Source organism: Cibotium barometz, chromosome 26, assembly GCF_041138505.1.
Source record: "Cibotium barometz isolate CiBa-2024 chromosome 26, ASM4113850v1, whole genome shotgun sequence".
NCBI lineage: Eukaryota > Viridiplantae > Streptophyta > Polypodiopsida > Cyatheales > Cibotiaceae > Cibotium > Cibotium barometz.
In genome coordinates, this window is record NC_141071.1 from 30889450 (window position 1) to 31025130 (window position 135681).

Here is a 135681-nt window from a genome sequence, read left to right on the forward strand (position 1 = left end):
TAATTTGTACGGTAGCAGCCAAACATGTGCTAAAAAATGAACACCATTGTTGGATATAGTTGAGATTACACTCCCTGAATGTTGTAGGGCATCCCCCACATATCACAACCATGAAACTATACTAGTCTCCCTGCTCTCACCAATGGTTCTATAGCATTCTCACACTAGAAACCACTCTGTTAGCACTAGTGTTTAGTCATGGCTATGCTACACAGAGCTTCTCTAAACTTTGTCATTGGATTTCTTCCCAACAAAAGGCTATAAGTGAGTCTCAAACTCAATCTTGTCCAAACACTTGATCACTACAGAACTAGTATATAACCAATCAAAGGTCAACCTCTGAGAGTACGAGCCTTGGTGTCCCATACCACCAAGACCACAATGACCTTCATGAACATTTGATGTCCCACACGATCAAATGAGCATGAAGCTCACCGTGATACACAAGTAGACTCTTTTCCTCTCCTTCAGAAAAAATCTCAAGCATATGGATGTCTATGCACCCGTGAGTGCTTGCACTAGTCGCACAATGCACACTATGTTCCAAAGTTCAACATGGCTATAATTTTAAGAACTATATCAAGTTCCATAGCCTTTCTTCCGATAAATCTGACACAGGATTAAGCAAGCATGAAGGGTCCATCCTTGAGCATTCCTTCTCTCAGTACATAACCCAAGAGATTCGTGTGATCACTCCGGATTAGCCTCACTCTTCTTCTCTTAGAAACCTCGACTAATCACTCTGGATTAGCAGACTTTTCTAAAGGAGGAAGGCGATGATTATTGGAAAGTGCATGCACATACAACAATACCATGCCAAAGTGTAATAAATGATCAAGATAACTGCTAGGCATTCCGTACTAGCATCAAGATCAAGATTTGTGTAATCACTCTTATTAATGCCAAATATAGTGTGGTTTGCCTCTAATATCTCCGGATTAGCTTTAAACCTTGAGTTTACTTCTCAACCACCACATGTGTTTATTCCTAAACTCACCAGACATGTTAGAATACTCTGCTAAGCTCTTAGGCTTAGAATCCTTTCTAACAAACATAGTCATGGTTTATAAAACTATGTTGGATCCAATGACAATAAATAACCATGCTCGTCTGCATGAAGTACTTCTAACTTTAACGAGGTAATAACCCCATCACATACTGGTAATGATCCACTCATTTCCTAGTGCCTTGCAAACTGGTAGCTTCTACAAGGACATGAACTTTGCAACACTAAATAGCCCAAGGAAACGAACAATTTAATTTTTTAAATTATGAAAGTCATTCCATACTTCCATAATTTGTACGGTAGCAGCCAAACATGTGCTAAAAAATGAACACCATTGTTGGATACAATTGAGATTACACTCCCTGAATATTGTAGGACATCCCCCACATATCACAACCATGAAACTATATTAGTCTCCCTACTCACCAATGGTTCTATAGCATTCTCATACTAGAAACCACTCTGTTAGCACTAGTATTTAGTCATGGCTATGCTACACAAAGCTTCTCCGAACTTTGTGGTTAGATTTCTTCCCAACAAAAGGCTATAAGTGAGTCTCAAACTCAATCTTGTCCAAACACTTGATCACTACGGAACAAGTATATAATCAATCAAAGGTCAACCTCTATGTAGTACGAGCCTTGGTGTCCCATACCACCAAGACCACAATGACCTTCATGAACATTTGATGTCCCACACGATCAAATGAGCATGAAGCTCACCATGATACACAAGTAGACTCTTTTCCTCTCCTTGAGAAAGAATCGCAAGCATATGGATGTCTATGCACCTGTGAGTGTTTGCACTAGTCACACCATGCACAGTCTCTTCCAAAGTTTAACATGGCTACAATTTTAAGAGCTATATCAAGTTCCATAGCCTTTCTTTCGATAAATTTATCACCCCCATTTAACACAAGATCAAGCAAGCATGAAGGGTCCAACCCCCTTGAGCGCTCCGTCTCTCAGTACATAACCCAAGAGATTTGTGTGATCGCTCTGGAGGATTAGCCTCACTCTTCTTGTCTTAGAAACCTCGACTAATCATTCCAAATTAGCACACTTTTCTAGAGGAGGAAGGTGATGATTATTGGAAAGTGCATGCGCATACAACAATACCATGCCAAAGTATAATAAACGATCAAGATAACTACTCTCTGATTAATGCCAAATATAGTGTGGTTTGTCTCTAATATCTCTGGATTAGCTTTAAACGTTGAGTTTACTTCTGAACCACCATGTTTAGTCCTAAACTCACTAGATATGTTAGAATACTCTGCTAAGCTCTCAGGCTTTGAATCCTTTCTAACAAACACAGTCATGGATTATAAAACTATGTTGGATCCAATGACAATAAATAACCATGCTCGTCCGGCATGAAGTACTTCTCACTTTAACCAGGTAGTAACCCCATCACATACTGGTTAACCCCATCACATAGTGGTAATGATCCACTCATTTCCTAGTGCCTTGCAAACTGGTAGGTTCTACAAGGACATGAACTTTGCAACACTAAATAGCCCATGCAAACGAAGAATTTAATTTTTTAAATTATGAAAGTCATTCCATACTTCCATAATTTGTACGGTAGCAGCCAAACATGTGCTAAAAAATGAACACCATTGTTGGATATAGTTGAGATTACACTTCCTCAATGTTGCAGGGCATCCCCCACATATTACAGCCATGAAACTATACTAGTCTCCCTGCTCTCACCAATGGTTCTATAGCATTCTCACACTAGAAACCACTCTGTTGCACTAGTGGCTAGTCATGGCTATGCTACAGAGAGCTTCTCCGAACTTTGTCGTTGGATTTCTTCCTAACAAAAGGCTATAAGTGAGTCTCAAACTCAATCTTGTCTTAGAGGAAGACCTCTCAAGTACACTCCCATCCTATCAAATGAAATGAGCAATGACATACTCCAAAGGTGGGTAGAGTAGCTCGGTACTCTATTATAAGCCCTGTTGCACAATTAGACCGTTACATCATGAACATCCAAGTTTCGGGGTAAACTCCGAATTAAAAGATCACTACGGACCTCACTCTAAGATTACTACAAATCTTAGAATGATTGAACTCTAGGACCATGCACAAGCGCTCGCATCTCTACGGACCAAGGATAATACACTTCGATTGTTTAGCAAAAACAAACACTGTAGTTATCATACTCTCAAGATACTTATTTGTGGTTAAAAATATGGTACAATTCACAAGACCACTACGACCACGTGAGTAAAATAACATCATTACTATGAGCACCATAGCAGGCGTCGCGATGGACGACGCCCAGCAAGTGGCATGCCTGCACCACGCCCACTAGATCGTGTGCCTGTGCCGCTCGCTGTACAATCAACACCACATAGTAGACCTTGCAGCTTGGCCACTAGCGCTGCATCCAATGCTTCGATGGCTTGCCGTGGCATGCGTTGCAGCCATCACTCACTCTCAATGCCGCCTCTCGCTTCCGCTTACTTTCCCAGGCCTGTTTACCGTGAGCACCAAGGCTTCCTGAGTTGTGTCGTCTTGCTGCGGCCGTTCTTTACTGCCCTTGCAGACGCTGGCTCCTGTGTTGAACTCGAAGACGACCACGACTGTAATGATGGTCCGGATGGCATGGCCGCCTAGCTGCTCATAGGGAGCTCGCAGGAGCACAAGCATGAAGGCGAGGAGAAAAAGCCAAGGCCATCTTCTTCTTTTTCTTGCCTTGCTCTTCTGCTGCTGCAGCACTTGTCCCCGTCTCGGAGCTCTTTCTTGCCTTGCTCCTCTTCCTCTAGCTGGTCGTGATCCTCCTTCTTCTCTCTTTCTCTGTGTTGAACCTCTTCTCGTAGAAGCAAAAACACTGTGTCCAATGTAGTAAACATTATGTCCGATGCACAGCAAACGATGCAGTAAACGGTGTGTCCAGTGCACAGCATAGTGTTTGCACTACACAATATTTGCATAGCACAGCATAGTGTTTGCTGCACACAACACAACATTTGCATAGCATAGCACCACGTTTGATCAAGTTTTATCTCTTTCGAAGCCCAGTCACACGGATCAAAGCACTGCTTTTTGATACCAATGTTACATCCTCTTAATCTCTTCCATAGCACAAGAGAACACGGAGCTCTAGCCACCTAGAGGAGAATATGGATAAAACCACACTCTTGGGCACTTATAGGGGCTTGCCCACCTATAAGTGTCGCCCAAGTTTTCACTCATAATAAAAATTCACGTACAATGAAGAGCACACAATTAAGTAATGAAATGATACACTTGAAAGAGCCATTCTACAAGAGTATACATCACCCATATGTACCCTCCAACCTACCATAAAATCCCCATTAATATCATTATAAATGAGCATGAGTGGGCTAAGGTAAGAAAAAACATATATATGCATAAACCAATGAAGGCCTATAGATCTTGATGCTTTAGAGAACTTTAAAGATTTGTGGATGTCATTTGAAATCTTGGCCTTCAAGATTTCCAAAGATAATTGATTAAGGACATGTCATTCTACAAAACCCAGATAAGGGTTTAGAAGTAACTCTAGCCTACCATACCCATTTGTTTTGGTTGTGGGACTACATACAAAAACTTGTAAAAGATTATTTTCCTAATAAGAAGAGAGGAGGGTGATTTTCCAACAATCTCGCATTGATATGGAAAGCCTCAAAATTCCATGTTAAGCTCTTAATGGACCGATCTTCCAAGTTTGAAGGAAAGATAACTACACATGTAAATAAAAGAACACAAGAGCTAAAAGCATATCATGAGAGAAAATTAAGCATACCATTTATCCTAAACATGCAAATTATTTGATCAGGTACAAAGTCTATCTAGTCACTTACAATTAGGTGAAAACCTAATGTTTCCATTGTTTGGGCCAAGATTCAAACCAGGATGTACACATTATAGGTAGACCATATTCTTTTGACTTCTTGTGAAACTAATCTTCTCCCCATGACTTTCCAATATCCCACCTTGCCAAACCACCTTGTCAAACTCGATGGGGACCTATGGCGCCAAGTTGCATGAACACCAACCCAAGGGCCTTTCTTGAATGTTTCTCCCTTCCAATGTCCCCACTGTCATCTTTGATATCATGCACAAACACTAAAGAGATGGGATTCTTAGGGCATCTTATGGAGCCTAAAGAGGGACTACGGAGAAGAGCTTGAAGATGAAAGCCATAAATCTTCCTTAACCCTAAAAACAAAAAGGTGGATAGAATAAAAGTAAAATAAGTGCTCGAGTTTGCTTAATGATCTTGATGGGTGTAATAGTAGAGATAGAGAATGCACATATTAAAATCACAGGTAGAAAGATTAGAGTGATGTTAAGGAAATAATATTTGTGTGTGTTTTTTTGTTCAGACTCACAATGATTTGTTTCTAATAATATGGGGCTTGGTTCTTGTAGGTTGGAAATCTTTGGAGAAATCTTTGAAGATATTCAATTAGTGGATGCTGGATGATGATGTCGTGCTATAGCAGCAGTTTGAAGATATTGGAAGATGTATTTGTTGGCTTGCCATTTTGTCCCCAATTATTGTTGTGAATGCACAACATTTTGTAGAAAAATGATTAAAGCTTCATCAATATAATATTTACAATTTTTTCTCTCATATATCTTCCACCAAGTACTATGAAAGATATAGTAAAGAGGATATAGTACCATGTGTACTACTACTCCATGAGGCCATGGAACTCCCTCTTGTGTAGACACATAAGAACATGAAGTAGGTCTACACAAGAAGTACTCTACAAGAAGACACAACTATACATCAGAGCCCAATCTCCAACAAATGAATGAGCACAAACAAGTTGAAGCCCTGGCAACAAATTGAGAATGATCCCATGGTTGAGGCTCACTCAACAACCATTGACCAGAATCTACATCTACAAAAGGCCCTTAAATCCAAGTTATTTCAAATGTAGACTGCCCATTAGAAGGCCCTTAAATCCAAGTTATTTGAAATCTCTTTGAAATGTAGTCTGCCCATCTCATCAAAATTTGCATCTCCTAGAAGGCCCTTATCCTAGCTACTAGTAAGGGAAAATGATGTCCAAGTCAACCCCTTACACAAGTTGCTGCCTTCAAGCATATAGGACTCTACAAAAATCAAGGGATCAATTGACTTTTAAAACATGGACAATATAGTTCTGTCATTATATGCAAATCTACTTTGATCCTTGGCACTCCATTCTTGCACGCCAAACTAAATGTGGTATTTTGGGACATATTTTGTTTTCTCACTTGGCACTATTTCTCATCTTGTTTTCTCTTTGGCTAGTATTAAATATTGTGCCCTTTCCATTGTGATCGACCTTCTCATTTTACAACAAAAGCACCAAAATCAAACATTTCTACGAGGTCACTTTTTGGTGTTATCTTCTCCATGCCCGAGTATCTTTGAAATTACACACTTTGCTCAATAATGTGATTTCTTGGTGCCTTGATTACTCCACATTTCCACAGAAAAACCATACTTGTTCATGTAGAATGAATCGTGCATACATAAAATATGCTGCAAAAGAAATTTTAATTTAGAAATAAAATCACCATGGAAGGAAATTTAAACTTAAATACCTTCAATTAAGCCTTTATTACTATGTAATGTGTAATGTTTATTTCTCCCCATGTTGCAGTTAACAAGGAATCCTTCAACTCTTTTTAAAAGGATTTGTATTCTAGTCTTATGATGCTACATTTTATCATGAGCTACACTAGTTTATCAAAGCTAAACTAAACCTTTACTCTCTGAAGTACAAGGTTAGGATTTTTATCTTGACCAATTGTGCACTTGCACAACTCCTTCCAAAGATATCATTTTCCATTTGTTTACATTTTTTTTTGCTTTGCGTCATATTACTGAGAAACCTTTTAGCTTTTACTCCACTCATTGAAACTATTTGAACAAATATCATATTTAAGTCCATATATTTTTCTAATTTATGTGCAATTTCAACAACTCATGAGAAGAGTGCAAAAAAGTAAACATTAAAACCAAAGGAATTTCTTGTCTTTGATATCTCTATTTGGTGTTTTATCATGATTGCCTCATGATTTCATACAAGCACCCCTCCATTTGTCTAAGTCACATCTTCAACCTGCTTTATATGAAACTTGCCAAAGGTTTTAGGTATAGAAAGGACATGAAAGTAATGTTAAGACCTTTGCATTGCAGTTGAATATACACTTGATGGTTTTGAGATCACCTCCCAAATGCCAATTCACTTTGAAACTCCCTAGCCCTTCAACACATCAAGTTTCTGACCAAGAATTTTCTCTGGATCTCCTTGTTGGGAAATCCACAGTTGGACATTGTGTGTTTCTTTGGGAACTTCAAAGGCAACTAACCACCACATCTTCTTCTCTGGTTTGGACACTAAATGGAGGTATCTTTGATTTGTCCTTGGTATGAGCCATTGCATAATTCATTAGTATAAGTGTCACACTTCCCTTCTCTATCTCACATTCTTTCACAGTTTAACACTCATTTAACTTTAAAACAAAAATTTAAGTGTAACTCTAGAACCTAAAATCATAGTGAAAAAAATCTCAAACTTGTAGACATTGAAGGTCACTTAATAACTTAAAGATAGCATGAAAACAACTTACACACCTTCAATAAATGGAGCATGATAAAAATGAGCCATGGCACACTGAAGCTTGATAAGATTAATAAAAATATTATTGAATTTGGTGTAATCAAACATAATTTCTTTTTTTACTTTTGTTCACAACTTTCATTAGGCCCTCAATGAAAATGTTAGTTTACGACGACTAACAAATTGAGTCTCCTTGAGAGCTAACCTGAGTCTCTGTGGACAAGGTAGAACTTTAGACCTTATACTTTTTCTCTGAAGAGCATCCTTTATAATATCAAAGATTTCTTGGTAGCATGCATAATTCTAGATAGGGCATCCTTTATAATATCAAAGATTGCATGCAACATGGCTAACTCTAGGAGTATCACATGTGCTATATTTGAACTTCGTCTACACCTATATGACCTATGCCTTTATTTACTGTAGCATATCGGAGCCTCTTGTGTTGTGGATCTCTAAGAATACATAGGACATGCGACAACTTTAAATACGCCTTCAAGACCTCTAAGCCTTCATCTCCACATTCTCTGCTTGCATTTGTGAAGAAATTCTTGTAAATAAATATAAGGGTTTGAAAATACCTATCTACATTTAGGTGACTGGAAAATGTAAAATGTAGTTTAGTCACCTTAAGTCTTGCACTTGTCTTTTTCATGCACCACCATGCATTGCAAGACTTTTCATTACAAACAACTAAGTGCCGCTTTCTCTGTTTGTACTTTTATTTGTATCCTAGTGGAGTGTATTTAGAATCTAACAAGTGATTATTTCATTCTTCTATTAGCCTCTTCTTGCTGACAATGAACTGTTGTCAAGGATTTATTATATAAAGGAAATTACTCCATGTCATCTCAAAAGCTTCTACTCAATAAGAACACTTAGATAGCATATTTAAGTCCATTAAACACATTGGAGCATCCTCCTTTAGTAATGGAAAGTTTAAAAAAAATTTTACAAACATGGGGAAAACATTTAAAAAACTTTAGAACTAAAAAAAGAAAACACCTTATGAACACATGCAAAACATATTAATCGTTTGATGAGATGATGGTATCAAATAGAGGTACTTGAATGTGCAACAATATCAATAGCTTTTGATACATCACTTGAGCCATTGAAATTGACTTCCTTTTTCTCAAGGTTAGTTGTGTAGGCCATATAGCTATATATCCACATCTTTGGTATACTTTCCATGTTAGCACACCATCCCTATCATGGAAGGTTTGAGGCTGGTTAAGTAACGTCCATTAGTAATTGTAAAGGAGGAAATTGATAAACTCATTTACCAAATTTTATTTATGAAATCGAGCACATGGACTGGGTATCACCAATTGTGATCGTACCCAAGAAAAACGAGAAGCTTCGCGTGTGTGTCGACTTGAATAAGGTAAATGTAGAGACTCGTTAGGGATCATTACCCATTGCCATACATAAAGCACGTTGCCCTAGAAAGGGTGGCAAGCATAGAAGCCTATAGTTTTTTGGTTGGGTTCTTACGATACAACCAAGTATCCCCCCATTGCTCCTATGGTGAGGACCAACATAAAATGGCCTTCACCACCACCTGCTGGGGAACTTTTGCATATAAGTTCATGCCATTTGGATTGACTAATGCTCCTGCAACCTTCCAGAGATTAATGAGCTCAGCCTTCAAGGATTATCAAAGAAATAGCTGGAGGTATTTATCGATGATCTCTGTGCACATTTGCAATGGTTGGACCATCTAGCTTTCCCAAAAAAGCTATTTGAGAGGTGACGATTGTATCGCATATCCTTGAACCCTATTAAATGCCAATTTTAGCTAAAGCATGGAGTAGAGCTGCCACCACCCAACTATAAGGGAGTACAATGGTTCATGGGAAACATTGGCTATTTATCGGAGCTTTATTGTATTCTATGCTTATATTGCCAAGCCAACCGAAGAGAGTTAGGAGGCATACGATAAATTAAAGAGGGCATTAGTTAGTACACCCATCTTGAGGCCACCAAATCGAGACCTTGTGTTTCATATGCATATATCGAGACATCAAACTTCGCAATTGGGTGTGTTTTAACACAGCAAGGGGAGCATAAATTGGATTACCCAATCTACTTTGCAAGTCAATAGCTGAATGATGCGCACAACTAAAAGGGAAGGACTAGCCATAGTGTATGCAATGAAAAAGTATAGACACTACTTATTGGCTAATAAGTTCATCTTCTTTGTGGATCATCAAGCTTTGTTATATCTGGTCAACAAGCCCTACATGATGGGCCGAATTACACGTCGGTTGTTACTATTGATGGATTTTGACTTTACAGTTAGTGAGAAAAGGATCACAACATGTACTGGGCAGACCACATGTCATGACTGTGGATACCTAACATTGAAGCTGCCACATTGGTATTGATGATGGATTACCAAATGTTGCTTTGTTCAAATTAGATCTGGTACCGGAAGAAGAGATCTTTGAGTATCTTACCTATGGATTTCCATAAGACAAGCCATTAGGATGTGGGGTGACTTATTAAGTTGGCCGAACCTCAATTGTGTAAGTTAGGCAAAGATCACGTGTTGTGGTGTGTCAAGGAAGATGGAAGTTTGACCATCTTGGATGAATCATCGGAGGACATTTTGTGGATGAAGTAACAGGAATGGAAAATCTTGCAAGCTAGATTATGGTGGCCAACAATGTTTGGTGATGCTTTGGAATTCGTTAAACATTGTGATGAATGTCAACGCTTTCCAGATTCCCCATGGACAAGACATACTGCCATTGGTTCCAGTCATTGTGTGTAACAACCCATACAACAACCCTTTGAGAAATGGGAAATAGTTTTGGTTGAATCCATAAGCCCAACCATGCGAAAAAAGTAAGCCATGCATATAATTTTGGCTACGTACTATTTCTCAAAAAAATGGGCAGATGCAAAATCTACGCGAAAAGATACTGATACAATTGCTAAAACTTTATACGAGAACATTATATATTGATTTGGGTGTCCCCTAGAGCTTGTTGGTGATAAGGGTTCCCATTTTATCAACGAGGTCATTGAGCATTTGTTGATAGGGTTTATGGTGATACATTGTAAGTCATCACCCTCTCACCCTCAATTGATGATGGTGATGATGAAGATGATCTTTTCACACACTCCCACGTCGTGCTCGATGATGATGTTAATGAAGGTGAGGATAAACTCCAAGCTTCCATGGATGATGAGAGGGGAGGGGTTCATACTCGTTTTATACCTTGGGGAAGCCTTGCTTTTTTCCAAAAGCTTGTCCATGCTTTGGCATTTGGCTTTTACTCTTTGCTTTCTTCTTTATTCTTTTAATAATAAAATATTGCTCAACTTTTGACCAACTTTTCCAAGTTCTTTTATGCTTTGCTTTTTAAACTTTAGGGCCTTGCTTTTTGGCCCTTGAGCTGCTTTTTTGAAAAAGTGACTTTTAGCTTTTTTGTCTAGCTTAGTCTCCTCTTGCCAGTGGTGCCCCTAGGTCATGGTCAACCTAGTTTGACTTTTTACTTTTTCTTGCTTTTTGACCAAGACTAGTGCTTTTCTTAATCAAACCTTATGGACCCTGTCCTCATATCTTTTTTCCACCCATCTGGTGTCTGGGCATGGGTTTCATCATGTGAAATAGAGCTAGGAGAGCCAAATAGTTACAGTTGTTCTCAAAAAGCAACTCAACACATCTAAGCTTACTTGGGACACTTAAGGGACAATTTAGAATTTTTGTTCTCAAAAAGGAACTCAACAATGAAAAGATGCAAGAGAAGGGGTCGATGAATGAACATTTAACAAAAATGTAGGACTTTAGAGAACATCTTTAATTCCTTATCTGGATTTCAACAATTCCATCTCTATTTCCTTAAAAGGAAATTCTACTCCTCTTACCTATCAGGAGCTTGTCATCTTACTATTGTAGGAGGAACAGTCTAGAATAAATGCATCTACTAGTTCCAATAGTGATCAAGCTCTTATCACCAAGGATAAAGGTAAAAAATTCTAGCGGGAGAATACTTCGACAAAACCTCTGAGACCAAGGATGATTTTGAGAAGAAGGTTACTTGCTAGTATTGCAAAAAGACTAGCCATGTAATTGAACATTGCTTCAAACTCTAGAATAAGAAAAAGAAGAAGAAGGAATTCAACAAGGAATCCAAATGTTCTACCTCCGACAATCATAGTTCAAAGATAAAGGACTCTGCCAATGTTGTCCTCCTTGAAGACTTCTCACTTATGGCTATGTGCAGTTTTAATTCTGACCAAGAGTCATGTTTCACCACAACTGCTTCAGATAGTTGGTTTCTTGATAGTGGTGCTTCCAAGCACATTAATCCTTAAAGAATTTTGGTTAATAATATGGAAACTATGCAGGCTTGTCAACTGTTTGCCAACAATGCTACATACCCTGTCAAAGGCATTGGTTAAATTGTTCTTAGTACTACAAGTGCTGAGGATCTTTGTCTTAAAAATGTACTTTTTGTTTCAGGTATAAAGAAGAATCTACTTTCTATGCATGGGGGGTCTTAATGTTGAGACCCTCAATGATGAACCAATGTAGGGAGAGTTCTTCATATACGAGTAAATATTTGAACCTAATGAAGAGAAAGAAACATTGATTTCAGCTGCAAGGTTGAAATTTTAGAAATGGATGAAGAAGAAAAGTTACCAAGCAAATCACAGTGAGATTGTAAGAAGAGGATCCACACATGCACAATGGTTGAGATACGTCGAAGCCACTGAAATTCATGAGGAATTTTCTAAGAATTGGGGAAATAAGTTAAGCAAGGTAATGTTACTAGCCCCGCGAGAGCCAGAAGATAGCCAAGATCCCCCGAAGTTCACAAGGTTAGTAAGAAGGAAGTAAATAAAAGCTTTGGCAAACGTGGAACGAGAAGTAAAAAGAGCTTTGGTAGGAAGGGAGGAGAACGATGAGGAGCCCGATTTGTAGAAGGTTCCAATCCTTTGATTTTGATGAAGGGAGTGTAGTTCACCCACAGGCAAAATGTTCAAGGGGTGATCAAATAGGGTCCTCATGTGATGGACTTGCAGATGTGAAAGAGGTGAATATTGTAGAGATTGGCGACTTGTCTTCATTGCCATGGACCTCACTCTGCAAGAAGAAGAGGCATTGATAACTCTATTAAAAGAGTTCAAATACTGCTTTGCTTGGAGCTAAAAGAACACGAAAAGGGAGTGCTGCTAGAAGTGGTGTAGCACACCATCCCTATCATGGAAGGTTCGAGGCCGGTTAAGTAATGTCCATCAATAATTGTAAAGGAGGAAATTGATAAACTCGATTTCATTTATGAAATCGAGCACATGGATTGGGTATCACCAATTGTGATTGTACCCAAGAAAAATGAGAAGCTTCACGTGTGTATCGACTTGAAGAAGGTAAATGTAGCGACTCGTTAGGGAGGATCAGTACCCATTGCCATACACAAAGCACGTTGTCCTAGAAAGGGTGGCAATCATAGAAGCCTATAGTTTTCTGGTTGGGTTCTTTATTACGATACAACCAAGTATCCCCCCCGTTGCTCCCATGAGGACCAACATAAAATGGCCTTCACCACCACTTGGGGAACTTTTGCATATCTGGTCATGCCATTTGGATTAAGTAATGCTCCTGCAATCTTCCAGAGATTAATGAGCTCAGCCTTCAAGGATTATCAAAGAAATGGCTGGAGGTATTTATCGATGATCTCTGTGTACATTTGCAATGGTTGGACCATCTAGCTTTCCTTAAAAAGCTATTTGAGAGGTGTCAGTTGTATCGCATATCCTTGAACCCTTTAAAATGCCAGTTTTAGCTAAAGCATGGAGTAGACCCAACTATAAGGAAGTACAATGGTTCATGGGAAACATTGGCTATTTATCATAGCTTTATTGTATTCTATGCTTATATTTCCAAGCCATTGTATAAGCTTTTGATAGTATTTGAATGGACCGAAGAGAGTTAGGAGGCATACAATAAATTAAAGAGGACATTAGTCAGTACACCCATCTTGAGACCACTAAATTGGGACCTTGTGTTTCATATGCACATATCGATGCATCAAACTTTGCAATTGGGTGTGTTTTAACACAGCGCAAGGGGAGCATAAATTGGATTACCCAATCTACCTTGCAAGTCAATAGCTAAATGATGCGCACAACTAAAAGGGAAGGACTAGCCATAGGGTATGTAGTGAAAAAGTATAGACGCTACTTATTGGCTAATAAGTTCATCTTCTTTGTGGATCATCAAGCTTTGTTATATCTAGTCAAAACAAGCCCTACATAATAGGCCGAATTACACGCCGGTTGTTGCTATTGATGGAGTTTGACTTTACAGTTAGTGAGAAAAAGATCACAACATGTACTGGCATACCACATGTCCTGACTGTGGATACCTAACATTGAAGCGGGCCACATTGGTATTGATGATGAATTACTGGATGCTGCTTTGTTCAAATTAGATATGGTACTACCGAAAGAAGAGACCGAAAGAAGAGATCTCCGAGTATCTTACCTATGGATTTCCATAGAACAAGCCATTAAACAAGGATAGGATGCAGGGCGACTTATTAAGTTGGCTGCACCTCAATTGTGTAAGCTAGGCAAAGATCACATGTTGCGGTGTGTCATAGAGGATGAAATTTTGACCATCCTGGATGAATCCCATAGCAGAATCATCGGAGGACATTTTGTGGGTGAAGTAATGGGAATGGAAAATCTTACAAGCTGGATTATGGTGGCCAACAATGTTTGGTGATGTTATGGAATTCGTCAAACATTGTGATGAATGTCAACGCTTCCACATTCCCCATGGACAAGACATACTGCCATTAGTTCTAGTCATTGTGTGTAACAACCCGTACAACTCTTTGAGAAACAGGGAATAGTTTTTATTGAATCCATAAGCCCAACCGTGCCAAAAAAGCAAGCCAGGCATATAATTTTGGCTACGTACTTTTTCTCAAAATGGGCAGATGCAAAAGCTACACGAGAAGATACTTATACAATTGCTAAATTTTTATACGAGAACATTATATCTTGATTTGGGTGTCCCCTAGAGCTGGTTAGTGAGATAAGGGTTCCCATTTCATCAACGAGCTCATTGAGCATCTGTTGATAGGGTTTATGGTGATACATCATAAGTCATCACCCTCTTACCCTCAATTGATGATGGTGGCGATGTGATGAAGATGATCTTTTCACACACTCCCACGTTCTCGATGATGATGTTAATGAAGGTGAGGATTAACTCCAAGCTTCCATGGATGATGAGAAGGGAGGGGTTCATACTTCTTTTATACCTTGGGGAAGCCTTGCTTTTTTCCAAAATCTTGTCCGTGCTTTGGCATTTGGCTTTTACTCTTTGCTTTCTTCTTTATTCTTTTAATAATAAAATATTACTCAACTTTTGACCAGCTTTTCCCAAGTTCTTTTATGCTTTGCTTTTCAAACTTTAGGGTCTCGCTTTTTGGCCCTGGAGCTGCTTTTTAAAAAAAGCAACTTTTAGCTTTTTTGTCTAGCTTAGTCTTCTCTTACCAGTGGGCCCCCCAGGTCATGGTCAATCCAGTTTGACTTTTTGCTTTTTCTTGATTTTTGACAGGAGACTAGTGCTTTTTCTTAATCAAACCTTATGGACCCTGTCCCCATGTCTTTTTTCCACCTGTCTAGTGTTTGGGCATGGGTTTCATCATGTGAAATAGAGCTAGGAGGGCCAATAGATACGATTGTTCTCAAAAAGCAACTCAACACATCTAAGCTTCAAGCTTGGGACACTTTAGGGACAATTTAGAATTTTTGTTCTCAAAAGGCAACTCAACAATGAAAAGATGCAAGAGAAGGGGTCGATGAATGAACATTTAACAAAAAAGTAGGACTTTAGAGAACATCTTTAATTCCTTATCTAAGTTTCAACACTTCCATCTCGCTTTCTTTAAGAGGAAATTCTACTCCTCTCACCTATCCTCTTACCTATCAGGAGCTTGTCATCTTACTATTGTAGGAGGAACAATCTAGAATAAATGCATCTTTTAGTTCCAATAGCGATCAAGCTCTTATCATTAAGGATAAAGGCAAGAAATTCCAGCAGGAGAATACTTCAACAAAACCTCTGAGACCAAGGATGATTTTGAGAAGAAGGTTACTTTTTGCTGGTATTGCAAAACGACTAGCTGTAATTGAACATTGCTTCAAAATCTAGAATAAGAAAAAGAAGAAGAAGGAATTCAACAAGGAATCCAATTGTTCTACCTCACTCTGACAATCAGAGTTCAAAGACAAAGGACTATGCCAATGTTGTCCTTGAAGACTTCTCACTTATGGCTATGTGCAGTTTTAATTCTGACCAAGAGTCATGTTTCACCACAACTGCTTCTTTCAGACAGTTGGTTTCTTGATAGTGGTGCTTCCAAGCACATTACTTCTCAAAGAAATTTGGTTAATAATATGGAAACCATGTAGGCTTGTCCACTGTGTGCCAACAATGCCACATACCCTGTCACAAAGGCATTGGTTTTAAAAATTGTTCTTACTATTACAAGTGCTGAGGATCTTTGTCTTCAAAATGTACTTTTTGTTTCAGGTATAAAGAAGAATCTACTTTCTATGCTTGGGGGGGCTTAATGTTGAATTTGCAAATGATAAATGAATTGTCTATGAAAGGGAACAAGACAAGATAATTATACTAAGTTACCGAAATAGACAAGGGTTTTCCATACACAGTTTCAAAAGGTGCTTGACCAATAGTAGCGGAATGAGGAGTATTATTATAAGCAAACTGGAGAAGATGAATGTACTAATCCCATGAACTAGGTTATTGGGCAACATATGCTCTGATTAGATCCAAGATAGCACTATTAGAGTAACATCAGTTTGTCCATTCGTTTCCAGATGAAAAGCTGTGGAAAAATCTACTTTAGTGTCTAAGTTGGAGAATAGAGTAATCCAAAAATTACTATAAAATCTTGAGTCTCTGTTAGAAACAATGACTTTTGACAATCCTTGATGTATAAATATTTGTTTGATAAACATATTCACGGCTTGTTGAGAAGTCAAAGTTTTATTACAAGGCAAGAAATATGCTTGCTTACTCAAGCGATCAACTATCATCCAAATCATATAATATGACTCAATGTAGTAGTAGGTAAACTTGTAATGAAGTCCATAGATATTTGTTCCCAACAAGTATCATTAGGAATTGGTAGAGGAGTAAGAAGTCCTTGGGTGTAGCTTTTAATTTTCTGACAAATAGAACATTCAGCCATAAATTTTGCTACATCTTGTTTAAGATGAGGCCAAAAGAATTCTCCAGAGACTAATTAGAGTAGCTGAAACACCTCGATGACCCATATATGGTGGTTGATGCATTTCCTCCAGTATGAATTGTCTAAAAAATTGTGTAATACATAATATCTTTTGGAAGAAAAGATAACTATCATAGCATGAATAATCACCAATAGGGTTCCAATTATTGTCTCTAAACTTAGTCCAAACTTCAATAAAATTTGGGTCCATATCATAGGATTCTCTCATAGGACTCAATGGTTCACTTTAAATAACAGAAATGTTGTGAACACTAGGACGTCTACTTAAAGCCACAACATTTTCTTTGCCTGGTTGATATTGAATCATGGTCGAAAACTTTGGATAAATGAAGCCCATTTGATATGTCGATTAGAAATCAATGGTTGGGTTAACAAATGACGAATAAATTTTGATATTTCAAGAATATTCTATTCATCATTTTGTTGAAAGTAGCCAAAGCATTAGTCAAACGGAATGGCATAACTAAAAACTCATAATAATGACCAGTTTGGGTTCTGAAGGTAGTCTTGAAGATTTTCCGTTTGGGTTCTGAAGGTAGTCTTGAAGATTTTCCGTTTGTCCATTCGAATTTGATGATAGCCAAACTTTAGGCCAATGTTGCTAAAGATTTGTTCTCCCTTAAGCTTATCTAGTAAGTCATCCACTCGAGGTATCAGATATTGATTCTTGACAGTAATCTTGTTTAGTGCACGATAATCAATACACAATCGATATACTCCATTCTTCTTTTTAACTAGAGCACCAAATGGAAAACTACTGAGTCTAATCAATTCTTTTTAACTAGAGCACCAAATGGAAAACTACTGGGTCTAATCAATTCTTTCTCTAATAGTTCTTCAACTTGCCTTTGGATCTCCTTTTACTCAAGCATGTTGACTCTATAAGGAGCTTTACATGGCGGTGAGCTACCAGGAATTATCTCAATTCTATGGTCTTTTGGTGACGAGGTGGTAAATCATCTATGAAGCAATTAGAGAACTTAGAGATAAAAGAGTCATGAGACACATTTGAGTTGGAGTCGTCTGACATTGAAAACAAATTTCTTGGTCACCTTTTATTAACCACATGGTATGGGTTTTATAGTCAATCTGGGGATTATGCTCATGTCTTCATGGCATACCTAAGATGACATCCACACCTTGCAAATGAGCCACTAAAAATATCATCTTTTCTTTTAGTGAACCCATTTCTAATTCTCTCAACCTCTTTTGTGTGCAGTTGTACTTAATACCTTGAAATATCTACAACTCTAGTTTGCTGTCTGATAATAGGAACTATATGTATGGAAAAAGAAATATTTGTAATTAGTAACTATATGTATGAAAAAAGAAATATATGTGATTGGGAAAAGGATGCGATAATGAAAAATAGTAGGGAGATATCGAAATGGAGCACAAGTGGCTCACAGCTGAAGAAGGCCTGGCCACGTAGTCAAGTAACAGCACCTCCCGCCGTTGGGAACGCGTTTGACGCTGAGGTTGAGGAGGAGCTACTGCGCTGGCGGAGGTGGTGGTGGTGGAGGTTCAATGGAGCCACATTCCGGGAGAAGCTGAACCTGCAGCCGCAAGCTAATTGTGTGGATTCACCATCTTATATTTGCCGCCCACGGGAGAGAGGCGAACTGCAACAACTCTAGCGGTCAGGAGATGAGCCACGTGTGCGTCAGTAGAAAGGAGAAATATTTGCAGGACACAAGAACTTGACTTGATTGATTCTCAAAGGCCCTAAGGCCATACATTCTGTAGGCATTAAGCGTCACCCTTTTACACACAATCTAGAAAGATAAGATTACTTTAGCTAGGGTTCACACACACTTTGCTTCGTAAAGCACACTTACAAATACAAGGATTGGTTCACACACCAAAAGCTTCGAAATATCCAACAAACCCCCCTTCAGAGCCGTGAAGGTGAAACTATGAAGCGGAATGAAGTAGTCACGTAATCCTCATGTTCCAAAAGGGCAAGAACTCAGTGTATTCTTCATTGACCGATTCAGAGGCCCATGCATGTGGCTCAGAGGCTCACCACATGCACCTCAAGGGCCTTAAATGAGCGTGGCTCAGAGGTACATGTATCATGGTCGTCGCTCGCAAGCTAGGACTCATAGGCCAAGGATATGCCAAAACGAGGAGACAAGATCTAGGCACACCTCAAGCCTCAAGGGCCTTTAATAACTAAAACATTCAGGTACTACACAATTCCCCCCTTGCTTAGATCAGGGATCGACAGAGGGCCCTTCTTAACTTAGCAAAAAATAGGAAATTATTTTTTTTAATTTATTTTTTGAGCAATTTTTTGGAGATTGAAAATCTCCCGCTTTTGATGTCACACTAAAAATGCCGCTTACGGCGTCGATGCCAAGCAATTTTTGCTTGGGCAGTCATTTCAGGCTTGAATGGCCAAGGCAAAGAACCCAAAGGACTCTCAATGTGCCGTAGGATGCGTCAATTTGATGGAGGAGGACTCGATTTGGAAAAGCCCCAAATTTTTGTTGTTGGCGATGGTGAACACATGCGTACAAGAGCTCACCCCAGCTCTGATACCAAGGGGTGAGCCACGTGAGCATGTGTGTGGAGAGAGAGAGAGCATCAGTCTCGCAGAGAGAGAAAAGAGAGAGATATTTGCACTACACAAGAACTTGATTGATTGAAAGGTTCTAAGGCCATACATGTTGTAGGCATTAAGCCTTATCTTTTTACACACAATCTAGAAAGATAAGATTACTTTAGCTAGGGTTCAGACACACACTGTGCTTTGTAATCACACTTACACACAAGGTTTGGTTCACACACCGAAGCTCTAAAAACTCCAACAGTAGCATTCACAATGAGTTTCTCAAACTCAACCATACATTTTGTAGGCATTAAGCCTTATCTTTTTACATGTGTGTGGAGAGAGAGAGAGCATCAGTCTCGCGGAGAGAGAAAAGAGAGAGATGTTTGCACGACACAAGAACTTGATCGATTCAAAGGTTCTAAGGCCATACATTTTGTAGGCATTAAGCCTTATCTTTTTACACACAATCTAGAAAGATAAGATTACTTTAGCTAGGGTTCAAACACACACTGTGCTTTGTAATCACACTTACACACAAGGGTTGGTTCACACACCAAAAGCTCTGAAAACTCCAACAGTAGCATTCATAATGAGTTTCTCAAACTCAACCATGGGTACACAGAGAAAATGGGAGCAAAGAGTGCAATGACAACAAGGAAAAGCAAATGGGCAAGAACCATTGAGCTCACAATCAGCATCCAAGAAAACAATGGACATGAATAGTGAAAACGCTAATGTTAAACAACATTTGCAACGGCAAAGTGTTGCAAGAAGACAAGGTGGTGATAATTATCGAAAAAGATCCAAATCCATGAAACAAAAAATATGCGAATCACTAATTTTGACACCTTTGAGACATGTGGAAGAACATAAGATGATGTGACAGAAATGACATTAGAGGATATTGTTAATGGCATATTTCCAAAATAAGGCTTCAGGTGAAAACCATTTACCGCCTTTGGACGCTTCACACCATCCAATGAGGTCAGTTTAAAGGTGCCCACCACAAGTCGTCCGAAGATGCAATAGGGGCTAGATCACCAGAGCTTCAGCTTGCCCAAATGTGGGCCCATCCATGCGTTGAACAGCACTACCAGATCACCAATTTCAAATATTTTGAACTTTGAATTTCTGTCCACAAACAACTTTTGGCGCTTCTAGATGACATCAGCAGTTCAGTAACTTCGAAAAACCGTTTTTCCTCTCGAGATAAAAGTTGTGCAAGATGAGCTGGAAGTGACTCATCTGGAGATAGCTTGGTAGAAACCGTCACCAAGAGGCTAGGGATGAAAAAATCCAGTGGAACTACAACCTCCAGACCATAAAGTAGTGAAAATGGAGTGTAACATATGGCTACCTTCTAGGCAGTCAAGAAAGCCCAAAGGGCAAAATGCAACTTTTGATCCTAGTCTGTTTTGTTCTCATTGATCACTTTTTTAAGAATTCTTTGTAACACTTGGTTAGTGTCCTCCTCCATGATCACTGACTAATTCTATGGGACACCTAAATCGGGTCATAATGCCTTCATACAAAAATTTGGCTATGAGTGTAATTGTGTTATCCCGCCATAAAGCTTTGGCTTCCACCCACTTAGTACAACAATCTATAGTAACCAAAATGTATTTGTTACCTGTAAGTCTAGCAAGTGGGTAGAAAGGGCCAAAAAACCCAACCCCCATTTCTATAATGGTTCTAAAGTAAATACAAGATTGTAAGGCATCTAAACCGCAACATTGGGATGACCCAACTGTTGACAAACATCACACTCCTCGGCAAATTTCCAACCATCCTTGAGCACTATAGGCCACCACAATCCTGGTTGGAATCTTCATCAGTAATATCACCCGAAAAATAGCCACCACTAATCCCTTGTCAGTGGAGTGGAACACATCTCCTCAAAATCTGATCAACACAACCATTTTGTAAAGTTGTCTAGCTACAACCAAAAAAGTGCGACTTCAGAGAGCAAGTCGCTTACGATGATTTTTAAGGCATTCCATCTGGAAAGACACCATCCATTAAGAACATTAATATTTCATCATACCAAGACAATGATGTCCCCTCGAGTTAAACAAATCGGCATCTCACAAAACTGATCCAAAACTCCATTCATTGCTTCTCTGAAATTTATCTGGGAAAGAAATTCAGCCACAGCATGTTCAATGCCTGGGGTTTGAAAAATCAAATTCCTCGAGAAGTAACATCCATCTGGCTAGCTTGCCAATTAAATTGGGCTTATTAACAAAATACAATAGGGCCTGATAATCCACATGGAATACAAACTTACTGCCCAATAAATAATAAAACTTGTTTATAGAATAAATCATGCTAGAGCTTCCAACTTAATAGTGGAATAATTTCTTTTTGCACTAGAGAGCAACTGGCTAGCATAATACACATGTTGGAACCAGCCGCCTTACGACTCCTACATCAACACACTACCAATGGTCACATGAGAGGCATCAGCAAAAACATGGAACAACTTGGACGATGTGAGAAGGTTGCAAGATGAGAGTAGTAACAAACATTTTCTTCAAGTTTTGAAAAGCAACCTCATAATGAGAGAAGACCATGCATCCTTTCATTATTTTTGAGAGAAAAGAAAATGTCATTACGAAAAAGACCTTAGCGCAACGGAATCACCAAGGTAAAAATACAACTCCACAAGAGAGGAGATTTCCCCCGACTCGGGGGGTAATCCCTCGTTTGAGTAAAGAGCCACTCATCAACACGCCCACTATAACCCGCGCAGCCGTTGCTTAACAACCTAATTACTGTAACTCGAAGCCGTTGCTTAACAACCTAATCACTGCTTAATCATACTTAACCAATTAATTTAGTGGCTTTGCTGAATTTTAATAAACACCTCTTAGAAATTTCAGCAATTTCTTGAGCCAAACAGAGAGAATTAGAATAGACAGAGTTGCTGCTGCTGCTGCAGCATAGATCCGGAACAGCCGGCCCCCTTCATAGGAATTTAGATTATTCCTCTAGAATTTTACAAATGTATAATCAGCATGTCAAACAAGCCAATCTTTTGAATTCTCCTAGTTTGTTCATGGTGGCCACCACACACACATACAACAGTTATTAGAGGAACTCACCCGTCTGCATGCCACCCCAATGACCTACCAATGAGTCACACAATGGGTTGTCTTCTCTTCTCTCTATGGCGTGGATGCACACAAGAGTGTAGCCCTTTGATGTAGAAATCAGTGATCACTTCAAAACGCCATCCTGTGCAAACTTGGGCAACACCTCCAACACATGATGTTGGTCTTCTCTTCTCAAATGAAGGCTTCACACTTGATAGAATAGCTTCAGCCTATTTTCCCTCTTTCTCTCAGCCGCCAAGTGCTTCTTCTTTCCTCTCATGTCTTGAGAATGAAGGCAACCTCCCCCTTTTATAGAGAAGAATCTCCTTTTGAATGGTTTCCCTTTTTAAAACAGAAAGAGATGGCCACAAGTTTCTAAAAGGAAACATTCTCTTTCTCAATGGATCTTCATTTCCAATATAGAAAGAGATGGCTGAATTTTAGGAAAGGTTCTCCTTCTTTTTCAATATGGAAAGAGGTGGCTGAATTTCTCTTTCTAAAAAGTAGAGTGAGTAACAAGAAGGCCAATACTATTTATGTAAAATGATTCTCTAATCATTGGACAACATGTCCGAGTTATATTATATTATACATTTATCTTCAAGATTCTTGATACAACATTCTTGCACACTAGCTATGGTTAGGGTTTCTCCAATGTCTCAAAAATACAGGGTGGTGACATAGCTCCCCCATATATTTTGGAGCCCATAAGTCAAAGGCATCCAAGTAAGGCTGCAATGGCTGGATAGTTCTTGAATTTTACCAAGAATTTCCTAACAATCTTTCCTCTTGGTCCTTTTCTGTCTGTGGAATACCACATGTTCATGCTATAGTACTTCAATAGTTTCATCTACCTCAAGTGGATCTTCCATCACACTGGAGTAGATGGCTCATTTTCATGATATGGCTTCAACAAACTTGCATCATATATTTGCCAATGAGGAGGTAATTCCAAGCAAACCGCCACATCATTGATCATTTGCTTGATCTTGAAGGTCCATAATACATGTTTGAGGGCTTCATAAACTGACTCTCTTTGTCTTTCTTTTTCTTCAAACGAACCTTATCAAACTTGAGAGGCACCCATTGTCCTTCCTTATAGTCAGCTTTCCTTCTATGCTTATATGCAGCTTTCTTTTGTTTTGCTTGTGGACCTCTCTATGGCGCACTGCACCTGAGAAATCATTTGGTCCATGTCTTGTACAAATTTATCTACTACAAATATCTTCTCTTTAGTCTGCATCATGGATAGCAAATGGGGTTGTCCATTGAAAAGATGCAGGGACGAAGAGAGCTTGAGCTCTTGCAAGCACACACACACTCACATACACCCTAGAAGAGAACACACAAGGTGAGAGGATGAAAATTATTCTTCTTCTTCACACAACAAAAGAGGTCTACAAAGAAGATAAAGTGACTAACACACATAATAGAGTATATACAAGAGATCCATAATGTGAACACGCTAAGTGGAGTGGGTAGGTGTGGACTAGTCGATGTAGTCCAGCTATAGAATCTCTGGCAGAGATATGTCAGTGCCAGCTACCAAACCCACTAGTGTTGTAAATGTCGAACAGTCATGCAGGCACCTTGTGAGTGTTAGCTCATGTTGAGCTTGACATCTCAACACTCTCCCTCAAGCTCAACTCCAGCTCATGAACTCCAAGCATGTCTCAAAATCTACGGAGCTTCTTAGCTCCCAAGGCCTTCATAAAGATGTGAGCAACCTGATCCGATGTGCTGACGCATGCCAAGTCAATGATGCCTGCCAGACTCTCTCCCTAATAAAGTGAAAACGTACCTCAATGTGTTTCGTCTGCGCATGGAAAATTGGGTTCCTAGCCAAATTGTATACTGCTAATATTGTCATAATATATAACAACCTTTCTCTCCACATGCAATCCCAAATCAACAAGTAGCTTGCGTAACCAAGCTACCTCACACACTGCCACCGCAACTCCTCTGTACTTGTGTGACAAGGTAATTGTGGACTGTTTCTTATTGCTCTATGTCACAGCAGCACTCCCCAATGAAATCATAAATCCAGTGGTGGTAGATCTCCTATCTAAGATGCTACCTGCCCAATATGCATCTATGTACCCATATAGCTCTAATGGTACACCTGTATCATAAAACAATGCATAATCAACAGTGAATCTCAAATACCAAAGTGTGCGTCGCACACTCTCAAGATGTGGTTTGCACGGAACCTGCATAAACTAGCTCTCTAAAGCAACCAATGTAACTCAAATCTAGCATGCTGATCCTGACATGTATCAAACTCCCCACAATCTTCGTGTACATAGTGGGATCCTCCCCAACACATAACCTGCATCCACACTAAGCTTGCCATTTTGATCTAATGGCACCAAGATTAACTTACAATCAGCCATCCCATACTTGGACAACATGTCCAATACATATTGTCTCTGTGACAGCCAAATACCATCAGGTGTGCGAATGACCTCAATTCCCAAAAAGTAGCGTAGGTCTCCCAAATCCTTCATCTCAAACTTCCTTTTGAGAAGACTTTTCACATGCTCAATCTCATCCAAGTTGTCACTCTCAACAATAAGATCATCTACATAGATGGTGATGATCACAATACTCTTATCACTCTTGCGCAAATACAAAGAGTGATCTGCATCTGCCATATGAAAACCAATAGTGACAAGATACTCAGCAATCTTGTCATGCCATGCTTGTGGAGCTTGCTTCAGCCCATACAAAGCCTTATGAAGCTTACAAACATACTCTGGGTGACCCGTATCCTCAAAACCAGGTGGCTGATCCATATACACTTCTTCTTGCAAGTCACTATGCAAGAACACATTTTTTACATTCATCTGATGATGTAAAAACTAGTCTTTAGTTGTAGCCATCGTAATCACAGCTCTCAAAGTTGCCATCTTTGCAACCGGGGGGGCAAATGTCTCCTCTCATAAATTAATCCCATGTGTCTGTGCATATCTGTTATGGGGATCCTTTTGTTACATCTTAAAGAAATAAATAAATCCTCACAAATATACATCAATTAGTAAAAGAGAGACTTGAATGAATTAAAAATCAATTAACGTGACTTGTTATCATTAAACAAATAAAAATTAAATACATAAAATAGCAACATCATCAAAGGTTATGCTAGAGAGTACCACACCAAGAAGAACAACAGACTAGGTGCAATCTCCCCCCCCCCCCCCGACGTGTGTGGCTCCACTCCCACACGCGATATTTTAATCATATTCATGAATTTAGCCCTTGGAGCCATTAATAGCATAGCTTTTCCAAAATTGGGCTATTTACAAAAATTGAACCTTAGTCCAATTACAAAATTGAACCTTAGTCCAATGCTTTTAAAGCATCTCATCAAAAATAAATAAACCTTGCCCAACTAAAATTGCTAGTGGGTCTTTTTACATAAAATGATTATGTGCACAATTAAATTTATACATTAATCTCGTGTGCCCATTTGCATATTCCATTAAATTGAATCCTGTACAAATTAAATTAAAACATATTTTGCACAATTATTAATTCATAAAAAATATGATAAAATATATACCTGTAATAGTCCTCCTATTTGGGGAAGCAATTGTCCTCAAATATGATAAAATATATACTTGTAATAGTCCTCCTGTTTGGTGAAGCAATTGCTTAAGAAAAATGTCAAGAGAACAAGATTGTTGGTGTCATAACCTACAAGGTAAACTCAGAGCTCTGAACATGGCTCAAAGAAGGCACAAAGGAGGCATGGCTCAAAGGTTCTCATGGACATGGAATACCAATCAAGAAAACTTTGTGCGACACCAAAATTAGTGATTATCACACTGATTAGCAAAAACAAAAATGATCATCATCTTCACACCACCTCTCAATCCACAAGCCATATGACACCTCAATTGGTACCCTCGTATAGTGCAACACCTCAATCGGTACCCTCGCACATCTCATGTAGTGCGACACCTCAATTGGTATCATTGTACTACTCGTTGTTGCTATACTCAGACAGTATCCACGTCATCCAGAGATATAGGCAACCCATAAATAATCAATAATAGCCATACACATGTTTCCCAGGCGTAAGTACCCAGGGAATCACCCCTCCATATACGAACCAACTGAAACAAACAATGAAGGCAACCACACACATGTTTTCCATATACGAACCAACTGAAACAAATAGTGAGAGCACAAAAACATGCCATGTACGGGTGTCCCCGATATACAGTAGTATAAACACATGAGAGGATGGCTTCATGATCAGTGTGGAAGACTAGATCTACTTAAACAATGCATATGCAGTGAACCAATCAAATAAATGCATGTAAGACGAGTCTATGTATCCCATACCACATAGGCGCGTTGCACATACACACATAGGATGGTAGAAAGATAGAAGACATAAATGTGTCTGGAGTAAGTATATGAAACTAATCTGATGTCCCATACCATCAGATTAATCTCATACATCACTTCCTTCAGAATAAAAGTTTGAGGCGGAGTGGCCAGCTCCCTCTGAAACTTAAATTCTGACTTGCCCCTTGGTTTGGATGAACCATGTGAGCCTCCTTACTATTACCTCTTGGTTTGGATGAACCATGTGAGCCTCCCTTCTATTTCCCCTTGATTTGGATAAACCACGTGAGCCTCCCTCTCTCCTCCTTGTCCTCCCTCTCTCCTCCTTGTCCCCCCTCTCCCCTCCTTGTCCTTCTACTATTTCCCCTTGGTTTGAATAAATCATGTGAAACTCCCTCTCCCCTTCTTGTTCTCATCCTTCTAGTGAGCTCACACCCTTGTCACAATTTATGGTTCTCACATCCCTTATTGACCATCCTAACCTATTCGAGTGTAGGTCCTCAATAATGTTTGGCATTCATATGTGTTGATCAAGAAGAGAAATACTTTCGATGCATTGGCCACTCATCACACTATTATATAGCAGTCGTATGTAGACCCCACATGGCAAGCGAGATAAGAGCTACATCTCACATTCTTTGCATAGCACAGATGGTTCCTTCAAGAGATGTAGTTGATATGCTGAGGTATTATGGGTTTTTATGGTCATGCTCCTAGGTGTAATCGTTTGATTTTAATGATAGAGAAATTTTGGGAGGAGAATTGTAGTGCGTTATAGTATTCAACAAAGCATTTACAAAAAAGAGTCTCAAAGGGTGTGTTCATCAAAAATGGGGCTTGCTTTCTTGAGGTGAGTTAAACTATCAAACTGACTTATATACTGAGTTTTTGGAGGCATACTCTCACCTCAAAATTGGCCAAATATCTTTTGAGCAATGCAAGCCATGTTTTGTGCACTCATCCTGTTAGCTTGATACATGTTGTTGTCGATACCATGTGGAGTTTCAGCTCTACTATGATGTGTTCCGTTACCTTAGTGGAACAATGGGAGGCCTACTAGACTACATGATTTTATACTCTCTTTTATGTCCACACAACCCAGATGCCTTATACTATCACCTCTTGTGTGTCAAGGGGTTGTGTGGTGCATGTGGGAGATCAATAGTGCTAACCCCCCACATACCTTATACCATCACCTCTTGTGTGTCAAGGGGTTGTGTGGTGCATGTGAGGGGTTAGCTGTTGAGATATCGAGCTCAACTAGTGCTACGACGGTGGACATTGATGACCTGCCTAGGTAATAGTTTCTGCATCTACACTACTAGCATGGTTGGTGAGATTATGGGTGATATGCGGCCAGTGAGATGATAGGCTATGTGACAGCCATTTTGGATTACTAGAGACTGGCATAGTTATAGCACCAGCTCATTTAGTCGAGTTCACATTATGGACCGACCCTTGTATTTTGTAGTAGTTGAGTACTAACCCATATAATGTGTATCCTTATCTTTATGTTATGTTGGTTGAGTAGAAAAGAAGAAGATAGAAGAAAATTCAGCTATCCATCTCTCTCTTGTGTCTTGCTCTCTCTTGTTGTGTGTGTGTTTGCTTGCTAGGGTTTGAAGCTCTCCCTCTCCCCCACATTCTCTTTATGGTATCAGAGCCTAGTTTGTGTGAGAGAGCTAAGGAGGCAAGCAAGAGGAAAGAACAAGCAAGGAAGGAAGCGGTACTACACAGGTAAGAGCACTAACGTCTCTTTCCCATTTGGTTTAGGTAACACCCCCTCAGTAGCTCCGATTGAGGAGCTATCTTTGGCGGGAGAGGAGATACATGGTAGGTATACTATCCTATTGGACTACATTATTTCAACCAAATTTGCGTTTCGGGCGCGTTACGGATCCCGTTTCGTCACTCCTAGGTATTTTCGATAATTTTCTGGAAGTTTTGGCAGAGAACTATTTCTGCTCAAAATCTGGTTATTGCAGTGCAGACAGTGCATTTTGAAAGTGCAAACAAGGTTTACACATGTATTGTTGATACTGGGTGTATGTACATGTACTCTAGTCACATTTGGTGACACATAGGCTGTGCTGAAGTACCGCTGCTGCATTAGTCACAAGAGATACTGCTGTATTACAGGTTGCATACAGAAATTGTTTGTTTGCAGGTTATTTGATTGCTCTGCAAGAAAACATGTCTGACGAAATTAATCAGATTGTTAGTGAGAAGCTAGATAAGAATAACTTCCATGCCTAGAAGTTCAGAATGACCAATTTCCTAATGGGTAAAGGATTTTGGGATTATGTAGAAGGAGACAATGAGAAGCCTCCCAAAGTTATCTGAGGAGAACGCCACTCTTATAGATATAAAGGCATTTACTAGGATTGGAATCAGGGTGCAAGAAAGTCATGTACTGGCTTTCAATTAGTGTCACGCCACAGACACTATGATAGGACACATACAAGATGCAAACACTCCAGCAGCAGTTGCATGGTAGAATCTAGTTCAAATGTTCCAAACTAACATAAAGGCAAGGAAGTTGCAGTTAAAGCAAGAGTTACATACCGTGTGGAAAAGAAAAGCATGTCCATCAATGAATATGCCTTAAAGATCAAGGGCATTGTTGAATCCCTTGGGTCTATCAATGTATCAGTGGCGGATGATGATTTGGTGAGAGTGTCTATCTGAATGGGCTTGGCAAAGAGTACAAGGCATTCAAGACCTCCATTGCAATTAGGGAGAATATTCTCAACTTTCAGGACTTAATATCTATGCTGATCATAGAAGAAAAGGCTTTAGGTGAGGATTCTTCTTCACAAAGCAAGAACACATTGGAACAGGCCTTCTACTCTAATTTAGGTAGAGGCCGTGGTCGAGGCCAAGGTGGTGGTCGACAAGGAAATTAGAATTCTGGATGACAATAGTCCAATGATTCACAACAGCAATCATACACAGGTGAAAGAGGTCAGTCTAGAGGTAGAAGGAACCAAAGAGGCCAAGGTGGTTGGCAAAGAAATCAAAATGAAAATACCATAGAGTGCTATTACTGTGGCAAACCAGGGCACATGGCAAAGGACTGCTTAAAAAAGCAAAATGACATTAAAAGTGGGAAGTTGCAAGGCAATTATGCATCATCTAGCAAACATGGAGGTGATGACAAAAGTGAGCAATTGTTTGTGATGTAGCATATGCTTAGTTCCATGCAGGGGATATGTCAGGATCTCAAGATATATGGTATGTGGATTCTAGCACCTCTAACCACATGACCAGCCATGCTGAGTGGTTTAGAGATATGTAGAAAATGGAAAAACCAGGTTATGTAGAAACAGGTGATGATACTGTGCATCCCATTACGCATGTTGGTAAAGTGCCATTATTGTCTATGTAGGATGACAAAATGAAGTACTTGGCTGATGTACTTCATGTTCCGAATATTACAAAGAACCTAGTTTCTGTTAGACAGATGGTTGAGCAGGGTCTGCAAGTGAGGTTTAATTCTCAAGGATGTTTTGTGGAAGACTTCAAAAATACGTGTCGCTTGGTTGCAAAGGGTAACAGAAATGGTAGGATGTTTACTTTGGATGTGAACATGCCTGAGATAAAGGCAGCCATGTTTACGCATGGAACAGGTGACATTGTAAATATTGACATATGGCACAAGCGCATTGGTCATGTGAATGTACAGTGACTGAAGTCTATGCTGGCCCAAAATATTGTTGCAGGTTTGCCAAAGTTTAAGGTTGATGGTATGCATAAGGTATGTGAAGCATGCCAACTTGTTAAGTAGAGCAAACATGCTTTCCCACATGAAAAGCATGTCAGTACTACAAGGCCATTGGATGTCATGCATTCAGATATATGGGGACCGACCAAGACTGCAACAATTACAGTTATTGCAGGTACTATGTTACATTCATTGATGACCACACTAGGAAAGTGTGGGTTTATTTCATGAAGGAAAAAAGTGAGGTGTTTGCTCACTTTTTCAAAGATTTAAAGCCTTGGTCGAGAAGGAAAAAGGCATGCAAGTGAAATGCCTAAGATCAGATGGTGGGGGAGAATATTTCTCCAATGAGTTCAGCAATTTCCTAAGAAGGCAGGGAATCAAGAGGCAATTTACGTGCAAGTGCACTCTGTAACAGAATGGTGTTGCAGAAAGGAAAAACAGGCACATTGCAAACGTGGCACGTGCCTTGATGGTGGCTGAAAAGAATATGCCACATTACTTTTAGGTAGAAGCAGTAGCAACTACTACTGTGTACATTATGAACATGACACTCACTACAGTTGTTCATGGTATGACTCTCCTGGAACAGAAGTTTATAGAGGCATAAGACCGGATGTGTCTCACTTGAAAGTATTTGGGTGTATTGCATATGTACATGTGAGATGTTGTCTTCGATGAGATGAGTAGCTGGTATGCGCCAGTAGTGAAGGCAATAGAAGATGCAGATGTAAGAAGTGCTAATGTTGCACCACATGTAGAGTAGCAATCACACAGGTGCTGAGTGGACCTGGGGAGTCCTTGAGTAGTGGATCCAATGTTAGCCCATGGTCAATCAGGTTGAGGAATGCATGTATCACGTAAAGAGAAGGAAAAGGTAGATCAACCTTTTGTGCCTGATCTATCAGCAGGTCAAACCTAAGACTAATGAAAGGATTAAGCTACTTATAGAAGTTTTAACTAATGTTGAAGGAAATAAAAATTAATGAACTTCAAGAGCAAGATTAGGCACTTACTTGTATGTCTTGCTTTTGATCAAGACTCCCAAGCTCCTCATGCTCCATTGAACTCCATTGTTGAGAAACACAAGATCAAACAAACAAGCAAACATACCAAAACATACAACTACCGATGGATTTGCATTCCAACCGGGCTATTCAATGACTCTAGCAAGTGATAGAGTGTGGAAGACCCTAAATGCCTATCCCCAATAGAGTGTGGAAGACCCTAAATGCCTCTCCCTAATAGCAGCACCAAAGATGTTAATCGAATCGAACATGCTACCTTGCACAAGAGAGGGAGAGAACAAGAGAAGAAAAACCATGCAAGGTTCGTCGGTTCGGGGCCTGCTCAGGATTTAAACTTATTAACATGTGCATAGTTTGTTGACTCCTTCTTTTTAGCACTTAGTGCATCAGCACTAGCCCCATAACTATGGTTGACTCTTTCTTCTTCTCCTTCTCTAGCCTTTTTCTACATTCATTGATATATTGGCTTGGTTTTCGACAGTATAGCTGCATTTGCCTTTCTTCTTAGGCTTATCCCCCCCTTCTCAGTATCCTTTTTAAAATACTAGGTTTATATTGTCTTTGACTTATAGCCACCCTGAGAAAAGGCTTTGTCTTTACATTTAAGACTAGCAGTACTAGTTCGGTTTTGCCGAGATTGCAAGAGCACTACAAACAACTCATCAAAAAAGTAAGGGCATTTGGGTCACCCTTCATCATGAGCCGAAGTGTAGATGAAAAACCCTGATATGAATCTAGTAGAGCTATAGGAATGGTAGACACAAAAAAACTATTTGAATAAGCCTCATCCATATATGCCAACTTAATCCTTTGTGACCATTAACCTTGCCATCCCACCTAGCTTGATTTGCTATGGGAGGTGCCGAGGAAAATGCCACAATTACATTAGCAATTACATGAGAACTCGTATCACCATCCAAAGTACCTATACTATGCTATTGTGCTATTAGCGATGCCAATAATAACAACATTCTAAAGCCCTTTGGTAACCAATACATGGTGTATCATATAGGACCATAATTGGTAGTTGGTCTTGTCAAGCTTATCTTTAACAGGAAGCATACCAAACAAATACATCAATGCTTGACATTCTACTTGTGTAAATAACTAATCTATGGCACATAATGCAAATGTCCCAACTACTTGTTATTTACCAAGTACTATTAATGCCCATTGAATGCAACCAAAATGACGATGGAAACCTTTACAGTGTAGTGTGGAAATGATACTTAGTAGGAATGCAAAAATCAAAAATAATGTTAACGTATTGTTGAAGTTGTTAAAGATGAGCTCAAAGATGCTATATCAAAGATGATGAAGACTTTGTCCCACATACCAAATGCTATGCCACTATGCAAAAAGCCCAAAATCAAACGGAAAAATTTCAAACTAACACTCCCTTGGGATGCCTATAGAAACCTTATAGCATGCGAACGAACCCCGAAATTCACCCGAAACATCTTGAAACATGCAAAATAGAAAAGAGAGATGAAATAGACACAAGTATAGAGAGGAAACCCCTAATTAGCTCTCATTATCTCAAACCATCAACATCTACATGATAGAGAAGCTAGCTCCATAGCTTTCCTTCATTGCACACCACAAAACACAGCACACTACACTAGTGATAAGTTCACACTAAAAATAATCTAAGTCTAATGTCCACACACTTGGCCAGCTAGACACGGCGATTATTGTCCACACACACACTGCTAGACTGGTGTCCACATGCTACCGGATCTTGATGAGCTTGCATTCTCAACACTCCCCCTCAAGCTCACCATATCCATCTCATGTACTCCAAGCCTGCCTCTGAAGTACTCAAACTTCTCTTTACCAAGTGGTTTGGTAAAGATATATGTAACCTGCTCTTTAGTTTTCGAATATGTCAACTCTAGCTGTCCATCCAACACTTTCTCCCAAATGAAGTGATAATAGACCTCAATGTGTTTGGTCCTCACATGATAGACCAAATTACTTGTTGCCAATTGTATGCTGCGCATGTTGTCACAGTGTATGACAACTTTCCCATCACATTGCTATCCCAAATCTTCGAGTAGCTTTGTCAGCCATACCACCTCACATGCATCTATAACTGCTATAACTGATCCTTTATACTCTGCCTCTATGCTAGATAAAAACAACTATGGGTTGCTTTTTGCTAATCCAACTCACCACTGCACTTCCCAATGTGAAAGCATAGCCACTAGTAGATCTTCTGTCACTCATAAGAACTACCTGCCCAATCTGCGCCTGTATATCCATGAACATCCATAGCTTTTCCATACTCATAAAGGAGTCCATAATGTGATGTAGCTTTCACATATCTCAAGATTCTTCTCACTGCATCCAAATGTGGTTTCCTTAGGCTTTGCATAAACTGACTGACAAGCCCAACCACATAGCATAAATCCAGTCTAGTGATAGTCATGTATATCAAACTACCAACCATCTTTCTATACATTGTCACATCCTCAATCTCTTCACCATAGTCAGTCCTTAGCTTCACATTTTGTTCCAATGGTGTGCTCATTGGCTTACAACCTGTCATTCCATACTTTGTCAGCATGTTCAATGCATATTGTCTTTGAACCAACCAAATGCCTTTCTTTGTTTTTACTACTTCAATGCTAAGAAAGTATCTCAATTCTCCCAAGTCTTTCATATCAAATTGACCACATAGTGAAGTTTTCACATCAGCAATATCCTTGCTTGAATCATCTATCACAATTAAATCATCTACATAGATGACAATCACCACAATACCATGTGCTGTCTTCTTTGCATATAGTGATGAATATGATGTTCCCACATGAAAACCAATGCTAATGAGATACCTACTTATCTTATTTGTCCAAGCACATGGTGCTTGCTTCAATCCATACAAGGTCTTCTTCAACTTACATACATGTGTAGGGTATTTGGGATGCACATAGCCTTGTGGCTGCTCCATGAACACTTCTTCTTACAATTCACCATTTAGAAATACATTCTTTACATCCATTTGATGCATTTTTTAACCATTTTATACAATCAAACACAGATCTCACTATTCCCATCTTAGCCACGGGGGCTGAATGTCTCATAATAATCCAAACCATGTGTCTGTGCATATCCCTTTGTGACCAACCTTGCTTTATGCCCTTCTATTGATCCATATATGTTACATTTCACTTTATACCCTACAAATTTTAGGAGATAAGGATTTGTGGATAGAATGAGAGACAAGTTTATGAACTTGGGCTAATGGGGGAAAACTCGATTCTTAAAGGTGGGGAAAACACAACTTCGACTAACTTAATCGAGGGAGACAACATCACCTTTTCTCTAGGATGGAGTCAATTCTTAAAAGGTAGGGAATGCACAACTTAGACTAACCTGATCAAGGGAGATAACATTGCCTTTTCTCTTTAACCCTATGTGGGAGAGAGAGAGAGAGAGAGAGAGAGAGAGAGAGAGAGAGAGAGAGAGAGAGAGAGAGAGAGAGCACTATAATTGTAATGATCTTTAATAAATAATAATTAAATTAAATACTCTTTATTTCACATGGAATAATTCGAAACATGCACTTAAGTAATTATTAAATATGGCCTAATTCAAAACATTAACTTAATTAATCTTTAATTAAGTTAAACCAAAATTCTAACAAGTCGTAATTGAGAGAGGGAAAAAGTGGAAAACCAACTAACTAAGCAAAACCAGATGATTGAAAGGGAACCAATCCAATTTTTATCAACAATCTGATTCCTAGAGCACAAATTCTTCTCTAATAAATCGATTAGGAGTCTGAGACCAGGTCGGCATCAGATCACATTACTCTCTAATATGACACCACACTCATATATTCCCTGGAAATCTTTTGTCTATGCCTCTCTTTCTCCATACTCTAGTGGTTAAAAACATGCATATGTATAACTAAGGTTATTATTGTAATTTGAGCATGTTACACATAGTTTCCTAATCTACTCATATATTCCCTGGAAATCTTTTGTCTATGCCTCTCTTTCTCCATACTCTAGTGGTTAAAAACATGCATATGTATAACTAAGGTTATTATTGTAATTTGAGCATGTTACACATAGTTTCCTAATCTACTCACAAACCCTAATTGACTTAGTCTCTCTTCCATAACTCTCTTAGGATGGAAGGATTCTTGCTTTTTCTCTCTTGAGGATTTTATGTCCATCTCCCTCTCTCTCTCTCCACCATCAAACTATTGGTAGGAGGAAGAGGATTCTCTCTCTCTCTCTCTCTCTCTCTCTCTCTCTCTCTCTCTCTCTCTCTCTCTCTCTCTCTCTCTCTCTCTCTCTAGCGTTAACCTCCACATCACGTTGGGCAAGTGGCCGAGACACATCATGAGCTTCCATGCCATGCCATAGGATTTCACGCTCCTCGATCAATGGTTCTAAGCAAACATCCATGTTCTTGACCCCTTATGTTTCACGGATACAAGGAGTGACACCATTAAATGGCCCTTTTTTGTTGTCTTCCATGGAGAGTGTTTATAGTTCACAAGTGCCACTGGTAGTCCATGAGGTTGATTTCACACCAAAAGGATTGAATCCATCCGTCTCCAATCTGAGGTGCAAGTATCATGGCTCTTGTTTGAAATCTGGCCACTTTTCTTCTCTATGTCCCGAAGCTGGTGAATCCGTGGGAATCCTCATCTTGCCATCAACATGCCAAGTCATGAGGACTTGCTTCAAAACATATGTTGAATGTGAGGTTGGAGGAGAAAATTTATTGTTGAAAGTGAGAACATCTAAGACGCATTGGTAGGTTTAAAAAATACTTCCGATGAATAAGATTTATAGTGAAAAAATGGTGGCATGCATACTTTTAAGTGCTAGCGTAGGAAAAGTATAACCCTTTATTAATGCAAGTGGTGAATCAAGATGAGACGGTGACCAAGAAATTATTTGAAATCCTTGTAACTTGCCGGATGGTGGATGTATGAGTTGGGTGTTGTAACCGACATATCCAGGTTGTAATAACAATAAAATAACAATGAAAATTTATTTGAAATCCTTTTAAGTATATAAAAAATAATTTCTCTTTATTAATGCAAAAGTGGTGGATGGTGCTCTTTGGAGAAACGGAAGGAGGAAAAAGCAGACACAAGAAAAACCATGAATTCAACAAGAGGATCTCATCTCCCACACTCACAAATCTCTCAAGCCGAGACTACACCCACGTAAAGCAATACTGAAATTGAGCAAGCACAAGCCAGCAATCCTACTCTTAAACCATCCACGGTTGATTCTAACATAACAAAACTCTTCTAAGAATCATGTTGCTCTTCCCCTTGTGTTTACTCGTTGCATCAAACATATATATGTGTATCGACCTCAACCTAACGGCATAAACCTCACACAAGGAACGCATGTATACCTAGGTGGACCTCATGATCAAGTTACCAAATTGGGTGCACAACCACAACCAAAATACTACACAAATTACAAGCACCCTTACCTCGCCATATCGACATTTTGGTACATCTCTAGATGGGGGGGAGGGGCATAGTGGGCGAAAGCAATGTCTATGGTACGACCCATTGCTTGGATTTCCTCAACCGGTGCAATCATAAAAGGTTGTCCTTAATGCCATTCATGACCATTCTATTCGGCACCCCAATCTTGTCAAGAACCAAAACCCTCAATGAAAACCTCTAAAGGGGTACAAAAACCTCATGCAAGGTACCATCAACACATCAGGACCTTGAATTCCCAACCCCAGAAAAAAAAAAGTAAATGTCTAAGAAAGCAAAAATAAGAGTCAAAGAAAGCAAGGAGTTGGAGCTTTCAAATGGACACACCTCTTTAGCCCTTCTACCATACATGCACGACACTTGCATTGCCACATGGGCAAACCTCTTTAGCCCTTACACCATCCATGCACGACACACATGGGCACACCTCTTTAGCCCTCATATACCATCCATACACGACACTTGCATTGCCACAAACACATCTTGCATACACACGCACTCATATTAGGTATTACTTGCACCAAACATCATCTCACTAGCCATCTAAGTACATCTCTAAATGTGGGGGGGCATGGTGGAAAAAGCTTGCTCCATGGTATGACCCATCACCTCAGTCCTCTTCAAGGTTTGCTCAAAAAGACTTCGCACTTCATAAGCACGTCCTCTTCATTTGTGCAAGAACCTCCTAAGATCTTCAAAGAAAAAAACTTCTTGCAATCTCCATCGAACCATTTGCCTCTTCTTCTCGACGACCTTTTCCATCACAACAAGAACCTCACCACCAAAGGTGCAACACCACGGGACAAAGTAACCCAACCTCTAGTACCACCATGAGATCTATGAATCATACTCTATCGTGCCAAATAAATCTGGACCACCACTAGTCATTGCCAATCAAATGAAGGTGGTCTTGGTGCGTGAATCCTCAAAGCAAGTCACGGACCCTCTTTCTTTATATGGACTCAAACAACTCATAACCTCAAAGATTAGGCCTCACATCAACCATTTCTATGCCCACATTACACAGATTGCAGCCTCAATATGCTTCCTAACTCAAGGGCCAACCAAAATCTATCTCCAATAAGCCCTAAACCACCAGGTTGATTAGTCTCTTCTCTAACTACATATTTGACCATCCACACCTCTTCAAAACCAGTAGCTTGGTGATGTGAGGATGTGGTCAAGGGGGTATGTTAACCACTTCGCGAGTTAACATGGCTTTTGAAAAGATGCAGGGAGGAAGCGAGCTCTTGCAAGCACACACGCTCACACAAACCCTAAAAGAGAACACACAAGATGAGAGGCTAAAAATTTATTATTCTTCTTCTTCTCAACAAAAAAAGGTTCTATCCCAAAGGATAAGGGAAATACAACATAAGTACTAAAGTACTATGTGTATGTAGTCCATAATGTGAACATGCTAAGTGAGTGAGCTGGCAAGATAAGTATGCCATAACTCAGTGGTGGACTAGTAGCTGGTGTAGTCCAACTGTAGAATCACTGGCAAATATCTATCATGTCAGCATCCTACCAAATACGCCAGTGATGTAAGTGGCTGAAACGATCACCCAGGCATATCATAAGTGTCAACTCGTGTTGAGCTTGGCATCTCAATACTCCCCCTCAAGCTCAACTCCATCTCTAGGACTCCAAGCATAGTCCGGAATCTACGAAGCTTCTCTACTCACACAGGGCTTTTGTGGAAATGTTAGCTACTTGCTGCTCTGTGCTAACATGCATGAGATCAATGTTTCATGCACTACTTCTCTCTGATAAAGTGATAGTGGACCTCTATGTGTTTGGTCCATGCATGAAAACGGGGTTTCTCGCCAACTTTATACTGCTAAGGTTGTCACATTATATGACAACCTGTCTATCAACTTGCAATCCCAAATCACCAAGTCGCTTGTGCAACCAAGCTACCTCACATGCTACCATTGCAGCACCCCTATATTCTACCTCCATACTCGACAAGGCAACTGTTGGTTGCTTCTTGCTACTCCATGTCACAGCACCACTCCCAAAGGAGAACATAAATCCACTGGTAGATCTCCTATGTGCGATACTACCAGCCCAATCTACATCTGTGTATCCAAACAACTGCAACTCCGTACCAGCCTCATAAAAGAGACCAAAGTCTAATGTAGGTTTCGAAGTGACACTTGTCAAATCAAAAGTGAGAAAATAGTATCAAATATCAACAATTGGGTGTGAAATTAGATGCAATTGAGGTTGAAAGTAAGAACTTGAGATTCATCAAAGTAGGAAATTGTAAGTAATTTCAACAATTGGGTGTGAAATTAGATGCGATTGAGGTTGAAAGTTAGAAATTAAGATTCATTAAAGTGAGAAATTGAGGTTCATCAAAGTAGAAAATTGTAAGTAATTTCAACAATTGGGTGTGAAATTAGATGCGATTGAGGTTGAAAGTTAGAAATTAAGATTCATTAAAGTGAGTAATTTCAACAACTGGGTGTGAAATTAGATGCGATTGAGGTTGAAATTAAGATTCATTAAAGTGAGAAATTGAAGAAATTATAGGAAATTTTAATAATTGGGTATAAAATTAGATGTAATTGAGGATAAATTACAAAATTAAGATTTATAAATTGGCAGAAAGTGATAAATTGAAGAGCGAGAGGAACACTAGTAGGAAATTTCATCAAATGGATGTGAAATTAAGTAAAATTGACCAAGAAGTTGAATTTGGAAAAAACATTGTTTCGACCATTGAGGCTAAAAGTATAAAATTGGGATTTGTAAATAGGAAAAAAAAGAGAAATAAAAAAACTAGTGTAATACATATACGAAATTCTAATAATTAGGTGTGAAATTAGGTGAAATTGACTAACAAGTCAAATTTGAGGATTATTATACAGTCACAAGAAACTTTTAATCTTTTCCATCATTCCGTCATGAGGTAATTTCCCATGCCTATCTAGAACACTAAAATTATCAAAAAAAATAGTTCATGTGTGAATCAATGAGTGAAAAATAATATCTCGTCATAAAAGTAATCTGACGTGCTGATTTGTCCTCAAGATAAGCCTTTAAAAAAGTGGCTTCTTAATGAGTTATTTTGAAGTCACTTTGGGTTTTTTTTTCCTTTTTCTTTTTAAGGGGAAGTAATTCTCAAGGTTATTAGGGATTAAAATCATCTTTTTAAAAGAAAATGAGCCTTAAAAATGGTCCCAAGAAACTACTTTCGTATGCAAACATTGGCATTTTTATCTTAAAGAGTGCAAAATAAAGCTTATTTTGAAGGGGACCTTATGAAATTTCAACAATTGGGTATGAAATTAGATGCAATTGAGGTTGAAAGTAAGAAATTGAGATTCATCAAAGTTAGAAATTGAAGAAATTATAGGAAATTTCAACAACTAAGTGTAAAATTAGATGCAATTGACATTGAAAGTAAGAAATTGAGATTCATTAAAGTTAGAAATTGAAGAAATTGTAAGAAAATTCAACAATTGGGTATGAAATTAGATGCAATTGAGGATCAAGTATAAAATTAAGATTTATAAATTGTAAGAAAGTGATAAATTGAAGAGCTAGGGGAAAACTTGTAGGAAATTTCATCAAATAGATGTGCAATTAGGTAAAATTGACCAAGAAGTTGAATTTGACAAAACATTGTTTCAACCATTGAGGCTAAAAGTATAAAATTGGGATTTGTAAATAGGGAAAAAGAGAGAAATAGAAGAGCTACTAGAATACTTGTAAGAAATTTTAACAATTATGTGTGAAATTAGGTGAAATTGAATAAGAAGTCAAATTTGAGAGTCATAAGAAAGTTTTTCATCTATTTCATCGTTTTGTCTTTACAAGTTTTTAAATAAAATTGAGATGAAGAGAAGAAGAAAGTGAAGGGAAAGGAAATAGGAGAAGAATAAGATTTCCTTTTTTAATCAAGTTTGGGTGAAATGGCATTTCGGTTGGGAGTGCTTCGTTGCATTTCAAAAAGTTTTGTCAGTTTCATATGTTTTGTGTTTCGTAGAAGGGGGGACAAAATGGATTTTCATGTGAATGGTTGAGTGGTATGTAATCTTAGTTTTTATAGCTGCACTATTTGGGAAAACCTTTGTAACTTGAGGATTCCAATAATAATGGATAAGAAAAATGCAAACACAATTTCTTGTAAACACACAATTAATATATATGTTTACATGTATATATGTATATATATAACCCCTTTTGTGTGGGTGGAGAGTTGGCATAGTTCCTCTCCAAAAATTACAAGACCTAAGGAACCTGTCCTTCCTTGGAAGAATACTTTTGTACTTGTAAAAAAAGTACCATAGATTTGTGAGTTTAATTTTATGTAATTGGATTCTCATATTATGTAGTATTTCAATGTAAACTATGTGTACGCGGAAAAATACATGTGCTTTATAATCTGAGAATTTTATACTTTGCAAATGTTATTTGCTTTGGAGAGTCAACGAATTGAGTTAAGGAGAGAGAGAGAGAGAGAGAGAGAGAGAGAGAGAGATCTAAAAGAAAAAAAAAAGAGGAAGAGTATATGTATGTGAGATTATGTGTGTGTGTGTGTGTGTGTGTGTGTGTGTGTGTGTGTGTGTGTCGCATACACACTTTCTTGTAAACACACAATTAATATATGTGCGTACATGTGCGCGCGTGTGCGTGTGTGTGTGTGTGTAACCCCTTTCATGTGGGTGCAAAGTTGGCACACTTTCTCTCCAAAAATTACAAAACCTAAGGAATGTGTTCTTCTTTGGAAGAATACTTTGTAAACAAAGTACCATAGATTTGTGAGTTTGATTTTATGCAATTGGATTCTCATATTTCGTTGTATCTCAATGTAAACTTTGTATACATGGAAAAATACATGTGCTTTGTAATCTGAGGATTTTTTACTTTGCAAGTGTTATTTGCTTTAGAGAGTCAAAGAATTGAGAGAGAGAGAGAGAGAGAGAGAGAGAGAGAGAGAGAGGAAGATATGGTTTTTTTTTTTTTAAGGAGATGGATGTGTGTGTGTGTGTGTGTGTGAGAGAGAGAGAGAGAGAGAGAGAGTAATGATTGTGTGTGTGTGTGTGTGTGTGTGTGAGAGAGAGAGAGAGAGAGGGTGCGTGTGAAGATGTTTCTTCTACTTAATGTTACAAACATCTACCCTCTCTTAGGTCCTTATATGTGGCTCAAGTACCCCATCCTTTTGTCGTTTCTTTGCTTGCCTCTACTTCCTAGTTGGAGACCTTGCACATGGATTTTCATCAAGACCCCAAGCTACAGCTGAGCCTTTTCTCATTCTTGCACGCAATCTTGGAAGCAAAGACTGAACCGCGTCTCTCTTCATGAGTTTTTCATAAATATGCGGCTCTCTCATACTGCCGACAAAAAGCCACAAGCTACAGTATATCTTTTCAAAAAAAAAAAAAACTTGTATGCATCTCTAGCCTTTTTTTTTTCTTCTTTTATACATCACCCTTCACTTGTAATCATGGTCAATGGAAACATGCAACACTAGTGAATTCTTACCCATCTCTTCGTCAATATATATATATTTACCATAAGATTAATCCTCCCAGACTATCTCATAGATTTGTTGGCCCATTTAAGATTCTCAAGTGACATAAAAAATTGCCTTCCTTGCTAGAATTCCCAAAAAAATGTTACAAGTGCACCGTTTTTCATGTAAGCTTGTTAAAAAGGCATGATGTTGCTAACCTTGATCATATTTTACACAACCACTTTAGCGTATAACAAGATGGTAAATTGCAGATGAACCCAAAGATTGTCTTAGATAGACGAGTCCTTAGAAATAAGATGTGGATGAGTCTAGAATCTCATTTGGCTGATTTTTGAAACAGTAAGAATTCAAATTTAGTGCCCGTGTGTAATCTTTACCGTATTGTTGGTTTATTTTAAGCAATTTAGAGTCAAAATTTTAAGAAATTTTGTATAAAAGACTTCCAAAAAGTTTAGAGAAAGACCTTTGTTGGCTTATTTTAAGCAGTTTAGAGTCAAAATTTTAAGAAATTTTTGTATAAGAGACTTGCAAACAGTTTAGAGAAAGACCTTTGTTGGCAACAGTTTAGAGAAAGACATTTGTTGGCTTATTTTAAGCAATTTAAAGTCAAATTGTTAAGAAATTTTGTATAAGAGACTTGCAAACAGTTTAGAGAAAGACCTTTGTTGGCTTATTTTAAGCAATTTAGAGTCAAATTTTTAAGAAATTTTGTATAAGAGACTTGCAAACAGTTTAGAGAAAGACCTTTGTTGGCTTATTTTAAGCAATTTAGAGTCAAAATTTTAAGAAATTTTGTATAAGAGACTTGCAAACAGTTCAGAGAAAGACCTTTGTTGGCTTATTTTAAGCAATTTACAGTCAAAATTTTAAGAAATTTTGTATAAGAGACTTGCAAACAGTTTAGTTCAACACCTTTGTTGAATAGACCACACGTCATTCACAACTCATTATTTACATAGTTTTTCATGCCACGATTTCGCGGATGAGTTTTGGAATTGAAGAAAGATTTTACCGTAAAGGTCTTCATAACAAAAATATGAAGATTTCAAAGGGCTACAAAAACTGTCTTGAGGTAACTTTTTCAATTCCTTATTGTTTAGGAGATACTAACTCATAAACAAGGCGGTATTCAGTGTTAATTTTCTTTTAAAAAAACACATGCAAATTTTTGCATGATCCTTTCTATTAGCCTCTCAAGTTGTGGTGGTGGACACTCTTGCATGGCCGCTAGCAATTATTGACAATACGCACATTTTTCGAGGTGGGGGATCAAAGGTAGTTTCTAAAAAATTTCAAGCTTCATGTCAATTGTTTTAGAGTAAGGATTGGGATTTTTCTTAATTATAGATTAGACTTTTTTTCAAAGGTTTCATGATATTTTGTAATTCAATCAAAGGAGCAATTTGTGCGAGTGAATGTGCAAGTGCGGGTGAGAAGCTCAAGGGTAGTTGGGAGGCTCGACCTCCGCCATAGAGTGTGGTTTCAACTATTCTATACTTCTCTCGTAATCAAAGTTTTATGGTGGTTCTTTTTGCTTAATGGTGTAATATTTGTTGTTTCCAAGTTTCTACAAATTCCAATTGTGTACATGATGGTGATGTGAGTGAGGCAGCCCCATTGAATGTCAATTTTGTATTTCAATTTCTGCGAATTTGTGACCTTGGGTGAGAATGGGCACCTTACAATGTGTGCGTGTGGGGTGTGCGTGTGCGTGTGCGTAGAGAGAGAGAGAGAGAGAGAGAGAGAGAGAGAGAGAGAGGAGCAAGATTGATATCTTTGTGCACATCATTCACAAAGCGTGTGTACACATATAAGACATACATTCTTAGGGAGCTTCTCCTTCATCTGATGCTGTTTCCCTCTTGAATAAAAATGGCTAAGGTATTAAAGCTTGTAATTAGAAGTACTTACATCAATGACTCTAGAGCATATCTGAGACCTGGACGTACATTTAAGCTCAATATACAAAACAGGGGGGGACTTGCCTACTCACAATAAGTCCTTGCTAATTTCACCTTGGTTATCAGAAGAATATTGTGGAATCTGACTGTCTCCCACAATGGCTTGCTGTTGTTAGACTGCAAAGCTTCCCTTATTTCACAACTCTCTATGGCAGAGGCAGACAGTGCTAAACAGGTCATTTTCCTCGATTTGAGGTGTTCACAAAGTAGAGCAATGATTATGATCAAGCTTGAGCTGTTCTTGAGATGGATTCTAATGAACGAGAAAATCCATTTGCTGGATTTCTAGATTTCCTCCTCCCGGTTGCACTTCGACCATTAGTGGCACTGCATCGGGGACATATATATTCAAGTCCATCTGTTTTGGCATACTCCTGCAATGAGAAAAGGTAAAAGCAAGTTGGAAAAACTATCAGATCTCGAGAAATAAAAACAAGGTTGCCTGTATGTATCTCCAATAAAATATTAAGCTCAATTGCAAGCTCAAGCAAGCACTGCTTTCCATATTTAAGTAGCAGACTTTAGCCCAAAGTAAAGCAAAACAGGTTTACCGTTCTGGAAACATAAAACACACGCACACATTCCCTTCTGTGCAACAGGCATGTTTACAAAAGAGTTTTCATGGAGGCATGCATCACAAATTGTTCTCGCAGAGGCATGCACTGTTTCCCTTGAAAGCTCCTGACGGAAAAAGCTTCGCTTCTCCTAGACAGAAGTGGCTATATAGAAGTGGTGGCAACAAGGAAGCAGCAACGCATGCATCTGAGAGAATGAGAAAAACGTCACGAACCCCTAAATTCTCAAGACGTGGGGCATGTTAGAAATGGGCATGCGTATGGATCATACAAGCAGATGTCATCTGGAGTCCAAGGGCATGGCAGGATATTTTGGCTTTCAAGCGGAGCCCGTATGGATATCGGCTCTTGTACAGGTGGAACACTGCGCGATATCCATGGTGCCCGTGTGGATTCCAACAATGTACACTTGGTGTATTGACATGGCAGGTGGAATCCTGGAAGTACAAGAAAGCAGATGGGTTATTGTCCAAATTTACATGAGCATATGCATAATTGATGCATGCCTGGACAGTATTTTCTGCGTGACATTGTTTTTACTATGTGGACAATCTGCCTATAATTGCACATTGGACCAGCGACGCCTGGGCAACCTGTGGACACAGGAGAACCTTAGAGCATAGCTGTTTGTCAACAATCTGAGCCTGTTCCAGAGCTGGTCAGCCACCTCTGTGGCCTAGATTGTAAAAAACAAATTCATATGGGGTTATTTTTTAGCTCGGTTATTGCAAACATGCCTGCCCCAGGGCTGATCGTCACTTTCTAGGAGCTTTCTCTACTAGTCAACTGACTTACAGGGCTGGAAATTCTGATTTACAGGTGTTTAGGGCTAGAAACAGGTGTCTGGAAGCTGTTTTGACCTAGCCGTACAGCTCCAGGGGCATCTACAGGGCACAAGGAGCCCCCATGTGTGAGAATCTCGTGTCAAAAGCATGCTATTTTGGACAGGTCGCACTGTACACAGGCTGGACAGCACTGTTGTGTGCACATCTGGTGTCATGATTAGCTGTGATGTAAGTACATAATTGATTCCAAAATCTCTTCTTTGAGACATAATGAATACTAGCCGTTGGCATTTTGCAAGGCCCTAAAGTGTTACCAATTCAGCCTCGGACGAATTTTCAACTCAAAGTGATCACACTGCTTAATAAGTGAGTGTGAACTTTAATGTGGGTACCGGGCATTTGTGAAGGATGGACACCCAGCTGATCCAGCAGATATGGCCTATCTCCACTATTGTATTGCTTGTACCTTCTATGTTGGGTATTTCGGAGTCTCTTGTGTCTTGTATGTCCACCACGTATACCTCTCAGTATGTGTGTAACCATCTATACGTGTTTGTATAGGTGTGAACACCCCATGTATGTGTAAGTGTGCCTATATGTGTGTGAACACCCTCTTATCTGGATAAGGTAAGTGTGTGCCATGTGTCATGTACCCATATGTGTGTGATTTGTGTGAGTCAAAAGATAAGGTTTGCAACCTATAAAAGCATGTACTTGGTGTACTTCAAATCATATCAAGCAATCCAATACTCATTGAGTTGTGCAATCACTGAAGCATTACATTCTCTTCTGTCTTTCTACACATTCCACAATGGAGCTCTACCCTCCATAGTCTAGCAGCAGCAAGAAGCCTTGAATTAGTATCAGAGCTACAGCTAGCTTTGGTCCTCGCCCGCACTGGTGGCCCGCCGGTCTCGTGCTGTCCCTCGCGCCCCGTGCAGGTGTTGCATTGTCTGGCACCGCCAGCTCTGCCGTTTCGCGCCGCCCACCTAGCGATCCCCATGATAGGATCCCAGCTGCCACTGACCAGGTGACCCTGGGCACCCACAGGCTTTGCCGGGAGTGACCCCTTTTTCGCCCTCCGCTGGCCGGTTTTTTTCCCTTCGCCAGCCTCGTGCCGGTTTTTCACGCTCAACAGCCTCACACCTTCACCGATAGCCTCGCACCTCAGCATCCGACTGCCTTCCTCTCCCGCTGGCTGCTATGGCTAGACTCGTGCCTTTCTCTCCTGCCACCTTCTTGGAGTGGGTGTTGTACCTTCCTGCCTGATGCTCATATTCGTGCCAGTTGCATCATTTCTTGCTCACTTTCCCTCTATCCACCTGCTCTTATGTGCCCTTCTCACCTTTGCTATGATTAACCAAGTTCTCTCTACTTCAGTCCTCTAACCTGCATTTGCAGCTGCATCACAAGTTCACTAATCATGGATTTGCCTAGATCATTCATCACCTTCCAAAAATTCTCTGGTGCAAATTTTCCAACATGGCAAACCAAAGTGAGGCTTATCCTCATGAGAGATGGTCTGTGGAACATAGAAAAGGAACAGATTAGAAACCTGAGGGAGCTGCCACCTCTCCAAAGAAGTCAAAGCATGGGTGGACCGCAATGATACAGCACTTGTCCATATTGGCCTGCGTCACTCTTAGCTATGCAGATTGTCTCATGGAACATCCAAGGGTTGGGAGGGCCACACTGTTTCTAGAGGCGTGGTGTCCTTAGAGAGGAGCTCCATAGAGCAACAGTTGGTGGGCCCATTGACATTCTCTTCTTACAGGAGCACCATCTTTCAAAGGAACGGACCCGCTGCTCTGCGGGAAGATCTTCCAAAGGCGTGGTGTCCTTAGAGAGGAGCTCCATAGAGCAACAGTTGGTGGACCCATTGACATTCTCTTCTTACAGGAGCACCATCTTTCAAAGGGACGGACCCGGTGCTCTGCAGGAAGATCTTAGAGGGCAAAAATCATACCTTCAGGTCCCGCTCTTTTGGCCCCTCCAGGACGTAAGGTGGAGTATGCATTTTTGTCAATGAACAGATTTTACCGGCAATGGTAGACTCAAGCACCATTGTCACTGGACGAGCTCGGTGGGTTACTGCCAGGATAGGGGAGAATTGTGTTGGTGTCCTGAATGTCTACGCACCGAATGCGGTGTCACAAATCCTCCAGAGCTGTGACATGTGGAAGGATCTCCGGGATATTAACCACATATTGGTTAACACATTCTTACGACAACTATGTCATCACACTTATGTAATGGGCGCCGACACTATATATTGTAAATCTCGTTATTTGATGAGGGAAACGTCCTAAAGATACTCCCAAGTATTGAGCTTTGGTTGACAGACAAGAGGATCTTGGTCAATTGACCAAACCATAGAAAAAAGCCTTGTAACTATGTTTTTGGCGCCGCGGGTCACTTAATCCCCGGCAGCCTAGTAGGAAAAGGCTTGGAACTATATCTCTTGTTTGTAACGGATTCTCCCATTTATGCAATAGAAATGGAGTGTTCTCTCTCTCCCTCTCTCTTGCAACTCTAATCTAGCATATGTGGTGTGCTTATTGGGAGTGATTAGTGCTTATTGGGAGTGATTAGTGATTAGCACTAATCTCTCTTGCAACTCTAATCTAAAGCACTAATCACTTATTCTCTCCTGCTTCCTCTCTCCCTCCTCTCTTGAGTGATTAGAACTACCAACGCGATCCTCTCTCGCGGAGATCCCACATGATCTTCGTGAGAGAGATTGCATCACCCGTTGAATTAGAGCAACCGTCTCAGGGTGACAACGAGTGTGGGAGGACAGCAGTGACGAGCGGCTGCGGTGGAGCTCTTGAGCCTAACTCAAGCTCAGCGTGGATAGAAAACTTTCCACAACACGTTAGGGTAGGGTTTTCTTAACATCTTTGGTGCCGCTGCCAAGGAGCGCCAATCTGCTACTTGTCTACGCCATCTTTGATTCGAATCCAACGGAGTCTCGAGGTGAGCTCTTTGGCATGCGGTTTTTTTATTTTTTGATGTATTTTGATGTTTTGCATAGTTTTGGTTAGCTTTGTGTTTAGAGTAGGATTATTACTTGTTGAGTGCAAAAACTTGAGATTTGGATGATAAAAGAAACTAATCAAGAGTTTTTGCTTAAACCTAGATCAATTTTCTTAATTTTTAGGTTAATCTTGTTTCTTTTACTTAATTCCTTTGCATAGATAGGTAGCATTGTTAGATAGAATACTAATCCATCAAAAAATCTTTTTAAAAAACCATAAATAATCTCTTAATTTTTACTAATTATCACTAATCTATTAGTTAATGTAATTAGTGAACTTAAAGAATTGAGCCTAATTGCTTGTGATTAGACTAATTGGAGTGACCATAGTGTTCTAAACACTTGCCTTGACCCAAATCTATGTTTAGTCCACTCCTATTAAGACTTAATTAACAAGACTTAACACTAATTTAGTCTCTTTTGTCTAATTTTTTCTCTTTTGAGTAGGTTAATTAGAGACCTAATTAGTGAGATTATTTAGAGATAATCACATCTTTGGATTAGCCTAAACACCGCTAATCCATCTATCAAATCTCCATGCTTAAACTCCTCACCAATTAGGAGTAATTAAAGGACAAAGATGAGAGTTAAAAGAGTAATTAATAGTGAGATTAAGAGGATTAATCATTAGTTAAGTTAATTAGTCGAAATCCACTAATTTAGAGGTAACCTCTAAATTAGTAGATTAATGAGAGTGTCTTAGTTGTTTCCCACTCACTTTTCTCCAAATTAGAAATTCAAATTCAGATTTTAAAATCCAAATTCAGATTTCAACTTGCCACGGCCTTTCACACCTAAGGCCACGAACATACGCTTCTAAGCGTACGGCCGTACAAAATCCCCCAATATATATATATATATATATATATATATATATATATATAAATTACCACAGTTGTATCATTCTCGAAAAATTTACCACAGTCGTATCATTCTCGGAAAAAAATTTTAAAAATGAAAAAAATTTACGACGGCCGTACCATCCTTTGCCACGACCATATCAACCTTAGCCATGGACGTACCATCCTAAGCGTATGGCCGTACCGTTCCCGAAAAAAAAAATTTTAATCGCCTGTACTATCCTTTGTCACGGCCGTACCAACCTTATCTAGGGATGTACCATACTAAGCGTACGGACGTACCACTCCTGATTTAAAAAAATAAAAAAAACAATTTTAAAAAAATTTGTCATAGCCGTACACCAACCTTAGCCATGGATGTACCATCCCAAGCATACGGCCATCCCATTCTTTTAAAAAAATTTGAAAAAAATTTACCACAACCATACCATCCTTTACCACCGCTGTACCAACCTTGTCACGAGCATACTATCCTAAGCGTACGACTGTATCATTCTCGAAAAAAAAAAGTTAAAAAAATTTGACCACAATCGTATCATCCTTTGTGGGATCATCTGGATTGTTATAACCCCTAGCAAACCGCCGTCCCTCAAAGCTATGCTTAGGTCCATACCAACCTTGGCCATAGCCATACCATCCTAAGCGTACGGCCATACCATTCCCAAAAAAAAAATCCAAATCTTTAGAGGTGATTTTGGTCTATCTCCTGGACTCGCTAGGATTGTTTTTACACACATAAAATGCCTCAAAATAACACTTTTAACCTTAAGGGTGCGTTCACGCGCAAGGCAACTTTCGAGCCCGCGCACGCACTATAGAAGCTTAGAACGCGCATGCACTATAGAAGCTTAGAACGCGCACGCACTATTGAAGCTTTTCTAAGCTTCCCCGCACACCATGGACACCTTTCAGTCATGGTTGCATGCCCCCAATGCCTCCATTCCTTTCGGCACGGCCTCGACCCCAATTGCACATTCACATGTGGTCACCACGCCACACATGTTTGGTCGAGAGAGGGAAACGATCTTTGAAGAGCCCTTATCTAGTGAAGCCCCTCCATACATGCACTCTAGCATGGATAGACGCCCCGAGCACACTCACGTACCCTCTTCTCTATCCACCACAGATCTATTCCCACCCCTCACCCTTGCACCACCTCCCCTTACGCTACGACTTGACATTCCGAGCTCAACACACGCTCTAGGAAGGGGAGTGTCACAACCCTTGCACCCATAAACCTCTCATACAAAACCTATGTTGACTATTCTACTGAAATTCCACGGAGTTGGAGACCCCGTATACCAAATCTGTCAGGCATTTGAAATTTTCGACGATACAACCAAAATCCATCTCCTTGGACTCAGCCTTGAAGGCAAAGTCTTGCAATGCTTTCAATCCTTGGACCCTTGGCACAAACACACTTTCAATGCAATGAGAGAAGCCATCATACTTGGCTTTGCACCCTACGGGTCCAAATGGAGCCCCATCATCCAATTGTTCCAATTAGAACAAAAACCCGAGAAAACATAACGTGACTACATCGCACACATCAAGTACCTTTCATCGCACACATCAAGTTAAGCGACAAAGTTACCTTGATTTGCGTTGCGAAGAGAGGAAAAAGTTAAGCGACAAGCACTTAATGGACTGTTTCCTCTTGGGGTTGCACAATCCAAGACTACACAACCACATGTTGGTCAAGGACCCCTCCATCTTTGATAAGGCCTGCAAATAGGCGATCTTTCTCGATGATAACATACGAGAAAGCTATTCCACGCAATTGGCCACTGCGCCAATAACAAACCGAAGCTCATTTGTAACATTACCTTCCTCTCCTCCCGGGCCCCAAGCCTTACTGGTGATACCATCCCAAACTAACTACTCACACCCAACGCCACCACGACCTTCTCCAGTACCAATCTTTCTATTCCAACCGTCACCCTATTGCTCATGGAAAGATCCCAACTACGTCCATTGCTAAACCTGTGAAGCCCATGCGCTCCGCCATCCCTGAGGCACCCCTATGCCGAACTGCCACTCCCCGGAAAAAACGGCTGGCCACATATCCCAATGCCATCCTTAAGGAGCAACGTCTTCAGGAGGCCCAAGCACTAGTAGACCACTACCAAGCTCAACTAGAACCACCACCCGTTTTTCTCTATGAAGATCCATCTCTTGCTTTGACACCAAGGGCCTCCCAGGATCGGAGTACCCCTCTCCCGCCCACAAGCCGTTTCTGGAAGACAACACGCGGGATGCCCTTAGGATCAGAGCAGGACACCAGTCATGTTCCCTCTAGACTGTAAGGCCTTGGGAGAGCGGGGGTTATCACTAGACGAGTCTGTGTCAGTGTCATGTGACTTGTCTTTGCCCTTCTTTGAAGACTTGCCCTTGTCCCTGGCTTTGCCTTTGTCCTTGGACTGACAATCCTTTGACAGGTGGCCTTTCTTCCCACACTTGCAGCACCGGCTCTGAACTTTCTTCTGCACCGTCGAGAGTGCCTGATCAGGTCCAATAGACAATGAAACTTTCAATTTCCCCTGTGAAACTAGGATGGATTCCTCTTCCAAGAGGAGAGTACACAGATCATCAAACTCGAGGGAACGTGTTGTGATCTGAACCCGCAAAGCTCGGGAAACCATGTCATAATCTGCAGAAAGCTTGATAAGGAGGAGAGCAGCTAACTGAGAAGAGGTCAGGGCAGTACCCATTGCCACTAATTGGTCATGAATTACCTTAACCTTCATCACAAATGACTGCATGGAGCTGAAAACTCCAGGAAGAAAAGCTGACCCAATAGGTTGACAGACCGCATTGTAGAGTCCGTGCATATAGATCTGTCAGCTTGCTCCAAACAGAGGCAGCACAATCCAATGTTTGCACGGCAGGGGAGACCTCTGGTGAGATGGCTCGTGCAAGTGCAGAGTGAGCTTTTGAGTCCTGATTCTCCCAAGCTGAAAGTTCTACGAGAAAGGCATCCTCCTATTCCTGAGTCCACTTCCTAGAGCAGGTAGGGTGTTCAGGCTTTCGTTTTCGTGGCCCTGAACAATCTCCCAGAGTCCCTTGTGTATGAACCAGACCTTCAAGACCTTCATCTATAGCTTCCAGTGATCATAGTTTGAACCACTGAGCTTGTCCTCCTTGTTCGTGCAGGGGGGAGGGGGGGAGGGGGGGGGGGGACCTATGTCTGCCTCAAAGAAGCTATGTCTCAAACAACCGCTGTAGCTAAGCAATACACGTGCACTCTCAAGCACCTTTCCACAAGATCCAACTAGGGACTAATAATAGCCCCCTCTGAAGATGCAAGCTGGACAGCAGCAAAAGAAACCCAAAAAACACACCACCGGGAACCTCCTACCGGAAGAGGGAGGGGATCTTGGAGGGAGAAGAGCTGATGTGCCACTTGTCTAATGCACTTACTGAATCTGCAACTAGACCTCCTCCACTTGCCTCTGTAGAAGAAAACGCAGCCTGGGGGCTGGCCGACAGCAGTTGGAGAGCTTGTAGAGCAAAAACGCAGCTAAGAAAGAAGAAACGCAGCCACTGTTTGAAGGATCTACAGCTTGGAGAATCTAGGGAAGCAGAAAACGGAGAGAAGCAGATTGTGCAGCAGCCAGAGCCTAGGCGTATGATACCATGAAAGAATGTGCACAAGCGGAAGCAAATAAACATGAGAGAGAAAGATTGCAAGCAAGAACTAGGGCTTTATTAGCTTGAGGTTACAGAGTACAAGAGCCAACAAATAGGGCAGTGAATGATGAATGAATGAATAAAGGAGAGCAACTCTTATATACTTGTGCATGAAGCAGTCGGCTGTAGGAAACAGGCCGACAAGACTCCACGACAGCATAAATAGAGATGCAATATTTTAACAAGTCGGCTAGCTTCTTCCGGCGCCTCTCCACTGCAAATTCAAGTCTTCCCTCACTGGTTTGATCTCTGAGATTCCCTTCTTCACCTGTCGGCTGCTCCTTTTCAGGGCTGCAACATCTACCTTGCTGCGTTTTCTTCCCTACAGGTGGCTCTTGCAGTTTTTGGTGTTCTGAGTTGAGGATTGGTGGCTTCTGGTAGCTGTGGTGGACACTCCTTCCGAGATTGTGCATTTTCTGAGATTGAGCCCAAGCTCTTGTGATGGCTGCCCCAACTACACTTCATATGTTCTCTAAGTCTACAAAGTTGGATGGTTCCAACTACACTTTGTGGAAGGTGAAGGTGAAATCAGCCTTGCGTGGCGTGGATCTCTGGGATTGGCTTGTTACACCTGCCAATGCCACCCCTCCCACTCTTGCTTCCGATGGTGTGACTCAGGCACAGATTGATATTTGGCAGGCAAATGATCATCGTGTTCTCTCTTTTCTGATGTTGAATTGTCAGGATTTTGTTCCCTCTCATGTACATTCAGCAAATGCTGCACATGAAGTTTGGAAGGCATTTGCACATCTTTACGAGATTAAGTCTCCAAGACGGATTTTGGCTTTGGAAAAGCAACTTATGATCTTGTCAGTTTCTGCCTTTCCATCTTTATTTGCTTTCATCTCGAAGATGAAAGATCTCCGGGACAAGCTTGCTATTTGTGGCAAGGATATCTCTACAGAGGATATGGCTATTCGGCTTTTCTCCAAGCTTCCAAAGAGGTTTGATACTTATTTTCAGTCTCTTGTTTCTTCTCCTGGTCCTGTTCCAGTTACTTGGGAGGAAGTTCTCCCCTCCATTATGCAGATTGAGTCTCGCTTTGAGGAGCAGACTGGCACCTTTGGTGGTTCTGATGGAGCTTTGGCTGCACGAGATGAAGGGAAGAATCAACAGAAGAAAGGGAACGGGGGTTCTCACAAGAACTCCAAGGACAATGACAAGGATAAAGATAAAGACAAAAGTAGATCTTCTAAAAACAAGGACATTGAGTGTCATTATTGTGGCGAGAAGGGTCATAAATCGCCCCAATGTCACAAGAAGAAGCGGGATGAGGAAGCAAAGAACTCTTCCTCTATAGCGGTGTCTCAAACCAAGAAGGATGATGGTATTCTTCTATTAGCAAGTACTCGTCGTGTACTTGCTCTTGTGACTTCTCAGTCGCGGTCGTGGATTGTGGATAGCGGTGCTACTGCTCATATGACACCCCATCGAGATTGGTTCGAGGACTTCACTGCCAGGACAGGCGAGATCACTTTGGGTGATTCTTCTTATGTGCTAGTGTATGGACATGGCACCATCCCCATCTTCCGCTCCTCCGAGGACAAGAGGTACTTCTCTGATGTACTATATATTCCAGATTTGGCATTTAACCTTTTGTTAGTGAGTGCTCTTACAGCTCAAGGTGCGGAGGTGATCTTCTCTCGTTATGAGATTACCATTCGTGATAAGGAGACTGGTAGCATCTTGGCTCAGGGAGTCCAAGATAGTGGTTTGTACAAGTTGATCGCTTTGCTTTCTTCTAGTTCTTCTTCAGCTCTTTGGCATGCTCGGTTTGGCCGCTATCAGCTTCTACATCAAGTTTCGAAGGATGGGTTGGTTGAGGGTTTACCGACCATCAAGGCTCCATCTTCTGTTTGTTCCTCTTGTTTACAAGGGAAGCAACACTGACCCGCCTTTCCAAAGGAGGTGACACACAGATTTTCGACATCACTTGCTCTTGTTCATGCAGACTTATGTGGTCCTATGAGTACCGCGTCTTTGAGTAAGGCGTTGTACATGCTCGTGATGGTGGATGACTTCTCCAAATATACTTGGGTTTTCTTTCTGAAGTCCAAGAATGAGGCTTTTCAGTATTTTTGTGATTGGAGAGTTGAGGTGGAAAAAGAGACCGGTTTCTCGATCAAGGCTCTCAAGACTGACGTAGGGGGTGAGTTTACATCCCATGAGTTTCAGCAATATTGCAAGGCTCATGGTATTCGGAGACAGCTTACTACTGCATATACTCCATCCATGGTTAGTTAGTACGAAAGGTACGATACGGTACGGCACGGTACGATAAAATACGGTACTAATTGGTACCTTAAAATTTTTTGAGGTACGGTACGATATTAGTACGTTTTTTTAAAAAATTACTTCCTAAACTTAAAAATTGTAGACAAGAAGTTACAAAATAGTAGAACCATGAACATAATGTCATCATGCCATTACAGTACAAAATTGCTACAAAAGGATAGGCCAAAAACTCATGGCATGGGCGACCGCCAACATGCGTACATACATGATACTACATACTACAATACATCATCGATGGGCTAGAAGGAGATAGATGCCCAATGCCTAGAGAGCTATAACATATCAAAAGTCTACATCATCACCAACATCTGCATGATCATCAACATGATCACTACTAGAGTGTCCATCAAGAGAGTTCTCTGAAGAGGACTCTTCGAAGGTGGACGAGACACTCTGGGGATCATTCTCGCTAAGTAGGTTGCCATCATCATCAAACAAGGACTCTCTAGGCAAAGGGGTATCATCACGAGGGGGCAATGGAATATCATCATGAAGACGGGGATTGGAGCTCGAGGATCCCCGCCTCACATATGTGCGAAGGCCACCCTTTGCCGATGTCGAAGGCGGAGGCCTATGAACTCCAACTGCTCGGTTCCGTCCATGCTGACTCCTGGTGCTGCGAGTATCTGCTGCCACAAGCTCACTATAGAGCTCCATGAAGATTGCCTCCTCCTCCTCATCAGGTTGTTGATTGACACTTGCAAAGTTTTCACTCGTCAAGGTGAAAGTGTCAACATTGACCTACACATTAAGGCACAAAAGTTAGAGTCTGTACAGTGTACACAAAACTTAAAAGTTATAAGTCATGACAAGTTAGAGTCTAGACTTGTCACTTACTTGCTTGGGACTACCCATACTAAGAATGCCCTGCATCATGCGCAAGTTAGTGCGGCAGTAGACCAACCGCTCCAACTGTCGTGTGCTCAGTCGATTGCGTATCCTCGTGTGTATGAGAGAATAGGAACTCCAGTTCCTCTCACATGCACCCGAAGAACAATCCTGCGCTAGGACCCTTAAGGCTATGGGTTGGAGATGCTCTAGTCCATACCCAAAATTGTCCCACCAAAAAAGGGGCTTCACAAGTGACTCCCTCCTCCAACAAGTGGGAGACGAAAAGGAGGTTTGACCTCTCTGATCAACATAGCAGTCCAACTCCTCTAGAAAGGCATTGTGCTCATCAACTGGCACAGCTCGAAGCATATATGCATCCCGATCTTGTCAAAGCTCCCTATCGGTGCAAACTACTGGAGACTTGTAGGCTGGATGTACCAATGCTGCAAACCCGTGGATTGGTTTGTGCATCCACCTCCATCTCTTCTGTGCAATCTCCATGATTTGTGCTCGCTCGTCAAATGTAATGTCTGTGCAAGCCTCCAACTCCACGAGGGCAGCTCTAAAGAAGTGGACAAGAAGGCCCATGGTGGACCCCTCGCAATCTGTCATCCGCAAGAGCCTATAGAATGGAATCATAGCAATGACAATTGCTCGAACTCTAGTCCAAAATCTCTCCTCTAGGCAAAAGCGTTGCATGGCTTTGGCCTCTTCAGTGACGTGCTCATCCCATTCATTCCACATGGTGGAAACAACTGTCTAGCGAAGGGCGGGCCTCACATCGTATAGACGCTCCAAAACCAGCCACATGTGGGCAAAGCGGGTGGCCGATGGCTTCTTCAAGTCAAGCCTGCTATGCTCACGAAACATAGCAAGCACCTTCACCTTTAGCATGAAGAAGTTGACAATAGATGTAGCTTGTTGCACAATCCTCTTCACCCACCCGAGCTTCGCCACATCCTCCATGAGTAAGTCAATGCAATGACTTGCACATGGAGTCCACACAATGGTGGGGAATTCCTCCTCAAGCAAGCGGCCCATGCGTCGACAATTTGATGCATTGTCTGTGATGACTTGCACCACGTTTTGAGCCCCAACCTACATGGTAGATAAATCATATGAGTTGAGGGCTTTGCACAAATGACAAAATCAGCCACACTTTAGTAAAATAATGCTTACCTCTATGATCGCTTGCCTAATATGGCGGTAGATGAAACTCCCGGTAGTCTTTCTCCCGCTTCTCCCGGTGTCAACCGCACGCAAGAAGTATGTGCCAAGCGGGCAAGACACAAGGATGTTGATAATGCCACGCTTCCTTTGATCACTCCATCCATCTGTGAGAATAGAACATCCATACTTCGTCCATGCGGCTCGAATCGGGACAAGGGCTCGATCAATTCTCTCCTTCTCTTCATCAATCTTCCTCGTGCGCATAGCCGTGTAAGAGACCCCCGTCCACCCCTCACATGGGCCCACATTTGCAATCGCCATCACCATCTTCTTCCATTGCTCCTTTTGGAGTACATTGAAGGCAAGATTGCATTCAATAATGGTGCGAGCAATCTCTATCTCCGCAAGGCGTTGCCGCTCCTTAAGGAATGCAACCAACCTCTCACACTACCCGTGACTTGGTGGAGAGAGGGTTGCACCCCTTCACGCTCCACCACCCTTTGCCTTTTGCCCAGTGCGGAGGCGGACCGTGCATCCGTGGAAGTGGCAGTGGAGGATACACCAATGAAAGAGCCAGTGCCCGCTTCATCATGTGCCGATGGTGGTGCCGGTGGTGGTGCCGGTGCGCGTGTTGATGATGCTCCTCTACTTGAATTTGAGCCGCGGCTCATCTTCCACGAAATGTCATCGGCAATGCTTTGCGGAATCTCCTTGCATGGGGCAACTTGTCCCCCAATCTTCGAAAGGTGTTGGAGAAGCCTTGTTGTTCCACTAGTGTATGACTTGCCGCAATATCGGCATGTCCAATGATGGGAGTTGGACTTCTTGGTGTCCTTCTCCACATTGAGGCAATACAAATCAAAAGCCTCATGCTTCTCCCGAGGCATGATGGATAAGAGAAGGGCTGAAGCGTGGAGTAGAGGAGAGAGCGTAGAGAAGATGAAGTATGGGAAGAGCTTGGAGGAAGAGAACTTGGAGTAGAGGCTCAAGTGGGATGGAAGGAGCTTGGAGGAGGGTGGAGGAGGGTGGAGGAGAGGCTTGGAGTAGGGCTTGGTGCTTGAGGCTTGCTTGGAGTAGATGGAGGAGAGGCTTGGTCCTTGAGGCTTTTATAGAAGGACTCAAGAGAGATGAAGGCAAACAACCAAAAAAAACGGGCAGAAAACGGCTAGAAAAACGGGCAGAAAACGGCTACTTCCAACGGGCAGAAAGAGGCGAAATTCGTACCTGATCGTACGGTACCGTACGGTACGATTCGTACGTACGGACAGATCCGTACGACGTACGGAACTAAGCCTGACTCCATCACAGAATGGAGTTGCAGAGAAGAAGAATAGGACCATTATGGAGATGGCCCGTGTTATGCTTGAGCATTCTTCATTACCTCGACGTTTCCGGGCTGAGGTGACTTTTACTGCTGGAACATGTCTCCTAGTGCGGCTTTTCCAGATAAAACTCCATATGAGGCTTTCCATGGTGAGAAGCCCTTTGTTGTTCATTTCCGGGTATTTGGATGTTCGGCGTATGTATATGTGCCTAAGGAGCATCGCTCCAAGTTGGACTCGAAATCTCAGCGCATGACTTTTCTCGGATACAGCACTGTGTCTAAGGCATATCGTCTATATGATCAGCAGGCCAGCAAAGTTGTTGCGAGCCGTGATGTGGTGTTTAATGAGACTCCTACATCTTCAGAGGGAGGTGGTGAGCTTCTTCTTCCACTGCCTTCTCCTCCTCCTCCTTCTCCTCCTCCTCCCTCTGCTTCTGTTACACCTCCAGCTGTGGATTCTCAGTCAGATGATGATGACTCTGCTCCTCCTCCAGCCAAATCGAGCAAATATGTGCCTGGATGGTATTTTCAAACAGTTCGTGATTCTGAGTTACGTGAGCTTCCTTTTGCTCCTCCGCCTGGTTCTCTCAAGCGATCTTCTAGAGTTTCAAGGAAACAAATTCATGGGAACAACATGTTTGTTAACTATGCTCTTATGTCCTCTATCATTCATGGTCCTTTTGATCCCACTTCTGTGGACGAGGCTCTTTCACACGAGCCTTCGCGTCGTGCTATGCAGGCAGACCTGGAAGCTATTGAACAGAATGGCACTTGGATTTTGGTGTCTAGGCCACTGCAAAGTAAGGTGATTGGTGTGCGCTGTATCTTCAAATCGAAGTTCCGAGCTGATGGCAACTTGGACAAGCACAAGGCGAGGTTGGTTGCCAAGGGTTATGCTCAGCGCCCTGGAGTCGACTTTGATGAGACCTTCACTCCGACGGCCCGGATGACTACCATTCACACCGTTCTTGCTCTTGCAGGACATCATAGATGACCCGTATTCCAGATGGACGTCAAGTCAGCTTTCCTTAATGGAAAGCTTACACGAGGTTTATGTTGATCAACCGCCGGAATTTGTTGTTCCAGGCAAACAGGATCAGGTGTACCAGCTGAAGAAAGCTTTATATGGTTTAAAGCAGGCTCCGCAGGCTTGGTACCAACGGATTGATGAGTTCTTTCAGAAGCTCGGCCTGCGCCGTTCTCATGCAGATTCGAACCTTTATATCCTCCATGAGAGGTGGTTGATTGTTATCATTGTGGTCTATGTTGATGACCTCATCTTTACAGATTCTTATTCTGTAAGGATCCGTTCAGTCATGGATGCTTTGGAGACAGAGTTTGAGATGACGGCTTTTGGCCTTCAGCATTATTTTCTTGGCTTTGAGATTTGGCAGACCCCAAAGGGCATTTTCTTCTCTTAGCAGAAGTACACACGGGAGATACTTGACAGATTTCAAATGACTGGATGCAAACCAGTATCTTCTCCTATGCATACTAGTGAGAAGCTTTCTCTTCTTGATGCTTCTCCAAGGATTGATTAGGGAGAGTATCGGGTTTTCGTCAGTTGTTTGGATTGGTTGACCTACTCCCAATTGGACGTGTGTTTCGCAGTCAACTTATTGAGTTCTTTCTCATCCAAACCCGTCAGCAACATTGGCGGTGTGTTCTCAGAGTTCTTCAGTACTTGCGTGGCACTCTGGACTTTGGCATCTTCTATGGCCAAGCATGCACTCTTCTTGGATGGTCTGATTCAGATTGGGCTGGAGATCCAAATACGCGGCGTCCTACCACCGGTTGTGTTTTTTCACTTGGGTCTGGAGCCATTTCATGGAATAGTAAAAAACCTATTGTGGCGCTTTCCTCTACAGAGGCGAAGTATAGTGCGGTTTGTTATGCCCCATGTGAGGCGATTTGGTTGCGGAGATTATTGGGGAAGCTTGGTTGTCCTCCTACCAGATCCACTCTTCTTTGGTGTGACAATCAGAGTTGTATCGCCATCACGAAGAACCTGTGTTTCATGCTCGTACAAAACACATTGAGATACAATATCACTATGTTCGTAAATGGGTTCTTATTGGAGATTTGCGTTTGGAGTATTGTCCTTCAACAACGGAGAATGCAGCAGATTTGTTCACCAAGCCGGTTTCTCAAGCTTCCTTGGCTCCTCATCTTCGGCTTCTTGGAGTATGTTCAACATCTGGTGCTGAGAGGGGGTGTTACAAGCTTAGTTAGTACGAAAGGTACCATACGGTACGGTACGATAAAATACGGTACTAATTGGTACCTTAAAATTTTTTGAGGTACGGTACGATATTAGTATATTTTTAAAAAAAATTACTTCCTAAACTTAAAAATTGTAGACAAGAAGTTACAAAATAGTAGAACCATGAACATAACGTCATCATGCCATTAGAGTACAAAATTGCTACAAAAGGATAGGCCAAAAACTCATGGCATGGGCGACCGCCAACATGCGTACATACATGATACTACATACTACAATACATCATCAATGGGCTAGAAGGAGATAGATGCCCAATGCCTAGAGAGCTATAACATATCAAAAGTCTACATCATCACCAACATCTGCATGATCATCAACATGATCACTACTAGAGTGTCCATCAAGAGAGATCTCTGAAGAGGACTCTTCGAAGGTGGACGAGACACTCTGGGGATCATTCTCGCTAAGTAGGTTGCCGTCATCATCAAACAAGGGCTCTCTAGGCAGTGGGGTATCATCATGAGGGGGCAATGGAATATCATCATGAAGGCGGGGATTGGAGCTCCAGGATCCCCGCCTCACATATGTGCAAAGGCCACCCTTTGCCGATGTCGAAGGCGGAGGCCTATGAACTCCAACTGCCCGGTTCCGTCCATGCTGACTCCTGGTGCTGCGAGTATCTCCTGCCACAAGCTCACTATAGAGCTCCATGAAGATTGCCGCCTCCTCCTCATCAGGTTGTTGATTGACACTTGCAAAGTTTTCACTCGTCAACGTGAAAGTGTCAACATTGACCTACACATTAAGGCACAAAAGTTAGAGTCTGTACACTGTACACAAAACTTAAAAGTTATGAGTCATGACAAGTTAGAGTCTAGACTTGTCACTTACCTGCTTGGGACTACCCATACTAAGAATGCCCTGCATCATACGCAAGTTAGTGTGGCAGTAGACCAACCGCTCCAGCTGTCGTGTGCTCAGTCGATTGCATATCCTCGTGTGTATGAGAGCCTAGTCCATACCCAAAATTGTCCCACCAAAAAAGGGGCTTCACAAGTGACTCCCTCCTCCAACAAGTGGGAGACGAAAAGGAGGTTTGACCTCTCTGATCAACATAGCAGCCCAACTCCTCTAGAAAGGCATTGTGCTCATCAACTGGCACAGCTCGAAGCATATATGCATCCCGATCTTGTCAAAGCTCCCTATCGGTGCAAACTACTGGAGACTTGTAGGCTGGATGTACCAATGCTGCAAACCCGTGGATTGGTTTGTGCATCCACCTCCATCTCTTCTGTGCAATCTCCATGATTTGTGCTCGCTCGTCAAATGTAATGTCTGTGCAAGCCTCCAACTCCACGAGGGCAGCTCTAAAGAAGTGGACAAGAAGGCCCATGGTGGACCCCTCGCAATCTGTCATCCGCAAGAGCCTATAGAATGGAATCATAGCAATGACAATTGCTCGAACTCTAGTCCAAAATCTCTCCTCTAGGCAAAAGCGTTGCATGGCTTTGGCCTCTTCAGTGACTTGCTCATCCCATTCATTCCACATGGTGGAAACAACTGTCTAGCGAAGGGCGGGCCTCACATCGTATAGACGCTCCAAAACCAGCCACATGTGGGCAAAGCGGGTGGCCGATGGCTTCTTCAAGTCAAGCCTGCTATGCTCACGAAACATAGCAAGCACCTTCACCTTTAGCATGAAGAAGTTGACAATAGATGTAGCTTGTTGCACAATCCTCTTCACCCACCCGAGCTTCGCCACATCCTCCATGAGTAAGTCAATGCAATGACTTGCACATGGAGTCCACACAATGGTGGGGAATTCCTCCTCAAGCAAGCGGCCCATGCGTCGACAATTTGATGCATTGTCGGTGATGACTTGCACCACGTTTTGAGCCCCAACCTACATGGTAGATAAATCATATGAGTTGAGAGCTTTGCACAAATGACAAAATCAGCCACACTTAAGTAAAATAATGCTTACCTCTATGATCGCTTGCCTAATATGGCGGTAGATGAAACTCCCGGTAGTCTTTCTCCCCCTCCTCCCGGTGTCAACCGCACGCAAGAAGTATGTGCCAAGCGAGCAAGACACAAGGATGTTGATAATGCCACGCTTCCTTTGATCACTCCATCCATCTGTGAGAATAGAACATCCATACTTCGTCCATGCGGCTCGAATCGGGTCAAGGGCTCGATCAATTCTCTCCTTCTCTTCATCAATCTTTCTCGTGCGCATAGCCGTGTAAGAGACCCCCGTCCACCCCTCACATGGGCCCACATTCGCAATCGCCGTCACCATCTTCTTCCATTGCTCCTTTTGGAGTACATTGAAGGCAAGATTGCATTCAATAATGGTGCGAGCAATCTCTATCTCCGCAAGGCATTGCCGCTCCTTAAGGAATGCAACTGAACCTCTCACACTACCCGTGACTTGGTGGAGAGAGAGTTGCACCCCTTCACGCTCCACCACCCTTTGCCTTTTGCCCGGTGCGGAGGCGGACCGTGAATCCGTGGAAGTGGCAGTGGAGGATACACCAATGAAAGAGCCGGTGGCCGCTTCATCATGTGCCGATGGTGGTGCTAGTGGTGGTGTCGGTGCGTGTGTTGATGATGCTCCTCTACTTGAATTTGAGCCGCCGCTCATCTTCCACGAAATGTCATCGGCAATGCTTTGCGGAATCTCCTTGCATGGGGCAACTTGTCCCACAATCTTTGAAAGGTGCTGGAGAAGCCTTCTTGCACCACTGGTGTATGACTTGCCGCAATATCGGCATGTCCAATGATGGGAGTTGGACTTCTTGGTGTCCTTCTCCACATTGAGGCAATGCAAATCAAAAGCCTCATGCTTCTCCCGAGGCATGATGGATAAGAGAAGGGCTAAAGCGTGGAGTAGAGGAGAGAGCGTAGAGAAGATGAACTATGGGAAGAGCTTGGAGGAAGAGAACTTGGAGTAGAGGCTCAAGTGGGATGGAAGGAGCTTGGAGGAGGGTGGAGGAGAGGCTTGCCGCTTGGAGTAGAGGCTTGGGAGTAGATGGAGGGTGGTGGAGGAGAGGCTTGGTCCTTGAGGCTTTTATAGAAGGACTCGGGAGAGATGAAAGGAAAACAGCCAAAAAAACGGGCAGAAAACGGTCAGAAAAAACAGGCAGAAAACGGGCAAAAAAACGGCTACTTCCAACAGGCAAAAACAGGGAAAAACCGTACCTGATCGTACGGTGCCGTATGGTACGAATCGTACGTACGATCTAATCCGTACGACGTACGGAACTAAGCCTGGGGTGTTAGCACATTCATCCCCAGTTTCTACTCATATTTGGTGTCCCCTTTTGGTCCCTTTTCATGGCCCTTGGTTGTGGGCTAGCCATCCTATTTTTGTACATTTTCTGGGATTTTCCCAGGTCGGGTACCTTTTTCCCAGTCGGCTAGGTTCTCATGTCCAATCGGCCAGCCCCTCTTACCTATAAATAGGTGGGCTGGCCTCTCACTTTTCTCATAGTCTAGTCTTTCATTTTCTCCCTCACTTATGAGACTCTTCATGTCTCTACCTCGGGACTGTATCACTTCAGTATATTCAACATAGTTGCTTCATATCTCTCTCTCTCTCTCTCTTGCACTCTCTGCTCAGCACACTCTAGTGCTTGTTTGCTTCCGTTTTGTGCACTCATTCAAGCTTGGCCGAACTCCAATATAACAGCTTCTTCCGAATGCTCACAAGAAGGGGGGCGAGCTGCTGCTCAGGGGAGATGTCGATGCCAACCTGGCATCCCAGATAGCGAATTGGCGTTCCCTCGAGACCAATTGAAAAGCTTCAACTGGAAGCTTCGGGGCAAGCGATGAGCCAACCCAAAAATTTGTAGGCAATCCCTAGGAGAGTGACACACTATGCACTCTCGCACATAAGCTTCAATATCCCTGCGTAGAGCTGGCCAAAAGAAATATCTTTCCAAAGCCTGTGCAGTAGCCAAAATACCACGATGACTAGCATATAGCAGAGCATGACACTCTTCCATAACCTTTTGGATTCACGCACTATACAAATACGATTCTGCATCATCAGAAACCCATCTCTAATCGAATAAGATGGGACAGCAATACCATGATTCAAATCAGCCCAAATAAGCTGAATATATGTGTCCAAAGCATACATATCTCACATCCCTGATAAGTCCTGATGATGGGCGGTAGTTACGGCATGCACTTGAGGCCTGCGTGACAAAGCATCCGCCACCAAATTCTTCTTACCCGGGGTGTGCAAAATCTGAAAATGGAACATGGCAAGAAGTTTGTCCACCTTAGATGCTTTTCCGAGAGTTCAGGCTTTGTAAAAATGTGCCGTCTTTTAGGGCATATTGTCTCCAAAGATGGAGTACGCATGGATCCCGCAAAGATTCAACCCATCAAGGATTGGCCAGAACCGTAGAATGTGCATCAAGTTAGGAGCTTTATTGGTTTATGTTCTTGTTATCGTCGATTTATGCGACACTTTACTTTCTTAGCTTCGCCATTACATGATCTCACGAAGAAGAAAGTAGCATTCTGTTGGTCGGAACCCAAAAAGACAGCTTTTCAGAAGTTGAAGGATGCCATCATATCAGGGCTAGTTCTTATTATTCCAGATTTGCATAGACCTTTTGTGGTCGAGTGTAATGCATGTGGAGATTGTTTGGGGGCTGTTTTGAACCAAGAGAGACATGCAATGGCTTTTGAAAGCCACTGCCTGCAACATGCATAATGGTATTTGCAGGTTTATGAGAAAGATTCGTTAGCTGTTACTCATGTCCTTCAAACATGGAAGCAGTATCTTTTGGGGGCTGAATTTATGGTAAAAACAGATCACCAGAGTTTACGGCAACCTCACTCTTTGAAAAAATGATAATATCATCAAAGAAAGTTCATGTGAACTTGCAGTGAGGTCTAAAAATTATGTCCATCATTCTATTGAAAGTGGTGGGAGTATTTGTACATCCAAATGGCACAACCAAATAATCATATAATCCAAATGATGTTTGAAAAGCCATTTTGTGCACACCTTGAGGTACCACTCGAATCTAATGGTAGCCACTCTTAAGATCAATGCGACTGAAACAAGCAGCTCCCTCAAGTTTATCAAGAATATCATCGATTCGAGGAATCGAAAACATGTTCTTGATAGTAATCTTGTTAAGGGTCCTATAATCAACACACATTTTGTATGTCCCATCCTTTTTCTGCACAAGTAAAACTGCAGAACAATAAGGCGAAGAACTTGGCCTTATCAACCTCTTCTCAAGCAAATCATTTACTTGAGTCATGATTTCCTCCTGTTGGGGGCAGCACTCACCCTATAAGGAGGTCGGTTAGGAGAAGAGCTCCAAGGGATTATGTCAATACAATGATCCTCTGGCCTCTCTAGGGATAACTGTCCTAGTAGTGAATCAACAAAACAATCAGCATATTCACTTAAGAAATCAATCTTATCTTGATCTATCGGAGTTACAACATCATGCTCAACATTATCACGTACAAAGACCAAGTAAGAACAAGCTGATTTCTTTATTGCCTTTGAAATAGATATATGGCTTACAACGGGTATGGTACTCCCAATAGTACCCGCATCAATACATACAAACTTCCCTATCCCTATGATTTCTTTTCTTTGTGCAAAATCTTGGGATCCAAACGATAATGCCAGGGCATCCCAAGTATCACATCACTAAAAGAGTGCACAGAGCGGAAGCAAAGTAACACTAGAGTGTGCTGAATAGAGAGTAAGAGAGAGAGAGAGAGAGAGAGAGAGAGAGAGAGAGATATGGAGCAAACTATGCTGAATATACTAAAGTAAAACAATCCCAAGCAAGAGACACTACAAGTCTCATAAGTGAGGGAGCAAATATGTACAAGACTGAATGAGAAATGAGAGACCAGCACCTCCTATTTATAGTTGAGGTGAGCTCGCCGACTGGAGCAACTAAACTAGCTGATTGGAGCTAATGAACTAGCCGATTGGAAAAATACCAGAAAGGACGAAAAAAATTCCAGAAAAATATATAAAAAAGGAGTGGCCAGCCCACAATCAAGGGCCATGCAAAAGGGACCAAATGGACACCAAAAATGGGCAAAAACTGGGGATGAAAGTGCTAACAATCACATCCCGTAAGTGGTGCCAAGAGGAAATCTTCATGATCCAAATATCCCTGTATCTGTATGCGAAGCTTCCCAATGATGGGAGTGACCTTAACTTCCTTGCCCTCAAAGGCAGCATCTGCATGAAAGTCCATGCCCAATTCCTCGGGCTTTAACCCAAGAGCAACAGCCATCGGTATGGATATGACGTTATCTGTTGAGGCATTATCAAAAAGGAATAAAGTTGTTTGGTTCTTTAACTTGCCCCAAGCTTTGCATAAGATTCTCCTCTTTGGTTCATGTGCAGTGTTACCCTGAACATCGGGTATAACATTCACACTCGGTTTGGCATCCTAAACATTATTCTTTTTGACATTTTGGGAACATTGAACTTTCATGTGATCTTTGCTCCCACATGTGAAGCACTTCCCCTCTCTCATGCAATCAAAAATATGCTGTCTGGATAGCTTAGAATCATCCTTTTTACCCCCCAGCTTCTTTTATGAGCCCCCTTTTGCATCCTTTGACTCATTAGGCATAAACTTAGGTGGCTGTCCACCCCTTTTCTGCTCATTTCCAGCTCTGAATTTTCCCTTGTATGAGCTGAATTCTTGTCTTTTTGACGCTCCCTTACCATGCAACTCCTCAGAAATAGCGGTTGAGTATATGAGCTCCTGTAAGGTGTTGTGGGGATACAGTGCAAGGCTCTTTTGAATGATTCGTTGCAGCCCTGACTCAAACTTTCTTTTCTTCTCGTCCTCACTAATCGTCATGAAAGGTGTGACTTTGAGAAGAATCCGCCAAAACTTTGAAACATAAGAGGAAACGGATTCACCTTCATCCTGTGTTAACCAATCCCATTCCTTTCGTACATCCTTCTCGAAGTGAGGAGAAAGGAACTAATCATAAAATTTCTCTTTGAAAGCACTCCATGTACGGACAGTTGTCCTATCCAAAAGCTTTAGCCTTTGCCATCCACCAATTGCAGTCTCTTTAAGATGCATACCCACATGCCTGAGCATACATTTCTCGGTAAATTCCTCAATGCAAAAGGCTATTTCAAATTGCCTTATGAAAGCAAGTGCCTTGGTAATATCCAACTTTCCATTATAGCTCTCAAATTTGATGTCCTTGTCCCCTGACTTGAACTCTTTGGCCTTCTTGCTATGACGAGCATCCCAACGCTCCAATACATCATCCCCCTCGTCATGTCTACGATGGCGACGGTGCCCAGATCTAGGGCTGATTTCCCGTGTAACACCTTCCACTCTAGATGGAACTTTAGGAGCAGGAACCTACCTAGAAGGTGGAGACACTACCAACAATGCATGAAGATCTTCTGCATCTCTCAAATGGGCTAAAAACCCCTCATCATCCCCTAAAGCTGCATGTCGATGTACATCATCTCCTCGGGCTACATGCCCCCTCATATCTGTTGCATGGTCTGCAAGCCCCCTCAAAACACTTGCTCGGGCTGCATGCCCACTTACATCACTTGCTCGGACTGCATACCCTCTTACATCACTGGTGTGGGTTGCATGCCCCCTCACATCACTAGTGCGGGCTGCATGCCCTCTCACAACATCTAAGTTCCCTTCACAAGATAGCCTACGAGGCTGCTGTGTGAAGACCCACTTGCCCTCATCATCGCAAACAACATCACCACGGCTTTTTAAATAAGCAACAGCCAACTCTTGTGGTTTGTCAAATCCCATCTGTTGGGCAATTGCATCAAAAGTGACCACATCAACCTTGACATGAGACTTTGATTCAATGACCGGCTGTACATCAGGACCTCTTTGCAAAGCACGGAGCTCTTCAAGCTCATTCATCAAGGCATCAATATCCTGCCGATCCTCAGCCCTGGCAAACAACGGTGGATCATTATCCGCCAAAGCCCCAACATGATCCCTGTCTCTACCTTCTTCCCGCATGCAGCGAATACGGGTGATAGAGTCCTCCACATAATGATCAAACTGGCTGGCCATAATTTATCTTCCAGCTTTCCAGAAAGAAAAGAATTTTCCGTGCCCCAAAATCGCTCTCTACCAGTTCCCCAAGTATGATACCGAATAGACTGCAAGGATGCAACAGTGCCCCTACAGAGACAGGAGGGCCACGAAGTCTTTCCACATGCTCACTGCCGCTTAAACCAAAAGTAACCTCTTTCAAGGCACGACAATAAGACGAGGGCTACCTCAGAATCCCACCCTCTCTCACGGATAATGACTCCTTACAGCCATATCCAACATCATAATAAGTACAACTGCATAGAAAGCCAAGCTCTAATACCAATGTAAACGGAAGGGAAACTGTACACGGAAAATCTTAACATTCATGAAATCTGAATAAACATATAAGCATGCCAGATATAGAGATGATATCAACACTGCACATAGTACCCCACACTAGGGGCCAGAAGATGGGATGACTCCCCCCCTCCCCCTTATGGTTAGATTACCAAAAAGGAGTATGCTTGCAATACAACTTTGCGGGTGCCCAAGGTTCACCACTGGCTTCACCTGTTTCTTCCAATATGAAAACAAGAAAAAGATGACTCTCCCTCAAATCGGCCAGCTTTCTCCCCTCTTTTGTGCCTTTACCAGCAGCTTTTTAAGAGCTGTAAACAGGCGGCCAGCAGCAAGAAAGGCTCCCAGGAGTAGTCGACCAACTTCTACCATACAACTGGATGGTTGGTTTCCGTCGTGATGGATGGTGTGAAAAGGCTGCCCACAGCTGCAAAAACTAGTCGACCAGCTCCCACGCACCCAGAAAAGTAGGCGCATCTCCAAATCTGAGTTTTCTGCCAGTAATAAGGGCTCCCGCCAGAAATAGCTCAAACGTGTGCTTTTTGGGTCCAAAGTGGGTATAAATGAAGTCTGGTGCCCACCTTATGGCTGCCACATGTATTAAATAAGTCCTGCTCAATGTGAATACCTTATAAGTTGTCCGGCCACTTATAAGTGTGTGTGAACCTGCACCGATAATTATTAGTATATGAAACCATAAAGCTGTAAATTGGGTTTTTGGGTACACTTACCACCTGCAAAACACATGTAGACCACCTATCAGTCCCAAATAGGTGTGCACATACACGTCCACAGGGTGCCCAAGCATCCCCGGCCCCATGGACAACGCAGGCAAAAATCTCAAGCATTGTCCAAGCAAACAATACAAGTCATTCAACGATAAAATCAAAGTCATGCACACACATGAGTGCAGCTGGACTGGAAGAAACACCCATCTGCTCAGTTGTATCCGATAAAATGTCCAGGGCTCATGATCCTTCCGGAACCTTCCAAGAACATAAATACAAAAGATCTCCAAGATAGCTAGTCCCAAGAGTGTCAGGCTCCATGAGCCATACATGTACACCATGTCAAGTCCCACAAGCCACACATGTACTATCATGTCAGGCTACACCAGCCATACATGTATTGTCATGTTAGGCTCCATATGCCACAAAGACACACCATGTCAGGCTACACCAGCCATACATGTATGTCATGTCAGGCTTCACATGCCACACATGAACAGTAGAAAAATAGAAGCTGTAAGGAATTTTGTGACAGGGTGGGCTCTTCTAATTGTACTTGTTTTCTTCCATCGACGATACCATCATAGAATCGGATGAATCTCGTGCATTAAGGGATATTAAACGTGAATACACAAACATGTTCCCAACTGATTTACCTCATGGTTTACCACCTAAGAGGAATGTGGATCATGCAATCGAGTTATTGCTTGATAATCGACCTTATACGAAACAACCTTATTGGTTTAGTCAAACTGAGAAGGATAAGAATTAAAGGCAGCTTCAAGATTATCTCGAACGGGGGTTAATGTAGCCAAGAACGTCTCCATAGGGGGGAACAGCAGCACGACACGATTTGCTTATGTGTAGATTACAAAGGCCTTAAAAAGCTCATACTTAAGAATGAGTATCTATTTCCACGCATGGATGATCTCATGGATCAACTTCGGGGAGCGAAGTACTTCACAAAATCAACTTCGGGGAGCGAAGTAAGTCAACGTACCATCAGATCAAGATTCGATCATCGGAGGATGTACCGAAGACAGGCTTTCGTACTCGGTATGGTCACTATTGAGTTTTTGGTCTTATCATTTGGTTTGACCAACACTCTAGCCACTTTCCAACAGATGATGGATGTTTACTTCCTCCATATCTGGGAAAGTTTGTCATAGTATACATACTTATTTATAGTAAGTCATTGCACGAGCATGTGTGGCATCTCAAAATTGTCTTGTAGGTTTTGAGGAACAAGAAGTTTTATGCAAAGGAATCTAAGTGTGACTTTTTTAAAACAAAGCTCCTTTATTTGGGTCATATCATCACTCAGGATGGTATACGTGTAGACCCAGATAAGGTGAGTGTCATGGCCCTGAGAAAATGGAACAGCACAAGTGTGGGCATGGTGGTTGCAGAGTCAGAATATTGAATGATTCACATGGGGGGTGCCCGGACAGAGTTAATGATGTGTGGACATCCTTAGGTGTGAAGGGGGGAACTAGAACATTAAACTTTAATGTTTATTAAAGTTGCCCCTAGGCCTTAAGGGCCCCTAGGGACTTTTTAAGTTTGGGGCCCTAGGATTTTTATGGGGAGGAGGCCACTCCACTTTTAAAGTGAGTGCTTCTCTCTCCTCCCCCTCTCTCTAGCTTTTGGGAAAAGGAGTCGTGGAGGATTGATGCGCTTGTGTACATGCGTGGAAAAGCTGAAGAAAACTCTGGTCGACTGCTGAGGGGAGCTGTTGCTGAAACCTGTGTGCTGGAGCAGGCCGTACAACAGCCGTACAGTGCTGTACGAACAGCAGGTACTGCTGTGGACAGGCGGCGCAGATAACCAGAGAGGGTATAGAGTTGTGGGACAGAGACAGGCGGCTGCAGCTGTTGAATTCAGGCTGTACAGGCTATACGACTGCAAGTACAGTTCTGTACTTTCTGCAGGTACACTGTACGGCCAGTTCTGGTGCAAGTACAGGTGCTGGGCAACACTGTTGCAGAAGGCGCAGGCGACCAGCAGCACATCAGCAGGCGGCTACTTCTGGTTTTCTGCAGAAACAGTCCGTACAGTCAAGTACAAGCAAGTACAGTCAAGTACATACAAGTACAGTGCTGTTTTTCAGATCTGTACAGTCAAGTACAGCATAGAAGTGAACACAAGGAGGAGGGTACAGACAAGTACGTGCATGCGTGTGAAGCAGGGTTGTGGAAACAAGTGCCTGCAAGTACAGATTGGTACCGTTGCTTCCTCCAGTGCTGATTCACGAGCTGATTTTGGTAAGCTCCTCATCTGTTCATCTATCTCTCTTTCTACTGCTTGATGTCTGTTGCAGATATGAGCTATCTGGCCCCTTGTGAGAGAAGGGGTATGGCAGATTGACAAGGGTTGAGACAGAGTTTGGACAGTACATGTATGTATGAGCTGAGATGTTGAATGTTGAATCATGTACTTGAGTTATGCCAAATGTATGCTTATGGCTGCCCTGCTTAGTGCTCTTGGCTGATCAGAGGGAGGCACAGTGTGTTATTTGGAGACACAGATCTGTGTGCATAGATCCTCTGTGCTAAGAGGGAATTGTGGGCCGTCAGATTGGACATTCAGGTGTAATCTCTTGGCTGATTTTTGTTGTACTCAGCCATTCATATTTTTGGAATTGAATAAAGAAATACCGCAAGGGGCGCCAAGCTTTGGGGCCAACAGGTGTCTCTTTGTTTTCAGATTTGGGCACTCTAGCTCCAATCTGTTTTGTTTTCATATCTAGACTACAAGTGGACGGGTGACTGCTAGTCTACCGCACTCTGGTTTCTATCAGAGGCCGGTTTCAAGGTTCCGTCCCCGGGACCAATCATCAACTTTCTGAAGGGGGTGAGCTCGTGGCTGCTTTGAAGAAAGCCATCGCTGAAAAATTCAGCAAACATGTCTGATACAGAGGATGAGTACTTCTATCGTGAAGAAGAAGAGCAAGAGACTTCTCCTGAGAGAGATGTATCTGAGGATATTTTTGCAGGAGAACAGGCTGCAGATGTTGAGCCTTATGAGGATGTAACACAGCCAGAAGATGTGCATGGTAAAGAGGACGATGATGCTGGGTTCAAAGATCGTTTGGCTAGTGTTATGGATACTTTTATGCAGCTCACACAGAGTGAGAGATTTGCTGAATTTATGAGATCTCGCACAGAGCCCCGCACAGAGCCCGAGAAAAAGAAGAAGAAGGTTCGTTCAAAGAATCTTCCTCAGGGACATAGTGGTGCCATCCCACAGGAACCATCTTTTGGCCAGTTTCCGAATATGCAGCATGCTTATGGTGCAAACTCTCAGAGTTTCTTCTATGGACAGCCACCTATTCCTCAGCAGAGCATGCATCCAGGTTACTTTGGTGGTGGCTCGGTGTTCCAATCCATGACTGGGGGTTATCCTCAGGGAGGCATGGGTATATACGGGCCTTTTGGAGCCAATTTTCAGCCTGGCATGCAAGGGAATATGTATGGTGGTATGCAGTCCGGTATGCAAGGAAATATGTTTGGAGGCATGCAACCTGGGATGCAAGGCAATATGTTTGGTGGTATGCAGCCAGGTATGCATAATGGAATGTTTGGAAACATGGCTGGAATGTATGGTATGCCTGGTGTGGGAATGGGAAATGTTGACCCAAAGATGGGTATGAATGTTGGGGGCAGCAATCTTGCGAAACCACTTCCATATGATAATCTAACGCCTATGGGAAAGGCGAAGGATTACAAGGAAGGGGGAGCTGCAGTGAAGTTTGACACATTCAGTGGGGCCAAGGATAAACTTAAAGCACTTACCTTTTTACAGCAGTTTGATGCTGCTTTTTCTGGTGGGAATTACACAGAGTCCTCTAAGGTGAGGAAAGCTGCCACTTTTCTCAAGGGTAATGCTTTGCAGTGGTGGTCTACTCTTCTTTTGCAGGGCATAGCACCCACCACTTGGATCCAATTTAAACAGGTCTTCTCTTCCGTATGGCTCACATCTACATTTGAGGTGGATGTTATGACCGCATGGCACAAATTGGATGCTTCAAAGTGTGATAGTTTGGAGGATTATAACAAGAAGTTTTGGGAAGCATTACTCCCGGTGACTTCTTATCGTGCGATGCCATTATCTGAGCAGGTAGAGAGGTATTGTTGTGGGCTGCCCAAAGAGGTACGAGATTATTGTATAAAGACAAGAGTAACGAACATGTCACAGATGATTGAAAATGCTATGACAGCTAATGCGTTACTCACAGGTGGTTACCGGACCCAGTATTGGTGTTACCGGACCTCCGAAAGGCTTTTGTTGTCCAGTGTGATGCATGTGGAAGTAGCATTGGTGCAGTTCTCATGCAAGAGGGACATGTCATAGCCTATGAGAGTAGAGTATTGCAAGATGCTGAGAAGCATTTACCGGTTTATGAGAAAGAGATGTTGGCTGTAATTCACGCTCTTTCTACATGGAAACACTACTTGCTTGGGGCTGATTTCACTGTGCAGACAGATCATTAGACCTTGCGTTATTTCCTCACGCAAACTAAGCTTTCAGAGAAGCATATGCGTTGGGCAAACTTTTTGTCAATGTTTCACTTCCAGATTGTGCATGTGGAAGGCAAAAAGAATGTAGTGGCAGATGCTTTGTCACGCAAGCCACAGGTCTCTGCAGTTTCACTTGCTTATCATCATGAGCTTGATGAAATGAAAGAGCAGTATGCCCATGATGAGGACTTTGAAAGGTTGTATGATCAGATGTCTGAGGGTCAGCGGCATGAGCACTATACTCTCAGAGATTTTTATTGATGCATGGCAGACTGTGTGTTACCAAGCCATTGCGACTCAAGGTTATGATTGAAAGTCATGCTCCACCGTATGCAGGTCATAGAGGTATTGACGCCACGGTAAAAGCAGTGGAGACTTTCTTTTATTGGCCAACCTTGAGAAGAGATGTTGATGCCTTTGTGAGGCAATGCATCGTATGTCAGAAGGTAAAGTTTGACCATCAGAAGACACCAGGGTTATTACAACCTTTACCTATTCCGGATAGACCTTGGGAGAGCATTGCCATGGATTTTGTATTTGATCTTCCACGGACACAAACGGAAAATGATGGCATCTGGACTATCATATGCAGGTTCAGTAAGCAAGCTCATTTCATTCCCGTGCGTAAGACGATCAAAGTGGATCATATGGTGAAGTTGTTCATGGCGAACATCTTCAAGTATCATGGATTGCCTACGTCTATCATTAGTGACCGTGATCCACGGATGACGAGTTTGTTCTGGAGAGGGTTGTTTGAGAACATGGGTACAACTCTCAAGTTTTCATCGTCATTTCATCCACAGACAGATGGTCAGTCAGAAGAGGCTAACTCTACAGTGTTGGATCTTCTCAAGTGTTATGTGTCAAAGCACAAGCAACAATGGGAAAAGTATCTTCCTTTGGTGGAGTTTGCATATAACAACACTGTACATACCTCGACAGGCAAGGCGCCTTTTGAGATTGTGGAAGGAGGGAAGAAGGTACCACCCATTTTGCATACAAAGGATAAGATCTTTGAGGCTGATCAGTATGTGGCGAGTTTGGATGAAGCTTATCAGAGGGTTAAGTTGGCACTCCAGAAAACTCAGCAGAAGCAAAAGAAAGCCGCAGACCGTCACAGACGTGATTTACAGTTTGCATTGGGTGATTGGGTTCTTTTGCGCTTTGAAAAGGCTAGACTCAAGAAGATGAAGGGTAATGTCACCAATTGGCCGACCATTTGGTCCATTCCCACATTTTTGCGTCTCGTTCACTTGAGGCCAGGCCGGTGTCTCATGTGAAGAGGCCAGTATTTTGCTGACATGGACGGGAGCCAGACTGGTGCCACCCGTGTGTTAGCAGGATGGTGTCGTATGGACGGGAGCCAGATCAGTGCCACCCGTGTATGACCTGGACTGTGTTCGATCCATGGGACTGTCACGCCATGGAAGAGCCAATATTCGTGCCGTGTTTTACCTATGGGACTGTCACACCTAGGGAAACTCGTGCCTGGAACTGCGTCTTACCTATGGGACTGTCACTCCATAGGAAGACCAGGATTTTTATGTTTTATGTCGTGCCAGTTTTGTGCCGACAGATATTTTGTACATGTTCCATGAACGGGAGATATGTCCATGTTACTTTTGCACATGCACACATATTTTGCATGTTTGAAACTGTTTTCGCATGACATGTATTCGTGTGTTTGCCTGCTTGACGTGTTACTTACTGAGCAGGGACGCCTGCCAGTGAGTCGTGAAGTGTGCCCTGTATTCTGACAAGTTTCAGTGCATGTAAACAGGTGGTAAGTATATCGCACATGTTTGTTTTAATGTTTTAAATACTAACCCTTTGATTTATAAGGTTAGGGGTCCACACTTATTTAAAAGTGGGCACCCCCCTTTGGGCACCCACTTTGGGGCCAAGGTGGGGAGCCTCACTTTTAAGTGAGTGTGGGGGTGGGCATGGTCACCAACCCCCACTAGTCCCCTTCATGCATGCGTGGGAAAACTTTAGTGAAACCTTCACTTAAATTTTATTAAAGAAATCCCTCTCTCTCAAGTGTGGATGCATCGTTTTTCTATTTGGCGCATGATCATCAACCTGGAGTCACCTTCGTTGGCTTCCTGGCGGCTGGAGTTCACCTTGTTGCTGCTTCAGGATACTACAGCTACACAAGAGGCGGCTGCCCCTCCATAGGCTGGCTGCAACTGCCCCTCTACAGGCGACTCTTCCCATCTCTTCTGCTGGCGTTGAATTACCTACAGGCTGCGCTGCCCTCTGTGCGCTGGAGTTACCTACCGGCTGCGCTGCCCTCTACTGTGCGCTGGTGTAATCTGCAGGCTGCAAACTGCTCTCTTTTCCCTCTCCAACGGGCGGCTGACTACCCTGCACAGCAGTTGCCACCTTTTGAGGGCTACACCTCTAATCCTACAGCCAGCCGGCTCTTTGCAACCAGGCGCTTCCTAGTGGCTGTTTCTCTCATACTCTCAGGCGGCTGAATCTTCATCAGTGGTACTTGTCTTGGTGAGTCTTCACGAGGCTACTCTTTCTTCAACAAGGGTGGTTTCATCCTCAGCAAACCACAAGTATTGGTTTCCTATCAACCATCTACAAGTAAGTGATTTTCAGATTTGAGTAAAGCATTTAATGTTTAAATCTGGTAAAAGAGTCGTCCCGCTCGGCCTACACCCGTTCGGTGCCGGGTTGTCCAAGCTATATGGGCGAACCTCGGTCCAAAGGTGCTGAGATCGGGAGAGCCAGGCGTTAGTACGAGAGCGCCTGTCTGTGCGTGGTCTCGGAACACCAGTGTGGTGCTCTCCGCGGAGTCCAGTGAAAGCACAGGACCGTAGTGATTGGACCACACTAGTGGTCGTTCTGCTCCGAGTTTTTTTCTACATCGAAATTCGAGCTATTTGTTTAGTACTGTTTTCATATGTACATGGACATGATCTGGTTCTCAGAACCCGTGGAGCATTGTATTCTTTAAATACTCCCAATAAATATATCATATATTGAGGGGGGGGTCGGCCCGTTCCGGCCCCAGTGCTGGTGTCCATCTTTCCATTTCTGTTCATTTAAATTTCAAGTTGTTTTAAGTTGTCCATTTCATATTTGTGGTTTTAAAGTTGTGCTATTAAACGTGTAGGTGTCCAATTGAGTCTTTCCCACTTGACGGGATCGGTTTCATTGGTATCAGAGCACGGTTGTTTCCCTCTTCCTAGTGGGGAAACGAACCTGTGTATTGGACATCCCGCTTTTAGCAAACTTTGAACACAATGGACAGCCAAGGCAACCCTTTGGAAGTACCAAATTCGAGGGGTCCCTCTAGTGCTTCTCGTGGGTCTGATGCCCTGCGAGGTAGACACAAGCCTCTTGAAAGGGTTCTTGATAGTGAATCCAAAGGTCAACTGTCTCCAGGAAAGACAGTTATGCTTGAACAAGACCCTGATGCTATGAGGGCTGAAATGGAACATATGAGAAAACTTTTGCAGGCTCAAGAGCAAGAATTGAAGTTTTTGCATGAAGATCCTCATCTACAAAGTGCTATTGAAGCCAGGAAGGCTGATGCTATGGTTGATGTAACCTTTGAATCTATGGCTCGTGAAGTGGGCAAGAAACCAAGAGAGTTGGCACTTGCCTATCTCCTTCGCAAAGGTGATATCAAAGAGGGGGATGACGGAGAACTAAAATTCAGAAATCCACCTCGTTTGAAGCATGGAGATCCTGCATCCCAGAGGCTAAAATCTTATATGCAAAAGGAAGAGGTGACTGTCACCTCTCGATATGCATCCTCTCCCCAAGGCACTAAGCCTGACAGAAATATGTATGCCAGTGCTCATGGAGGGCACGAAAGTCACATGCATGCAAGATATGTATCTCATGGTGACAGGTCTGCTTCCAGAAAAATTTTGCCTTCTGAGTTGTCTCATGGAGAGACCATGCCATATGCAGGTAAGTCACATGCATCTGAGCTTCGAGTTCGTGGAGCACATGCCACCGTGCCCCATGAAGCTTCTATGACGGCCCATGGAGCCCATGCAGACAGGGCTACCCCATTGGATAAGGGGAAAAGAAAAAGAGAGGACCATGAGCCTCATACCAGGAAGCTCAAGGAGTTCAAAGCAGGTGATAAATCTGTCAAATTTGATGTCTTTCATGGTGAACATGATGCTTCTAAGGTGCTAGCGTTTGTGGCACAGTTCGACATTGCTTTTAGCGATGAAGACTTTACAGAAAAGTCGAAGGTGCGCCATGCTAGTATGTTTCTGAAAGGCACTGCTGCCCATTGGTGGATCACCGAAAAGATCACCAAGGATCCCATCTCTACTTGGAAGGAATTCAAAGATAGATTTTATGCTCAGTTCTTGCCACCCAATGCGGAGCAAACTCTCACTCAAAAGTGGGACAGGCTGGAACAAAAAGATAATGAGAGTGTGCAACAGTATGTGAATAAATTTTGGAAAGTGTTGCTGGAAGTGACTCCCTTCATGCTAATCTCTGAGGAGGAAAGAAAGAGGAAGTTTCGTTCTGGATTGCAACCTGCTTATAGATCGGGTATTGAATTGCACCCAAAACATACGTTGCAACAACTCACAGCTTCTGCCCTTGCTACTGAGCAATTGGTGCTCAAGATCAAGCAAGATCAAGGAGGTTCCAAGGCAAAGGACAAGGCTGCCCCAAATCAGCAAAAGGGTGGACAGCCACCTAAAAAGAGCTTTCGGGAGCCTTACAAGGGTGGTAAAGCTGAAAATAAAGAACAGGGCCCAAGAAAGAACAAATTTGGATTAACCCCGGAGCAAAGAGAGCAATATGCTGAGGATGGAAAATGCTTTTCTTGTGGTAGCAAAGACCACATGTTCCGGCAATGCCCAGATCGCAAACCAAAGCACGAGGACAAGCATACCAAAGCAAATGTTCATGCAGTTCCTGATGTGCAAGGTAATACAGGTCATGATGCTAAAGAGAGAATGGTTTGCAAGGCATGGGGGCAAGTTAAGGATCACCCCGCACTCTTCATGTTTGATGACTGTGCAACTGACAATTTCATCTCTATGCAAATGGCAGCTGCATTGGGAATTGAGGTTGAAAGCATGGGACCTCAGATTGAAGCCGAAGCTGCATTTATTGGCAAAGAGGTGCAGGTTACCCCTTTGATTGGGAAGTTGCGTATTCATATTCAGGGCTATCTAGATAATGAGCATTTTCTAGTTGCTCCTCTGAATGGATGTGATGTATTGTTGGGCAAGCCGTGGCATCATAGGCTTGAGCCCCGCAAAGACTACAAGTCCAATATGATTTCTTTTATGCATAAAGGCCGCATGCACTTTATTGATGCTGGCAAAGAAGGGGATTCTATCCCAGTTGTATCACACATCCAAATTAATAAAGCAATGAAAAAGAGTCTTTCAGCGTACTTGATTTTTGTGCGTGATAGTCTTGTGCCAAATCATCAAAGTGTGGATGCTATGTCTAATGATAGGCTGAATTTTCTTAATGCATTCAAAGACTGTTTTGCTGACTCATTGCCAGGTGAATTACCTCCCCAAAGGCCCGAAGATCATTGCATAGATCTTGTGCCAGGTAGTTCTCCACCTAACAAACCCGCATACCGAGTGAGTGCCGCACAACAAGAAGAAATTATGAAGCAGGTAAACGAGCTTTTAGAGAAAGGTTTGGTTCAGCCCAGTTCCTCACCTTACTGCTCTCCTGTGCTTCTTGTTCAAAAGAAGGACGGATCATTCCGTATGTGTGTAGACTATAGAGCTTTGAACAAGCTTACCATCAAGAACAGATTCCCAATTCCACGTATTGATGATATCTTGGATAAGCTTGATGGCTCAGCTTGCTTTAGCAGACTTGATTTGAAGAGTGGATATCACCAGATACGCGTGGTGCCACAAGATGTCCATAAGACTGCATTCAGGACAGCCTTCGGATTATATGAATCCTTGGTAATGCCTTTCGGTCTCACCAATGCTCCTGCTACTTTTAATCGTATGATGGATAGGATATTCCGATCCCATCGCAAGTTTACAGGAGTCTTCTTTGATGATATCTTGGTTTTCTCCAAGAATGAGCAGGAACACAGAACTCATTTGGTCACAGTGTTCGAAGAGTTGCGGAAGCATAAACTTTTCGTCAATGCCAAGAAAAGTGAGTTTTTCCTTTCAGAGATTCATTATCTGGGACATATTGTATCCAAAGATGGAGTTACAATGGATCCTGCAAAGATAGAGACTATTCGGAATTGGCCCGAATTGCAAAACGTACATCAAGTACGTAGTTTTCTGGGATTATGTTCGTACTACAGGCGTTTCATAAGGCATTTTGCTATGATTGCCACTCCTCTACATGATCTCACGAAGAAGAAAACTGTGTTCAAATGGACTTCAAAGGAACAGGATGCTTTCTTGCAGCTCAAGCATGCGATCATATGTGGTCCAGTATTGATTGTTCCTGACTTGCACAAGTCATTCGTGGTTGAATGTGATGCTTGTGGTGATTGCATAGGAGCTGTCCTAAATCAAGAAGGGCATGCAGTTGCATACGAGAGCCGTCGTTTGCATGATGCTGAGCTTCATATGGATATCTATGAGAAAGAGCTCTTGGCTGTAATTCACGCCTTAAAGATTTGGAAACACTACCTTCTTGGGGCTGAATTTGTAGTCAAGACAGATCATCAAAGCTTGAGATACTTTTTATCTCAAACCAAGCTTTCAGAGAAGCAAATGAGAATGGCGAATTTTCTTTCCATGTTTCATTTTCAGATTGTGCATACTCCAGGAAAGAAAAATGTGGTGGCCGATGCACTATCTAGGAGGCCTTATGTTGCTGCAGTTTCAGTGGCCTCTCATGGAGACCTATCTGCTATGAGAGATTTGTATCATTTGGATGCTGATTTTTGCCATGTATGGACTGATTTGATGGCTGGTCATTCACATGCCTCTTATGTTATCAACGAGGGTTATCTCATGAAGGATAATTGCCTATGTGTGGTGAAGGACTTGCGTCCAAAGGTTATGGACGAATGTCACGCTCCACCTTATGCTGGTCATAGAGGTATTATGCCTACTACTCGCATGATTCAGAGGTATTTCTTCTGGCCAAGCATGCGTAAAGACATTGAGGCTTATGTGCGTGCATGTATCACTTGCCAAAAGGTGAAATTTGACAGGCAAAAGCCTCCAGGTTTGCTTCAGCCATTGCCTATTCCCTCGCAACCTTGGGAAAGTATCACAATGGATTTTATTATGGATTTGCCTAGATCCCAGCATGGGAATGATGCTATTTGGACTATTGTGGACAGGTTTAGCAAGCAAGCTCACTTCTTGCCCGTCAAGAAAACCATTAAAGCTGATCATATGGTAAAGCTTTTTCTTGCTAACATTTTCAAGCATCATGGTATGCCTAAATCCATTGTTGGGGATAGAGATCCCAGGACTACAAGCCTATTTTGGAGGGCTTTGTTTGACAATATGGGTACTAAGCTTGAGTTTTCATCAGCTTATCATCCCCAAACGGATGGCCAAAGTGAAGCTGCAAATTCAGCTGTGTTGGATTTATTGAAGTGTTATGTAGCAGATCAAAAGAGTGCATGGGAGAAGTATCTTCCACTTGTTGAGTTTGCTTACAACAATACAATCCATGCTTCCACAGGAAAGGCTCCGTTTGAGATTATTTATGGCAGAGTGGTCTTGCCACCCATCCTTCGTACAAAGGATGAGATTTTTGCAGCTGATGAATATGTACGTGACTTGGATGTTGCCTTTGGTCAGGTGCGGACAGCCATTGCAAGATCTCAGGATAAGCATAAAAAGGCTGCTGACAAGCATAGAAGGGACATGGAAGTCAAAGAAGGTGATTGGGTATTGCTGAAATTTGAGAAGGCTAGGCTTCGGAAGAGGCCAGGACGAGAAGGATCATATCCTAAGCTTTCTCCTCGCTATTATGGACCCTTCAAGGTGATTCATAAGATCAATGAAGTGTCATACAGGCTTGCTTTACCTAGTCATTGGAAGATTCACAATGCTTTTCATGTGAGTCTATTTCGGAAATATGTGGGGCCAGATCCTGATGAGCCTGTCACAGAAGATCCGCCAGAAATTGAAGAGCTTGAGGAGATCCTCCAGCCAGAACAGATTGTTTTTCACAAGGAGAGAAAGCTACCTGCAGGAAAGCTTTCCAGGAGATACCTTGTGAAGTTTAAAAATTATTTACCTATTGATGCCAAGTGGGTAAATGAGGATTATTTTGCAGATTATCCACAATTGTTGCAGGCATATCTTGAGGCTTTTAAGTTGAGGTCAACTCTTTAGAAGCCCGGGGGGATGTCACCAATTGGCCGACCATTTGGTCCATTCCCACATTTTTGCGTCTCGTTCACTTGAGGCCAGGCCGGTGTCTCATGTGAAGAGGCCAGTATTTTGCTGACATGGACGGGAGCCAGACTGGTGCCACCCGTGTGTTAGCAGGATGGTGTCGTATGGACGGGAGCCAGATCAGTGCCACCCGTGTATGACCTGGACTGTGTTCGATCCATGGGACTGTCACGCCATGGAAGAGCCAGTATTCGTGCCGTGTTTTACCTATGGGACTGTCACACCTAGGGAAACTCGTGCCTGGAACTGCGTCTTACCTATGGGACTGTCACTCCATAGGAAGACCAGGATTTTTATGTTTTATGTCGTGCCAGTTTTGTGCCGACAGATATTTTGTACATGTTCCATGAACGGGAGATATGTCCATGTTACTTTTGCACATGCACACATATTTTGCATGTTTGAAACTGTTTTCGCATGACATGTATTCGTGTGTTTGCCTGCTTGACGTGTTACTTACTGAGCAGGGACGCCTGCCAGTGAGTCGTGAAGTGTGCCCTGTATTCTGACAAGTTTCAGTGCATGTGAACAGGTGGTAAGTATATCGCACATGTTTGTTTTAATGTTTTAAATACTAACCCTTTGATTTATAAGGTTAGGGGTCCACACTTATTTAAAAGTGGGCACCCCCCTTTGGGCACCCACTTTGGGGCCAAGGTGGGGAGCCTCACTTTTAAGTGAGTGTGGGGGTGGGCATGGTCACCAACCCCCACTAGTCCCCTTCATGCATGCGTGGGAAAACTTTAGTGAAACCTTCACTTAAATTTTATTAAAGAAATCCCTCTCTCTCAAGTGTGGATGCATCGTTTTTCTATTTGGCGCATGATCATCAACCTGGAGTCACCTTCGTTGGCTTCCTGGCGGCTGGAGTTCACCTTGTTGCTGCTTCAGGATACTACAGCTACACAAGAGGCGGCTGCCCCTCCATAGGCTGGCTGCAACTGCCCCTCTACAGGCGACTCTTCCCATCTCTTCTGCTGGCGTTGAATTACCTACAGGCTGCGCTGCCCTCTGTGCGCTGGAGTTACCTACCGGCTGCGCTGCCCTCTACTGTGCGCTGGTGTAATCTGCAGGCTGCAAACTGCTCTCTTTTCCCTCTCCAACGGGCGGCTGACTACCCTGCACAGCAGTTGCCACCTTTTGAGGGCTACACCTCTAATCCTACAGCCAGCCGGCTCTTTGCAACCAGGCGCTTCCTAGTGGCTGTTTCTCTCATACTCTCAGGCGGCTGAATCTTCATCAGTGGTACTTGTCTTGGTGAGTCTTCACGAGGCTACTCTTTCTTCAACAAGGGTGGTTTCATCCTCAGCAAACCACAAGTATTGGTTTCCTATCAACCATCTACAAGTAAGTGATTTTCAGATTTGAGTAAAGCATTTAATGTTTAAATCTGGTAAAAGAGTCGTCCCGCTCGGCCTACACCCGTTCGGTGCCGGGTTGTCCAAGCTATATGGGCGAACCTCGGTCCAAAGGTGCTGAGATCGGGAGAGCCAGGCGTTAGTACGAGAGCGCCTGTCTGTGCGTGGTCTCGGAACACCAGTGTGGTGCTCTCCGCGGAGTCCAGTGAAAGCACAGGACCGTAGTGATTGGACCACACTAGTGGTCGTTTTGCTCCGAGTTTTTTTCTACATCGAAATTCGAGCTATTTGTTTAGTACTGTTTTCATATGTACATGGACATGATCTGGTTCTCAGAACCCGTGGAGCATTGTATTCTTTAAATACTCCCAATAAATATATCATATATTGAGGGGGGGGTCGGCCCGTTCCGGCCCCAGTGCTGGTGTCCATCTTTCCATTTCTGTTCATTTAAATTTCAAGTTGTTTTAAGTTGTCCATTTCATATTTGTGGTTTTAAAGTTGTGCTATTAAACGTGTAGGTGTCCAATTGAGTCTTTCCCACTTGACGGGATCGGTTTCAGGTAAAGAGCGCTTATTCCCTAAATTGAGCATGCGATATTATGGGCCTTTTCAGGTTTTGGAAAAGATTGGTGAGGTAACCTATCGTTTGAAGTTACCAGATCACTGGAGGATTCACAATGCTTTTCACGTGAGTTTTCTTAGACCTTTCCGTGGGGATGTGCCTGAGGATGTATCAGATGAGGCTCAGTCGGAAGTTGAGGAACTTGATGAGGTTCTGATTCCAGAGCAGATACTGGCACATAAAGAAAGGAAGGTACGAGGTAAAGTTTTCCGTCGCTATCTTGTGAAGTTCAAGAACTATTCACCGATGGATGCGAAGTGGATGGAGGAAGGTGACTTAACAGATTCACCTCAGGTTTTGCAGCTTTATCTCGATGCCTTTGAGTTAGAGCCGACTCTTGTTGTGGCTCATTCACGTTCAGCAGAGCATGGGTCTAGAGCATTACCTGATGCTCAAGAGGGGGGTAGCACCTCCACTCCCTTGATACAGACAGGCTCAGATGACATCTAGAGGTCGCTTGGTGCAGTTTTTATCTCACCCGAAGGTACTGAGGTTGACAGTACATCTGTTTATGGGACTTCTATGATATATGTGTACTAGTCACATGAGATTTTGTCGATATGTATGGTTCACAGTGAAATACAACTTGGACTATTACTATGCCATTGGTTTGCAGTGAATGTTGATACATGTGTATGGCTTAGAGAGATTGGGACGCAGATCTTGCCATATTGTATATTTCACTTTGGATATTTTGCTCTATCACCAAAATGCAATCGAGGACGCTTGCCATTTTTCAAGAGGGGGGTATGTCATGGCCCTGAGAAAATGGAACAGCACAAGTGTGGGCATGGTGGTTGCAGAGTCAAAATATTGAATGATTCACATGGGGGGTGCCCGGACAGAGTTAATGATGTGTGGACATCCTTAGGTGTGAAGGGGGGAACTAGAACATTAAACTTTAATGTTTATTAAAGTTGCCCCTAGGCCTTAGTGGCCCCTAGGGACTTTTTAAGTTTGGGGCCCTAGGATTTTTATGGGGAGGAGGCCACTCCACTTTTGGAGTGAGTGCTTCTCTCTCCTCCCCCTCTCTCTAGCTTTTGGGAAAAGGAGTCGTGGAGGATTGATGCACTTGTGTACATGCGTGGAAAAGCTGAAGAAAACTTTGATCGACTGCTGAGGGGAGCTGTTGCTGAAACCTGTGTGCTGGAGCAGGCCGTACAGCAGCCGTACAGTGCTGTACGAACAGCAGGTACTGCTGTGGACAGGCGGCGCAGATAACCAGAGAGGGTACAGAGCTGTGGGACAGAGACAGGCAGCTGCAGCTGTTGAATTCAGGCTGTACGACTGCAAGTACAGTTCTGTACTTTCTGCAGGTACACTGTACGGCCAGTTCTGGTGCAAGTACAGGTGCTGGGCAACACTGTTGCAGAAGGCGCAGGCGACCAGCAGCACATCAGCAGGCGGCTACTTCTGGTTTTCTGCAGAAACAGTCCGTACAGTCAAGTACAAGCAAGTACAGTCAAGTACATACAAGTACAGTGCTGTTTTTCAGATCTGTACAATCAAGTACAGCATAGAAGTGAACACAAGGAGGAGGGTACAGACAAGTACGTGCATGCGTGTGAAGCAGGGTTGTGGAAACAAGTGCCTGCAAGTACAGATTGGTACCGTTGCTTCCTCCAGTGCTGATTCACGAGCTGATTTTGGTAAGCTACTCATCTATTCATCTATCTCTCTTTCTACTGCTTGATGTCTGTTGCAGATATGAGCTATCTGGCCCCTTGTGAGAGGAGGGGTATGGCAGATTGACAAGGGTTGAGACAGAGTTTGGACAGTACATGTATGTATGAGCTGAGATGTTGAATGTTGAATCATGTACTTGAGTTATGCCAGATGTATGCTCATGGCTGCCCTGCTTAGTGCTCTTGGCTGATCAGAGGGAAGCACAGTGTGTTATTTGGAGACACAGATCTGTGTGCATAGATCCTTTGTGCTAAGAGGGATTGTGGGCCGTCAGATTGGACATTCAGGTGTAATCTCTTGGCTGATTTTTGTTGTACTCAGCCATTCATATTTTTGGAATTGAATAAAGAAATACCGCAAGGGGCGCCAAGCTTTGGGGCCAACAGGTGTCTCTTTGTTTTCAGATTTGGGCACTCTAGCTCCAATCTGTTTTGTTTTCATATCTAGACTACAAGTGGACGGGTGACTGCTAGTCTACCGCACTCTGGTTTCTATCAGAGGCCGGTTTCAGTGAGACAAGTTCTTGAGCAGCCAATACCGCGCACTATACAGCAAGCGAAATCCTTTTTGGGTTTTACAGGTTTCTTTCAAAAGTTTATTCAAAATTCTTCCAAGGTAGCTGCACCATTGACTCGACTCCTTGCAAGAGTTATGAAAAAGAAGGACAGGGACAATCCTCCAATTGTTTGGAATGAATTCCTTAATAGGATCTTCGAGGCTTTGAAAGAGCTGATGACTATGGCATCTATGTTGCATTTAGTGGATCCTAGCGAACTGTTTGTCATCTCTAGATGAATGCTAGTGCTCTTGCCATAGTGGCAACTCTTTTCGAAGATGGTCGACCCATTGCCTTTGAGAGCAAGAAGCTCACTAAGGCGGAGATGCGGTATCCGACACAGGAGAAGGAATTGCTTGCAGTCATTCATGCCTTGAAGAAGTGGTGACACTATCTCTACGGTTCTAGGTTTGTTGCATGGATTGATCATCATTCCTTGAAGTACATTTGTGACCAAGGGGATTTGCGTGGTCGCAAAGCTAGGTGGGTTGAGCTCATGCAAGAGTTCGATCTTAAGATACAATATCGTAAGGGATCTAGCAACCAGGTTGCAGATGCACTTAATCGAATTCCTGAGGTTAATGCCTTGTCAGTAGCTGAGATATCGACTGATCTCTATCTTTCTCTTCAAGGGCTTTCCCAAGAAGATCATTTCTTTGGAAAGATCTCCCATCTCGTCCAGAGCGGTGGCAGCTCAAGAGATTTAGGAGGTCCGAATACCCAAATGAGCCATGCCGAAGAGAAAATAGGAGTACTTCCATTAGTAATGGATTGTTAATGTGAAAAGACAAAGTCTATGTGCCAAGTGTCAATGACCTACAAAAAAGAATTCTCTTGGAGTGTCATGATGTTCCAAGTGCAAGGCACCTGAGCATTCATAGAACTCATGCGTTAGTCAAGAGATATTTCTATTGGCCACATATGCGGTCCTAAGTAGAGGATTATGTGAAGAAGTGTAACCAATGTCAAGTGAATAGGGCTGATCGCCTTAGATAGGGTGGTTTACTTCATCCCCTAGAGGTATCCGAAGCCAAATGGTAAAGTATTTCAATGGATTTTATTGTTGGATTACCTCGAATGAATCTAAGGCATGACGCTATCTAGGTAGTTGTGGAAAAACTAACCAAGATGGCGAGGTTTCTCCCAACACGTTCTACAATTAAGAGTCATGAATTGGTTGCTTATTTCATAGATCGATTAATGGTTTGCCTAAGGAGAAAGTCAATGATCGTTCACAGCAAGATTTTGGCAAGCGATAGTCGTTAAACTGGAAACTAGGCTAAGTATGTCTTCCTCTGGTCATCTAGAGAGTGATGTCGAGAGATTACAATTCATCTTGTCTTTCATGTCAGTAGACTAAAAGCACCATTAGACAATTCTCATATGATGGTTCCTATTCAGGAATTAGTTCATGAAGAATAAACCACGTATATTCGCCACTAATTTGAAGCGGTTCTAGATCAACGTACTAGGCATTCACGACGTTCTACTTATGATGAGTACTTGATTAAGTGGAGGGGAAGGTCTGAGGGGGAGGCTACATGGGAATCTGAGGAATCTCAAAGCCCAATTCTCCTGCTTCATTGCTGAGGACATCAATGCTCCTTAAGGGGGGGAGTATGTTACGTCCAAGATAGGTGCACTCTAGTGCGGGGTCAAGCTGGTGGCCAAGCACTGACGCCTAGTGGGGAGATATCCCTAATGTGGGACGAGGCTTATAAGTGGAGGCATAGTTATAAGTAATTAAAGGGTGAAAACCTTATAAAACCACTGGGTCTAATTATAAAACGACTAGTGGCCTATATAAGTGAAACCTAGGCTCATAAGTTATTATCACCGTCTGGTCTGACATCATTGAGCATGGCCCATCGGGGATGTTCACTGCAACGACAACTGTAGGGTGTGGCTTGGTGGTATGGCCCATGGGATGCCACATCTTACTGCATGGGGAGCTTTTCCAAGGATGTAGCTATGACCTCCAACTCAAGGGTGAGTCTAGAGGACTCTATGGCTGGGAGGTGAGCCCTAAGCCCCACTCCTACGTGGTTTCTAGTCCAATTGTTCCAAGGCTAGGTCTGGGGAGAACTTACACCAGTTGTGCTAAAGATCAAGAATCGTTGTTCCTGGGTGCATCCGAACCCTATATGAGACTAGGCCTACACGATCCATGTAGGAGTCTACCTGAGATTGGGCCACGCATGCAAGATCCACACGGGCTTGGTGTGAAGCGAGAAGCTCCCATTGCTTAGTGGCTTGGGCGGTGGGCTCCATTTCGCATGCTGAGTGGCTTGGACCTAGGGTATTTTATTGATTTTAATTCTCTGGACATGCAGAGCATGTTAGACCTGGGCATGCATATTAGTCATATAAGCGAATGCCATATGGAGTCCAATGGCATGGCTAAATATTTTGGTTGTGGATTCTTGCCACATACACTTGGTGTATTGAGATAGCAAGTGAAACCCTAGAAGCACAAGAAAGCGGACGGGTGATTCTCCGAGTTTGCATGTGCATATGCATACTTGATGCTTGCTTGGACATTATTTTCTGTGACATTGTTTTTGCTATGTGGGCAATGCCTAGTATTTGTGCCTATGATTGTGTCCAAGGGACCCGGGACGCTTGGGCACCCTGTGGATGCATGTGTGCACTACTTGTTTGGGCCCAAAGCATTGTCTTATGGGTTTTGCAAGTGGTTAAGTGTCCACACAACACTTTTACGACTTAGTTTTATTTTATTAGTAAGGTGTATGGTTGCACATTCAGACTCCATTAAAAAAGAGTCTATGCAATTTATAAGTTGTTCACATTGACTGGGACCAATTTTTAAACCACGCGGATGGTTTATAGCATGGGCGCCTAACAAGTACACAATCTACATGAGGGTGCCTGGCTTTTTGCAAAAAAAGCAGCAGGACAATCCAAAAGTGGCACATGCTGCTTAAAGAGGAGACTCAAGGCTAAATCTGACACTTTTGACCTAGGCACGCACAGTAGAAACAAGGAGAAAAGCTGATTTTGGTAGGAAAACTGTAGAGCAGGGCTGGTCATCAACATCTGAGCCTGTTCCAGAGCAGATGACCACTTATGTGGCGTGATCTATGAAAAACGAATTCATCTGGGGCTGTTTCTGAGGAGGGTGATTACACAAGGCTGTTCTGGAGCAAGTCAACTTCATACAGAGCTGGTCGTCACTTTCTAGGAGCTTTATGCGATGGTCGACTACCTTATAGGGCTGGAATTCTGATTGACAGGTGATACAGGGCTGGAAATTCTGATTTACAGATGTTTAGGGCTGGAAACATGTGTCTAGAAGCTGTTTTGACCTGACCGTACAGCTCCAGGGGCATCTACAAGGCATAGGGAGCCCACACATGTAAGAATTTCGTATCAGAAGCATGCTGTTCGCACTGTATACAGGCTGGACAGCACTGCCGTGTGCACATCTGGAGGTGTACCAAGCGACCTCTGAGCAAGCTTCAGGAGAAGGCAGCCAAGTGTGGACTCACTAGACGGGCATGTTGCGGGCTGAAACAGGGCGGACGTACCTGTGAGTGACAACTCTTGTGCAAGACCGATGTACTTGTGAAGAGACTTGTGCGACAGGTGTACGTGTGAAGAATATTGATTGTCAGGAGTATCTTTTGGCCTAGTGACTTATGGTCTAAAGGATTCTAGCTATCACGTGCTGGAGGGAAGTGACCACCCATGATCTTGTACTTGGGTGCAGACTCCTTTTGGTAATCTAACCTAGAGGGGGATCGGCCCACCTTCAGCCCCTGGTGTGGGGTACTCAGCAAATTCTCTTTTGTGATTGTGTTCATGTCATGAATCAGATTAAGTGCTCACAATCTTTGTTATGTGAACAATCATAACCTAAGTCTCACTTATATAGTGGCTACTACTGCTATAAATAACTGTCCGGTCATAAATAGCCAATATACTTGGTATTATTAACCATGTGCCTTAGCCACTTGTATCAGCCTGCTTCCTCTAATCCCGGGGCTCCCCTAACTATGTTTCATTAGACCACTAATCATAAAGATTAGTACCAATAGGTATGTAACATCCTTCCCCTCCTTAGACATTTCCACTCTTGGAAACAAAATCTATCTAAGAAAGAAAACTCGGAAACCTATGTTGTAAACTAGCAACTGGCTCCCAAGTTGAAGACATTCCCAATCTTGGAAATAAACAAGGGAAACTCAAACTACATCTGACAAACTGACTCCATAATCTATGTCACCATTCATGCACTTTCCACTCATAACTCTGCCATAGGAACTAACTAAATCTACAACCATTGTCCCTACAACTGTCTTAGTGGAACTAAAAATAGACCAACTCGAACCAAAGTCCTGAGGAGCACAACAATCCATCAATCCAACTCCCAAGGAATTGGATAATCCGACATCAAAGAGACAATTGTCCTAGCCAATCAAGTTACCTATGATGCAAGCTGTCAGGCGTTTTTCTAAGAGGTATTTCGGGCTTGTGTATATACGTGTGCATGGCAGGTGTGAAGAGCTTGGTTTTGGAGGGCGTTGCCAGGTGTACAAGGTGGATGGCTTTGTTTTGAGGCCTGTCCGGAACGTAGCTGCTGGGATAACATCAGCCACTTGATGGCTCTGAAATGTATGCGCGTCCTAAGGATAATTGGGCACTGAAGGTTGCAATTTACGAAGGCATGAGGCATGGGCAATTTAAAGGTTAAAGGGCCTTTGTTGCCTTTAAATTGATGGGAATTGGAAGGTATTGGATGTGGCCATCTTGTAGGCCTTAAAAGAAATTTTAAAAAATGATAATAACCTGGCCAGCTGTTAAAGTTGGCGTGGAGCTTTATTACGCTGCCAGCACACCTTCTAGAAAGCTGGCGAAGACGCGAATTGCACAAGGTGGCAGCTTCGAAAAAAGACGGGTGATCTGCAGGCGTAGAGGTGAGGAGCAGCGGCCTGGTTCGCGAAGGACGCCTGGCTGAGGTTCTAGAGAGAGGCGAGGAAAGAAGGTGGCCGCCTCTAGTGTTTTTGGAGAGCCAACGCAGGTAAAGGCCGCTGGGGTGATCTGCAGCGAGTGAGGAGTGGCCGCCTTGTGAAGACGAGGAGGCGGCTCTGGTGTTTTTGAAGTGGATGCACAAGAGGTTGACGTTGGTGTGATTGGCCGAGACAGCTGGTAGAAGCCGACGTGTTGGCGTCAAAGGTGGTGGCTGCTGACGGCGATTGAAGAGGCGCTGCAGCAGACGGGCGAGAAGATAAAGATGGCCGCCTAGTGGTTTTACTGGAGACGCCTGGTGGAGTTGCTGCAGAGCAGATGGAGGAGAGCCAGCGTGGAGAAGAGTGTGGCCGCTCATTGATGTGGAAGCGCTCTGGTGATGCTGCCCGTTGAAGGTTCCCGCCTTGTGCTACGAGGCTTAAAAGGGTGATTTGGCGGAGCGTGGGCTGGTGTTTGTGTTTGGTTTTGGAGAGCTCACGACTGCAGAGGAGCTGCCTTGGGTACGTGAAACGGCGGCTGGTGATGCTGCGGGTGACTGGCTGGCGCAGACGTGTGGGCTTTCTGGCGTAGCCACAGGACAGAGCCAAGGGAAGCGAAGGGCTGCAGCTGGAGCGGGGCAGAATCGCCTTGGTTTTGGGCATGCATGGCGAGTGGCTGGTGTTAAAGGGGACAGGCTGGCACAGAGAGGGAGGCCGCCTTTGAGGTGTGGACAAGTTGCTGGTGTAGCGAAGGAAGCCAAGGAAGGTGACAGGTTTACAAAGAATGGGCTGGTGTGGGCCGCGTAAGTGAAGCCGACAGTGGACAGAGCAGGGTGCCGAGAGAAGAAGAGACAGAAACAGAGGTGTTGCTGCTTGGTGGTGGGCCGGTAGCACTGCAGATAAGCTGCAAGTGGGTTTGGACTAGCTGGCAGAGGATCAGCACAGAGACAGAGAGAGAGAGAGAGAGAGAGAGAGAGAGAGATGATTGGGTAGCTGCTGCTGGCGACACATGCAGAAGTGATGGGCTGCAGAGAGAGCTGAAGGTTAGCTGGTGGGGCGCCTTCTGAAGAGTGAGAGTGGCCGGGTTCATTCTGGTGTGATTGGTACAGCAAGCAGGTGAGGTGTTCGTGGTGATTGGGGATGTGGTGTATCCTCGGCAGTGACAGGGTCTGAGTGTTTTGTTTATGGTTGGCAAAGTATGTCAGGCGTTTTTCTGAGAGATATTTTGGGCCTGTGTACATATGGGTGCATGGCAGTTGTGAAGAGTTTGGTTTTGAGGGCGTTGCTAGGTGTACAGCGTGGATGGATTTGGTTTTGGGCTTGTGCAGGCCTGTCCGGAACGTGATTAGCTGCAGGTGCTATTAGCCGTTCGATGGCTCTGAATTTATGTACGCGTCCCTTTAAATGAGTGGGCATGTTGGGCAGCTGCTGGGCGAGAGGAAAAGACCCTTGAAGTGGTGGTGAGCGTGAGACGCAAAGTGGGCACGAGGTTGTATTTGAAGTATGTGGAGACTGGGGAAGCAACTATTGATGTGGCCAAGGTAGCAAAGCATGGTGTGAGCTATTTTGGGCGGCCATCTTGTAGGCCTTGGAAAATAAAGAAATAATAGTAAACGTGGCCATTAGTGAAGAGACCACGTGGGAGATTTGAGCTGCTGCCAGCGCATCTTCTGAGAAGTTGTAGAAGCTGGCGATCGTGGCGAGTCGGCGCAGCTGTCTGCAAAGAGATAAAGGTGAGAAGGTCGCTTTGTTGTAGGTCGGGAACAGCAGGATTGCAGAGGTTGGCCGTGTGGAGTGCTGGGGGTCTCTCTAGCGTGTAGGCACGATAAGCCGGCGAAGGGTGCACGCCCTGGGTATGAGAAGCAGAGGCTGGACACGCCTTGTGGGTTAGCGCAGTGCAGAGAGAGACGCCAGAAAGCGTGTGGCCATTGTGTAAAGCTGGGGGCCTCCCTAGCGAAAATAGCCGTAGCAAGTGGAGACGCAAGGTTGGCCCGTAAGAGGAGCTGGGTTTAGCAGGCTGGCGGATGATACGCAGCTGCTGCAGGTGTGAGAGAAGCCACCTTGGTGACTGCGTGGCTGGCTACTGTGGTATGGCCGTGGTGTAGAGTGACTGGAGACGCCGACGGGCTGGCGAGCTCTTGAATTTGGGAGTGGACGCAAAGAGGAAGTGCCGCCTAGGTGAAGCTGCTGGCGGCGAGAGGACAGTCGTGTGGATGCGTAGAAGTCAAAGGTGACCAGCTGAACAAAGAGGACAGGCAAAGGGAGCCGCCTTGGGGTGGTTAGCAGAGAGGGTAGCGCAGAGATGAAGTGAAAGAGACAGTGGCTGGCGTCAAGTGACAGGCTGCCAAGGAGCTGTGAAAGTGGATGCGTAGGCTGGTGTGGGCCGCGTAGGTGAAGTAGGACAGTGGACAGAGAGCAGGGTGCCGAGTAAAGACAGAGAGAAGGACGGTGTTGCTGCTTGGTGGTGGGCCGGTAGCACTGCAGATAAGCTGCAGGTGGCAGAGGATCAGCACAGAGAGAGAGAGAGAGGTGTTTGGATAGCTGCTGCTGGCGACACATGCAGAAGTGATGGGCTGCAGAGAGTTGAGGGTTAGCTGGTGGGGCGCCCTCTGAAGAGAGTAAGTGGCCGGGTTCATTCTGGTGTGATTGGTACAGCAGGCAGGCAGTGGATCATGCGGTGATTAGGGATGTGGTGTATCCTCGGCAGTGACAGGGTCTGAGTGTTTTGTTTATGGTTGTGTGAGTAAGGCTTCTGTGTCGAGAGAATCTTGTATAATGTTTTGACTGGGAATATAATTGCTGGGTGTTTGCTTTGGTCTATGGTGCCCCTGTTTTGTGCTGTTTGTCTGGCGTGGGTTGGGTGGTGAAGTGTGAGAAGGTTCCAGCCGGTGGCTGGTGGTGCCCCCGTTCGTGTTGTTATTCCAAGTTTGGGAGGTGAAGGGCTATAGAGGCAGTGGTTCTTTCTTCTTTTTTTCACCTCACATCCTTCTGGTGCCCCCACTGAGGATAACTCTGGCATTGTTCTTTGCCTGGAAGGGCGTATGTTCCACTGAGGAGAGCTCAGGGATTGTTGCAGGTTTGTCATGATGTGGTCTTATCCGGAATTTCATGGCAGGAAGGGTGAAGATGTGTGTGACTTTTTGGAGCAGATGGAGTTGGCATGCATTAGCAATCATGTGACAGATGAAGAGCAGGTTCTGAGGTTGATAAAGATTTTCTTGAAGGGAGATGCCCGAAGCTGGCTTAAGGATTTTGAAGCACAGGATGCTGGTGTTTTGACCTTAGACAGGTTGAAAGAAGGCCTTTTGGAGCGTTTTTAGCAAGTGGAGGATTCTAGTGTGCTTTGGCAGGAGTTGAGTGTCTTGAAGCAGGTCCATGTGCAATCACTGGATGATTTTGTGCAGGTATTTACATGTTTGTGGGGTAAGTGGTGTATGACATTGAAGCAGGAAGTTCCTCCTATGTTTCTGAAGAAGAGCTTGTTTATTGATGGTTTGCTACCCCATTTGAGGGTCAGGGTTGAGTTGAAGAATCCCAAGTCTTTTGATGATGTAGTTAGGGTTGCTAGGGAAAAGGAAGGCAAGATTTTGAAGCAGATGGAGATGGGTATTTATCCGTATGAAGGTGTTGTGTCTGCAAGGGATATGCATGTAAATTTGGTTGAGGTGGATAAGAGTCGTATGCAAAGTTTGATTAGACAGGAGCCTCAAAGGCCGATACAGGTGCAAAGGGGGATGTTTTATATGCCTTCTGATTTTTTTCCAAAGTCTTTAAAGCATGTGCAGGTGAATGAGAAGCAGGTGAAGGAGCAAAGTGAAGATGAGGAGTTGCCAGTGGATTCTTCTTTGGATCTGGATGATTTGCATGCACATGGAAGCAAAGAGGATGATGCCTTGGGATTGGCTGATGATAAGAAGGAAGAGGAGCTGGATACATGATGCTTTGAGGATGATTCTTTGCCAGATTCTATAAGGGAGAAGGATGGGGTAGAGACTTGTGGTGAAGTGAAGATGATTTGCGATGCGGATGTGGAGAGTGTGGAGGAAGATCCTATTATCCTGGATTTTCTTGGACAGCTTGATGGTGGTCTGGTACCTGTGATGAACGAAGTGGATGATATTCCATTTGATGCATTGTGTGCTGAGGAGTCTTTGGACGATGATACCAGGGGGGTTGGCAACACTCAAGAAGGTATGCATGTTGATTTGGCTGATGAAGAGCATTGTGTGGTGAGTATTGTGCTTGAGGATGATATATGGGCAATTGCTAGCCTTGATGAACAGGAGCCAGAGGTAGACATGGATGCAGATATGGTTGAGAGTGTAACTAAGGCTTCTTTGCATATTGCTGAAATGCTAAAGGCAAAGTCCCTGGATGACAAAGATTCTGAACCACTTGAGCTGTATAATTGTGAAAAGATGCCTGTTTTACAAGAGCTGGAAGTGCTGGTGGACACTGCTGTTGGAAAGGATGTGGATTTTGGTGTGCAGAAGGGTCAAGATGCTGGAACCTGGCCTTTACAGGTGTTGATAAATTGGATGCTAATGCTGTAATGCCACAGGTTTTGAAGACGAGGAGGTTTGTTGTGGGTGAAGTGGACGTGGATGATTTTCTGGATATGGTTGATGTTTGGTATGCAGTGATGCAGCCATGGTGTTTCAAAGATGCTGGGGAATGGGATGGTGAATTGTTGTTTCCTTTTGAAACTGGTGGATAGCTACTGGATTTTGCTTTGCTGCTGAGCATGAATGCTCTAGCAGATGGGGCGGTTGGCAAAGTATGTCAGGCGTTTTTCTGAGAGGTATTTCGGGCTTGTGTATATACGTGTGCATGGCAAGTGTGAAGAGCTTGGTTTTGGAGGGCGTTGCCGGGTGTACAGGGTGGATGGCTTTGTTTTGAGGCCTGTCCGGAACGTAGCTGCTGGGATAACATCAGCCACTTGATGGCTCTGAAATGTATGCGCGTCCTAAGGATAATTGGGCACTAAAGGTTGCAATTTAAGAAGGCATGAGGCATGGGCAATTTAAAGGTTAAAGGGCCTTTGTTGCCTTTAAATTGATGGGAATTGGAAGGTATTGGATGTGGCCATCTTGTAGGCCTTAAAAAAAATGATAATAACCTGGCCAGCTATTAAAGTTGGCGTGGAGCTTTATTACGCTGCCAGCACACCTTCTAGAAAGCTGGCGAAGACGCGAATTGCACAAGGTGGCAGCTTCGAAAAAAGACGGGTGATCTGCAGGCGTAGAGGTGAGGAGCAGCGGCCTGGTTCGCGAAGGACGCCTGGCTGAGGTTCTAGAGAGAGGCGAGGAAAGAAGGTGGCCGCCTCTGGTGTTTTTGGAGAGCCAACGCAGGTAAAGGCCGCTGGGGTGATCTGCAGCGAGTGAGGAGTGGCCGCCTTGTGAAGACGAGGAGGCGGCTCTGGTGTTTTTGAAGTGGATGCACAAGAGGTTGACGTTGGTGTGATTGGCCGAGACAGCTGGTAGAAGCCGACGTGCTGGCGTCAAAGGTGGTGGCTGCTTGACGGCGATTGAAGAGGCGCTGCAGCAGACGGGCGAGAAGATAAAGATGGCCGCCTAGTGGTTTTACTGGAGACGCCTGGTGGAGTTGCTGCAGAGCAGATGGAGGAGAGCCAGCGTGGAGAAGAGTGTGGCCGCTCGTTGATGTGGAAGCGCTCTGGTGATGCTGCCCGTTGAAGGTTCCCGCCTTGTGCTACGAGGCTTAAAAGGGTGATTTGGCGGAGCGTGGGCTGGTGTTTGTGTTTGGTTTTGGAGAGCTCACGACTGCAGAGGAGCTGCCTCGGGTACGTGAAACGGCGTTTGGTGATGCTGCGGGTGACTGGCTGGCGCAGACGTGTGGGCTCTCTGGCGTAGCCACAGGACAGAGCCAAGGGAAGCGAAGGGCTGCAGCTGGAGCGGGGCAGAATCGCCTTGGTTTTGGGCATGCATGGCGAGTGGCTGGTGTTAAAGGAGACACGCTGGCACAGAGAGGGAGGCCGCCTTTGAGGTGTGGACAAGTTGCTGGTGTAGCGAAGAAAGCCAAGGAAGGTGACAGGTTTACAAAGAATGGGCTGGTGTGGGCCGCGTAAGTGAAGCCGACAGTGGACAGAGCAGGGTGCCGAGAGAAGGAGACAGAAACAGAGGTGTTGCTGCTTGGTGGTGGGCCGGTAGCACTGCAGATAAGCTGCAAGTGGGTTTGGACTAGCTGGCAGAGGATCAGCACAGAGACAGAGAGAGAGAGAGAGAGAGATGATTGGGTAGCTGCTGCTGGCGACACATGCAGAAGTGATGGGCTGCAGAGAGAGCTGAAGGTTAGCTGGTGGGGCGCCTTCTGAAGAGTGAGAGTGGCCGGGTTCATTCTGGTGTGATTGGTACAGCAGGCAGGTGAGAGGTTCGTGGTGATTGGGGATGTGGTGTATCCTCGGCAGTGACAGGCCTGAGCGTTTTGTTTATGGTTGTGTGAGTAAGGCTTCTGTGTCGGGAGAAGCTTGTATGAAGTGTTTTCTGGAATATATATTGCTGGGTGTTTATCTTTGTCTATGGTGCCCTTGTTTTATGCTGTCTGTCTGGCGTGGGTTGGGTGGTGAAGTGTGAGAAGCGTTCCAGCTGGTGGCTGGTGGTGCCCCGTTCGTGTTGTTATTCCAAGTTTGGGAGGTGAAGGGCTATAGAGGCAGTGGTTCTTTCTTCTTTTTTTCACCTCACACAAGCAAAACCTATCAACATTAACATGTTACTCTCTATTGGAACTCGGTCAAACTAATATAATCCCACTAGTCAATACCTCGCTACACAGTTCTGGATAACAGCCATAAAAGCTGATAATTTGGACATCTGCCTCATCAGAAGCATGACCTGTAAACCATACATCTACCACATCAAAGGTGTGGCTAATGAACTAGACAGCTGCCATATCAAAGGCTAGTGCACTCACCCCATGAACTAGGCATCTAGCAATCTTGAGTTCTAGATAACTATCCCATCAGAAGCTAAAACATTTGCCTCGACGAAACCTTGTAAACCCGCACATGTGATACATCCTTACCATCAAAACATACCCCATATACATCTTACAATCCATCACTCCTCAACTGCAAGTCTTCCGAAAGATCTCTAAAGGTAGCTAGCAATTTCTTTCGACATACAAACTTAATATTCTCGAGATAAAAAATCTATCCGAGTAATCTGTTAATCTCAATATCAACAAAATCTCATCTAAATCTTATTCTTTGCAAAATATATGCACGCGTGCCAAGATCCTCAAAACTATCTCAGTAAAGAAGCTTTGACTAGCATCTGGCAAACCGCTTTACCCAAAACATAGACCCAATCATAGTTGCAAATGCTGCGCAACTACATAACACTCTGATCATCTGCAATTCTCAATCTTGTTCTTCCTTCCTTGTAATTGATTTCTCAAATCAACTGCCGCTTCCCCTCAATCCAGAAATCCACCGAATAGGAATATAGTTGTATCCAAAAATCTTGCATGTAGTGGATCCTAGCATCCCATACTGCCTAGATACACTCCATACAAGACCCCCTTTAGACATAAGATTAAGTCAAAAGTGATCAATTCCTTTCCAATCCTGCCTTGACACAACCAAACTCCCACATGGGACACTCGCTTTCAGGTTAGCCCACCACATCAATCTACCCAATATGATATACCCTCTTACTTCCTCCCATAATTTTGGGGCTACCATAAATATAGAACCCAAATAGAGATCATGATGCTGTCGTGAGTGTAGAACACTCATCCACGACAATCCTACCTCAAGTAAAACTGTGTCTATAGCAACTCACTAGCCTAAATCATACCTACATAAGGCTCGCCAAATCCTGTTTATGCTACCATATGTAAACCCTATGAGCCTCAATTCAAAACTCAAGAGGATAGTCTCAGGGAATGTTACCTTTACCCGGAATAGTATCGTTTCTCGAAAGAAACCATAAATCCCATACGATGTTGCTAAATTCTCCTAAGGAACCAATCGCACTAAAAGAAACTCAAGTCCCATCCACAATAAATCACCGGATAATCAAGTTCTATCCAAGAACCCCATCTTACATGCAATAAGTGATAGCCTCTCTCATCTTGAAATTTGAGATGAAACAAAGGTGTATCCAAAATGCTCCCTAAGGAAAACCCGCTACCATTACAACATGCAAGAACTCCAAAACAAATGCCATCCAACATTTGCTATGATCCTGGGCTAGAGTACATATGTGAGCCATCACAAAGGTATCTAAAAATCAAGTATAGGTCATACCATAAATTCTCTATATACCACACATCTGCATATCATGTCTCCCTCACGTAACATCTCTAATACTAAAACCTACTATTGATCCAACTCCGTAAGATAAACCCAAACCTAAGTCTATAGAGGGATTTCTACTCTACAGTATCCAAATCTCCACATTGTAAAAGTACCAGTATAATCAACAATAAACCTAGTGCACCTCAAGGAAAATATGGCACAACGGCCCATCCTCACCATGCTGACAACAATAAGTTATCCATGGTAACAGAGAAACCTCATTACTGTAATCTTCTCGACAGAAGTCAAGACATGCTTCCCTTGTGAGTCAAACTCATCAAAAAATGACTACCCACACGAAGCTACACTCAATTCCTAGCTTAAAGCCAAAACCTCTCTCTCAAAGGATGATTGAATAAACTGTCCCTGAGATCTTATGCACTATATCCAAGAAATGTGCTCGATCAAACACATGATCTAAGGTTATTGTTGGTAACTCAAAATAGACAAGATCAATGATCGTGCAAGAAAGTAATAAGTAACTAGAAGTAGTCACAAACACTCGACTGAAGGCTATTTATGATTGGACAGTTATTTATAGCAGCAATAGCCACTATATAAGTGAGACTTGGGTTATTATTGTTCACCAGAGAGTTATTCACTACCGTTGGGAACAAGATTGGATTCGACGGATCACAGATGGTCATGCTGAAGGCCTCAGTAGGTAGGTGTTGGTGCCAAGTGGTATACCAAGTGTTGATTGGCATGGTTCATGGGATTGGAGCCTTAGCCTTTGGCTCCGGAGAGGTTTGCAGATGTGAACCGACGATTGGGTGGTGAGCTAGCCTGCACTCCTCGGGGGTTTGTACTAATCATTGGTGCTTTGCGTTTAGGAGATGCGTGGGGTTGTAATACTTGGTATCAGAGTGACCTAAATACAGAAGATCACACGATGCACGGGTGAAGGTCTCAATAAGCTTTTCCTATTTGCTTTTGATGGCTCCTTGTAGAGACCTGATGGCTCTTTCCCATCTGTTAGAGGATTCCATGGGTTTCACACCCACAAGGAGCAGACATAGGTGGAGGAAGTTTAGTTCGCTTAACTACCAAGAAGCAGATTTTTGATAGCTTCTTGAGTTGCACTTAGATGAACAACATGGACGAGGATTACTCGAATTCATGGTAGACCGATCTGAAGAACTAGATTTTGGTAGATAGATCTGAAGGAGGTTCAGGTGGAGATACACACCTTGGAGACATATACCTCATTTGGTACGCAATAGCTAACATATTATTGTTTTGGATATTCGAGTGGGTTAAGTCGTAGAAGGGTGATTTCCTTCTAGGAAACAACCCTGAATTGTAGAGAAGAATGTTACATGCGGCAGCTTTGGGAGTCTTCTTTCAGCCCTAAACACCAGCTTGGAACATGCTTTATGCAAAACGCATACAGAAGATAGAGAAGAGAGAGAGAGATAGCTGAGTATTCTGTATATTCATATGATACAAAAATGATACAAAAAGGATGTACAATCTTCCAGCCCTTGGCTACCTTGAAAAGGTAGAGAATACCTAATCTACATCTAATCTAGTCACCCAATCCAAGAAGGATTGAATGAATCACAATGATGAGCAACCTTGCCTTAAATAGGCCTTGGGAATTACTAGTGGACTGGCCGACTACTTGTTGGCCAGGTCCTCGATGAATTCTAGTAAATTTGTTGCAGCCGACAGGTGTCCTTTTCATTCATGCGTTGGTGTGACCGCTCCCTACAGGAGGCCTTCAGATCGGAAGACAATATACACATATTTAGAACACTTAATTTAACTGTTATTAATCAATGGAAACAACATCAACAACACAAAACTAGAAATACTAAAAATACAAATGACATCAGCACTGGGGCCGGAAAGGGCCGGCCCCCCCCTCAATACTTTTTGTATTTCTTGGAGTACTTATATTTGTATTTCTTGGAGTACTTATATTTCTCCACAAGGGAGTGAAAACAACCAAAAAGAACGGGTTCAAGTCGATGAAGAGGTGTTGGGCAGAGTAGCCCCAAATCACAGGCTCATTCTCACCTTCACTGGGTGGACACCTGCCTTTCACTGGTCTTCTGGGACCGTGCACCAACAGGCACGCCCGTCCTGACGCAAGCCAAGGAGTACACCGCGGAGGGAACGTGGCCCGGTTCTCCCCAATGAGCTTTGCTCCCAAATTCCCTGGTGAGTCTAACCTTCACTGGCTCCCAGAAGCTCTGAGAGCGCGGTTAACAACACCACCTAAGAAAATATACTAACCACACCAGGAAGAATTTCCTGAACATGGTCAACATATACATGCCATGCTCCTACACTACACAACTTAAAGCATTTTCTGAATTTAAATTAGCAAATTTCAGATTTATTCAAATGAGAAAAAGAATAAGAGAGTACCTGGTACGGTGAGTACAATCCAGATACAACCGGTACTATTTGTAGTAGGTACAATCAAGCACTTTAGGTACTTCACAAGTGTGCAAGTACAACCAACCAGGTACTATGCAAGTACCTGTACTTGCAGCAGATACAACAGATACACCAGGGGCAGCCAGCAGGTACAGTAGCCACAAGCGTGGACAGCAAGTACACAAGGGCTTGTACAGCTGTGGACTGCAGGTACACCTGGGCTGGTACAGCCGTGGACAACAGGTACACAAGGGACTGGTACAACCATGGACTGCAGGTACACCTGGGCTGGTACAGCCGTGGACAGCAGGTACACAAGGGACTGGTACAGGCATATACAGCAGGTACAGGCGTGGATAGCAGGTACACCACAACAGGTACAGGCATATGCAACAGGTACACAGGTGTATACAGCAGGTATGGAGTAGGCTGCAGGCGATGGAGAGTAGGCGGGTACAGCCAGCAATCTTCAGGCGTGGGCAGCCGTGAGAAGGCGATGGAGAAAGGGAAAACCACCAACCCACCACGTGGGGAATTTTCAATAAATGTTCCATGCAAAAGCCTTATCAAAGGTTACCCTTCTTTTAAATGTGTGTGAACACACTAGCTTATAAACATTAAAGTTAACTATAGCTTATGGATTTTACATTTTAAAAGGGACAAAATGACAATACTTACCACCTGTTCACACGCCACACCACCAAGTCAGCAAACAACATTCCACGGTACATTGGGGGCGTCCCCGTCCAATGTACTGGCATGGCATAACAGACAGACACACGCAAACAAGTATGCAAAAACAAATTTATGCATGCAGGCATAAATGCATGTGCACAAATAGTGGACAAAATCTCCCTTTCATGAAACTTGTACAAGAGGTTCCTGTCGGGCACAAAACTGACACGACAAATATAAATAAATATGTCCTGGTCTTCCTATGGAGTGACAGTCCCATAGGTAAGACACCATCCTGGCTATACAGGGGTGGCACCAACAGGCTCCCGTCCATACAACACGAAGCAAATAACACACGGGTGACACGAAACTGGTTCCTGTCCATGTGACGCAGCACTGGTCGCACATGGGTGGCACTGATCTGGCTCCCGTCCATGTAACACCACAAAACTAGCCCTTTTACATGGGACACTGGCCTGGCCCCATGTGAACATGGCACAAATCTGGCCGCTCTATGGAGTGACAATCCCATAGAAGTGGCTCCAGGAATGGAGATGGACCAAATGGTGACAGTTGGCCCCGACAGTCTCTCTTGTCCACCACTGGTCCTTTCCTCACCCATACCAACAACCTATGCTCTAGAATTTAATTCTTTAGCTCGTTGCCTTTTAGGATTAGTCTTGGGATCAATCCTGCAAATGTCTTGCACATGACAAAGAATTAGTTGTAGAGACCTTAGACCATTAACTTGGGGGACTAGAGAGCCTTCTTTGGCTGGTCTTGCCAAGGTAACCTTGATTTTGTTTAGATGAACTCTTGGAACCGGATGTACTTTGGTGTTTATTCCGTGACCCGTGTGTTTCCAAAGTGGCAACCCACGTCTTGTGTGGGGATGCACGCTACATGGTGTGAACGAGTAGAGGATGCGAAGGATCAATAGCATGACTTTGATAGTGCTATATATACTATGCACTTATCTAATTTTGTTTTGCCGGCAAAGTTGTCATGATTGATAGTTCATTCATGCATCTAGGAATAACATTGGTTAGTCTTGGATAGATAGATGTCAATCAGGAAGCTTCTACGGGATAATTTCATCAAGCATTTGCTTGGTATTATTAACCATGAGCCTTACCCACCTGTATCAGCCTGCTTTCTCTAATCACAGAGCTCCCCTTACCCTATTGGATTAGACCACTAATCCTAAAGATTAGTACTAGGTATGTAACATTGACCTCTCCTGTAGACTCTGCATCCAGCTACCTCAGCCTGCTTTATCTAATCCCAGGGCCTTAGCCACCTGTATCAGCCTGCTTTCTCTGATCCCAGGGCTCCCCTTACCCTATTGGATTAGACCAGACCACTAATCCTAAAGATTAGTACTAGGTACGTAACATTGACCTCTCCTGTAGACTCTGCATCCAGCTACCTCAGCCTGCTTTCTCTAATCCCAGGGCTCCCCTTACCCTATTGGATTAGACCACTAATCCTAAAGATTAGTACTAGGTACGTAACATTGACCTCTCCTGTAGACTCTGCATCCGGCTACCTACTCCAGAGTTCTCTTCATTAGCATCCTCACTACCTCTGAGCTCCACTTGCACAAGTCCTTGGACATTTGCCCTAGTCTGACATATCATCCAATGCCCCGATCCCCAACACCTTCAAACAAGAGGATATTCTTAGAGGCCCATACCTCCCAAAGACAAGCGAATCTAATGAACCTAAATAGACAATTATTCTCTTCCGTTGGTCCCACCCTCTTCTGCTGGTATATCATCAAATTTCAAGCTATTTTTCTAGTAACTGCACCAATAAAAATTGATGTAAAGTGGCAAGTGCCTCTCAACACAAAGAAACTCGAGTTTTTTTTCCCCCTAAGTAGCGATGCTGCTAATCAGTCAACGATGTTGCTCCTCTCCAAGCTCAACCCACAGTGCAGCCGCCCGTAGGCGAGGTATGACCAGGTGTCCATCGGATATGGCGACTAGGAAATAACCAAGACCCCCTGCTCAAGATTCAATCACTTACCAACTCACCTACATGCCACCGAGAAGAAACTCAAAGTTTGTCAGGTACTCTTGCAGAAGCACTTATCTTCAAGGGTCCCCTTTGAGTACTTCTAAATTTTCAAATGATCTTACTTCAGACACAGTATTATCCCCTCTTTTCCTATTTAATTTTTAAGGCCTGTGAATTCCAACCTTTGAACCTTAGCTTTCAACCCTCCTAAGATTTCTCAAACTAATGTAAGGTGCGCACACACACCTAGTTTTGACCTCTTTTTTGGTGAGAGGGGTGCCTGTTGAGCACAACTTTTTTTCCAGGGTCCGGACCCATGATTCCCCCCAAGGCTTGACATTTTTCCATGCATGTTTTTTACTTAATCCTATTCAACTTCTCTTTAGTATTTTTACGCAATTTCTAGTCTACTAAGCTCGGGAACTCTGTCACACCAAGTGACTGTCACATATTGTAATTTGTAACCTCTGATCTGCTACTCTAGTGCATGCACGTGACAATCATCAAGGAGGTTAGAGGCACAATGGAGTCACGAGTGTATATTCACACTTGCTGGGAGTTTGGATACCTGTGCCCCGTGCAAGGGCAAGGGTAGCCAAGAGAATTTGCTTGCACATTTGCCAAGATTTTCACATTCTAAATTGGCATGTGAGCATAGAAATTATCTGGCAATTTCTAAGCAAATGTGCTGTCCCAGAACCAGCTACTATTGCCCTGAATGTATAAGCTAATTTGTTTACCAGCAGCAAGTGTATACACAGCGGGCATATGCAGCTTATTCTACCTTCGTACATACTACATAAACCTGTGTGGCTGCATGTCTAAGAACAAAAGGTACTAACAGCTAGATTAGATGATCTAATTATGTAGCCTGAAACACAAGCACTAACAAAACAATAGCAAAATATACCTTAAATGCACCCAATCCATTCCGCTTATCACAGCCGAAATGTGCCCACTCTCCACAAATGCCACAATTCACCCAATCACCAGCAGCACTACTGCGAAAGGTTTCGTGCATTAGCTTTTGATTGACACATTAAAATATTCAAATGGCATCTTCAATTTTTCTTATGCATCCTTAAGCCTTACCTGTGGCAAAGGATACAACACTCCCCATCTACATCATCGTGAGCTAACTCATACTCAAGTAAGTATGTTTCATAGTGCTTCTTCAGTGTATTTCCAACGCCCTGAAATGGAACACCTTCAGATACAACAGAATCGCTGAACATTCCTTTTGAAAGACAGCAAGAAAAAAGGCAATTAACTACACTTCTAAAGACAAGAATCCTATAACTTCAATGCAACCATGTGCTCTCAGGACACGTGCTGGGCTTTATGCCTTTCTCTTGCATTTTTAGAAGTAGTTCAAGTGTTTTCTTACTCTCTCCAAGTGTAGCATGGGCATTTGCAATTGCTTGGCATGTACAAGAACCATAATTCAGATGATAAGTATGAAAAAAGAAGACCTGGAAGACATCAATCCACTTTACCCACAAGCACAGAGTGCCCTGGTTACCACAAGGGTGCATCCCCTAACTTCAAAACATTCATAATGCCCCAAACAAGACTTCAGCCCCCATTAGATGGTATACCACTCTCCAAAATATCAAGCATGGGGCTAACGAGTATAGCCGAGAGGTTCCCCTCAGCTACGCCACGAGAGAGAGAGAGAGAGAGAGAGTAGCCTACAATTTAAACCAACATGAGAAAGGCACACTCAAGGAGGCTAAGAGTGAATCTCAGCATTGGTAGATCAATCAAGCAATGGCATTGATGTCAAATTTATGACATGCATAATTGGTGCTAGTGTGCTTGAGCATGTGGTGGTACAATGAATCTTTTAATGTCATAGCCAAGCGAGCAGACTGTAGAATTCCATATCATGCACCAGAGTGCAAGGAGGCACACACACACACACACACAGTTATATTTACATCTTACAAAATGCCCGATGGGCCCAAAAGAGAGTCTCTTGTGAAAGTTGGAATATTACCGTCATCTTGTTTACTATGGTGTGGTTTCGCATTTTTGAGAACACTTGTCCCTTCCAGTTGATGCCATTTCCTACATGAAAACCCCCTCTTGAAACCACCTGAAATTATACACTACAGATGTTTGGTTTAAGGACCTCATGTAATTGAGAACAGGCACAACTAATCTACAGTTGAGAAGCTCAACATTAACAGACTCGCACCTCCCTATACAAGTTGTACAAATCAAGCCTTTTTCCATTTAATACAGCATCAGGAAATGTTTCTACATCTGTCGAGGGGACAAGGCGACCATGCCCGCGCGAAATGAGAAACTGCATCACATCTTTCCTGAACTCATCCTGTAAAGTACAACACAGTAAATGAAAATAAATGGCTGGCAAGCCTCTTCAAAACCAAGACTTCAATCCCTGCTTGCAAGTTATCATACAGATACTCAAAAATGTAAAGAGCGAGCACTGGCATCTAACAAACATGTTTACAATTATCAACAAAAATGAAAGCAGAAGTCAACACAAAACTTACTTCCGAGCATTCACGCATAGGTTGGCGATTGCAACCATGCTTCTTCATCGGAATAGGGTTCAAAGAGAGTATCTGAGCAGGAGATGGTGTTCTGACACCTTGGCCTCTATGACCCACTTGCAGACTTGAGCTTGTTGGAATAAGGGCTCCTGTACTTGAACTTGGTCGAGCAAGTCTCCCACCTGTACCATTAGGCATGTTGACCTTCATACTCCATGCATTATGTGCACCAGCCAAAACTGCTCCCACATATGGCATGTCGCGATTTGGATGCACATGAGGCACAGGTTTCATTGCAGCCATAAAATTGCACGCAGCAGCACCATTCATTTTGGACAGTTGGAGTGTTGAACCATATTTTCCAATAACAGAGGGTACAGTATCTTCATCAGAATAGGGTTTATAGTAGAGACTCCCATTCCTATGTATCCTTTGCCTTTTTCTGCTAGGAACTGGAGGAGCCAACCAAGAAGGTATATGGCCAGCATAGCCAGCATTACACTGACTGTCATTTCCTCCAAAATCATTTCTTCTTGACGAGGATGACTTCAAAGAAAGAAACCTATCAGCATCCTCTTTTTGGAAAGCTGCCACTGGAAAACCCTGGACACCAGCAATTCCTAATGCAACCAAACTTCGAAAAGAGAGCTCAGGAGCAAGCTGCCGTAAAACCTACAACATCAAAAGTTAAAACATAAGACTTAAGGGAGTACAGTCAAAAAGGATTGCAAAACCAGTATGATTGCAGTATCAGTTCAAACCTGTACTGCCCAAGAGGAGCTCCTAAACCTAACCTCCATTACACTTGCACCACAGGCGACAGATGCAGACTTCCTCATGTCTGCTACTGGATTTTCACCGTTTCTCATCAGTGAAGATACAAGTTTGCTCTTTTCAAGCAGTTCCTTTTTTATAGAATACTCTAACATCTGTCAAGAAAGAGCAGCATTGTAGTGACTTGGCAAACAGAGTAAACATAGATACAAAGGTATCAATTCTATGACGATGAGAATGTGCAGTGCTGACCTGATCATCAAAGCAAGTCTGAGCACTCCCAGCCACAAGAAGTGAGATTCGAGCAGATGCAGAAGTACAAAGGTCGCAACGCATATTCACAACACCTCGAGCTAGAGGTGGCACATTTGAAGGTGGTGAAGAGGCACTGACAGAACCAGCAAAACTGCTTCAGTAAAGCAATAAAAGGGCCCAAAAAAGGATCAAAATTGAAGCTTTTTCCACTCAATAACCAGTGCCCCCATGGATGAGCTCATATTGATTCGAAGTGCAATTAGCATATCAACTATCCTCAAGAATGCAGCCAAGTGACCAATAAACAACGGTAGTATGGGCACAAATAGGTAGAAAGATGACAAAGGAATAATAAGGCCCACAAAATTCCCAAAATAGTTGACTGAAGCCATCAAGTACCAGTGCCTAACACCTACATAAAATCCACAGCAATATCACAAAAGGCCAGCGAGGAAAATGGTGCTACCAAAAATTACTACAAAACTCTCCTGCTGGTCAGGCACCGCTCAAAAAATATGTTGCTTTCATCAATCTGACAGAGAGCTTTCTTTGTAGAAGTAACCTTTCTGGACAAATACTCCTTGGTGAATATTTCTTGCTTTCTACCTAGAGAGAATATCTGTTGGTAGAAGGCAAACTTTCCGGACAAAAACTCCTTGTTGATTACTTCCTTGTCATAATACTGCTGCATCTTGATGGGCTAATTGGCATGGCTCTGCTAGTAGTGTCACCGATACGTGAACCCGGAACAATAGACCAACACTTCAAATACCAGACAGAGCATGAAGACACAATGGAAGAACCATAAACAATATAAAAACACAAAACTAAGCCGGAACGGCCGGCCCCCTAGGAACTTCTTTATTCAGATAGAAGCTTTTACAATAAGGCAAGGTGCGGGTGCATACAGCACTGGATATTCCAACAAAGCATCAGCAAATCTCTTGCCCAGATATCTATCCAGTGCCAAGATACAAACAGCTCCAAAAGCTGTCCAAAACTGTCCCGAAACAATCCACAAATCAGCCTCAAAACTATCCCACAACACCCTTGTAGGTGACCAGCTGTAGACAGCTGCTTTAGGGCTGCAACTTTCACCTCAGAGGCGGCCAGAACTGATAGAGAGAAAAACCACTAGCAACTGACACGTGTGGGGGCAGTACAACTGCTGTACGGCTGTTGTACAGCCAGTAGGCGACTACTTTGGAGGCGGCCAAACTTTGCGAGTAAATGCTCCAGCTTTCTTATGTGGAAAACTGGTGAAGGAACCAAATGGTGACAAGTAGTCATGGATAGGCAAGCTGTATACTTATTGATGGGCTGGTTTGAGGAGTAGCAGCTATGCACCCTTTTAGAATATAGTCTAAAATAGCCAGACATGAGAGAGGCATGCAAGTGTAGATCACATAAAACGACTCTTCCTTCCAATGTAAGTCATAGGACATCACCTGTACGGACAGTACAAAACTGCTGACATGAGCACGCTATTTGAGGGCTGCATGCTGACATTAAATTTAGGCTCGTTCACGCTTGGCTGCATGCACAACGGCATCATCGGAAGCTACAACTTGCAAAAGTGATATTGGAGAGCCCGTGACAGGATCAATGGAAGAGCCATCTGTACCCTGTACATGCTGGACGTAAGGTCACTGACTAATAGTGTTTCCGGTCAAGGAAAGCAGCACCTATACTTAGAGAACTCTATCTTGAGATCCCCCTGGTAGTCGTTTGTATATTTCGATTCCACCTTTGATGCTTGAGTCCTAAGCCAAGAGGCACAAGGTGTTAGCCTCTTGCCTTCGAGAAGTCCTAATGTGAACACTCTTACTCACGGACACTTTGTACCCTATGTTGACAAGGGTTTTTTCCCTATGTGAACACACTCTAGTGTGTTGAGCACGTTAGCCCTAGGACTACAAGTATCTTGTACTCCACTCAATTCTTATCATTCTATCGAGTACTTCCAGCTATCACATTTCGTCTCTCTCGATCTCTGAGCTCGATACGACTGTGTGACTCTGTGTGTGTGTGTGCGCGCGCGCGCAGAGCATCTACTCCCCCATCCAACATTGGTATTAGAGCCTGGTTTCACAGCCAATAGCTCCACACCATTATTCTCTGGAGCGACAAAGCAGGTGGTACAATGGTATCATTGATTTACACCGCCGTACATCCTAGGTACGCTCTCGCACTTCGAACACATTTAGGGTTTCTACCTCCTCCTATACATTGCAAGTGTCATTAAAATTGTGGAAAGTACGAAGTACATCCTGGGCACGCTCTCGCACTTCGTACTTTCCACAATTTTAGGATTTCTGCCTCCATCTGTACATTGGTGTCATTCATTTATGTTTGCCGTACATTCTCGGCATTATGCTCTCACACTACTCGCAGCTCGAGTAAGAAGCTTTTGACATCGGACTTCCGTGTCCACCATTTTCTCCTAGTTTTGCTATTACTACTACTGTTTAAGTACCGGCTTTCAACTTTTGGCATTGGACTTCTGCGTCCGTCAGTTTTGCCTGGTCAGCCGTTCAACTGCGCCCACCGGTTTTGCCCAATCAACCCATTCAGCCTTCGGCTTTCAGCTTTCAGCATTGGACTTCTACGTCCGTCGGCTTTGACCGGTCAGCCATTCAACATTTGGCTTTCCACATTCAACATTCAACATTTGGCTTCCGCATTCAGCAATCAGCTTTCAACCTTCATCTTTCCGCATTCAACAATAGCTTTCAGTGTTCAACTTTCCACATTCAGCAATTGGCTTTCAGCGTTCGGCATTCAGCATTCAGATTTCGGATTTCGGCTTTCGGCATTCCGCCTACAACCTTCGCCGTTCGGCATTTGGGTTGAAGATTCAACGTCAACCACTTCTGCCTTTAGATTCCAGGTCAGCTCTTTCCGCCTGCCCATAACGCGTCAGTAGATTCCAGGTCAGCTCTTTCCGCCTGCCCATTGCGAGTCAGTAGATTCTCACATACCGATTCCACGTTAGCCATTCCGACCTGCTAACTCCACGTCAGGAATTCCGATTTCCTGACTCCACGTAAGCAATTCCAACCTGCTAATTCCACGTCAGCTTCTGACCTGCTGATTCCACGTCAATTGATTCCACGTGCATCTTTCGACCTGCAAATTGCTAGTTTGGTGAGTTTGCCCATGCATTGAGCAAACATTTGAGGTACTCTGAGTCATGTTCAGCCTACTACCTGTGTTAGATATACTTCAGCTTGCAGATTAACCTGCTGTGTAAAATGTATGAAAACACCAATGACTTGTTAGGCATTGTAATATGCGGAAGCTTTGGAGAAAGATCGATAACTTCAAAACTCAGAATTCAGCACTCTTTTCGCGACGGAAATTAACGCACAAACTTGAAAGGAGAAGTGCAGAAAATAGAGAGAGGGAGAGGGAGAGATGGAGAGGACACAGTATTGGGTCCCAATTACCCTCTGTAGGGCCCCCACCACGGATGGTGTATTTGCTTTATTAGAATGATGAGAAAACTGGAAGAAAATACAGCAATCTTGGACCTTTTCTTGGCTGGGAATACCCTGCCCTTGACCTGAATCCTTCACCCCTTTGCGTTAGCAAGCCCTTGGCTGTCTTGGCCCCTTGGTTTGCTTGAGCACTTCGTGAAAAATGAGATGAATCATTGGGATTATGGCCTCCACTATTTATACTTCTCATTAGGGACAGTCGGCTGGTTTATTGTACCTCCATGACTGGTTTTAAGACTATTAAATGCTGAAAGTGCCACGTTTCACACTGGACTGCCCTGGCTGCCCCTGTGGGCTGCTGTCCAGTCCAGCGCATGCTGCTGGGCAGCGCCTGGGCACTGGCCGCCTGCAGTCCAAGCTGCCCTAAGGGCTAGCCAACTGGCTGGGCTGGCCCAAGAGGCTGGCCAACAGCCTGCCCAGCCCTTCCTTGGGCTGGTGCGCATGTCCTGGGGCTGCTTGGCCCCATTTTTGGGTGGCCCAAAGCCTTCCCTGTGTCCCGATCTACTGTCTACCTACATCTACACAGCTGTCTGATGTCTGGTGGGCAGACCAAACATACAGAGCAACTGACATCATTCCAGAGGGAGACTCACAGCGCGGACTGGCACTGTTTCATGTCCAGGACAGTGCACACCTGACCTTGGACTCATGTGCAGGACAATGCACACCTGACCTCGGACGACTGAGATGGATCCCTGGCTGACTCGTCTCCGATTGGGCTCACATGGGACCAGTTCACCATCCCAGGTCCTGCACCTTCTGAACAGAAATGTCTACGTGGCATCCAAGTGCGGGATGCACGTGACATCCCCTTCTGCTTAATTTGACGGAAGCTGCATAGCCTCCAAATAATCCGTCAATAATGCCGGATAGTCTTCGAAGAACTTTGTCAAGCCATATCGCTTCATGGGTTCCTCGGTCCTGAAACTTCGTGAGGAACTGTCGTAGTCTTCGGCCTGAGCCATGCTTGAAACGGTGCAGAAGGATCTGTTCTGGAACCATTACTTCTGCTTCATCCACAGTGTCTGGTTCCGCTTCGTCTTTGACCTCTAAAGGGGGTGGACCTGCATATGGCTTTAACCAACTGACATGAAATACATCGTGCATAGTCTAACTCGGAGGTAGCTTTAACTACATAGACACCTCATTAATCTTTTTCCGGATGGGAAATGGTCCGAAGCTCCTGAAAGACAACTTCGGGCATCGCTTGCCCACCTGTTTCAGTCTTTGCTTTCATAATCCGAAGATAAACCCAATCTCCTTCCGAAAACTTCATATCCCTTCGGTCTTTATTGGCCTGTCGAGTGTAGGCCTCTTGCGCTTTAGCCAATCTGTCCTTTACTGACTCTAAAATCTCCTAGTAAGACTCCGTCACTCTGTTCGCCTCCGGTACTAAAGACGAAGTCCTGGTTAACAACGACTGGAAAGGTCTTCCAAACGCTGCCTCATAAGGAGTCCTGCCAATAGCTGAAGAAAAAGAGTCATTCAACACAGCTTGAACTAAAGGCAAATACACTTCCCACTTACCTTGCTGATCGTGGACATAACACTTCAGCACATCAAAGGCCAACTGGTTGTATATCTCTGTCTGGCCATCTGTCTGTGGGTGGAATGCACTGGAAAAAATCAACTTAGTACCAAAATTATCAAACAATGCCCTCCAAAAATGACTGGTAAACTTGGCATCTCGGTCTGACACTATGGTCCCAGGAATCCCGCCAATCGGGTACCAATGCCGAATAAATAACTAGGCAACATCCTCGGTGGTCACATTGGCCCTGCAAGGAATAAGCATAACAAATTTGCTAAACCTATCAACAATAGTTAAGCACTGCGTATTACGCTTACTCGGGTTGGGAGACAGATTTGTGACAAAGTCCATTGAAATGTCCTGGAAAGGACCCTCAGGAATTGGCAAGGGCTATAACAACCCTATCTTCTTTCCACGAGGAGCTTTCACCTTTTGACAAATGTCACAGCGTTGTACATATGTAAACACATCACACCTCATCTTTGGCCAATAGTATTGCCGTTCTAATTTCTCCAGAGTCGAATTCATGCCCCTGTGACCACCTGTAATGGCGTCATGGGCATCATGGAGAAGAGCTGCCCAGAATGACTTCATGACACAAAGTCGGCCTTTGTAGTAAAGCCAACCATCGCGTATCAAAAAGTGGCATGGTCCTATGGCATCCAATGCCTATTCCCACTGAGTACCGAATTCCTCGAAATCCGCATACGTGTGCTTCATGTCCTCTAGTCCTGTACCAACAAGGTCAAGTCTAGTGGTCTGAACTGTAGACACTTGTCCCTTCCTGCTCAAAGCATCAGCCACTGGATTGGCCTTTCCTGGAAGGTACTCAATCATACCACCGAACTGCTGAAATATCTGACTCCAACGGTGTTGTCGATCACTCCACTGTGCACTTGGCATTGTCTGAATCCAGCGTAATGCCTGATGGTCAGTGCGAACCTAGAGGTCACGACCATACAAGAAATGTTTCCAATGTTTCAAGGCCTGTATAACTGCTAGGAGTTCACAATCATAGACTAAGTAGTTCTTCTCGGGGGACAGTAACTTACGAGACATGTAAGCTACTGGATGACCATTCTATTGTAAAACACCTCCAATTGCGATGTTACTCGCATCGGTGACCACTTGAAATGGGTCGTCCCACGAGGCAAGTGCTAAACAAAGTGCTTGTGATAAAGCCACCTTGAGGTTCTGGAATGCCTCCAACGCTCTTGGAGTCATTCGAATCTTTTGCCTTCTTGTTTTCACTCCCTTTAGCAGATCGATGAGATCTGCCGAGAGATCAGAAAACTTGTCGATGTGGGTGGAATATGCCTGGCATATACCCACAAATGATCTAATGTCATAAGCTGTCTGAGGTACTTCCCATTTAACAATTTCGGCCACGTTAGCCGGATCAAGTCGAATGCCTTCAGCACTAATTATATATCCCAAGTAATGTACCTGGAACAGATGAAATCTGACTTCTTTTCATTGACGTAGAGCTCGTTGCTTTCCAGCAACTTAAGGACTTTCTCCACATCAATGTCATGCTGCTCAACTGTAGCTGAAAATATTAGTATGTCGTCCAAAAATATGAACACACACTTTCCAATCAAATCCCGGAACACACGCATCATCATGCGGTTAAATGTAGCTGGGGCGTTCGTCAAACCAAATAGTATGACCACAAATTCACGCGAACAAAGCACATTGAAATGCATTATCATTATGTCAGGGAGAGGCGCCATGCAGAAGAGATAGCCTTGACTTACAATGCCTACACAGGTCAATGTGGTAGATGGATTTACCAAGTCTCTTTCGAGAGAAAAGTTTGAAGCTTTCCGCAAAGCTTTAAACTTATTACCTCTACCACGGTAGTCTGCTACACCCTGTACACGTTCACACCATTCACATCAGGGGGGTTTGTTAGCCTCTAGCCTCCGGGAAGTCCTAGTGTGAACAGTCTTACTCACGGGCACTTTTTACCATGTGCTAGTAGGGGTTTTCTCTCATGTGAACACACTCTAGTGTGTTGGGCACGTTAGCCCTAGGACTACAAGTATCTTGTACTCCACGCATTTCTTATCATTCTATGCACTTCTAGCTATCACATCTCGTCTCTCTCAATCTCTGAGCTCGATACGACTGTGATAGTGTGTGCGCGTGTGTCTGTGTGTGTGCGCACGCACGCACGTGCATAGCATCTACTCCCCCATCCAACACAAGAGCATTACGATTCTACACGACAAAGGGGGGGGAAGGAAGAAGAGGGGGGGTACAGGTAAAACACTCCAACAGCGCTGCATTTATATGTGACATCATGCGTAGCATTCTACCATGCACTGTGCTTTCAATTTCATGAGGTATTTAAATGTGCATGAGAAGGGCATGTCTTATTTCAGCAAACTTTGCTTACTCGTTAAGTGGCTTGATGCAAATAATACGATCTTCAAGATGGTTGCCTATCCTTAGAGGTTCTGATACTTGTCATCCAACAACCATTGGAACCCAGTCTGCTATTGCACTATTTTCAGCATACCTGTTCGTAACTAAAATGATGCAAATCTATTTACTCATGCATACCCCATCACAATAAGAGTGTGTATAATACCAACATAAAATTACAGATTGCCACGAGTATAAGTAACGACCGTACAAAGACAACACCAAACATCATATTTACACAAACAACATCATTGAGATAAGATTTGCGCCATGTGCATCAAGCAATAAGTTCGTGGTGAACATGGATAGGACATTCAAAACTAAATTACCTCACTCGATGTAGAAGCCGCATGCCTGTGACCTGAATTAGTCATAAAGACCACAATACAGCTATGGTTTAGAGCAAACTCTTTCTAACCTAAACCATGCTCTTAGAAAGCACTCTAGCATTGGAAATGCTTACACGTGAATAAAACCACGTTACTTTTAATGTGTTACTTACTTCCACTATTAAAAGAGCATTCAAGCCATCTTCCAAAGCCCCAAAAACTGTATTGTCCTGCAATTATTCTTCCATATAAACCAATCAAATGAAGCACAAATAACTCCCTCTCCTTATCCTTCTCTCCACAGTGTTGTTCACTAAAAATTCATATTAGAAAACAACACACAACATGCTACATGTGGTAAGAGTATGCATGCACACTAAAAAATGGCAATGCAGCATCTTGATGAACATCTATAGCAGTCAACCAAAAAGCAAGCAATTGTGCATAAAAAGCCACATGTACATATCTGCCAAAGCTGTTGATTGCATAATCATACCTGTCCATGTGTCCCGGCAAGGACAAGCAGAGGCAAATCTATTTCATCATCATATATTTGGACTTTGAACAACATACTTGGAGAGCCATCTACTTCTGTGGAATCCTGAATCCTTGGTGCTTCTAGAATTTTTGGGGGTGCATCCCCTAGAAGAACAGGACCCATATTACTATTCCTAGATGAACTGTCTGAGGTGCCTTGCACCTTCAAAATGCCACGATGAAATCGGAAAGATGCATTTGCCAGCTGACAAGCACTCCAAACCTGACTGGAAGAGCTGATAGCTTAAAATGGTTAGAGCTTGTCTCAACTCTCTTCCCACCCTGAACACTCATACTTTAAGAAACTGTTAAACTAAAAAAAACATGAATTGTACCTTCTCAGGACTGCAACCAAAGCTTGGCAAAAATGAGCTGCCCACGGAAACGTAAGTGGACCCTTCCAAAAGATAACATATCGTACACCCTGGTACAAGGCCACAAACCAATTCCATGAAGTTACAATGATCCTCATCTACAACAAAAAGCGCAACAAACCTTTGCGCATACCTTGCTTCGCAGAGCATCGCCAAGTTTACTTGCAGCACAAGTCTCCAGACACACCTGTAGAATAAAGAAGTCAAACTGTGGGAGTTGTTGGGAGGCGGGAGGGAGGGGGGGGGGTGTAAAAGCAAAATGCACACATGATGCTCATTACGAAAAAAATTCATTGCAAAAGCCACTGGCAAAGCAAAATGCACACTCCATTGCACATATCACATAACCCTGAATCTCGTATTTTACCAGCTCTGGTAATTTTTCACCAAACAGTGTTGTGATGCCCTCTGAGGTGGAAATGTGACCGTCTGCAAGTTCAAGTGGGCCTATGTCATCAGTCCCAACTGCACGTTCACCTAAAAAATAGACTATATCCGGTTCCAATGCTTCAAACCTCTGTTTAAATTCAGCCCTGTTAGGAGTCTCCAACACATGAACCTGCAGCACGAGATATTAAACTTTGAGGAGAATGGCCAGAATTTGCCATAACAAATAGTACTTGTTCCAGTGAAAACTAAAAGGGGAAGAGGGAGGAAGGGGGCAGGTGGGAGGGGGGATCTAAGCTCTTAGACCTCGAGTTGGCCTGCTGTTACAAGATCTGCAGAACCCCTAGCTGCACGAGTTCCTGTGCTGTTTTGATAACTTTCTCCTGCTGCTGGCTCTGCATTGTCGGTCAAGTTAACTGCTTTCTCCGGTGTGAATGGCAAAGACTTGGAGGCCTTTGCATTGCTACTACTCTCAGGCCCTTGCTTCTTCCCACAATAGACAGCTAGCAGGGTATAAGCGTATTTGCCAGTCTTGAACGCAGCTTGTGATCGCATCATCGTTTTATCATGATAGCTCAGACTACCATATTGCTGTTAAGAATTCTATAGCTGGTAGAATTAGCCTTCACCCTGCAGCTGCTAGTAGAGTCCATTTTTTGAGAAGTCAGGGTTAAAGCTCTGTTTAGATTCCTGTTAAGAACGCTGTTCATACAGCAGGGAGATCTGTAGACCTCCACTTGCAGACGCCGAAGATCAAAGGCCACTTTTACGGTAAGCCTTCGCGTCAAAAACAGGCAACGCAGTACACCAAAATGCACAAGCCTCAGAATCTGTGTGCCGGTGTAGGGCTAAACGTGGTCAAAATCGTAGAAGCAGAGTGGCAGCAAATGCTTTCAGGAACGCACGGAATCTGCCGAAACAAGGGCCTGGGAGTGCAAGGAAAATTTAAAAAGATGGACCTTTGCACAAACAAAAACCTCCGAACCTCCAAAAGTGCCGGAAAACCAGTTAAAACACAGCAGCGGAAGGGCCACCGGAATTTATCTACAGAACAAGAAATCGCCCCCGGAGTTTCTCAGCACCAGCGAGGAGCGCCGGAAGGGCCACCTGAGTTCTTCTGCAGTCATGAACTAGTGCTGGAAGGGCCAACGAGGCCAACGAATTTTTTCTGTAGCAGGAAAAGGTGCCGGAAGGGCCACCGGAGTTTTCCTGCAGCCAGGGGCAAGTGCCAGAAGGACCACCGGAGTGTTCCAGCAGCCGCCGGAAGGGATTTCTGCTGCACCGGAAAGCAAGCAGGGGTGAGATCCGTCGCTTGGGAGATGAAAAAAGGGGGGGAAAGAAGGAAGAAGAGATCGGAGCGATGATGCAAGTATTAGAAAAGCGTGCTAGGACAAGGATTAGGAGCAGATTAAGGAGCGGTACTGCAACGATTAAAGGAGCATTAGGGGGGCGATTAAGATGCTCGATGATGGGGATGATGGGGATGATGATGATGATGATGATGTTTGGAGGGCATGATTTAGGAGAGGCCATTGAATCGAATTGGAAATTGATTCGTAGAAATTTGGGGTGAAAATTTGGGAGCGAAATTTTGGTTTTTGTTTGTTGTGTGCGTTGCTTGCTGTGCGCTAATTAAAGGGGCGTAGGATAACGAGAAAAAGAAAATTTTTGAGGGGAAAAAAAAGGGGGAGGTGTGCGTGCAGAGGGGAAGGGGCTGAATGATTTGCTTTTAATTTATTTTTTTTGGGCACATTGAATTTGTCAGACGTTTGCGATTTGCCGAGAGGCCAACCCATCGGTTGTTAGGAGGCTAGAACTACCAGGTCAAAAGCCTGGCTCTCTCTCAACACCACCACCACAGAGGCTCCCTCCCACAGCAGAAAGCAGGAGCCCGCTCCTCCCATCGCCTTACCGTGTGGATTCAAACTCTACCTTTCCAAACCCGCCACCGGTCAGCCTCCTCACTTCAATTGACTAACCTTCAAAATAGACCCACCGGTTTTTCAAGCTATTATAATAACCATGCATTACTACATCAATCGCACAAGACCCTTTTGTGGTTGCATAAAAGGCCCTTTTGTGGTTGCATAAAAGACCCTTTTGTCCTTGCCCTTCTAAATTGACTCGTTTGGTAAAATGTAGCAAGTTTTCTTGTATTTCAATGTAATTTCCAACACGCATTTTAAAATTTTGCAAGCACTTCACAGCCAAAATACTCCAAAAACGGCCCGTCAAAAAGCAACTATGGTTGCATATCGTTTTTTAAAGTCTGGCGAATTAAAAATTTACTACTCACACACCCCGTCTTTACAGAGCACCAACTCAACAAGCAGCCATCAAGAGGATTTGAATATGCAATCGCCCTCATGCATGGACTTTAAACAACCTAACAACACTTGATGGTTGTATATTCACAAAACTGGGCTATGCACTTTGTGGTTGCATATTCACACAACTTCTATCTTCATTTCATTAGATTAAAAATGGGCCGCACTAAATTAATGTTCAACCTTAGACAGATAAAAGCTGTGACATCCACCTCCTCCTCTAGTTCCCTCCCTCTCCAATGTGCCCACCTCCTTCACTACCCAACACATCCCTCCCACATGCGACTCCTCGACCTCCCCTCCCTTACATCCATCGTACATCTTGTCCTCTACATACACATAGATAAAATGATCCATATGACTCTACGAGTAAGAGACATGTATATATATATATATATCTTTATTTATTGATTGATTTATTTATGAAACCCTCTCCTATCGTACCCCTCAAAGAGACAGTGCTAGTGGCAACCGGAGAGAGAGAGAGAGAGAGAGAGAGAGATGAAAACCCTCTCCTGCCTTTGACCTCAAGTAGAGAGGTCTTTGGTGATGGTAGCTATTGATGATAACAAAAGAGACAGACAAAAGAGAACCCTCTACAGTGTGCGATTGCAATGAAATCCCTTGTGCCATGCCACTCTTTGCAAAAGAGAGAGAGACTGAGATTGCATGTATGATGAAGGAAAATGGCCTACACCTGTCCATGAAGGGGCGAGAAATCAAGGAAGGTTGATTTTTGGTCTTGTATGGGCTACACTTGTACCATAAAGGGAGGCAAAATCAAGGAAGGTTGATTTTTTCTAATTTGGTCCTGTATGGGCCAGAGGTCATAGCTCATTAGTAGCATCGCCACTTGGCAAGTTTAGCAAGCCCAATGAACCGAAGCCATTAATGGATTCGTCAAAACAGGTACATTCAGATGCAAAAGGGCTAAAACTTTACAAAGTTAGATTCACCTTCAGTTAAAATATCTACTTGGTGCCCTATTCACAAGATGTTTTTATAGTCGCATCATGTATTCACAAAAATGCTTTTAATTAAATAAATAGAAGTTATGATACCCACCTCCTCATGACTTCCCAAGATGCTTTTATAGTCGCATCACATATTCACAAATCCCGTTTATTTAAATTAGATAAAAGTTGTGACACTCGCCTCCTCCCTCTAGTTCCCTCCCTCTCATAGTGCACCCACTTGCCCCAACACAGCCCTCCCCTACCTCTGCCCGTTGTCTTCTCATCTATGTTGGGGCAAGTGAAAAAGATCCCTACGATTGTACAAGTAAGATGATGAGAGCCATTAATGAAAGCAAAAGAGACAATAGAAATAGAATATGTTGGGAGAGGGTGCGGTATATGCTTGTAGCAAAATCCCTTGTCCCATGCCACTCTTTGCGAGAGAGAGAGAGAGAGAGAGAGAGAGAGGTTGCATGTGCGATGAAGGAAGGTGGCCTACATGTGTATTATGAAGAGCAACAAAAAACAAGGTAGGTTGATTTTTTGTTAGTTAGAGATGGGATTCTATTTTAGTAAGTACATTCAAATGTAAAAGGTCGAAAACCTTACAAAATTTTATAAATGTAGGTTCATCTTGAGTTGAAATTTAATTAATCAAAAACATCATTTTAGTGCCCTATTCAAAAACATGTGCCTACATGTGCTTGCTTAAATATGAAAGAGAGGCTTTCCTAGCCCTCTCCTTAAGCCTTGCATTACAACTTGATCGAGCCTTTCCTACTTTTTAAGTGCATTGAGTTCAACAATTTATCAAAAGGGAAGCAAAAAGTCATCATTACAAATGAGATGTGTTTACTCTTGTTAAATCTTGAGACAAAGCCTTTGTAAATATTCACAAGGGGAAGCAAAAGCCATCATAAACAAATGAGATGTGTTTCCTCTTGTTATATCTTGACAAGCCTTTGTTAATCTTGACAAATGGAAGCAAAAGCGATCGTTTACAAATGAGGTGCAATTACTCTTGCTAAATCTTGACAAACCTTTGCAAAGGAGGCCTTTGTGATATGTTTTGATTCAAGGCATCTAAAATAAATTGTTATTTTTTAAGAAAAACCCCATTAACATCTTCCCTTTTTTCTCTTCCTTGCCACTACTCCCTCTTCCACCCTTTAGTGAACCTAAAAGTTATCTTAGCCAGTAGTTTAGAACTAAAACATTGAAGCCTCATTGTTTTTTCATACAAGAAGAAGTTAAACATATTAAACATTACAAACTTTCTCAATAGACACATATTGTTTTATGTAGAGGCTATGATCGAGTCTACATTAAAGATCCAGTCTCTACTTCTTTTAAAAGTAAAAGATTACTTTTTAAGTTTCGAACGCCCCTAGTATTTAGCAAGAGAAAACATTGTCAAAGCAACACGAGCACGCATCATCAATTAGCATGATGAGGTTAGGAATATATAAACCATGGGAGGCTTAGTAATCTCACCATAGAGTGTAATTCAACACATGAAGCAATGGTTATCTCATGAGTACTTTGAGCAAAATGTTTTACTACATTTTTGTAGTATAACTGCTAAGGATTTGCAAGGCATTACCTACATTGAGTAATGTTATGTAAAGATGTCTTTTTCTCAAACACAAGGAGATACTCTGAGATAGCCTGGCATGTTATCATACCCAAATGCTTTAATGAAATGGTCACGACAAATTTACATAATGTGCCTCTTAAAACATTCATATGGCCTTCTTTACTAGTTAAATTTTTGGTCCACTATAAATTTTGATGAGATTTGACTTTTTCCATAGAGTTGGGTAAACTATGCTACACAGTTAATGATGCTCACATTTTCCAATATAAGAAGAAAAGAACTTTACTAAAAAGCTGTGTTATAATGACAAAAGTGTGACTCACAAATCTTGGCATGACACAATAGCACCACACCACTCACAAGAGTTAGATCAAGGGAAGCACTTAAGCATGGGGACTCCATAGACATGCTTTCTATAGGAGTGTGTTAAATCCATACTTGGCATCCGCCGAAAGGGGGGTTTGGCTAATCTAGACCCACAAGTTATTGTATCAAAATTCAAATTATATGGACACCACTTTTTTTAAAATAATGAAAGTGAGTAGTGAATTAAGATGTCATTCACGTAGATTCAAACCCATTACCTGCGCTTTGGAAGGCACTTACTTGTAGATGCTCTACATAGTCCTATTTTAGCTTACTCCTCAAACAACCTTGTGCTACATGTAAGGGAAATCACCATTATTGTTCAATCTAACCCTAGCCAAGGATATGGCATGCCTCCCTCTTTAGATTTCATCTCCACGAGGATGAAGTTGGGTTGTCCATGGAAAAAGCGGGGAGAAGTTTGAAGCAAAGCAAGGTGATGGCGATGATTAAAGTACTATAGATAATAATGCACGACGTGCTTGGACAAGGATATTAGGGGCAAATTAAGGAGCAAGGCTACAAGGATTGAAGGAGCATTAGGGGAGCGATTAAGATGTTTGATGATGGTGCCTATGATAATGATAATGACGACGATAATATCTAGAAGGCATGATTTAGGAGTGGTCATTGAATTAATTCGTAGAAATTTAGTGTGAAAAATCATATAATTTTTTGTTAGTTGTGTGCTAATTAATATATATCGAGAAATAAAATTAAGGGGAAATTTTTACTTGAGACCAATAAAAGCAAAATAAAGGGGAAATTTTTGGTTTGCGACCAGTTAAAGCAAAAATAAAGGGGGAATTTTTTGCATGTGACTAGTAAAAGCAATGTACCCTCTCCACTTGATACATCCATGTTAAAATGTATCAATAAGTGCATTGAGTTTCATAAATTTTTAAAAGGGAGACAAAAGGCCACCTTCACATATAAGCTTTTTACATGCTTTTACTATTGTTGATTCTTGATAAGCCTGTGTAAAAGGAGGCCTCTGTGATATATTATGATTTTGACCACCTAAAGTATTCTTTAAAAAGCCAGAAGGTCCCTTTAGCATCTTCCTATTCCTTCCCTTTTTTTCTCTTCATAGTCTCTTCCACCCTTCATTTAAGGTAAAGAAAGTGTATGGGAATTTATCTTAGCCAAAAGTTTAGATTTAAAACATTGTAGAAGTTACAAGACTATCTAAGCTCTCTCTCTCTCTCTCTCTCTCTCTCTCTCTCTCTATACACACACACACGCACACGCACACACATACACACGCACGCACACACACACACACATATATATACATACATATGTGTGTGTATATATATATATATATATATATATATATATATATATATATATATATATATATAGATATATATATATACATATACATATATGTGTATATATATATACATATATATATATGTATATATGTATATATATATATATATATATATATATATATATATATATATATGTATATATGTATATATGTATATATATATGCATATACATATACATATATGTGTATATATATATATACATATACATATATGTGTATATATATATATATACATATATATATATGTATATATATACATGTATATATATATATACATATATGTGTATGTATATATATACATGTATATATATGTATATATATACATGTATATATATATATATATACATGTATATATATATATATATACATGTATATATATATATATATACATGTGTATATATATATATATATATATATATATATATATATATATATACATGTATATATATATATATATATACATATATATATATATATATATATACACACATGTATATATATATATATATATATATATATATATATATATATATATATATATATATATATATACACATGTATATATATATATACATGTATATACATACATATATATGTGTGTGTGTGTGTGTGTGTAACAAACATAGGCTCTTTATATAGAAAATATTTTCTTGTTCAACATAGTTTGTCAATTGAGATGCAATGTTCATTCATCAAAAAGTATGTTTTATCATGTTTTGTCAACAATCGAGATAGTTAACAATGTTCATTCAAAAAGTATGTTTTACTATGTTTTGTCAATCGAGAAACTTAACAATATTCATAAAAAATGGGTATGTTTTACTTTCTTCTCATATGCAAAAATAATGAGTCTTCCCTATGAGTACCCTCTCTAATGTTAAAAAGATCAATACTTTTTTGGCAAGCTCTTACATGAGGTCCCATTTATAGTCTTGCAAGCATCAACCATACCATACATGTAAATGTACGTGGCTTAGCCACTAATAAGGATTCCCCATGACTAACCTTTCCAAAATTTTACATCTCCATGAAAATCAAGGCTCGCCTTCTTTTTTTAAAGTAAGAGACTACTTTTGAAGTTTCAAAGGTACCCAATATTTATCAAGAGAAGTCATTGTCAACACAACATGGGTAAAAGTTTCATGATGAGGTAAGAAATATATAACGATGTGGGGCTTAGTCATCTCAGTATAGAGCATAATTCACCATATGAAATGGCTTTCTAGTACTTGCAGTAAATTTTTTTACTCCTATTTAATTAGCAAGATTGTTGAGGGGTTATTCTTAAATTTTGTCTTTAGTAAGCCAAGTGTAAGGAATTACCTATATTGGGTTATGCTACATAAAGATGTCTTTTTCTTGAATAAATCAAGAAACTATCAAATAGACTAGCATGTTATCATTCCCAAATTTATTGATGAAATGGCCACAGCAAATTTATAGAATGTGTCTCGTAAAACATTCTCATATGGCCTTCTTTACTAGTAAAAAACTTTATCGGTCCATTTTTAAGCTTTGATGAGATTTGATTTTTTCCCTAAATAGTTGGGTAGATTATGATGTGGTATTTGATGCTCGCTTTTTTCAAACATTGCTATAAGAAACATTTTTACTATGAAGTTACTATAAAGTTATGTTACAATGACAAAAATGTATTGACCTTGGGAATTATGATACAACAAGAGAACCACATCAATGCACCATTAAATACACAAATAGCCAAAAAACTAATAGATGTATAACCAACCTTGCCACATCACACCACTTGCAAGTATTAGATCAAGTGAAGCACTTGAGTATGGGGACTCCATAGACCAACTTTCTATAGCATGGGGACTCCATAGATGACTCCATAGACTAACTTTCTATAGGAGTGTGTTAATAACTCACTAGATATCCACAAGGGAGGGGGGGGAGGGGAGGGCTAGGCAGTCCACAACCAAATCTAGACCCACAAGTTATTTTATACCACACTAGATATATAAAAGAAAGAAGGGGGAGCTTGGTAGTCCACAACCTAATTTAGACCCAATTGTTGGCTTAAGAATTAAAACATATGGACACTACTTACTTGTATATACTCCATAAGTTATGCTACATGTAGAGGAAGAACCATAGTCTTGAGGTTAACCTAGCCAAGGATATGCCATGCCTCCAGAGCCCTTTAGATTTCACCCTTGGGGGATTCACAAGCCATATCTTATGGTACTGCGTGAGTTTAAAGGAGGGGTTTTTTTGGAAGGGGGGGGCTTAGGTTTATAAGTTAGGGGGTTATGGGGGATTTATGGTGGCTAGGGGGGGACAAGGGAGCACTGGAGAATGAAAGTAGGGGTTTCGTTTATTCTTGTAGTTTACAATACGTGATGTAGTGGTGTAGTTTAAAAACTTCACTAGTTACTATTCTTTTAAGTTAACACACATGGAACAAGTACATGTAGGTCTTTGTGCTTCTAGAACTTACATCCATGCTATTTACATGGGCTGAAACTTATCACATGTATAACATCAATATAAGCTATTTGATTTTTAAACCTTAAATAGGGGTACTTGAATTTTATAATGGGGACTCATATGTTTAGAAAGGGGTATAGTTTATTTTTTAGAGAAACTTAAATAGGGGCTTTTTATGAGTTTCATGCATGCAAGTGACGTCCCCTTTTTATGGAAAGTGAATTCCCTGGGATTTCACCTCCACACGAATGAAGCAATAGAATTGTTCCCTTTGGGTTGTTTGTGATTTTTCTTAAAAACTTAGTCTTTAATGGGCTCTCTTAGTTGATGATATACTCACATGGTTTTTTAAAATGCATCTAAAGGACAAATAGGTAAGCTTTATTGTTGAGTTTGGTCTTGTAATAAATAAAGGACATAAGCAGGCCAGCTTTATTTTGATTAGGTTTGGCTTGTAAATAAAGCTAATCATAAAGGGCATAAGTAGGCAAGCTTTATTGATGAGGTTAGGCTTTTAAATATTAAGCTAATCATAAAGTGACTTAATGGCTATCATGAGCTGGGATTTCAATTATATATAATTGGGTGAATTTCAAGTATATATAAATGGGTGGATTTCAAGCATATATAATGGGTGGATTTCAAGCATATATAAATGGGTGGATTTCAAGCATATATAATGGGTGAATTTCAAGCATATATAAATGAGTGCATTTCTTGTAAATGGTGATCATTAGCTTGGAGGAATCCTAGGGGTTCACAATTCAAATCATGCCATGAACAACTCTAGCTAGTCACCTTGGAAAGTGGGCTTGATGTTGGAGCGGTTTTGGATAATGTGCAAGGTTGATGTACATCTAGCCTTAGGCTTGGGGATGCTCTAGACAAATCTATGATTGTGTTCTTGAGCTATTTCAAAAAACTAATAATAGTTCAAGATACATTTATCCACTTGACTTGATAGAGTGTACTTCTGAAATGCCGATTGGGTGGATCACTCACACCCTTAAACTCTGGTTTGACACCTCCATGGTTCTAGTGGATCCCTTCCCCATTCTTAGGTGGCAGTGGGACTGCTATTAACACTAGGGAAACTCCAATTCCAACTTTCCCCAAAGGAAGCTGTAGGTGAATAACTCCCTGCTCAAACATCCTTTATTTCAAGAATACACTACCCAAGCCACTAATTCTGGAGGCTACACAGAGGGCTCTTGGCACTCATGGTTTGTAAAAGATATGCAAAGAACCATTTATGAATGTGGGGAAGCTTAGAACTAATCACAGAAGAAAGAGAACAACCTTCTTGGAACTCGTTGGTTAAGAAAAGTAACATGCCTCCCTCACTAAAGATGAGAAAGAGAAATTCACTTGGTGCCAGTCTCAAATTGTTGAAATAGAAGAGAGAAAGGCTCTCTTTTCTATAGATCAAGGGAGGAAGCTTCAATTTAATACCAATAAAGCTCCATCTAAACCCTTCTTTAGATCCTTAAGAGACAAGCAACTAAATGATTGCATCAACCAGGTGATGCAACTAAATGATTGCATCAACTAGGTGATCACAGTGACCCTCACCAGATGGCTAAGTTAAGGATTAAGTTTATGGGTAACTCTCTCAGCCTCAAAGAAGACAATGCTAGAGAGAGATTATAAGCTGAATCCTAATTTTGGGCCTCATTACCTAGACCCCTGACTAAGCTCTTTGGATTGAGGGTGATGGATTATTGGTTTGCTATGAAAATCACTTAGGCAAAGACATGGCAAGACATGGCTCCTAGGTGAGATGGACTGTCAACAATCAAGTTCTTCATTCAATTTTGGCCCAGCCTAAAAAACTACATCACTCAATTAGTTAACAAAGCCTTCATGGCTGGAACTCGAGAGAGAGGAGTCAAAGAAGGGATCATCAATTTAATTCCCAAATAGATTGCCTTGTGATACACTGCCACACTAGAGACCCATCACACTCCTCATTATACTCTACAAAATTTGATCCAAAGTTATCTCAATAAGAATGATGCCCTTTCTCCATTATACATCTCTCCCAAGAAATATGGTTTCATTAAAGGAATGTCCATCTATGACAATATATGTTCAGCCATCTTGGGGAAAGATTGGGCCTTGTTGTCCAAACAAAAATGCATCATGATTCAACTAGATTTGGAAAAGGCTTATAATAGAGTGCATTAGTCATTCACATCTACAGATTTTTGGAAAGAATGGGCCATATCTTCCTTTGACCCCACCTCTTCCATAAATAGGGTCTCTACATGCGGATGGTCATCACCTGCTAGCCACTTGATTCAGTGTAGGAGGATGATCATCACCTACTAGCCACTTGATTCAATGTAGGAGGATGATCATCAACTGCTAGCCACTTGATGGGTGCATTTTTTGGCGAGCATTTTCGCGTGAGCGCTTTTTGGTGTTGAGGCGAGCGGTTTCTCTCTTTACGCTTCTTGTATCTGTCTAATCCTCTCCCTCTACTGTCACACCTATAAGATGTTGAGCACTACACACATTGCAACTCATTTACAAAGACACCATATTATGATCTAAGACTTCCATTATATTGTCAAGAAAACTTACAAGACCACAACATTACAAAGACTTCCATTATATTCTCAAGAAAACTTACAAGACCACAACATTACATGACAAACACCTACGACATGCTGAACACATGCAACAATACATGAAAGCAAGGGTTTACACAATGTTCTTTACTTCCATGGGCTACTATTATTGCTACTTCTTCACAAAGACACCATAGAGAGATGCAAATTCTGTTATATTTATAAGAAAATAGCAATATTGTAGCATATTATGACAAACACCTACGAATATGTTGAACGCATGCAACAATATATGAAAGCATTTTGGGCCTCAACTATCATCTTGGCCTTCTCCGTCTACCCTAACTTTGCAATGAAGGTGGCAACTTCAGCTCTCGAAGAGGAGCCTCCTTTGCCTCTTCAATGATGCCAAAAGCTCTCCATATCCCAATGGCTATTGCTGCTTTCACCTCTAGCATGTTCTTGTCTGCAAGGTCTATCGCTTTCTCTATTTTGAGCTTCTTGTAGAGCTTCTACACTTTATAAGGGGAGGGTGGTGTGGGATGTTGTGTGCCTATAAGAAGAGTATTGGAACATGGAAATCTCTACTGTATTTATAACTTTGAAAGAAATAAAAAATACTATTTTAAGCATTAAAATTCTTATTTAAAGCATAAAAATAACTATTTTAAGCACAAATGTAATTATTTTAATGTCTTGCTCTTTCTCTCTTTCACTCACACTCTCTCTCGTGTCATTGAGATCTCTTTGCAATTGCTCCATCTTTCTCAATTGTCATTTTAATTAAATAGATGGTCATGGAAGAAGCTAAAAACTATGCCATTGACATAATTTGACTGTATAACAATAATGTCTAAAACAATATATTTCTTTCATTACAAGCGAGTGAAATACATCAGGTACGGATGCTATGGGTGTTGGTGGAAGAAGGAAGGTGGTATGGGGTAGGGAGCTCTACCAAATGGTGCGGGTGGGAATAGCGGACTTGCAAGTTGAAGCCATGGTTCCCATGATGAGGGCATTGTAAAAGAACCCATGGGGGATATATGTGGCATGACATGTCGATATTGGGGCTCCCTTGCAACACCAGGTGGTCATGACGAGGCACTTGACTATATTGGGCTCATGGGTGCTAGGACAAGTGGAGGATATGGCTGAGGAACGAGAGGAGATGGTGCACCCACGTCCATCTACTGCTCCCGTCAAGCATGCTCATTGACCTCACCCCTGAAAAATTGTTGACCCAAATCACCATGCACGTAGGCAAGTGGTCGTAGACACAAACTAAGGGACACCTCATCGCTCTTCACATTGATGTAATGTCATTGCAGTATCCTGCAACCATGGTCCTAGTACCAGCAAAGCAATCTAGGACTACATCCCCACCACGAGATCGGTGAATGTCTCGAGTAACCACCTACCCATAGAACAAGTTCAAAATTGTCATATATATAAATGGACGACAATATAAAAGACATTGACTATATAACAAGTACACTACATCGAGTTTAATGAAGTGAGTGCTGTAATTACCTTAAAAAAGGCTCGCTTACACTCAACAACATCTCGGATGGGATTCCTGTCGGCATCCAATATGTATGGCAAGGTTTCCTCATACGGTTTCGGCTCCAAGAAGATATCGTCGCCCACCTCAAAACCTGAACAATCTGTAGCTACCTCACCTCCCCTCCTGTCATACTTTGGATGATTGGGCATACTCTCATAAGGGTGCGTGAAGATGCCAATGACCAAAACAGTGATCTACGTGCACACACTACTAAGTACACTAGGGAGGGAAATCATTGAGGTTCACTTTAATAAAAACCAGTCACTCACTCATGCACTCACCTCTTCTTGGCCATCGTTTGACATGACATACATCATGGGAAGCGTAAGAACAAAGTCCTTTGCAATGTGAAGTTCCAAGATCCTGCCTCTCGCATAACAATCCACAGGTGCTCCGCACGTAAAGTGCACACCATAGTGCCGTTGACCTGTAGAGGAACTCTACAACAAGCACAAAAGTTGTCAGCCTATATGAACTTGCAGAGCAAGCACAAAAGTTGACTCCACAAGAACCTCCCTAAAAACATTCCATCGATGAACCATAACCTCGTCCTTGTGTAGAGAGAGATATGTTGGAAAATTGGCCTACACCAAGCGTAGGCCTCCACCAAGGCTATCGAAGGCATCCATGCTTCCCCACCTCATCAGAGATTCCATGAATCATTCCAATACTACAAGATTCCTAGAACAACAAAGCAAATAAGTGGACTCCAAACATGATAATGAACAATGAATGGAGAGAGCCACTAGCCCGAATTAGAGATCGTGCTTGTGTTTTTGCTTTCCTAAAAGCGCAAGACGGAGGTGATCAATGTTGGAGCTGAAAACTAAGTGCAAGGGGTCCACCACAATGGGATGGTAGTCATCATTTAGACAATACCAAATACATGTTATTACTATCGATCAATAAATGAACTAGTGAATGTTCAAACATGTTAAGTTCACTTACTAGATCCCAAGAGGTCTACCTCATCTCTTTTAAACTATCCCACCCTTGCCTTTTGCTCTCACCATGTGGGGTCACCTGCTCTTCACCCTGTGCGTGTGACTGTTGATCATCGTCATTCTAATCATCCTTAGACTGGCTATCCTCAAAACCCTCATCAATGTTATCCCCTTCCCAGTCTAGCTGTGACCTTTTTTTGGGCGTTTGTGTCTTGGTTGTGGACGATGGAGGCTCCTTGTTTGTTGATTTCTTACCCTTTTTCTTCTCGGGGGCCGATTGCTGCTTGGTGCCAAGCTTCTTGCCCTTCTTGGCTACCCTTCTTGGCTACTGCATTCAACCAACATTGGAACTTTAAATTCCCTAAAAATAAGCTTTATACTTCATACAAATGATCTATTGTACACAATGAAACATACTCTAAAACTGCTCTGCCTCCTCTGGAGGAAACTCCCCCTCTTGGTTGTTGCCCATTGCCAAGATTTAAGTCGATGGTTGCCATCCCAGACAACAAACATCTTCCCAACTATGTGTGGGGATGGCCACCGAGGGAGCTCGGCGGAGGGAGCTCTTCTGTTGGATGCCCTCTCTCTTTACTTGAACACTCTCTCTATAACTATTCCCACCACCATGTCCACCTACCACCTCCCAGCCCCCAGACTAGATCAACCCCCTCCACCACCAACCTTGCTGCTCCCTTTCTCTCTCTATCTATTACCATCTTTCCTTCCTCTCCTCTCCTCTCTTCAACCATCTCACAATTTTTCGTTGCTCTTCTCTCTCTCTCCCTTGTCTCACTCTCCCCTCGCTCTCTTTTTCTCTCTCTCTCTCTCCCTTGTCTCACTCTCCCCTCTCTCTCTTTTTCTCTCTCTCTCTATATCTCTCTTTCTCTCTCTCTCTCTCTCTCTCTCTCTATATATATATATATATCTCTTTGCTTAATCTATCTACCTTGCTCCTCCCTTTCTCTCTCTATCTACTACCATCTTTCCTTCCTCTCCTTTGCTCTCTCCAACCATCTCACATCTTTCCATTGCTCTTCTCTCTCTCTCTCTCTCTCCCTTGTCTCACTCGTCTCACTTTCCCATCTCTCTCTCGATGGTACAGGAAGCTATCCGCCGCCTATAGCATGGACGGGCCGCCGACCATATGGGCCTGCAGAGGGTGAGCATCTCATATATGTAGTAGATTCTTTAGCTCCTTTTCTTGCACACCTATTTAACAGGGCACTAGCAGAGGGTTTGCCTGCGGAGTGGACAATGCACACCATTGTGTTGATTCACAAATCAGGGGATATGCTCGATCCGAGCAACTACAGGACGGTTATGTTTGGCCACGTGCTGGCCAAACTCTATGGTGCAGTGCTGGAGCAGGAGCTTAGCTTATATGCTGAGCAAGCAGGTTTACGCTCATCAAGGCAAGCAGGCTTCAGGAGAGATTTCTCTACCACTGACCATGTATTCACTTTGAGATGTATGATTGATCAGGCCAGAGTGAGGAAGAGAAAGCTCTATTGCTGCTTTGTGGATTTTCGCAAGGCATTTGACATAGTACCACGAGAGAGGCTATTTCAGCGCCTGCAGTCTCTTGACATACCAGCAGATATGACATGGGGCATCTATGCATTATATGAGCAAGTTTTTGGGCGAGTCAGATGTCCAGGAGGTATGTCCGAGATTATTGCTAGCACCATTGGTGTGAAGCAAGGATGCCCACTTTCCCCCACGCTATTTGGGTTATACATTGATGAGGTGGCTGACTTCATTACACAGGGAGGCAGAGATGGAGTTGATTTAGCAAGTACCTCAGTGCATATTATGCTTTATGCTGATGATATTGTATTAGTATCTGAGTCTCCAGGTGGTCTACAGCAGCATCTACATGCACTCGATGATTTCTGCACACAGAGGGGTCTTACTGTGAACCTTGGAAAAACCAAGGTTATGGTCTTTCATACATCGAGACAGGGCAGGAGTCGGCTGACATTCACTCTCGCAGGACGCCAGGTGGAGGTGGTGACATCATACGTGTACCTAGGGGTTACCTTCTCTGCAGCAGCCACACGCTTCACCATGGGTTCAGCAGCCAGAGCTAGATTGACACGGGGATATGCAGCATTGGCTATGCTAGAGAGACAGTGCCACCAGGCGCATTTTCAGGAGCCTCGGACGAAGGGATGGCTATTTGACACATTAGTCACACCGGCATTGATGTATGGAGCAGCGGTATGGGCGCCAGGCCTTGCTACCCATTGGTGGACACAAATAGAGAGACCACAGGCCCTCATGATGGCACGCATGATACGCAGCAAACTGTCAGTCGCTCATGACATTATCCGAGCAGAGTTTGTTGCGCCTCCTATGATGGTAGAGGCCATATTTCATACTATATGCCTGCTAGACAGATTCAGACAGATGCCATAGGACAGATTGTCATACAGAGCTTTTGAGGCATCTAGACAGCTGGCTGAGGCAAGAGACAGAGGATCATGGTATGCACAGGTCACACATTGGTTCTCACAGCATGGCCTAGACATGGATCATCTACCACCATTCCAGTATGATAGGGATGCACCACATATCCATCTCTCTCATAGTGAGAGGAACAGAGTATTGAGACAGGATCTATGGCAGCTCTATACATGAGAGACATGGATATCGCCTACACAGCCTCTTCCACCGACGATGCTATACTACAGAGATCACTTCATGAGTATCACTGATGATGGATTTATAGAGAGGCCTAGATACATGGAGGTCTTTTTACCACACGGCTCTCGAGTGGCTATTGGTCAGCTTAGAGTTTCATCACACCGATTGGAGATTGAGACTGGTAGAGCAGCACGGATCTCCCGAGAGGAGAGGGTATGCAGATTGTGCAGAGAGGAGGTGGAGAGTGAGGAGCATTA

The 135681-nt window shown here is 42.8% G+C and overlaps 1 protein-coding gene across 3 annotated transcripts; it reads right to left on the reverse strand.

Moving 5' to 3' along the window:
* Positions 1-44421: 44421 nt before the first annotated feature.
* On the reverse strand, positions 44422-120543 carry LOC147623874 (ARID/BRIGHT DNA-binding domain-containing protein). Of its 3 annotated transcripts, XM_086820513.1 has the most exons (16): positions 118965-120265; positions 118787-118830; positions 118639-118700; positions 118405-118458; positions 118233-118321; positions 117857-118133; positions 117534-117590; positions 117361-117392; positions 109568-109703; positions 109303-109470; positions 108542-109213; positions 108220-108357; positions 108019-108117; positions 107112-107212; positions 106930-107020; positions 44422-44989 (listed from the first exon to the last, which is right to left on the reverse strand). In XM_086820513.1, the coding sequence occupies exons 2-16, from the start codon at positions 118824-118826 to the stop codon at positions 44840-44842; spliced, it is 2166 nt and encodes a 721-aa protein (XP_086676639.1). In that variant the 5' UTR covers positions 118827-118830; positions 118965-120265; the 3' UTR covers positions 44422-44839. The 3 variants fall into 3 exon arrangements, with proteins under 3 accessions (XP_086676639.1, XP_086676637.1, XP_086676638.1); XM_086820511.1 differs by having other exon boundaries at positions 118639-118830; positions 118965-120543; XM_086820512.1 differs by having other exon boundaries at positions 117857-118124; positions 118639-118830.
* Between the last annotated feature and the right edge of the window lie 15138 nt (positions 120544-135681).

What these genes read in the sequence shown, in the direction of transcription:
- LOC147623874 (XM_086820511.1), bottom strand. Translation starts at nt 119,216, where the DNA reads ATGATGCGATCACAAGCTGCGTTCAAGACTGGCAAATACGCTTATACC. An exon ending in TTGGTTGCAGTCCTGAGAAG is followed by an intron (nt 118,134 to 118,232) that starts GTACAATTCATG and finishes TTAAGCTATCAG; the next exon opens with CTCTTCCAGTCAGGTTTGGA. An exon ending in TGTACAACTTGTATAGGGAG is followed by an intron (nt 108,118 to 108,219) that starts GTGCGAGTCTGT and finishes GTATAATTTCAG; the next exon opens with GTGGTTTCAAGAGGGGGTTT.